At 43.0% G+C, this 144,179-nt stretch overlaps 3 protein-coding genes across 5 annotated transcripts; all 3 read right to left on the bottom strand.

Moving 5' to 3' along the window:
- Positions 1-26,104: 26,104 nt before the first annotated feature.
- Positions 26,105-42,819, bottom strand: ANKRD46 (ankyrin repeat domain 46). 3 transcript variants are annotated; one of them, XM_048939414.1, is made up of 5 exons: positions 42,689-42,819; positions 40,984-41,076; positions 33,116-33,458; positions 31,623-31,781; positions 26,105-28,151 (listed from the first exon to the last, which is right to left on the bottom strand). In XM_048939414.1, exons 3-5 carry the CDS (start codon positions 33,424-33,426, stop codon positions 27,935-27,937), a joined length of 687 nt encoding a protein of 228 aa, XP_048795371.1. In that variant the 5' UTR covers positions 33,427-33,458; positions 40,984-41,076; positions 42,689-42,819; the 3' UTR covers positions 26,105-27,934. The 3 variants fall into 3 exon arrangements, with proteins under 3 accessions (XP_048795371.1, XP_048795370.1, XP_048795372.1); XM_048939413.1 differs by having other exon boundaries at positions 42,661-42,808; XM_048939415.1 differs by lacking the exon at positions 42,689-42,819 and adding an exon at positions 42,419-42,620.
- Positions 42,820-71,473: 28,654 nt separating this feature from the next.
- On the bottom strand, positions 71,474-86,023 carry PABPC1 (poly(A) binding protein cytoplasmic 1). Its single transcript, XM_048940081.1, has 15 exons — positions 85,315-86,023; positions 80,771-80,964; positions 80,548-80,663; positions 79,208-79,347; positions 77,884-77,978; positions 76,790-76,927; positions 76,613-76,708; positions 75,930-76,202; positions 75,649-75,742; positions 75,353-75,463; positions 74,412-74,566; positions 73,888-73,972; positions 73,572-73,702; positions 73,194-73,289; positions 71,474-71,918 (listed from the first exon to the last, which is right to left on the bottom strand). Exons 1-14 carry the CDS (start codon positions 85,505-85,507, stop codon positions 73,197-73,199), a joined length of 1,914 nt encoding a protein of 637 aa, XP_048796038.1. The 5' UTR covers positions 85,508-86,023; the 3' UTR covers positions 71,474-71,918; positions 73,194-73,196.
- A 26,142-nt stretch (positions 86,024-112,165) lies between these two features.
- Positions 112,166-137,687, bottom strand: YWHAZ (tyrosine 3-monooxygenase/tryptophan 5-monooxygenase activation protein zeta). Its single transcript, XM_048940089.1, has 6 exons — positions 137,554-137,687; positions 135,408-135,711; positions 119,678-119,801; positions 116,697-116,860; positions 116,502-116,597; positions 112,166-113,218 (listed from the first exon to the last, which is right to left on the bottom strand). The coding sequence occupies exons 2-6, from the start codon at positions 135,699-135,701 to the stop codon at positions 113,159-113,161; spliced, it is 738 nt and encodes a 245-aa protein (XP_048796046.1). The 5' UTR covers positions 135,702-135,711; positions 137,554-137,687; the 3' UTR covers positions 112,166-113,158.
- Between the last annotated feature and the right edge of the window lie 6,492 nt (positions 137,688-144,179).

Below are 144,179 nucleotides of genomic sequence, written 5' to 3'. Positions count from 1 at the left end.
AAGCTATCCAAGCTGTCATTTTCGGGCGCTTTAGTTGCGAGCAAGCTTTGTAAAACCCTTACCTGCCTTTGCTGATACTGTGTTATGGTCATAAATAGTGTATTTTGGAAACAGAGCCAGCTGAAAGGCCTGTCCTTCTGGCTGGTCCCCAACCTGCTCTGAAGTTGGGTGGTCTTGGCTGTTCATGTCCAAGCTTCTCCTCATCACATTTAAGCAGTAGAACCAAGCAGCTACATCAGTGCTCGACAAGTTTCAAAACTGGGGATAAGGGAAAGGAGGAGAAAGGAAGGAGGCTTTTAATTTAGTTTGGTGATGAAAACAAATACTTGCAATGTCAGAAGATGAAGCAACATCAGCTGCATTGGGAGGAGTAAAGGAAATACTTTTAGTTCCATTTTCAAATCTTAAAGCTTACGAAGTGAGAAATGGTGTTTATCCTATCTGGAAAAAATGTTTTTCTTAATTGTTATACGGTCACTGCTGCCAGCTCTCACAACCTCAGTGTGTGGCTCTCGATAAACGGTGTCTTTGCAGGCCCTGTTTTGATTATACAGGAATCTCAACAATGCTTTTTTTGTTGTTTTGCTTTGTTGTTTTTTGTTTTCCAGCTTGGAAGTACATGCTAGAGCAGGACTGGAACACTGAGAAAGTGAAAGACGACGAATTCACTACATAGTGACTTTTAAAAAATCTCATAATCTTTAAGGTAGCGTGATTATTTCTTGCTGTTTTTTAGTTTTCCAGCTTGGTGACACCATGCTCTGGAATGGAAAGGCATAATACTTATATGCACACATACATACTGCCATTCTATGTCATTTCATCTGCCTCCACAGTTTCTTTTTGCAAAGAATATCCTTTGGTTTTGCATTTACCATATTAGTGTATTCAATCGTTGTATTTTTGTATACCTTCTAGAGATACAGGTGTAGGAATATGTAAGTAAATAAGACTTCTGTTTGTAAATCTGGCTACATTTCCAGAGTAGTCTGGGAAAATGTATGCCATGATACCCTGAAGAGCATTCCAGTATTAAAGATATAAACATGAGGGAAATCAACTTTTACATGGGTAGATATTGATAGGACAAGGGGGAGTGGTTTTAAACTAAAGGAAGGGAGATTTAGATTAGATGCCAGAGGAGGGTTTTTTACTGAAAATGATGAGGTGCTGGCTGATGCCCCATCCCTGGAGGTGTTTAAGGCCAGGTTGGTTGGGGCCCTGGGCAATCTGATCTAGTACTTAACCTAGCAGCTGGCAACCTTGCCTTTGACAGAGAGGTTGGAACTTGATGATACTTGAGGTCCCTTCCAACCCAAACCATTTTGATTCTATGATTTATACTATAGGATTATGAGAAGAATTTTTGTGAGACATTTAATTATGTGGTTTTAAAAAGCTGTAATAAAACGAAAAGAGGTCCAGTTCTCATATCTTGTCAGATGCTGCATTTTCATATCAAGATACAGAGAATCTAGAAATGAAGAATGGAGATATTTTTCTGCTATGGGAACAGCAGGTAACCCAGTGCTTAGAAGGAAGCAGTTAGCTGATGTGTTTTGCCACATGTATGTATGTTCATTGGTCATCAGAAGGCTTTAAAGTGGGCAGCCTGGTCTAGTATTAAATGGGGAGGTTGGTGGCCCTGTGTGTGATGGGGGGTTGGAGATTCATGATCCTTGAGGTCTCTCCCAACTCTCGCCATTCTGTGATTCTGCGAAGTGGGCTGCTGCCATCTCCATGGTGTACCAAACATGCTGGGCACTCATTCCCATCCACAACAGCAACACTGTTTAAATATGGAGCCTCCAAACCCCATCTGTGGCTGGACATCCCTTTTCAGGAGCAAGGGGACAGTGCCCGGGCAGTGGTGGGCCTTTCTATCTCCAAGACAGCTTCAGTCAGCTCTGTCCTGCCAGTGTCAGCTTGAGGGAAAGCTGTCGTAAGCTGCAGGAGCTCCTGACTGTGGGGTTTTGACTTGAAATTGGCATTGATCCAGTCTGCATAAACATTTTAATGCTTAGCCACATAAAGAAGTTGACAGAACAATGGTTTTATACTCTGGAATTAGTGTTTCTTGTAAAAGAAACTGTTCCTTTGAATGCATAGGAACCTGCAGGGGAATGCAGGATTCATGGCTCTCACACTGAGACAAACCAAAAAAGAAGCAAAAGCAGAAGGGAAAATAAACCAGAGAGGAGGTGTGCTCCCTGTAGCAGCCAGGTGACTGGTGCAGACCCTGTCACTGGAATGAGAGGTACCTGTGGCTGCTGAGGTTTGGCAGCAGGCACTTTGAGGTGTATAACCTGCAATCTGTGGGATGCTTTTGACAGGTAGGCTGTTTTTTTGCTGTTTTTGGTTTTTATTCCTGCCAGGCTGGGAGCCCATACCATAGTGTGCTCAGTGCCCTCAGTAGTTTGTATCTCTGGCTGTAGGTGAGGGTGTCCTGTTGTTTAGGGGAGGTATCTACTGAGAAGCCAACTAGCTTGCTAATCCTCTTTCCTGCTGGTGCTATGGGAGACAGCTAGTCACCCGGGCTACATGAGGAGGGTTGTGCAAGGCATGGCCCCACTGCATAAGGCACCAGTACTGCCAGCCCTTGCCCAGGAGGAGCAGTGATTTTTCCTCCAAACATTTGGGATATCAGAGTAGGAGAAGCTGAGGCCATGGTCCCATAATCTCTCTTTGTGGTCAGTTTTGTAACCGCTCAGCCCTGCGCCTTTATTTTAGAGTGGTTCCTTCCTGCATGTATGGGTTAGCAGCAGGTAGCTAACATGTAAGTCTAAGGGCATGGCAGATGCAGAACCCACCAATGACATATAGATCAGCAGATTCCCTTCAGATTTACACCAGAATGGTAAAGTAAAAGCTCCTGAGAAGTTCACATTCCCAGAAGAGCTATGTACTTCAGTACACAGCATGCCCACCCTTTTCTCTGGCCTCTCTCTTTGGAATGACTCATGCAGATTCCTGCTTGTGGTTGCCTTCGATCATTGCAGTGAGGCTGCTGTGATTCAGCCGTTCTCATTCTGAACTCCCTCAGAGCATTCAGTCAATCCCAGTTTACTGAGGTCGGAAACTAGTAGAAATAACATGATACAATTTCCAGACATGCTTGATATTCAGCCACCTCTCTCTACTGAATCGCCATGCAGCTTCTCTGCAGGAACATGGTTAACTCCCTAGTACTTAGTGGGGCAACAGGTATGGGGATGTCTGCCACCATTTCCAGTGAATGGTTCACGCTCCAGCTGTGTGTTTTTTACTACATGCTATGATTAAATGGCAGATGGAAAACTGAATATGAGCTTGAAATGTGTGCTTGCAGCCCAGAAGGCCAACTGTATCCTGGGCTAATTGAATAGAGGGGGGCAACGGGGTCAGGGAGGGGATTATCCCCCTCAACTCTGCCCTGGTGAGGCCCTAGCTGGAGCAGGGCCTGGGACCCCCAGGACAAGAAGGACATAGAGCTGTTGGAGCACATCCAGGAAAGGGCCATGAATACACTCAGAGGGCTTGGGGCACTTTACAAAAAGAGGATGAGAGAGTCAGGATTATTTAAACTAGGGAAGAGAAAGCTCTGGAGAGACTTTACAGTGGCCTTCCAGTACCTAAAAAAGCACCTGTGGGAAAGGTGGGGAAAGTCTCTTTTTCAGAGAATTAGTGATAGAACAAGGAGTCATGGTTTGAAGCTAAAAAACAGTTTAGGTTTAGATTATATATAAAGAAGAAATTATTCACTGAGAAGGTGTTGAGGACCCGGCACAGGCTGCCCAGAGAAGCTGTGGATGCCCCATCCTTGGAGTCATTCAAGACCAGGTTGGATGGGGCGCTGTGCAACCTGAGCTGGTGGGTGGTGTCCTTACCAGTGTTAAGGGGTTGAAACTACATGATCTTTAAGGTGTCTTCCAACCCAAACCATTCAGTGATTCTATAAAATATATGACATGCTACACACCTGTAGAAATAGATTAGAATATCATTTGACGGGGCCAGATGGCACAGGGCTGCCACTTTTGGTCCAGTGGGTCATGACTTTCCATTGCTAGAGCATGTTCTATGTGAAACAAATTAGGAAATACACTAATTAAGAAAGATAAAGGCTCAGCATTTCCAAAGATTCTCAGTGTCTGGAGCAGGTGTGGCAGAAACTCCTCTGCTTAGACCTGAAAAGTTGAGAGGGGATCATGTCTAGATGTTTGAGTGCATGGGTACAGAGGTACAGAATCCTGAGAAGAGCAGCTGACAGGAGAACCAGGGAAATGCCTCTACAGATCAGCTGGCAGAAAAGGCCAGCAAAAAGAAACTTGACCAGGGCAACAAGCTCTAAATAGGAAAACTTAAAGGAAAAAAAAAAAAGGTTATGTTGATTAGAAAGTTCCACTGAGTTTAGCAAAAGGCTGAAAAAACATGGGATGAGGAAAGACTTGTTCTGGGGAAGGTTGCCAGCTAAGCTGTGATGTTATTGTAAAAGTCCTATTTGGGATTTGCGCAAGTATTGGGAGGCAGTGTTAAGAAAATCCAGGGAAAAGGGAAACCAAAGCAGCAAGATCCAGTGAAATCTCTTTTCGGTCTGCTTTTGTGAGCAATAACCTAATTCAATAAAGACTGTTTGCATTCAAGATTCAGCATGCTACCTTTTAATTTCCAATGAGAATCTTTCCAGTGCACATCTGTGAACCATCTAAGAAGTCCTAGAGCGAAAACAGGAAAGATGAACAATGACATTAACCAGGAAAACAAAACAAGGCAAAAATATCCAAAGACAACTGAAAAAACCCTGTTTTGGAAGGAAACTCAAAACAAAGGTTCCCCCCCTCTTTTTTAATACACAATAAAGATCATAAATGGCACACAGATCATTTCTTTTCCTTTGGGAAAAAAACTGCAAACTGTATAATGGCAAAAGATACTCAAGCAAGTAGGCAAGAAGGCTAGAACAAATGTCTGGCTCTAATGGGATTGCATCAGTCCTGCTGTTGATCCCAGGACCTCTGCTTCTTCTCAGGAAAGGTCAAGCAATACAGCACACCCACGGACTGGACCAGGTCTTGGCTCAGGCTTGATGGAGCAAAGCCTCGACTTCCTGCTTAGCCATATAGGTTGCTTAGCCATCTGCAGAGCCTCTTGGGCACAGTCACGTGACAAGATTGCAGGAACAGTCCTGGTCCCCGTGGCAGCAAGTTCCTCTAGGGGTCTACCAACAGCATACACAAAGCCTTTGGCCTCCTGAAACAATTGCTTTTCCTTTTTGCAAGATACTCCTTTACTGCCAGGTTGCAAGACATACCACCCACCTCTATTCTTTAATAGGAAATCAGAAAAAATGACATCCTGGATCTGACCAATGACCCTGCTCACCCAGCACTCTGTTTTCAACAGTGGCATTTAGAGATGCTTGGGGAGAGCCCAGCTGCTTTCTGCAGCCCATTCCCCTCACACCACCAGCAGCCCCAGCTGTTACAAAGGGGTCCCCTGACTGGTCCTTTTAGCAGTCTCTTAGCAGATGATTTATCCATGAGTTTTCCTGAGCCCTCCTGAGCCTGCCCACACTTGGTCTCCACAATTTCCCCAGCCACCCTGAAGTCCTTTCCTACATTCACCTGGAAGTACCTATTTGCCAGTCCCTACAAGTTGCCCCCCTTCTATGCCTTAAGATTGGGTGCATAACTCTCACCCTACTCACCCACTGCCTTCACCTCACAAGTCTTGACTATGAGCCAGCCACCTCCCCAAGGAGCTGCAGCAAACTGATAAGCAGGATTGCTCCTTGAAGACGTAGTGTTGACTCTTTTCCTTGACGTCATGTTTATTTGTGTGTATAGAAATCTTATGAATCTGCAGTGAGAGGAGGGATGGAAGTCAAACTCACCAGTTTGTTGTTGCCCAGTTTCCCTTCTAGCTAGCAGCTGGATTGGCATCTCTGCCTCCTCCAGAGCAAGGGCTGCTTGTAATGACAGCTCACACACATTGGCCAGTAGTTCAACAGCTTCACATTTGAACTATTGTGTAAATGGTGCCTGCTGCTGGCTTACTGCTGTAAACAGTGTGTTGGGTTTGGGACTCTCCATAATGTCTCCAGTAACTGAGCATTTCTGCTGTTTCTTTGTCATTCCTGAGAGCCTTTTCACACATTTGCCATCAAAGCAGTTGGCTTCCTGTCTTTGCTATGTACAGAACTACTTACTATCAGTCTTTTCATGACTCAGTGCACATTCTATTTTAGCCCTTTTAATTTCTCTCATATTGGTGACTTGCCATGTTTTATGAGCTTTCTTGTTGGGTAAGCTTCTCAAAATTTTAATCATTAACTTATTACCTCTGATAGCATCCTTAATATTCTTACTGAGAAGCAAAATGACCTTTTTGGACTTCTTTTCAAATTGTGCAAATTTAATGTGGAATTTTAATATAGTATTTTTTGGATGACATCTAGAATGCCTTTTCCCTCTTGTTTTTTGGACTTCTTTTAAGTTCTTTTTTGTTTTGTTTTAATTTTGTTTTGAACTGCCTCTCTTGAAACTGAATATCCACATACTGAGTTTAGTTGGGTTGTTCTCTCCACTGCAGCACTATTCTGACTGTACTGTGATTACTATCACAGAACTGGTCACCATGCACCACTCCAGACCAAATGCAAAATCGCCTATTTTTTGTGGCAAATTTTTTAAGGAAGCAGTCATGCAATCAGAATAGTTTGGGCCGGAAGGACCACAAAGATTATCTCGTTCCAACCCCCTGTCAGGTTGCTCCAAGCCCCATCCAACCTGGCCTTGAACAACTCCGGGCATGGTGCATCCACAGCTTCTCTGGGCAACCTGTGCTGGTTCCTAACTAGCCTCACAGGAATAATTTCTCCTTATATTTAATTTTACATTACCCTTTTTTTTTTTTTTTTTTAGTTTAGTTTTTTAGTTTTAGTTTAAAAGCCTTTCCCTTTGTCCTGTCCCTACACACTACAATCCCTGATAAAGAGTTTCTCCTTTCTCCCCATCCGTAATTGTGTCTCTGCCTCTCGTCTTGATGAATTGTTGATCCAAATGTGGGTAACTGAAATTCCCTCCTCCCATGACCGGTTCGAAGCGTGTCACTATTTTCATCACACACAACACTTCACAGAATCACAGAACAGTTGAGGCTTGAAGGCACCTCTGGAGTCTTTGTCATCAGCCCAACCCTGCTCAAAGCAGATGGCCAAGGGCCTTGTCCAGTTGGGTTTTGAGTATCACCAAGGATGGAGGTTTCACTACCTCTCTGGCAGACTGTAATGGCATCAGATCATCCTCATGTGAAGACACTTACTTCTTATGTTTAAATGGAATTTCCTGTATTCCAGATTGTGCCCACTGAGAAGAGTGGTTCTGTCTTTTTCTCATTGGTGTGCTCAGAAGGCAGTCAGCTGTAAGGGGTAGTATAGGAACATATTAACTGCAGCAATGGAGTTTTCAGGGAACTCAGCCTTGTCAGGTTTTTAATTCACAACAGTTGTTTTCCTTGTAAAGGTCTATTTTTGGATCCCCTCTGATTAGATGAATGTATACATGAAACTGCATTGGGACTACTTGCTACATCCAGTCTGGTTCTCTTAGTAAAAGAAGACAGTAAGAAATTGGGAAGAGATCAGCAGAAGATCACCAAGGTGGTAAAGGTGCTGCAGGAGGAAGGGCTGAGAGGAGGGGATTAGTTTAATCCTTGAAGATAAGGCTGAGGCAAGATCTCCTAGCTATCTACCTCATAGGGAGTTACAGAGAAGAGAGTTCCATGCTTGGAAGCGTATAGCAAAAGAACAGTAGATGTGGCTATAAGCTGCAAGAGAAATTCCGTCTGGACACAAAAATTCACCAGAGTATTCAACCAGTGGAATAGGTTGCTCATAAATTGGTGGGATCTCCATACTTGGGGATACTAAAAACACAACTGAACCAGCTTCTGACAAACATAAATTAACCTTGAAGTTAGTCACGTTCTGAGCAGTAATTCTTCCTTCACCCTTACCTTTTGGCATATCATTCCCTGAAAGCTCACCCATAACTTATTGCAAGATAACTGCCTTCCCTGAGCACAGCATATCTGAATGCTAGTTTCTATGACTGGTCAGATTGCAGAGCACCTTTAATGATGCAGCTCTCTGGTAACAGAACAAGTTTGGCTTCTCCTACTGCCTCACAGCAGCTGGAAACAAAGCTGAGTGCCCTCCAGGGCAGTGAGAGTGTGTGCAAGATGAATAACTCTTCCACTGCAATTCAAGATAGAAAAGACTGCAGAACAAACTTGAAGACATTGCTCCTTTGCAGGCACAGGAATCGTGCTTTTCCATCCTTTCATGTAATCCGCCTACCACCGAAAGTTGCTAACAAGGACTTGGAAAGTAAAATGTGCATTAAATGAATGGGTTTGGCAGAAGAAACATCTGTTTGTGAGTAACTTCTTGTTCCCTACATATGATAATGGTTATGGATTAGTATACAGAATACTGAGCTTGTTTACAGCGCCTAGGAACTGTATGTTTTGAATCATTAATAAGCAGAATTTCTCATCAATATGAGCACTGCTGTTTTTTTTCCCTCCCTAAATAGGTGCCATTCAGTTTGCAGATTGAATACCAGTGAAATTCACATAATGTTGCTTTTTTCACAACCAGAGAGATCAACATTCTCACAGCCTGTTCTATTTAGCATGTTAATATTCATGACAGCTACCAGGCAAAAACAGAACCATTTTAACATGATCTCTCCAACATATTCCAGGTTTAGTTTGACACAAGACCAACAGAAGTAGAGAATATTTGCAAGGAGGGAGCAGTTCTGCTTGTTTAAAACAGAGCTGTGAAACAAAGAACCTAAAAAGTTATTATCCCTAGCTCAGAAAATGTATTTTTGCACTTCTTTTCCCTTACAGCAGGGGTGTCCCATCTGAGGGAGGTGGGCTGACCAGAAGATGAATGGAGGGGACTCTGCCTGTAATGCTCTGCCTTGGGGAGTTTTCCATGATCTAATGCTCATCTGAGCTCAGATGCATCTTTTTCTCTTTGCTTTTCACTGCACTTTTCAGGCAGCCCATTCTGCTGTGGGGATTTTGCCTTTTAAAGAAATAAAAACCACTTTTTAATAGAAGTCCAGATGCGTAAATCCTGGCTAATCATTGCAATGACTTAAGCCCTGGCCAGCATTAAACGTACACTTGCAGAGATGTAGATTTGCTGAGCTCTTTATGCACAACACATGGCGTTTGCTTGTTTGTCTCTGCCATCTTCACGTGATATTGGCCCTGCCTTGGTATTTATTTTCTCTCCATTGTAACGTGAACCCCCCAAATGCAGCCACTCTTGTGTGTGACCGGGAGGTCTGCATTCCAGCTCCCCACTGGAAACCCATCGGAGCTGGGAGCGAGAATAGACTGTGACATATTCCAGCTGGAATGCCTTTTTTAAGAGCTCTTGGACACACTCCAAACACAGCAAGTGCGGGACAGGGATCTGATTTCACCTCTAATGCAAGAAATATTCATGTGAAAACTTTTCTTCCACAGAAGAGATTGCAAGAGCAGTTTAAAGTTGTAAATAGTTTCCTGGTGCTATTTGATTTTGATAAATATACACACAATGCCACACCCACATATAACCACATTCACACCCCGCCAGAACTGAACTAACCTGAAGGGAATTGGTGGTGTGTTTTTCCATTCGTTAGAAAACATATTCAGAAAGGCTTGGGGATGGCTGGAAAAGTTTATCAGACAAGTTGAAACAAAACAAGGAAAGGCAAATCACTAGAAAATTCACATGGCTGTACTAGGGACTTCTTTTACCAATTACTGCAGAACTGGAGTGGATGACTTTAGCTGTGATGTGCTGCAGAGACCCAGAGCAGTGCTCTGCAGGATGACCTCTGCCAGACAAATCTTCAGCGAGAGAACATCTCACAAAGCAACTGCCCCACCTCTACCTGTCATTTCTTGAGGAAGACCTATGGGAAATAAGCTAGGGAATAATATTCACCTCTGCTGGTTACTAAAAGTCAGCAGCTCAGCAGAGCCACGCACCTCACACTGTCCTGCAGTGCTTCACATACCATGCAGCTGCTGGTCCCTCTGTCCTCAGGTGCTCCCTGCCTGGTGCTGCCACTGGGCACATCATCCCTCTCCTTCCCATCACCCTCTGTGGTCCACAGATGTAGCCTGCTTATTCTTTTAAAGTGATTTTACTTGAGATAAACTGAACTCAAAGCAATTGCTCCTAACTAGCATCATGACATTTGCAGCCTCTGTCTCAAACCGGTAAAAAAAGCTTGTCAGGCCAAGATTGACAGACAGTTTTTGAGGGCCTAAACAAAAATTAAGGCTACAATCATTTCTTGTTCATCCCCTTAGACGTTCAGAGCTATTACAAGAATAAATAAGTGATCAGACATATTCCTTTTCTCGTCGTCACAGCAAGGCTTAAGGTCCCTTCTGGAGGAGAGCAGCTCATAACAAAGGCAGTTCCTCTGCTATCGCTGGTTGTTTGTGCAAATGTAAAAGATGTGCAGACACAGCAGAGAAAAAAGATAGCAAGTAAGTGCAGAGAAACACAGACGTCTTCACAGGAGGAAAATTCCCCCACCCCAGTACAGACTTTTGGCTGAAGGATAATGTCTTTGTTCCCCGATCCAAGATGCTGTCACTCCTGTTTCATTATTTCTCCTCTAAAAGAAACAGACATTTCACATTCTTCATAAATGAAAGGGATTGCATAAAAAAAAAAAAAACTGTTTATTGTTAGCTTTTCTTCTTAACAGAAACTGCCTGCAGGGTCCCTCCCTGCGGCCAGCACTTTGACAGAAAGCAGTAGTAGTTCTGTGAGTGAATTTAGTGTGGTATGTGCATCCTTATTAGCCATAATTAATAAAAATGAAGAAGGAAGTTGTGCTGGGTGGATGCTGGTGCATTTGGGCTTGCATACTGGAACTGATCAACTCAACAGGCACAGTTTTGATAAGTTTGCAGTTAAGTGCTCCAGGACACCATCAAGCCTCTCTCTCCACACAGGTTACAGCTATGGGTCGTTAGAAGCCTGAAAGTCCTCTTTGCAAAGATTAAATCTGCCCCCTGCTCTGGGAATATTGGCACCGTAACAAAGACTGCAAACTTAAGAACATTCCAACCTGTCTTACAAAAGTGAGACTGCATATCAAAATGTTATATGCTATTCATTAACAACATTTTAAAGAGCTCAAGAAGACTTCCACACACAAGCTGAAGAAGAACAGCCCATGCAACTGGACCTCACATTGTCCCATGTTTAAAAGTAGTTAGAGGTACAAAATGTAAAGTAACGTGATGGGGCTGTCCTGCAAATGAGTGGAAATTGGAAAATATAACACTTTAAATAGGACTATCTCTTCCAGGACTGAGCACTTGATAATACAGAGATACAGTTCTTAGGTGACATAGACCTTTTCATCTTCTCAGGTGAAAATTGCAGGGTTACAGAGATGTGAAATTCTGTCACGGAAAAGAATAACTGTATAAAATAAGTCCCTGATGATAAGTGTCACAGTGGCATAACTGGTGGTTCAAATGTATGGCACCTTGGCAGCAGGTTCCTCTGGCTTGAAGCTCCAGGACAGCCTTGCTGTATAACTGTATAATTTTATGAGACTTCTTGTGTCCATTGCCATGGGCTTGTCAAAAACATTGGTCTTATCACCGTGAGATAATACTATTTATTAGGGCTTATAGTGTAACAACTGACACTCCCTACCCTGCTATAAACTCTCCTTCGAAGTCTGAAGATTTATAAAATGAGAATGAGGAAACACAGATACTGGGGGGATGGAAAGCTGTCAGTGAGACCCCTTTGGCTGAGCCTGTCCTGTCACCAGGCAGGTCAGGAGCAGGCTCCTGAGATCATGGGCTGTACACTCAGAACACAAGCACCAGAGAAGACCAGCTCCAAAACCCAATGGCTGCATTGCTGCAGGTTGCCGGCACTGGTCTCTTTAAACAAGCAGCAAAGGCAGAGGGGGTGAAAGATGGAGCTTGCCCATCACCTGTGCCATGTGGCTGGGGTAGAGCCATGGTGAGCCTGAGAAGACAAAAAGGCATGGGGAACATTTTAAAAGACCGCTCCCTGTCGCGGTCTGAGAGTTCACAAGCTCAGCAAACAATCATTTCTCTGTGGGCTTTGGTGGAGTTAAGTGGAAGGCTGTGAGGAGTCCTGCCACCTCGTACAGAGCCACAGCTTCAGGGTCTTCTGTGCTCCAGCCCTGCAGTCTCAAGCCCATGTTGGAACAGGACCAGAATGAAGAACCTCACATATGTTGCAGGCAAAGATTTCCCGGGGTTCCCAAGACGGCTGTGGGAAGCCAAGCGTTCTTAAATTCTTTGGAAACTCCCAAATGTGCCTCTGATGACAAAGGGCAGCTTCTGGCCTCACCCAAATAGCAACCAGCTACAAGTCAGTCTATTTGTCCTTCCAGTGACATTTTAACAGCAGAGATTGTGTAGAAGGCACTTAGCCAATCTGTGCTGGCTCTTTCTGCGGCTGGTTGATAGAGAAAGGAGTGGCTTCAGCCAAGGTTCTTTCAGCATAACCTGTGTTCACCCAGCAATTTGCTAACTGGAAAAAAAGTTTTGGTAACATTCAAGACAACGTGGCTTCACAGTGACAGCTAACAGACATCAAGGCTTTTACTGTTCCACACATTATCTCTACATGCACTATGATTTCTTGCAGCATTAAAATAATTTTTCCTCCTGTTCTCATTTTGTTATCACCATTATTCACAGTGCACACATCTGGATGTCTGGTGGTACGTATTACTCCATGTGGTAGTGCCCAATGGCCAGGAACCTGCTATGCTGATCTCTCAGGCAGAAGCAACACTTGCCCTGAAGAGTTCTGTATGACTGCAATGTAATATTAAAATGGAAAGAAAATATTAAATTTGCAGCTGAATGCAGTCTAGATGCAAGTGAAGGAGAGGCAGTAAGAATGACCAGAGCCAGTTTTTTATTCTGAAGAAGCTCTTTTTGCTTCTTTAGGCTTGACTTACAGGAAGAAGTCCTAGATAGTATTATGCTTTGAGAGTTGAGAGTATTTTTTAGCTGTTTCTGGTGAAAGGGTGTTGAAGAACGATCAGGATTATATAGGACAGATTTACATCTCTTTGTGTGCTTTGAGTGATACAAAGAAAGTAAGTGTCATGATATCAGTGAAATAACGTTGTTCTTGTTAGCTGCTCAGAGCCTACTCCATGCTGCCTCTCTTGCCTCAGATTAAAGCACCACAGTCAAAAAAATGCCTGAGGACAACAGACCACGTAAGCTGAAAGCCTGAAGTCTCATTCTTGCTTGTTACTGTGGAAAGTCACTGGTTCCTGGATCAAATGCATCATTACTGCAGGAGACACAAAAGCAAAGCTCTACCATCTATGATCATAATCTGTCTAGGGATGTATTTCCCATTTCAAAGGTGCTAAGATAATGGTCAACTTCTGACCCCAGTAATTAGTTCTCTGTCTTCAGAAATTCCTTCTTTTTCATAAATACAGAAGTTGCAATTTGAGTGAGTTTTTTCTTTACTTTTTGTTCTAAAATTGTGATGTGGTTCTGCACTGTGGGGACCATGTAGACTTGGTCAGACAATTCTAACTAAATTATCTCCCCACAGAAATGTCTTACTTTCCCTTTTTAGAGCTACTTTTTCCTGATAAAGTATATGCTATGCCAGGGAAAGTGGGGACAGGCTAGCTTTCTGGTCTGAAGATCAGGGCACTCTTCTTAGATGGAATAATTCCAGGTTCAGGTTCAATACTTGATAACCAGACAAATAGCTGATCTTTCTTCATGACTGTTCAGAAAAACAGAAGCCAAGCCAGAGAAAACCTAGGAATGCCTTGTTGTTGGCCTACTAAAACAATATAAAAATTGTAAAATCCTTACAATTTACTTGGGATGGCATGAAAAGCATTTCACATCCCTCTCAATTGGTAGGTTGGTTTCATATCAGCAACAATAACTTGCAGCAGGGCTGAACTTTTCCTTTGCAGCCCTTCCCCTTAGAATCAGAATTTTTTAGTTTGGAAGAGACCTTGGAAAAATTCTCATCCCTCCTCCCACTCTAAGCAAGTCCATTTGAAATCAGGTGCCTCAGGACCTCGTCCAGTTCAGGTTTGAATACTTCAGCCAGTTCTGTAGTGTAGGACTCAGTTCTGCTGCTCAGGAGTTAAGGAGATATATTACAATGGAGCCACAGGAATTCTTACTATTACACTTTATTTTACGATCCAAAAGCTCAACAAAAATTACTTTGATCCACGCCATTTATGCTGCATAACTCTAGAAGCACACTGCATACATCCACTGACGGAGGCATTTGGGATAATCCATAAAAACTGCACTGCCATCAGCTAGAACAGGAGTCATTTCCTCTCTCTAACCCAGTACTTGCAAGGTCTCTGGAAGACTCTGTGATTACAATCTCATGCACATCAGTCTTCCTGAAACTACACAGCCTGTGACGTGCAGAGTGCATGCAGGCCTTTCTTCTTCATTGCTGGTACAGAGGATAAAAGATACCTGGTCGGTAAATCAAGCAAACAGTACAGAATTTATGATTCTTGTTTTTGATATCCATGAAGTATACATTGCAGAATAATACAATTCCTCACAAAAAGGCGCTCAGATCAATATAAACAGAACATAAACGTGAATCTGGAAAGTAAAGACAAAGTCACTGAAAACTCATGAGGTAGAGTGTCATTAGGAAGGAGTAAGGGAACAATGGAACCCAATTTTTGTTTTCCAAAGAATCTAAATTCATTTTTCTCAGTGAGGTGCTTTTCCTTGCCTGAATCACATTACCTAGTGTAAATACGGAAAGACACATCTAGTTTAGTGTGTTTAGACTTTCCATTTTCCACTCAGACAAGGTGGCTCACTCACTCTCCCATCCCTACAGAGAGCTGGCTTTACCTTCATTTGCTTTCCAACTTACCACTTGGGAGAATTTTTCTGCTTTCAGTACTTGGTCTTCAAATCACTCCATTATTAAAACTCCAACTTTATTTTTGCAAGACGAAGAAAACACATGCTGAGTTTAAAACTAGAGGTGTTGCAAGCAGAGCATTTTAATCAATATTTAATTTAGCTAGACTCATCACTTAAGAGTGAGTAGCCACGCATTAAGAATGATCTTTTGCAGTGCTCATCTTGACAAGCAAGCTTTTCCATCACTAACATTGCTTCTGAATTCCAGTACATCAGTACCTGCATCTGAAAGGACTCAGATAATAAGGTATAGACTTGCGGTGTGCACTTACTATAGTCCTTAGGAAAGGACCAACATCATTTGGTGGTAAGATCACCCCTTCCAAAATTTAAGTTTCTTTCAACGTTGTAGAGAGCCTGAGTAAACCTAAAGCGAAAGAGCTTTCGGAATGCTTCAGTGTATTCATCAGTACAGTTCAACCAAAGTAACAACTCTATCACCTGAGCTTGCAAAAGCAGGCAAACATTTCATCTTAGAACTGGTTCATTAAAAATGTCAAACCCAGCAACCCAGAGTGGGCACACTAAAGGGCTGTGTCTTCAATACAGATGGTGCAGTGGGGAGTCTAAGGGACACTGATCAAAATCTGCCTGAGCTGGTGATTTAACATGCAAAGAAATTTGGTTGTTGGTTTACAACTTGTAACAACTCCTTAATGAATATCTGGAGACAAAACAAACAAACAAAACCAAAAACACCCAGGTAATCTTCTCTTTAGAAGAGGAACCTACACTTTTCATGGGGTTTTAAGAAGCTTATAGTCTGCAAAGGGCAGCATTTAAGGTAATGGAACTCATTTTATCCATCTCTTCCCCATTCCCAGAGTAATTGTCATTCAGGATTCCTGGACTTCCATGTTTCTGTCACAAACTATACCCAGACATTTAAATTCTCAGAACTGCTACCACAAAACCCGTTACAAGAACTTACATAAGTAACTTGTTCTAAGTTAGCTGCCCAGCTAAAGCATGGAAATATCTCCGATGAACTGATGAGCAGCTTATATCCAAAAGTATTTTTATTGCAAATTGTTGGCGAGTTGCCCACAGTTCATACAGAGATGGTTTTGTTCATTAGACAGGATTGTCAGTCTGTAATGGATATCTGTGTTTAGTGGGCCTCAACACGAGGATGGGCAATCCCATAGCTGAAGGCTGGATAACGGCATTGCTCCAGTGGAGTTACTCTGGATTTACAGTGTGGAGTGAGGTTGGAACCTGGACAACTAATAAGGGATCACAAAACCATCTTTTCAGCTTTTTTTTTATTTTTTATTTTGTCTCCTAGGAAGACAATGAAGCTAACAAAAATGATACTGGACCGAAAGCAAAGTGAAATGGCTGTTGCAGACTGTTAACACATCGCACAGTGCTCACATAAAGAACAGGGAGTTTCCACCTGGGAAATTCCCTCAAACTCTATGTTTATCCTCATGAAAGATGAGCAAGCAGCCAAGTAAGGGAATGCAAAGTATACAGTTGCTCTAAAAGAAGACAAACCTCTGACTGCAGAGAGAGAAAGCTTTCTAAAATCCAAATGATTTTTATTTTTAAGTTTAACAATCAAGAAGCAGCAGATAACTTAGATGTCAATGTGGCCAATGGGGGCTAAGATACAAACACCCAATGAGAGTTGCCCAGGTTGTTCATATTTGACCTTTCTGCGAGCCAGTGCAATAAAATCTGTGGTAAAGGACATTTTATTAACCACAACACAAAAGAAAACAGAAACAACCAAGCTTTCACAGGACCTCTAAGACTGCCTGACTTACACTTCTGCTAGCTCTGAGAACACTGTTGTAAACACTGTTTAGCCTGGCTGATTCTATGGCAGGCATGTTTCTCCAGTGATGCATGAAGAGCCCCACCAAAACCAAGGCAAAGTCTCTAGGCAGCTTTTTGTAGAGCAGCTCTGCATTTTGTCCCCACAGCCCAACACCACGCACACTGGTGGTACAAACAATCACAGACTGTTAGCTTTTAGTTGAAAGGAATTGTTCTTTCAGTTAGGATAAACTCCATCAGTCATCTCAAATCACAAATATCAATAATTCTACTACCAAACAATGAGGAATTTCCCAGCTAAAATGAAGCTTCATGAAGTCCTACTTACCATCAGTACCTTCTGTTTCCTTCACTTTTTCTCCCTACTGTCTCTGAGTTGTTTCTTGATTGCTTTTACTTCTACTCCTACTTCTTTTTTAAGTTGTATTTGAAGATTCCTACGCTCTCCCTTTTGGATAGCAGGAGACATGCTGGCTCTGAGAACAAATCACCTGCCTCCCCCATGGTGGTGAGGATGTTTGCTGCAGTCTAATGCACAGGCCCAGATGCTGGCAAAGGAGCTGAATGAGAACTTAAAGGTATCATCCTGGGTGAGTGGCTGGACTGGCCATCCTGGGAGCTGAACAAGGAAGACTTGGAAATGCTAGGGTAGGGAAAGAAGCTCCCTTTTAAAAATCAATGTTACTCTGTGGAAGTTAGAATAACCATGGGACTGGAGCACCCTGAGAAAAGCAGCTCCACAGATAGTCCAAGACACAGCTCGAGAGCACCCTCCTAGCTTCATGCCCACACACATGCAGTAGCTCACCAGGGTGAGATACTACAGTGACCGGGTGCTGGATTTAGGACCATCAAGTGCTGTCATTAAATGATGTGCTAAGAATGGAGAAATGTCACTGAAGACTTTCCAAAGCTCTGATCCCATAGCTCATACATCCTGCTGCTGCCAGATTCATTTCCAGAATGAAAACTGATTCCTTGTTCAACAGGGAAGTGAGATCTCCTACACCCACCAAAGAGAAAAAAGGGAAATGCCTTGGTCACAATCTCTCCTACTCTGCCGACTCTGAAGCCAAGCCAGAGGCACTGAAATCAAGAATGGGCTTCTTAAAGACTTCAGGAAACTCCAGACACCTGGTTAACCTGTGTATTTTAGTTTCTTCATTTTCCTTACACCTACCTGAAAACAGACTTCTTCTGTACTTTGCCACGATTCTGAATCTAAATCGTCTCTGGACATCACCTGATCTTGCCCTCGGCCACCAAAGCCAATGGCATTTCACACACTGGTGCAGGAGTATCCCTCAAGGACAGAAGATCAGAGCTTTGTCTGCACTCAATGCCTAAGAGTGCTGGAAATAACAATGAGCTTAATAAATGACATATCAAGGAATAAATACTCCTATGTCATTAGATTATGCTTAGCATATATTTGGTACAATTAATACAATTACTCTGAGTAAATGGTTGCAACTTTACACATATTAATGACAATATCACTCTCAAGATTTATTCATTATACTGATTTTACTGGTGGGAGAACACAGGTTAAATAAGTTTTCTAAGGCCACACAGCAAGTGCTTGGATTTATAACTCCCAAATCTGCCTTCTGCTCCATCCAAAGGCCATGCTGACTCACTGTGGAATGCATATTTCCACCAAACTTTTAAGGGAAAGAGGAATCCAAAGAACAAAAGGTACAGATAAAGAGCTAATTCTAAGAGATAAATGTTTTCTGCCACTCAAAAAACATGACCCATCTTCTGTTTAACTTGTCACACTCATCAGCACTTTGGCCAGAAATAGGAGCACCAGAATAACACAAGGGAGATTGCTCTGACAGCATTTTCAGCAAAACTGCAAGCCAGACACAAACAGCCTTATGGCATGAGATTTCCATAACAAAGAAAATCGTTAAAAATGCAGAGAATCCAGAACTGTTCCCTTTTATGCAGTTCCTGGCATCCCCAAGACTGTAAGAAAGCAGCAGTGATGCTGCTGTTCCAACTTCTTGAGGACTATTTCTATACTGCTGCTGCATAATACACATGGCTGCTCCTCAGTGATGGACCTATTTGTACATGCTGGAACATCAGAAGTAACAAATTTGTTTTAGGCAGATGAACAAAATTAACTTGTCCTAAAGATGAAATATTTTAGGAAACCTAAGAAAATTGAGTGGAACAACAGTTTCAAAAACCTTTTAAGTTAGACATTAACCAGGACAAGTGTGAGAGAAAATGCTGATAATGTGACAATACTATAACCAGACAACCTGGCATCTGGCTCTGTAGTAGGAATAAAGGCTTCATTTCCATTCTGTAAAGACTTTCCATCCATAAAAAGTCCATTTCCTTTCCTAGGCAAGCAGAAAGGAAATGCCTGACCTGACACAACTCTCTCAGTAACTAGAATGGATGTGCAGAGGCTGTAACACACAGAAAAGCTGAAGCTGCAAGCTGCCTGTTCCACATTCCCTGCTCTGGCTGTGTCTAATTTACGCTTGCATAACTTAAGCCATGGGATAAATCCCAACCAGGGATTGCTGGCAGATTCAGATGTAAGTCCTGACAGCAATCTCTTTTGTGCACTGAGAGAGAGAGACTGAAATTCAAATGACAAAAATTACCAGCAAGCAAAACCCAGAAAGTAGAGAATAAATAACTGAAGAGCCTTATTTGAACTTGTCTTTGGGTAAAGTAAAGCAGCTGAAAGGACTCCAATACCCAAATGTAAAAAATAGACAGGGAAATCACATATTCTGATACTTAATTTAGAACCTGACATTCTAAACTTACTCTGTGTGTCAAGTCAGAACCAGACACTACTTCTGCCACACATTAGCATTTCAGAATCAGCCTTCTGAGCCCCAGTACAAATAAACATCATAATGATGGTACAAATAACTTTCAAAATAAAAAAGTTATCATTTCAGTTCCTTATCATTGACTGTTCTAGCCAAGAGGAAAAGCTCCAGTTCTTCTATGCTTCCTGTTACAAAACTGGGAATGTTTTGCTCATTTCAAGAGCTCCCGTAAGATGACACTCAGATATCTATGTTTGGAAGAATGAAAATGAAAACATTTTCCGCTGAAACTGTTCTTGCCTGGAGTGCATCCATGTCTGCCTAGTTTTCCTCAGAAACATCTGCAATTTCTAAGGAAGCAGCTAAGCTCTCTCTGTAAATCTTCCCTCTTGCTCTTTTGGACTTTCAGCATTCTTCCTTCATACGCCACAAAGTTGCCTCAAACTTCAGGTCATAATTCCTTCTTGCCTACAAAAAAATCTAAAGCCAAGGCACTGACCAAGAAAACCCACCAAACAAGGGAATTTACTTTCATAACATTTTTCATGAAGAAAATATGCTCTGTTTTGTGCACCGGTGGCACCATGGTTTGTGATCACAAGCTGGCCATGCAGAGATAACAGACCACACAGCATAGACTTCAGCTCCTCTCATCTCTACTGCTTCACCGGGTGTGCATCCTTATCTCCTTGTGAGGGCACTGCTGAAAAGGACAAAATATAACCTATGGTAAAACAGCAACCTGCTCACCAACACTTGCCAGTAACTGGGAATTGCGTGGGTCTCATCTCTTAATATCTGTTTTGGCCTCAGGAGACTATTTCTATCCACTATCAAAATTATCTTTCTTGTAATGGAAGATAAACATCTCCAATGCTGTATGTCCCCTCTGGAAGGCTATTGCAGCGTCCTCTACCTGCCCAGCATAAGCCCACGTGGAGCCATAGTCAGGAGAGGGGTGGTACACCTAACCTTACTAAAAAGTTTAATGGCGTTCTGTGTCAGTTGTTGGTACCTATACTCATAAGAGGCATTAATATCTTCATGTAGATCTCTCTCTTAAAATTATTAAATCATGAGCAACTCTGTAAACTTCTGGAGCATGTTTTTTAATAGCACAGAACATCTTGATTTTAAAGGAATGTGGATCATGAAGTCCAGCTTCTGGTTCCACACAGGACCACCCAAAATTCAAACCCTGTGTCTGAGAGCACTCTCCAAATTTTTTCTTGAACTCTGGCAGCTTGGGGCCATGAGCTCTGCCCTGAGGAAGCTGTTCCAGTGCCTACACACAACTTAGTTTGATATGGTGAAAGTACCAAAAGAATCAAGTGCATGATTAGGGAAAGGAAGTAAAACTGAAAACAAGGCTAGCTTCTTGTGTCATTATTACAGAAGAGTGCAGATTAAAAAGATGGGTACTGCTGCTAGCAGTGAAGTGGAGCCAATTCACAAGCCACTCTTCAAAATATGACGTGTTCCATCCCATAGACCTGCCAGCACAGACTGGACAAGGCAGACGGAGCGTACAGTAGTTCAGATAAGATAGAGAGCGCGCAGTAAGCAATGGAGATGACAAGATGGAAAGAAGTTACGTGGAAGAAATGTGCTTTATAAACAGAATTCCTGGCACATAAGAAATGGGGTGGTCTTGAAGAAACAATGGGGAGGAACAGAATTGAGAAGAATGCAGTGGGTTCTTAGCTGCTCTAATGAAACATATTTGTCGCTTGAAAGAAGAAAAGAGCTTTCAAAACTTTACACTTCCAAGCTGCAGAATATACATAAAAGACCAAGATCAAGATCTTCTATGAAAATATTCAACCTTTTGGCAGAGTGCCTCCATGTGCCGAACACGTGATTCCTGGGGTCCTGGATGCCTGAAAATACAAGAAATAGACACTTCTCTTGCTTCACTGCCAGATTTTCTTTAATCTTCATACTGTTTGCTCCATCTGAAAGGCATTCTGGAGGAGCAGGTAAAATCAGCACCAATAGTTCCCTTAACTGTTATTGCATTTCATATAAAAACTGGACAAGGTGACAGAGTCTTTAACCAATTAAGCCACACTAGCAAGTCAATCACTTTGTAAATCTAAAACTCTATAACTCTACGGCTCTAAAAACCAGTGAGAACTGACCAATATTGTGAAACTGGTGGATTTGCTTCGTGTCAAAACAAAGGAGCTTGGCCAATGAGAAGCACCCCTTTTTGAGGCAGGTAATGGGATCGAAAACGTTTCCCAAATCTGGAGATGGAGACCAAGAAAATAGGTCAGTAAGTCAGTGCAATGAATAAAAACAGAGCTGACAGCAGATTAAACAGCAATCTGAGGAGAAATGACAAAAAACAGAATTCCTTAAATTAGACTTACTCTAAACTAATCTCAGTGGAGGCATTGCTTACTGCTCCTAAATCTGATTTTGGCACAGGAATACAGAAGTATAGGCACACACATGCTCATTATCTGAGTACATTTGCAGGCTGTAATTCTAATAATCATTAGATTAAAAAAAAATGTTCCTTGAACTCTGAAACAAAGAATAAAACTTGGACCTCTACTGTAATTAACAATTTTGAAAACAGCCTTCGGTTCAAGCCCCACGTTAGCCATTGGTGTTCATCAACTGACACAGGGATTGAAACCAGTACCATAAATGGGAAAACCACCAGTTCTGTACAAACACGTCTGGCAGGGTTGAGGAGTCCTCAAACAAGTTGACAAAGCCTTTAGTAAGATACTCCTTTAGTAAGATACTCCTTTAGTAAGATACTCCTTTGTCCTCTATGCCCACTTCAGAAACTGTCCTTGCCAGCTTAAACTTATGGACGTCTACCTACTTCATAGAATCACAGAATCATAGAATGTCCTGGGTTGAAAAGGACCACGATGATCATCCAGTTTCAACCCCCTGCTATGTGCAGGGCTGCCAACCACCAGACCAGGCTGCCCAGAGCCACATCCAGCCTGGCCTTGAATGCCTCCAGGGATGGGGCATCCACTTCATTCTCTGACTGGAAATATGTCTACAAAACCAAACCAGTCCAGGCATTCAACCTGCAAAGAGACAATTAAAACAACAAGGGGGAGAGCACACAGCACTTCACAAATCCTAAGAGAAATCAGCTATCTCTATTAATTGGTTTTGTTTCAATGTGCACACTTTGTTAAGCCAGTACAACCTCCAAACATCACTGCCCTCACACCACTGCAAGGCTGCATCATCTTTTCTACTAGAAAACCTGCCTGCCAGAGGATGTAACATTACCTGAAAAAAATCCTCATACTGTGGAAGTGGCTTAATGAGGAATTCTACTGTTCAGAATAAATTGTGATTTTTTCTTGCTCTGCATAATGTTATCTATTTTTTTTTTAAAGAAACTAGATATTTTTGCATATATTTGATCCTTCATCTCATTCCTGCCTTCTGATATTTAGCTAAATATAATTTAATACAGCAGAAATATTTCACATTTTGCAAAGAGATTCTGTTAACATTGGGTAAAACTACCTCTAATAACCTAAGTGCAGAAAGATTCTTCTGTTAAGAGGAACCAGTATGGCTTGCACATGAGCAGCTGTTAATGCAGGCACACATTCAAACATGCTGCTGTCTGAAATAGCAGCGTTACAGACACTGAAAGTCAAGAAGGGCCAGCTCAGGTTGCACCCCTATGAAGCGGTGCAATTGCAAGTGGGTGAAATCCTTCTCCCTGCTCAGAGGTTGCTACTGCTCGCTACTCACACTTCTTACAGACAGTGGGATTGGCCTCTGAGCAGTGATTCATAAAGGCATCACACTGCTCTGCCTCCCCGCTGCTGCCTTGGCTCACTGCATTCATTTCGCTCCTATTTTCTGCAAACCACGCCACCAACAAATTCTGTTCCAAGTGTCTCCTCATTATTTCTTTTCCAGAAGGCAGCTTAAAATCTCAAACAGAAAGAATATGTCACTGCAAGTCACAGCAGTGACTTCTTTCTTCATACATTGACTTCAGCAGAAATTCTCATTTATTGCTTCTCAGTTACAGCAGTTTCCAGTGGATTTCCCATTACTTGTCTGTAATGAAAACTAGCAATTTTGCCTCACCATAGTCATTGGGAAATAGCGGTTGTTCAATGACCTACAAACAACAAATACTAATGGCAGAGAGACTTCTTCATGGTTCTGCAGGCAAACTGCTTCAGCTGCAGCATCAGAGCACAAACTGTGCCTTGCTAAGAGCACAGACTATGCCAGTCAATCTCAGTAAATCTGAGATTTCCAGTTTTCATCTCAGATTCCCGTGGCAGCATGACCCTGGGAACACTGCACTCCCCTGTAACAAATAGTGAACAACTACCAACTACTTGCACTTATTTCCTAATACTCTGTATTTCAGAAGTGTCCTTCCTTTGAAGTACTTGAAATAGCGCTATGAAAGATGCCAGACAACACTAATTCAGCTGAAATACTTAGATATGCTTAAGACAACACATGAATCCTACCATCTGCAAGTGCACACGCAGAATTATCTCTACTGTCACCAGAAATGAATTTTATATTAATAGAGATTTGAGATTTATGATTCACAAGTATTTCAGCACTTACCATGTTTACAGAGAACTGCGAGTTAGGAAACTCTGCAATGACGTCTGAATTCTTCTAGAAGGCCCCAGTATCGGAGATGAGAAATGCAGTAACAACTGACAACAAGTTCTGTTATGCTGTGGATCGCTTATGAAACGTCACAAAGCATATCCCAAGTGATCAGTCACTCAGGATTAATGTTGAAATGGAGGAACACAAAGTGACGGAAAAGCATTCTGACATAATTCTCAGATCATTTAAGAATGATTTTAATCACCAATTCAAATATGAATCAAGTTTAGCTTCAGTAACAACTGCAGAAACAAGTTAACTCATGTCGTCTGACAAAGAAGTCAACTTCAGGTAGCATAAGACAATTCCACCTGAGGAAATCCAATCACAGCCTTTAAGATGTTTGACTGTACTTAATTTCAAGCTTAATGTTAAAACAGATGTTAATTTTAAATACATGCCAGACTTCTAAGTTTTGAATACAAGAAACAATATCACCTCCTTATTTTTATTCTAAGTTTGAAGGAGAGTTTTCACTTGCAATCTCTACATTAAAGTTACATTGTAGAATTTAACAAATTACTTAATTTGCATTTCTCTAACATCTTATGACTAAAATACTTTTGGTTAGGACAGCAGCTATGTAGCTAACTAGGCCACCAGATAAATTTGTTATTTTTTACTTCTCCAAGAGACAAAAACCAGCCGGAGTGATTAGTTGACCCATGCAAAAAATCAGTCTCCAGATCAATCATAGTGCCTAGGTCCTCTGTATCAATATTCCTACAGGAAACCATGTTCTTTCTTTCCCAGTTTTTTGTGATGATACACTTCACAGTGCCAGACTATGTCTAGTAATGAAATACGTGTTATACTCCAGTAACTGACAACAAGACCCACCCAAGATAGTCACACAACAGATCATCCCCTTCTACGAAGCAAAGTATCAATATGAGTGCAAATAGAAGCTCCTGAGGATAAAAATGACACAATGGTAGGTGAGGGGTGAGGTAAGACATGATCTTGCCATGGAACAAATGCAAGCACAGGGACGGTCCTCAGGAGAGTAGCCTGTGTGTCTCTGTTTTACACTCCAGTCTGCTTTATCTAGTTCACCAAGTCGTCTTACGGCACTGGAAAAAAACCACCTCCTCACTCCACGTTTGTTTTCTCTCTCACTTCCTTCTTTTCTGGCATAATAAGCTCAAGACAAGAACTTGTCTTGGATCTGGAAAGTGCCCATATAATAATAAATAATAAAAGAAAACTTACTGATCCACAGACAGCCTAAACAGATTAATGTCATTACGCTGCAATAGTGAAACACACTATGACAAGAACTTCAAGAGGAAGTGGGCTAAAGTCGTCTTTCTGTTCCTCCAAGAAAGAGGGACTATATTCCTTGAAACCCAGTGTTTAGAAAGCAAATTCATTCTTTAGAATCAGTCTTTGAACAGGAAGCTGTTAACGTTATAATAAAAGGTACAGCTGTCCTTTTTTAGTAGCAGAAGTGCACACAGAGCAAACTTCTCATTCAGTCAGATGTCTGTCATGTCAATGTTTCAGACAGTAGCAGTCACTACAAACTTGCTTTTCTTGGTTGCATTTTGTACCCCTTAAGGTAGCCTTACATCTCGAAGGGCCTTTACATGACTTACACAATACCTGAAATCTTAGGCAAGAAACAGCACAATGTAAAAACAACGCTGAAAATAAAGCAGGCAAATCTAAACAATCTGTGTTTTAAAACCTCATTGCAGCCAACAGCATGGCTTCCATTTCTTAGGAGCAGAGTCTCCCAGCTTCTGAAATGCTTACTATGAACGCAAAACAAAAAGCCCTCAGTAAAACAGGGTCACATCATTACCACTGTACTAATGCAATAATAAACAAAAACATATTTACAACGTATATTTATTTGTGGCATTCACCCATACTGAGAATACAATCACAAACTATGCAGGGAATACATATTGAAAGACAGTATTATTCAAGATAAACTGTAGCATTAACAGAAATGTGGTAATCCAGAAAAGTAACTGCGATTTAGATATGATTTTACATTTCTCTCTTCATTAACAGATTACGGTAATTGAAATATTCAAAGAGAATGCTGTTTTGTTGGTGGTGCTTTCCTTTTGTTTTAAGAGGTTTTCCTTTTTGTGGTTTTGCAACTGCTAGGACAGCACTGTTTCATTAACCTCTGGCTTAAGAAATGAGATCAAGATGCAATTTAGAATGGGCCCCAACTTAGTGAAGCCCATGTCACACAGCAAAACAAAGATGATAACCCTCTGCTCAAACCCATAAACAAGAAGGGAGAACACACACAGTAGCAGAACAGAGGGCTGCAAGTACTTCTACCAATACTTACTGCAATTTATAATCTTATAAATGTTTGATGTCCTTTAGCAACAATTCTGGAGTGGCAAAGTAAAAAAATAAAAAATCCATTAGGGTTAGAGAATTCAATTTTTTGGAGGTTTTGAATGCAACTAAGTGAGTTGTATATCTAATCAGCTTGGAAGGAGAAAATCTGCTTTCTTTGAAAACCTACAACTACAGTGTGGCATCATCCCGGCCTTCAGAAAAGAGCATGTAATTGATTCATATCTTTGGGTTACCTACAAACAAAGGATTTCACAGCTTATGTACAGAATGGGATAGGATTTCATTTCATACCATATTCCTAAATATTAACTTTTAAACGACTTTTTTTCCACATGCTCAGAAAATACTTCATAAGCCTGCAAGTGCAGTTTGAAAACAACTGAAACAGAAAGAAATTCTAGGAAGGAATTCTCATCAATCAAGTCCTTTCCACAATCATGAAAATGATACAACTGTATGGGACCATGAGGTCCTTGAGTAGGAAAAGAAGTTATCCTTCATGACATGTTTCACAGAGCCAATGGCCTTACAGAACTGCTGGTACGTACAAAGCAGAACACCTACATCACTTTTGATCCATCCTTACAAAGAAAGGTTTGCTTAGTAACATTTCGGCACAAAGGCAAATTCCTCACCCCAGAGGCCGAACAATTTTACTGCTAAAGCACTACAGAGGCTTTGTTCTACACAATTTACTTCAAGCAGATATTAACATAAAATTCATCTGGGAAGGAAACACCATATTGACCTAATAAATAAAGGAGTGATCTATACAGTGAAGACATAGTAAGATTGGAACTGTTTCTAGTCTTTTTATAAACTAGCAGATGAGAAACTGGGGAGGCACTAAAAGAACTACGAACACAGAGCTCAGTACTGGCTCTATATCAAAATGCATTATCATGTTATTCAGATTCGTAGAAGACTTCTTAAAAACTGTTTTTTTCTTTCAACTGAAACAATATTATGCAACAACAGATTTACATCTCTTCTTATGGAATATGTATCAAAATTGGTTGTGTACTAGGTTACACAATTCATGCTCAAGAATGTTATATTCATTATAAAAGACCTTTTCTAATTACAACATTTTATCAGCAGAGAGGATTATCTCCACATCTTGCCTCCACGTCGAGATGACAGAGGTAGCTTTGGAATGCTTTAGAATTTAGTGTTTTACTTGAAATGAATTAATCTCACTTTCAGAGGGGTTAACAGTAGATAAAAAGAGCAAACAGTATGTACAGCTGCCACTGTCTGCACTGAGGGAAAAATTCCAAGCAGCTCAAAATAAGATTACGACATGGAAAAGCACAGTGCACTTCTTTTCACTTGCTTCAGTGCACCAGCTCAGGCTGATTTTCTACAAAAGGAAGCACCCCACTAACATAGTATGCTATTCCAAGAGACAGAAGAGCAATGACAATGATCAGGAGCAGCACTCTCCAGAAGCCCAGGTCTTCCACAAACTCTTGCCACGTCGTGCGGAAACTGGAAAGAACTCCTTCCCCTTGCTGTAGGTTTGGATTAAGGAGAGAATGGCTTTCCATTGCACTACAAAGGATTAAAGTTAAAAAAGTTATATAAAGTATATAAAGTTAAAAATATACCTTTAAGTAAGACAGTAATCCTACTCAGAGCAACCAAAACGTTCTAAAGGAAAAACTAAAGCCACCTGCAGATTTATAGCATTGCCCCTGCTAAATCAAGAAGAGCAGATCAGACTCTAAACTTAGGATAAGTGAAAGGATGTTTTTCTAACCAGGGTAAAGAGAGCAGTACCTCTATCTGTACGGCTGCACTGAGTTGGCAGGCTTGCCACCTAAGAAGCCTTCAAAAGTCAATGCTCGTAATTCCCACTAAGCATGGCTTTGTGAATTTAATGGAGCATAAGATAAAACCTCAAGGGGCACAGCTCTTGTTAACAGAACAAGAAATTACAATTTAAGTACATTCTGCCAAATGAAATGGCAACTTTAACCAAGATCATTTAGATTCCAAACTATGAGGTGATCTTTATTACTCTCTGTGTTTCTTTGTGAGAGGCCTCTCTTCTAGCTTAAAAACACCACAGAAAATAATACATTTGGAAAAAAATAAACCAACCCAAAACTTCCTGATCTTCAAGACAAGTTAGTACTGCTGTGTTTTTTGCCACACGATTCTCAGCAGTCACTCTGATCTTGGTTTTAACATTCCACCTCCAATTCATCAAGCTCCCTTAAATTGTCAGACTACAAATTAGGGCCTGCAACTCTCACTTTTAAATGAGAAGAATTAGAATGCTACAGTCATCGTGGCCACGAATCATCTTTAGAAAAAAACGTGAGTTGTTTCAAATACCGCTTGGCTTCTTGCATCCTCCTCAGTTTGCTGGTTTCACAATTGGTCTATAAAAAATTTCTCATCAATTTATTACACTTACGTATAACTCCAGTTGTCAGTACAGCCCTACTGCTCCTTGCTTGAGTGAAATGACACACACGGGTGTGTAGAGAATTGTGCTTTGACAATCACAGAAAGCCAATGGTGAAACTGCGCACACAGTGAAATCAAAGCAGAAGGGAAGCAGAAAAGAAAAACACTTCTTCCTCTCCTCTAATTGCTTTTACTTACCATGTTCCTACGTCTCTCTTACACCGATAATAACAGAAAACCTTACATGGAAAAGTATTTTCCAAATCAAAACTAATTGTATAAATGCTACTGTTCACCAGTTGTGCTACTGGAAATAAAGATATTGGAGATTGTCTCGTTTACGAATCGCCCTTTCAAGATTATGCCATGGAAAAGTTTCACACTATTCATATGTTTTTCTTAGGAAGTACAGCCTCAGAAGAATAATTAACTTCAACTCCCATAGCTCACTGAAGCATCGCAGTGTGATGTGCAGAAAATTACAGAAATTGCCTATTAAACAGCTTGCCTTTTTTGCTTCTAAAGTATTTAGTTTGCTGTAAAGCTATTTTAGCTTGCCCATAGCTACAGGATCTTCCTTGCTCACGATTTCCTAAGCAAAACAAAGACTTTATTAGAAGACAGCCACTGGCTAAGACACAACTACTCACTCACTCAGTACGAACTAGTTAATATATAACCACACAGAGGTTAAATAAAGCTGCAATGTGATTCAAGTGAAAAGATCACATGCTTGCTCATTAAATAGAAAAAGGGACATAGAAAACATTTTTGATATTTTATACAGCAACCCAATTAAAAGTAATGGTACTCAAGGCATTTCTTTCTTCTGACAAATTACATCTGCTTAAGCAGTAGTATAACAGCAAAGCACCTCACAGAAGAGTCTGTGCCACACAGCCCAGGTGGATGGTCTTTTCTATTTCAGCATACTACGGAAGTTCACCTCTGGCTGTACTTGTGGGCACGACTGTCAGTCACGTCGGGCAGTGCGGAGGGACAGGTCACCTGCGCTGACAGACGGAGGTGAGCTCTGCCCTCCCCCTGTGCTGTCAGGAGGCAAAGCAAGAGAACAGAAATTTGATCTGAGAACTCAGTTCTGGCCTCTGCTTCCAGACCAGCAGCAACCGTTTGCAAAACAACCAGAGAAATTTGAAATCAGAGATTGTTGCTCAAAAGTGAAGCTCACGGTTTACAGAAAAAGCAACCATTATTTTTCAGTAGGTTGGTAGATAATGTGAGGAGGAGGGAGCCAGGAGGACAGAAGCCATTCATCTGAGCAAAATTCATCTAAATTGTGTGAAAAAATAGAAAGGGGGAGGAGTGAAACTGTAGCAGTCTGAAAAGCCAACTGTTATAAAGACATTATTTATTTACAAAGCAAACAGCATACAAGCTCACTTGCTTTAACTGCTGCAGGCATCTGTTATTTGTTACCTTAAATATAATATATTTCAGACACGTTAAATGCGCTCACAAACAAGCTGGGTAACGCACTGTTTATATGACTGTGCCTCTCCCCAAGGAGAACTGCTGACTTCCTTGCCAAACTAAACAATGTAACATTTACGAAGGTCAAATAACAGAAAGGAAGCTATGCTTATTAAAGAGACACCATCAAATCAAAAATCGTCATTTAGATGCGACTGAGCTTTTGACACAGAGTAAGACAGAAATGATATATGGACTAAACAACTTCCACTAAAATTTACAAAGTCAGAGAGATACCAGGCAGAAAATCCAATATTTTATACTAAAGCAATTTTGACAGTAATATTCAATTTTGTATCTCAGGGCTTAAAAGGTTTCTCTGATCACTGGGCTCCAATTTCTTTTCCCTTATCAAGCTTTTTTCCTATGGCATCCTAACTATCCTCTGAGCTGCCTGCGTCCCACTTCTCAGCATCAGTAAGATCCGTTTTCTGTGTCAGAATCATTGATGAAAGTGGTAACTATGCCCAGTCCCAGAACTAAACCTTTAGGAACTCACTGCTGTCTTCCCCCTCACACAGCACGTACCCTGAAATGGTGAGCTGTTTTCCTGAAATCACCAGCTCTCTTTTAAACACTTGTTTGTCCACCACACAACTCATTTATTTTTTCCAGAACTACTACCAATAGAAATTTCATAAACAGCACCGTATCAAAGCCTTTATTTAAGTTCAGAAGATGAAAAGCCTGCTACCCTTTTCTTATATAGACAACCCATGTTAATGAAAGTGTGGCAGGTCAGTGTGTGCCACTGGCATTTCTCACTTCCCCCCATGTTCTCTTTGGCTTCGTGATACACAGTGCAATGCGTATTGCTTGAGGTTATAACAGAAAATGAGTTATTATTTAAATTTTTTAAAAGTTACAACTTTAAAATGAGAATCTCAATTACAGTTCTTCCTTTCCCTTACATTTGACCTATTGAGAGACTTTTCCAAATTCTAAAACTTAACTTGGATTTGGTCAGATAGTATCAGGCCAAACCTGATACTTTCCATTTTGAAGAACAAAGGCCAAATCATAACAATCTAAAGGCAGTAAACAGGTACTAATAAAGACATATTTTACATACACAAAATTATTTCTCCCAGTATCCCTTTTTTGTTTTGTGAATACCTTTCGCTTTCAGCAGTTTGCATTGTTTCCAGCTTTGAGTGGGCTCCTCTGTTAAATCCTTTCACCTCTTGCTCCTCCAAAGATTCCAGCAGTCTGATCACATCTTTATTTACACCCCTTCGTTTTGCAAGAACAAGTGGTGTTGCACCTTGGTGATTGCTAAAATAATGCCACAAAATGACACACGAAGAAAAGAAACTCTTGAAGTAGAGATTTGATACAAGACAACTTAGCATAACACACCATGTAAAATTTAGTGCTCAGAACCATTTTGTTAGACAAGATTGTAAACAACTCCTGTCTATAAAAATAATACCGTAAATGATTACAGAAGAATACCAGTATACTTTGGCTTGAAATAGCACAACTCCTCTTCCTACAAATAAAATAAAAATTCCTAGTGTTCTAATTTAATTGGAATCTCTGGGTGCTACAATAAAAAAGAGGAGATTTACAGCACTGTTTGAGATTCAGCATGATTTCACGAAGTTGTGCAATCTGCTTCTTCATAGTTCCTTTTTCCATGTGGGTATGAGGACATCGGGCAAAAATGAAATAAAATACAGATGGTCCCTCTGCTACTTTTAAAATAATACTGAATAGGACTGGAGCTGCCTTCAGATTACAGATTTTCACCAGAGTTGCTTGAAGTAATAAAAAGAGAACACAACCCTTGAAGAATCTGGTCTGCCATTAACTCCTTTGCTGGGATGAAAGCATCAATGAGGGAGAAGTGAAAAGGGAACAGGTTAAAAAAAAAAAAAAAGAAAGAAAAAAAAAGAAAAAAAGAAAACATTCTGAAGTTTCAAATATTTTGCATGCATTGTTGACAGTGCAGAAAGTTTCACAAACAAAATAAGTCAGTTACTGCAATGAAATAGCTAGTTATTTGTAGCTTGAGAGCCTGCATCTGAGCATTGGCATCTGACAGCTGCTGGAAGCCAGAAGGAAAGAATATACAATATTTAAAAGAAGCAGTGAGTCACAGACTTTGAGGGAGTGGGAAAACACTGAAAAGAAGCATTGTCACCAAAGGAGTAGGGGAATGAACTGACACACACATATACTGTATCTCCTTTGTCTTATACAGTGCAACAATTAACACAAAAGCACTGTGGTGGAGAAAATCCTTTTAAAGTAGTCGATGCGATTTTCTTTTTTGGTGCCAACCACCCACACCTAGCTGTCTGGCCAAACCAGGATAGCAGTGTCATCGCAGAGGCAGAATTAGATACAACGGCCCACACCAGCAGCTGCTATTTTTATTTGCTTTGCTTGCTGCATTTGATCAGCAGAAGTGGCCTCTTATTGTTTTCCTGCCTTTTTATTTTCTTCTTTTATTAAGTGATATCGTACAAAGTCAAACTGCACTACATACAGTATTTCAGCAACAGCAGATTTGTATACAATGTTCTAGAGATGAATGCTAATACATTATAAAACACGTGCTATTTAAAAAAAAAAAAAAAGCCAACCAAGAAAAAGCAACTTACCAGATATCAATTTTAAGTCCATTAGAAACTAGGAACTGGATGGTATCCACATGCCCACACAGGTGAAGGGCTGTATTACCTTGATAATCAGTGGCTAGTAGGTCAGCACCAAATTTGTGCAAGAGTTGACAGATGTCCACATTTCCTCTGGCTGCAGCAAGATGGAGGCCGGTTCGGCCCCGGCTGTCACGAATATTTGGGTCAAAACCACTCTCTAACAGGCGTTTGGAATAGTTAAAATCTCCATCAATGCAAGCCTGCAGCAGTGGCACGTTTGTCTGGGAAGAATCATTTACAAAAACGTAGGACATGGTTCTGACTGTCTCTGCAATAGATGACAAACCTGCAAGAAAAGGTGGGAAAAGTGCCGCTGAAGCCAGGCAAATAAGTACAATGCAGGCATCTGTCAGACCGTGCTGGTTCCTGAACCAAAATGCAACCCAGCTCAGGAACCAACTCTGAAATCTTCCTGTCCTACACAGTAACTTCATGCGCTGCATTCCCTCCTGTTAATATGGAAAGAGCTCTTCTACTCACATCTGGGAAGTGTAGCACAGCCTTGTTATTACAGAGAACTAATAAAATCAATGCCAGCAATACAAGGCAGGTGAGTACCTCTTCCCTAGGAAAAGATCACATGTAGTTGAATTGATATTGAACTATACTACATCACAGGTCAAGACTGAAAGAAGGGAGAAGTACTTTTCATAAACTGGGTGCCTACAAGCAGTTCAGCTAACAGATACAGTGATAGTAACTGCAATTCTTACCAGCTACATGTAAGCAGAGCCTCTCCAGGGGTGCTTCCGCCATCTCCATATGAACTTTGTTTGATGCACAGTCAGTTGCTGAAAACACTTGGCTACTACAAATACTAACCCCTTTATTGTGCAAGAAATACAATTTTCAGCACTTTGCAGCAAATTGTTTTCATAGTGCCATAGATACACAAACTACTGAGCAAAGGAAGTGAAAACTGAAAACGGGCACGAGGAGGACAATAATAAAATGGAGTGGAACTGGTGTGTGTACAGCCAGAAGTGCACTATGGAGAAGCACTTCACAAAGCATGATTGAAATTTTGCAAAAGGCTATTTTAAGGATAACTCAAATAATGAGGGTATGATGACACAGCAGACTTATGGAACACAAAGAAGATTACTTGAGAACAAGAAGGAAGACAACAGAAGGACTACACAAGAGGATGATACCACTGCGCGTGCAGGGACTGGACAGCAAAGTTCTGCACTGCCTCAGAAAGAAGCCAATAAAAGATCATATAAATCAGGACAACTCTTAGAAGATTCCATACAACCACAACACGGTTCAAGTGACAGGAAGAAAAAGAATTTTAAGCAGATAAAGTCTGAATGGAAACTGACATTTCACGTGAAATAGCATCTCTCTCTTGATGTAGGCTTGTATTTTGGGGTAAGGCTGTAGCTGCATCCTGATTAACACTACAAGCCTCCTATATGACTGCTATATGCAGATTTAAATTTTCTCATCTATACAAGGTATTCTTCTACATTAGTGCACCCATTCAGCTATGAGAATGGAAATGTGGCCAGTAGCCAAAGAATTCAATTTTAAACTCTAAAGAAAATGAGAGAATGATAAAGTCTGTATTTTATAGCTTTTCCCCCCATGTTTTTGATCACACTCAAGATCAAAGCACTCACAGGGCCATATCTAATGTTTATGCACTGGTTTGATTAATAGTATTGGGATTGCTGAGGTTATTAGATTAAACTTCCCTCCTTTGCATTTCCTATTTGAACAAACTCTGCCACATGTATCAACAATGCCCAGTTTCCCTGTGCAGGAATGCACAACTGTTTTCCTATCTTGGCCACAGAAGTCAAAGTGATGGGGATAAATGCTAAATACTGCTATCTGTATAAGGAATGATTTGAGACAGAGGATGTTCCACTGGGCTGCAAGTATGTTTTTAAGCATGTGATGGTATATCACTGACTCGAGCACACTTTCCCACAATTACTTCCAGTAGCAAAAAGTTCCTTGATACAACATAAAACATTTCACGTAAGGCTAGCATCACTTAGGGCGTCAGCAGACTTCTTAAAACCCTACATGGAAAGTAGGACATGATGCTTTTATTTTCAGTGAGTCTGTTACAAAACCTTGGTGGGTGCAAAGCCAGGACTGCCAGCTGACAGCAATTTCAATTTTCTTGCCCACTTTCCACCCAAACCATAAACGAGATCAGAATGCTTCTTCACCTCTACGAGCCCAATCCCTGCTCACAAAAACATCAGGCCCAGTTTCTGCATGGTGTGGCTGACACCTTTACTTTCTGCACTAAATCTTCCCTAATGCAAGACAATAAATAACACAGAAACCTCAAATTATCAGCACGTTAACAGCATATCAACAGCACAAATCTCTATATGTACTTGATAAAAAGATCATGGCTTGCTTATAACGTAGTATTTGAGTGCTTAAACTTCTTCAATAAAAAAAGGCCTAACGTATGTCAACAACATAATATTATACTGGAAGAAAAATATGCAATTTGAGAAACAGTATGGCACATTCTGCTAAATTAAGCTCATGTTTATATTTTCATACCAGATGTGTAGGTCTGGTAAAGCCCTGCAGAATTTCCTGTCACTTCACACAATGCTGATTAAACACAAGCTAAAAATAACACCAGAAATACCCTCACCACTTCTCAGGAAAGGAAGCAGAAGGATTCACAGGGACCAGGAAGTGCAACTGAAAATATTTCCGATTCAGATTTTATAAGAATTCATCACTGAAGAGCAGAAGACTGATATGAAATCTCAGTATTTCACAGTCAGAAAGAATAGTAATAAATAAAAAATCCTGCTGTGAAGATCTAATTAAGTAGATTTAGAAAAAAATCCGAAGCGTGATTCTCTTTATATTGCTTCTGAAGATGAATCAGAACACAAGGCTGAACCTGTGGAAGCTGGGACACCTCCCTTTATGCACTCACGTCACAAAGGGACTTGCATTAGTGAGCAATGAGACACTGAAGTGCTGCAAAGTGACCATTCTGAATATCCCTACACATAACCACTGTGGGAGTTCAATTAATTTGCTTCAGTAAATGACTGCTTCTAAAAACACATCGATATCTCCTGAAAATTGAGCTTTTCCATCATCCTTCCATAAAAAGAAAAAAGGTTCACTGTTAAAAACTTAGTCCTGAGGTAGGAAATGGGCCCCGAGGAAAAAAAGTAAACTCAAAGGCATCCTCTCAAGCAAGCACTCTCTATTAGAAAAGTATACTATAACAGCACATTTTCCTTAAGTTTATACAACATTGATATTGTTTGAGCACAGGATACTTTTCATAATAATGCCTGCAATTTTGCTGTTAGCCACTTTTCAGTGACACATATGGCTCAGCACATGATGAGGATTGCTCTGTTTCCCAAAGGAATGCTTATACTTAGTGATGATGTCAGAATAACTGACTGTCACTTGTTAGCAGCCTGCTGCTGCACCGTGCACAGCCGTACCTCAGCATCACACACCGAGCCACCACACATCACACTCCAACCCATGGAGGCAGTGGCCATGGGTTAACCTGAGCAATTCCAAAAGCAGAGCCAAATGCAAGTCTTGTTACTGCTGAAACTACTCAATTTGCACTAACTGTGGATGGCTTTATTTTTACAGTAAGCGTATGGTTTGGCCTCGGCTTTCTCATTTGGTTCAACAGTTACCAAACAGCTTCAGAAGAAGGAGGTATGTTGTTTGAGACAGCCTCTCCACCACAAAAATATGGACTTGACGAGCTGTAATTAATCACCCAGCCACTGCTACATGATTACCAGTTCTGCAAAACAACACTGTTTCCAAGAACATTCAGAAAACTGAAGTAATTGTCACTTCAGAACAATGGCACAATGTCAAATGGCACAACAGTTGATGTTGCTCAGTATTAAGACAAACACACCTAGAATCTACGTGTCAGTAAAGCAATCAGCAGAGAAACTGCCACTGACAGTAAATGGAAATGTAACATCAAGGACAAATAACATCTTCCACACCCAGCCTCAGCAAACACATCACGTCTTACATTACATGACATTTGCCAACTTGCTCACGGCAAACAACTTCCTCAAATATCTTTTTAGAGGACTTCAGAGGCAGTGGCTTGCTGAGCTCTTCCTCTGCAGCTTTTAAATGAATGAAAACTGTTCCAGCTTGAGTGGTTTGCTTCAACTGTATGTTCAGTTGCAGTCTCTGCTTAGGAAAGACCACCATTACCTATTACAATTTCCACTGAGAGACTCCGCATCTTCTACTAGCTACCCTTCGCTCTTCAGTCCAACTGGATGAGAGTTTTATTTCTCTACCAATACTGCTGCAAAAAGTAGCATAACTGATTCAGTAGAGCATTATGCCTGCTTTACACAGTGGCATTTTGTGTGCTGCACACACACTGAGCTCTGCACACACAGCCTACAGAGCGCTTTATGAAAAGGATTATTTCTGCTTTTTTTTATGGATTAGCAGATGATGGCAATAGCGAGAGCTTTGCTCATCGCTGTATGTCACTGTGAAAAGACAGAAAATAAACAAGACCTGAAACGTCAATCCATGGCTTTAGAATGCTTCTCTACATGATATGGTGCATTTGCTGTGTATTTATGTACACAAATTAAGGGAACAACAGGAAAGAGATCATTCTTTTTCAATACCTTTGTTGATAAGCAGATTCACAGACATTTTATCCCTTCTTGACTTAAGTGGCAATTCAGTGGCACTACATGTTTCAGTGCACTTCTACCAAACATGCAAGTACATCTGAACGGTTTATCTTCTGCAAAAGACCTATTCAGGTAGAAAGGCAATTTACAGCAGTTAGAAACAGATGGGCTGCAACTTTAAAAAGCAAATGGTATACTTGGCTTCATCAGAAGAGGGGTGGCCAGCAGGAACAGGGAGGTGATTGTCCCTCTTACTCTGACCCTGTGAGGCTCTATCTGGAGTACTGCGTCCAGGTCAGGAGCCCCCAGTACAAGAAAGACAGGGAGCTGTTGGAGAGGGTCCAGAGGAGAACCACAAAGATGATCAGGGGGCTGGAGCACCTGCCCTACGAAGACAGGCTGAGGGAACTGGGCTTGTTCAGCCTGGAAAAAAGAAGGTCCTCATTGCAGCCTTTCAGTACCTAAAGGGAGCCTACAAACGGGAGGGGAGTCAACTCTTTGAACAGGCTGCCCAGAGAGGTTGTGGATGTCCCATCCCTGGAGGTGTTCAAGGCCAGATTGGATGGAGCCCTGGGCAGCCTGGTCTAGTATTAATGGGGAGGTTGGTAGTTCTGCATGTGGCAGGGGGGTTGGAGATTTGTGATCCTTGAGGTCCCCATCCAACCCTGGCCATTCTGTTATTCTGTGATTTAAGCCCCACAACTAGCACATGTGAACCAGCAACTTCAGTAGCTCCTTGATTGCTGATATCAGTTTGGGTGCACTCGCTTTTATAGAAAGCTATTTATTATGACCAATGTGAATGATTCATCAACTTCATCATCAACTTCTTCACAAACCTTTATTCAAATTCTTTGGTTCTGCTGGAAAAGTGCTGGGTGCTAACATATAAACCCAAAAGTTCATTAGAGGTTGTTTTTTTGTTTGCTTTTTTAAACAAACCTGAGAATCAGTTCCATCCTACCAAAGCGTCTGTCTTTAAATTTGCTGCAGATCTTGCAGCAGTCCTTTGGAAAAGACAACTCTAACTGAGCAACAAGACACCATTCACAGTATGAGCACCGTTCGTCTCTAGAAGAATGCTGCCACCACGTGGACTGACTGAAGTAAGCAGCGTGATGGATAACCCCGGATCCACACAGACTGGGTTTTTTTGTAGATTTTATGGTGTTTCCTTATTTCCTTAGAAGAAAATCACAGAAATCAGAGGCTGATAAGCCAAGCAATGACGTCAGCTGCAGAACTCTTGCTATGGCTCCAGATACAGACATCTGTGCTCTGAATTTTCATTTTCATGCAGGCAATCAGTTTATCAAAGCTGCATGGATAAATGATACACTCACAGATTCCAAAGATTTGAAATCTCTATCAGGACATCATGATTTTAAAGAATTGAGCCATACTGGACCATGTTATACATTATGGTAAGATGGAACGGTAACACTATACAGGCTGCATCTCCAATGAATATCTGCTGATGTTGTTTTTCAGACATAGCTACTTCAGAATGCTTACAGTACAACATTTTCTCCATGTAGACAAACCTGTAGTGCCAATATCTGCACAACTCTGTGTCTGAAGGGCTTGGAGGTGGGCAAAACAGCAGGTTCCAAGCTCAAGGATAACTGGCAAGCCTGGGGAACAGCAGGGAGGCCACCCTCTGGCTCCTGATCTGCATGGAGGCTGGAACCAACCAAGAATTTCACAATGGTTGGAAGGATGTGAAATGGCTTTGAAACTGTAGCTATGAAATCTGGGAGAGAGACAGCTCAACTGTTAACCAACTGCTGTTAATTCTGAACCTAGAAACAAAAGACCACTGGTACTGGTAAAACTTCTGCCTCAAGATAACTGAGCCCAAGATTCCAGGGGCTCAGGATTCTTTTTACCCTACATAATGACACTGCATTATTCAGCTACACTGAATTTCCCGTGCCATTATATTATGTTTTGTTATCCAGTTCCCTTCCTCAGTTTGGCAATTTATTTTTGCCCTCTTTTTAATTTTTCAACTCAATTATTTCTTTATGTGAGAAACCTTCTTTGTGCTGTGACTGGGATCTGTAAAAGCTTCTAGCAGGGAACTCTTTTTTTTTTAAATGCATCCTGAAAATCCAAGTAAGCCTTACAAGTCACCTAAATCTACAATGCTTCTTAGCAATCCTCAGTGGAAGCTGACGAGGCTTAAAAGATTGCATACCTCTACAAAGGTACCCAGTTTCAGACAGAACCAGTCCTAAATAAATGCAGGCACAAAAAGCACAGGTGTACACCTCTCTCTGCACTGCTCTGGCAAAGATGAAAGGCCAAAGGTTCAGGACAACCCACAGGAAAACAATACATCAGAAGCCTTTCCTGAAACACGCTGCCATTTCTCTATCCCCAACCTGTTATACTGATCTGATACTATAAGAGGTCATGAGCACGCTGAACAACATGCCATCTACACATGCTAACAGAATTTACCTTTTGAGTTTACGATATAAAATTCTGCTGATGTATCTGTGCTACCTGGATGTGAAATGTTGCCTCCTGGCAAAGTTGGTGTTTCTATAGCTCTGGTCCACTTAGATTCAGGTTTTAGTTTGTATCTTCACAGTACTCTTCCAAGCAGCCTTTCCTTCCTGTACTCTACTGATAAAATCTCAATTGACCAAGTCCTACAGCACAGATACGGCTTCTGTGAGGTACTGCAGGAGATCAGAGAGAAACTTTGGTCCATCATACTCAGTGGACATCTCCTTTAAATGGTGAAGCGAACTTGAACTCTTCAGTACTACACATACTTAGTATCATCATTAAATAGTAAAGCAAACCACAACAAACCTGAGTGTTTCCATATCTGCCTTATTGACTTATGCCATGGCAGCACCTCAATAAAAAATAAATAATTACCAACGAGTGAAGTTTGGTGCAATAGATGCATGCACTCAAGCATGCCTGTCAGCCTGCCATCTGCACTGACAGCATGACTATGGACGGTCTTCAGAGAAAGCTGAACACGTGAGGGATCTTGTATTTCATAACACGTGTATAAACAGATGCTCTCCAAAATACACTATGCCCACATTAATTGGTGCATCAGAGCACAAGCGATATCATGAAGGAGGCAACCAACAGACAGTGAAAGAGAAAAGAACCCTCAGAATCCCAACATACCTGAATCCTTAGCAGAGCCACTAGCAGTTCACTCTGTCACAGGTCCCCAGGCTGCAGATGAGGACTTCAAGGCCACATGTATTCAGAAATGAACTGCACAAGAACAGAAATTGGGACAGATGAATGCATACATGAATGCATACAACTTTAGGCACCTCTTGAGATCTCCCTCTCTTGCTGATAAGGAAGCTCTAAATGTGGGATACCAAAACCTGCTAAGAAGAAACCTCCTCCTAAGTGCAGGTCTGAACTGACTTTTATAGTTCCCTCTTGCAAAGGCAAGCTAAAGGTCCTCTGGAAAGAAAGCATAAGAAGCAAATGCCTTGCTTCAGTCAATTCATCTCAGTTTACTGTCTAGTACCTTCTTTTCAACTCAAAAAGATTAGCGTAATTTTCTGTCTGTCAACAATTCTACAAGGCAGAGTGCAACCATTGCTATAAATACATTTATTTTTACAAAATTAACAATGGTTGGAAGGGTGTGAAATGGCTTTCTTGTTAATCAACTATTTTACAAATTAAACAGGAAAGGGAAAAAAGACCTAAGTTTTACAGTTAACACCAAGCTTAGTTCCCTGCTGCAGTGAGCAAAAGCAATTACTCTAACAAACAAGCCACTTTCCACTTAAAAACATATTTTGAGTTCTTGCTCCTCCTTGACCTTTGGGAAGGCTGCTTCTGAACATCAGTGCTCTGGTGGCTAGAAATATTACATTCACATGCTGTTAACCTTAACATCTATATTAAACTATTCATGTATCAACTGCACTCTTAAGCTGAATTCATTCCCTTCATAGTGTTCAGCTCGATGTTTCAACAGACAGCAGAAGAGGTGTCTGTTCTGCAATATTCAAGAGGCCAAATGTCAGCACAGACCCTTCACCTCCCTACTCACCCTGTGCTCCCCTTGGTGCATCCATTCCCTTCCACTCAGTCACTTGGGAACAGCTACCACCATGCCAAGTATCCTACAGGTTTGTTCGTAGGTAAGAGTAACTTCTTTTTACAGATCATCATTGGTCAGCCTTTTTTTGCTTTTTTCACAATGAAATATCTTGAAACTACCTAGTGCTGTTTTTTTCACATCAACATCTTTATTAAGTAGGTCATAAGTCTGTTTTCAAGACGAATCTTTAAGTAACTCATGTTATGCTCTCCCTTTATACCCAGGCTCGATGATCTTTCCCAGTTTGTCTCTAGTTACTCTCTGTCCTTACTCTCCTTCACTCCAGTGCTATCCCTACCTTCTCAGCACAGGTACAGCTCTGCTGCTTTGCTGTTGTCTAGAAAAAAAAAAAAAAAAAAAAAAAAACCAAAAAAACAAAAACTACCTAATTTCCCTTAAAAACAATAATTCCTTCATCAAAGACACTTCTAAAGACAGCTAAAAAAACATTGTTGGCAGAAACACGCACTACCTTGGAGTTCCATTTACCTCACACCTCCGGCTTTCCCTCCCGCACCACTGTCGGACGGCAGGGTGGGACAGCCGGGAAGGGAAAGCGGGCAGGGCCGTTCCGCCGACTCCTGCCGGGGCAGCCGCACCCGGTCGCGCCCGGCAGCGCCCACCTCAGCCGAGCTCCGCTGCGTTCCCCCGCGGTGCCACCGCCGCCCCCCAGCGCTGCCCTGCGGCCTGCTGACCGGCCGCCATTCCCGCCTTGCCCTCGCGAGGCCTACCGCTACCGCTGCCCTCACGCGGACACACCGACGACCGCCGCTCCTCCCTCAGCCCGACGGACGCGGCCTCCGACCCCACAGCCCAGCACCGCGCCACCCGCCCGGCTCCGGCCGCTCCTCGACGCGTACGGAGGAGCAGAGAGGCGGCGGAGAGGCCGCGTGCGCCCCCTGGCGGGCGGAGGCCGCGCGGCAAAGGCCGCCGGGGCTGCGGCGGAAAATGGACCCTCGGGGTGGGCGGCAGGGCGAGCTGCGTGCTCACCCTAAAAGGCGTGTAACAAAGTATCTCCGGAATGACGGCACCCAGCTAACTTAGAAGTTCGCTGAAGTTGTGAAGTCTCTAAATAAAAAGCACTGCAAAAGCCCTTGCACTGGAGTCTTCATATTATTAGTAAGCAGGCTAACTATCCTCGCGCTGAGTGTATCTGCAGCTTACTGTTGTTCTGGGAGAATGTAAAACAAATATCCTGAAGCACCCTGCTAAAAAGCATCCATCACAAGGCTGCAGTAAGTTCAGAGCATCCATTCAATATTTGGTTTCACTTCCCTAATACCTTAAAGTTTTTTTTTACTTCCTACCTTTCTTTTTCAAGGCTTCCAAAAGGTGTAACAGCAGAATTGCCCAGATACAGACATTCCATAGCACATCCTACACTGTTTGCATGGTCTGCCCGTTGCATACAAGTTGGATCATTTGTATCTTGATTCAACAGATTGTTCTTGGTTTTCCTGCTAAATCCTATGGCTGCATTAGATTACCTATTTGAACAAGAATTCACAGCATTTCTTATGAGTCAGCAGAAAATATTTTGCATGTTTTCACAGTCTTTGGACAGCACTCAGTTAATTTCAGCCACCTCAAAAGAAAGACTTGTAAGAGACTCTCGGGGATACTAATGGAAAAATTACAAAGACTCAAACAATTTTTTTTCCTTCAAATGAAAATGTGTGAGGATACATTTTTCAAGCACATTGCAGAGACAGAGGAATAGGAATGGGAAGTCTTAAGAACCTTAATATTGCTAAGTTAACTAAGTATGGTTTAAGATTTAGTAGGCATTGTCTAATAAAGCAATAAAGCATTGGTGCATGAAAACCTAAATCTGTTTAAACCTGCTGTACAAAATGAAGCATAGCATAACGTACCATCACTGCTTCACACAACACTACACCTTCACTTGCTTTAACAAACAACTACATTCTAATCATCAACTGTTAATTTCTTACTTTGCTTAGTTTTATTTAATAGCCAGACACTGCTCTGGTAAGACAAAGCTGATGAGCTCGGTAGTTTTATGTCTTTATGTTGCCCTTTCCAAGGCTGCTTTCCTCACAAAAATGCAGCAGGAGTACTCACAGTCCATCTTGCTCCAAAAGCTAACAGTCAAGGAGGCATTTTACTATATGTCTAAGACAGAACAATTGCCTCAAACCCAGTGCTGCACAACTTACTTTTTGCTTCATTTGCAGCATCTCAACTTGTCCTGCAATGAGGCCACAGAGGCACATCCCTCGGTCTTCCTCAGATGCACAACAAGACTAATTGGGAAGTCTCCCTTATTGTTTCAAACTTGTATTCACTTGTTTGTGAATACTGAAGGCCACACCTAACCCACAAAATAATTTCCAGCTCTAAGAGCAAAGAGCACTTCCGAGAAAAGGGCAAGAAAGCCCACCACACACATTAATTTGCTAGCTTATGAAAGAGTTGTTAGAGATGAGCTTTGTGCTGTTTACTGTACATTTTCTAAATATGTATTAAGACGTACTTTATTTCCATGTGGATTAAATTTTGGTTTTCTCTTTTAGAATTATTTCCTCCTTGGCCGATTATATTCTGTAAGAGAGGTATTTCATTTATTTGCTTTACATTGTTCCCTTTCCAGGCATGAATTAGAAAAATCAACATTTTTTTAGATCTATTTAGCTATTCAGGAACTATTAGCTATGGATACTGATTAGAATCATAGAAGCTCATAGTTCAGGTTGGAAAAGACCTTAAAGACCATCGAGTCCAACCACAACCTAACCATACTACCCTAACTAACAACCCTCTGCTAAATCATGTCCCTGAGCACCACATCCAAAAGGTTTTTAAACACATCCAGGGATGGTGACTCAACCACCTCCCTGGGGAGCCTATTGCAGTGCTTAACAACCCTTCTGTAAAGAGGTGTTTCCTGATATCCAACCTAAACTTACCCTGGCACAACTTGAGGCCATTTTCCCTCATCCTGTCACCTGTCACCAGTGAGAAGAGACCAACCCCGCTCTCACTGTGAGCACCTTTCAGGTACTGGGAGAGAGCAATAAGGTCTCCCCTCAGACTCATTTTCTCCAGACTGAACAGCCCCAGTTCCTTCAGTCTCTCCTCGTAAGGCATATTCTGCAAGCCTTCACAAGCCTTCTTGCCCTTCTTTGGACCTGCAACCAATTACAAAGTTCTTGATTTGATTGATTGAAAGATTGAATGAAAGATTACAACCAGTGCAACTTGATATTACATCTTTTATATGTATAGATATGTAACAAATTTTGCAAATAGATACAAGTCCCAAACTAATGGAAAAAGTGAACATGTAGACAAATCTAATACTGAATCCAAGCACTGTAAACTACAACGGCTGCATGTGAATATACACACATGATCAGTCCATGTATTTTGGCTTTCTACAAACAAAGGTCTCATTCAGAAACTTCTGCAAAAAGCAAGTAAAATGAAGGAAGCTGTCACTAAATTGAAACTAAAAGAAAATTTTTATTCCGATGTTTTTTGCCTTTCTCTTCCCCCAAAATTCAAATTGATCTCCTTTTCCTATCCAAAGACTTTCCCATTACACTCATTTGGAGTCTTTCTTTCCCTTAGAGAAATGCAAACAGATAAACACCTCTAGCAAGACATACAATGTAGAGACAATTTTTTACTAACCTGTTTCTGTTGGATGCTGGATTTTTTGTGTTTTCACAGATTCAGGCATCTCAGCCTCCTAAATAGATTCAGAACTTTAACTTACAATAAGCTTAAATGCTCCCCAGGTACTCAAAATATGCTGAGCAAATCAGCATTCAGTTAAATCCAATAGAAACAATGATGTATTTAGAAATGATGTATTTAGCCTTTTCTCATAATTTTATTGATAATTATAGCTACCCAAGTAGCATCAGCATCTGAATATTAAATGAACATTCACCTTTCTAATTAAAGATTTACTGAACTTCCATTACAAATAAGCATAGAACAGAGAAGATCAATACTTTTCCAAAAGTGATTGTTCATTTCTTCTACTTTGCTTATAGTTTAAAGCTATGAAATAACATGTTGTTCTTTGCCTCATTGCTCACTGATCAGCATGGTTCTAGGAGATCACAGTTTCCTTTCCTTTTTTTCTCTCATATATTTTCAGAGAGCAGACATTCAAAGTCTTTGGATGTCACAGGCTTAAAGAAAGACCTTATTAATGCTAGAGATTAAAAAAAATAGCAACTATCTATATATATTTAGATTCTTAGCCCACACATAGCCTACTCAAAAGACTACAGAAATATTTTAGCTATAAATCAGATTTGAACAACGGGATTTGTTGTGGAGGATAAGAGCCTTTGGCCTTAGACATGCCCGACCAGCTAATGAATCTGCTGGATACTGAGTCCAGTAAGTAAATCCATGCTCCTTCCCGAGCTCACTGTGGAGTGTTAGTCATTTCTCTTGCCATAGAAAATAAAGAAACTCAAATATGTTTCCTTAGGTAACAGTCCCTAGGCTAACCTGCTTGAAAGCGTATCTGTTGCACTTGGCTGGAGATGGACTAATCAATTTTAAGGATCCCCTATGGCTATAAATTACATTTTACTCTGATTCTTTCTTGAAAGCACAAAGAACTAACCCATTTTGTGTGCAAAACTATTCACTCCCATGTGCCTGAATCATTGTAATCAAATCTGAACTCTGGAGCGCTGTCTTCACCACCACCCTGAAAAAACACTGAAGAGAAGAAACAGCATAAAGGCAATCAGCCAGATCAGAATTAGCCCATCAGGTTTATTTTATACAGTATATAAGTAAAACAGTTGAAGATCAGTATCAGAAAAATTCTCCTGGTGAAGAGAAGTAAAGGAGGAAGGGGAGGCCCTTCCAAGTGTAAAATTGGCTAGAGCAGTTCTTTTGCTGCCACACAAAAAGTTTTGCCAACTCCTACTTCAGCAGGAATGGACAGGGGTAGGAAAAGTGCTATATGGAACACCAATGAAGGAAAAAGACAAAATAAGTTTCTAGATTTCATGATTTTACCTTTTGCTTTTTTTAATTGCTATAAAGGTCACCAAGGAAATTTGTTCCAAGATAGATCTGGAGGGAATTATGGGCAGACGGAAGTGGACTGAAATGTAATCTCCCCTTTCCCCAGACCTGCCATTGCCTGACAGCCTTAGTTTTCCTTCAGAAAGAGCAACTTCAGAAACGAACTCAGTGAAGTACTTAAGAGAAGAACCTGCCAGCTCCTCAAGGTGTTAATTTCAAAGCTGACCTCTGTGGTTTGGTTAGTAGGCAATTTTATGCAGTGGTTAATCTCATTATTCCAACATAGATGTCAGCTGAGCAGCCTACTTCTAGATGGTCACAAACACAAGAATAGAGCCTTACGTATTTGCTTCAATATGGCCGTGCTTGATTCCGACCATAGAGCAACCAGTCTTGGCTTGGAAAGGTGGGGTTTTTTTATTTATTTCTTTGGACCTGGGTATGTTGAGCTGGGTCTTTTGAATGCTTATCAGCCATGGTGAGAGGAAGAAATAAAACTAGCCAGTAGATAATACTGTGAATAACTATCCCAGCAGTCTGAATTTCATTTTCATTTCTTAAAATTATGCCAAACCAGAACACCTAGTTCTGGCAAGAGGAAGGCTATGCTTCACAGACAAAACTCTTGCCAACCTTTGGGATCCAAGTTATTCCTTTGGGATATTTTAAAATGATAGTAGAGATAGGAACCTCCTTTTCTATTTGGTAGATCAACCAGGAAATGGGAGACCTGGGCCTGCAGCTCAAACCAGTCCACAAAACTGTGCTGTGTTTTCAGTCACAACCACTGTCATAATTGCTTTAAAAAACACTCTTTTAATTTGTTTATATTGTTTATAAGATACCATATTACCTTTTTAATATACAATTTTACCCTTGCTTTGTTTGTATGTTTTTTGTAGAAATTCAAGGTCTTGCCCTTCTGCTGGTTTAATCTAATTACTTTTTATATCCTGCACTGCCTGGAAAGATTTATATATATATATATATATGTATAAATCACAGAAATAGTCAGTGTACTAGCAAACATATTCCTTTTCACATGCACAAGAAAAGACATATGAAAACAGCTTTTTCCCCCAAGCCCCTGCTTTGATTCTGGGACTAGTTTCCTCTACGCTGTTCTTTCCTCCTGCATTAATAGTTCCCAAAGCTACTGCAACCTCATGTACCTACAGCTCAGAATTCAAGTGCTGTAATATAACAGAGGACTGCTTACATACAGAGAATTGAAAATAAATTGGATGCCCAAGTATATCCTTTTTGCACATTATTTTTTCCCTGCACAGAAAAGAAGTGAGATACAGCATGAGTTTTCTAAAAAAATAAATAAAATAAAAATAAATCAGTAGCCATACCTCCACTTAGAAAACAGCCACAAAAAGTGAAAATAAGCTCTTTATATACATATTTGATATTAATGTAATCACATCAAACATTTCAAGAACTTTAAAGAGATTTTTGTGGAATTTAGGTTTCAAAATTCTGAAGGCCTTTCAGTTTTATCTGCATGTATAGCAAATCCACTGAAGGTCTACAGTCTATCAGCAGCATATTGAGAGTAGTATCCATATATTTTTTCCATGACAAGGGGGAAAAGATAATATAGCTAAAATATGAAGATAGGTTTCTAAATGTAGCTCTTTGATTTTTCAGCTGAATAAGATGGGAGCACAACCCAGGAAGTTCCTATTGTTTACTAAGATCATTAGAAAACAAAACAACAACAGAAAAAGCAACAACAAAAGAGTTCTGCCTTTCAAATGTGCACTTTATTCATTCTTTACATGTTGTAGTTGAACGGAAAAGCTGAAGCCAAGGCAGCCAACCTCTCCACTTTGATTTTTAAAATTTTCCTCCTCCTTTAGCTCAAACAAGTCACTTCAGATCATTTCACATCACTTTGGATATAATGAAAAAGTCTTTTACAGTGAGAGTGGTGAGGCACTGCAGCAGGTTGCCCTGCGATGTGGTGGATGCCCCAATCCCTGCAGGCTTTCAAGGTGAGGCTGGATCAGGCCCTGGGCAACTGATCTAGCTGTGGTGTCCCTGTTCATTGTAGGGGCGTTGGACTTGGTGACCTTTAAATATTCCTTCCAACTCTAAGGGTTCTATGATTCTATGATTCTAAATCAGGACTTACCCATGTAAAAGTTGCTAAGGCTCTTAGAGCGTCTACTACCACTGCTGTCATGATAGCACACAAGAGCTAAGCTTGATCCAACTCTGGTATAAACTACAGCATAAGTGCAGCAGGATCAAGCTCAGCAATACAGCAAAGCAAGTTAAATAGTCAGTTATCTGAGCACCAACATCTAGCTTGGGACATCTTAGCAGAGGCAGCTAATGTCAGTACAAACAAATTATTGTGGGCTCCATGGCTGGCACTGCTGTGGTACTTCCATTGGACAGACAATACAGCTTCAACAGCACACAGACATCCCAGGATTGCTTTGTTTTCTGTTCGTGCTTTGAAGCTGTGTTAGATGGAGAACTATCCACTCACTCACCTTGCCAAAACTAAGAATCACATAACGTTTTCACCAGTTTGCTAGTTCTCTGGATTGTAAGGAAAAAGAAACAGATGATAGGGAAACAGAAGAATTCAGGAAGGCCAAGTTCTCACCAGTAGATTTAAATGAGACAAGATATAAACACCAAAAAGCAGGTTTCTTCGTAGCTTAAGACCAAGTAACCTTGCTCACTGCCACCAAAAGGCATGGTTCTGTTTTTTCATCTCTACTTCCAACCTCAGTCCTTGCTCTACACATTCATCAGATGCAGACAATTCAACTCTTTTAGCCTGCTAAAAGCTATTAGGTTTTTCTTTTTCTTTGTAGAGAGGAGTAGAAAAAACCACAACCACAGCAATTAGCCATTGAAGTGGCCCAGCTAAACTAACAGCACCCTCAGGGCACTGCCTGATAAGCAGAACTTTGGCACCAGACTCCCTGTCCCCAGGGTTTATCCTCACCCACAAGTCAGCTCAACTGTTTGCTGTGTAGCAAGTGAGGCTGGGGAGCCAGCCCAGAATGAAGACAGCCCAGCAAATCCAAAAAAAATTGGTCAACAACTTATTTTTAGCTTCAGTTTCCTCCCCAGTCCAGCTCATCGTGTCTGCCCTTACAGTTCCGTCAGCACAACAGAGAAGGAGACCAAGGTGTGAGGAAATGAGAGGGGAAGATGATCAGGTTATTGCCTCAGGTATTTTGCTCATTGCTATATAGATCATAGAAAATAAGTAATATCTGCCCAAATTGAGCTGTAGTTTGCAATTTGGAATTCAAAATTCTCTTTTTATATTGTTTTTTATGTGTATTCCCATTTGTGGCCACCGTATCATGCAGGTATAAAAATCAGGAGTGAAGCAGCCACAAAAATATCTCTCATGGTCTGAAAATGAGAGAACATATAGCTTACTGCAGGAATACTGTAGTGATAAAATGTAAAACATGCAGAATCACAGCCAGCAGTGAATTGCAATGAAAAATAGGACTCAAAGCCGACAAGTTGCTCAGACTGAAAGACTTTGTAACTAAGTTAATTCAAAGGATTTTTCCTCCAACACTGTTGTCATGGATCTTGCTAGTTTCTCCTAAGCTTCTTGCTCACCACTTTCTGATTCCAAGCTTACAGTGCAGCTCTTTCATGCCCTGAAGACTCACGTAAGGAAGTTGAGTTCTGCCAATTTTTGTTTCCTTTTCTTTTCCCAGTGGTGAAAAAAGAAGATATTCAGTGAAATGTAGAGTAATATCCCAGCTCTTCTCATATATCAGCAAGAGATAAAGTGCTGATTAGCACTGTGCTTTTGGAGAAGAACTTCACAGACAAATTCTGGGAGTATAATAAGGTGAAGGGTTAATTATTTTCCTCACTTCTGAGTCTAAATGTAAGTAGCTCTGTTACTGACGGAATATCTCTGTCCCTTCACTTATGCTCTCACAGAACATCCTTCCCTCAAAACAAAGCTAAGCAGAATAGACAGTTCTGCATTTAAAATGTCTATGGATGTAAACTTCCAAGACCAGTACTTCTCTTGAATGGAAGACCAGACAACAGTACTTTAGCTGATAAATAGGAATGAAAGCATGCAACTTTTCAGTGGTTGCTTCTTTCCTGGGCAGTTTTCTCCCCTCATTGTGTCGAAATACAACATTGTGTTACATACAACAATGTAAACGTATGTAAATATCACAGTTCAGCAGAATACAAACATGACTTCTAACAAGAAGTGATGTCTTGGCAGTGGACCATGGGTTCATTCAATTGGACTTGATGTGTTTGTGAAGAATATCAAAGATGCGTAAAAACATAATTTAAAGTACTTCCTATTTTCATGTGTATCTAATCATATCGGAATCCAAAGGAAAAAGAAAACCATCTCTGATTGCACAAGAGCAGCATATAGAATGTGTTCTACAGGATGCATTTGAGACTGGGACAGCCAGGGATTGTGTGCACTCAGCAATACCTTTTGTAGGCAGAGAGGGGGGAATGATAAACAAAACAAGCACAGACAGTAATCTTCCTGCCCCACTGAGTAAGCCTGAGTTTAATGCTGGACCTCATCTCAAAAATGTTCAGAGGAGTATTAACAACTTTATGTAGATGAGAAGACTGAATAGAAAGCTACGTGGCCTAAGGTGATGCAGAATGGCTGCAATGCCCAACTTTACTCCAGTCAATAGCAGAGACAATGTTCACTTCCCTGGTTTGGCCACAGCCTGTATAAATACCACGCCTGGATCCAGCCTCATCCACATGGGGAAAAAGGATATCAGAGACCAGTGAGAGAACAAAAGACTCTTCACATTTTATGACTAAAGCAACTCACAGCCTCAATTTGCAGCTTGCTCAACAGAGCTGTGTTTGATTTTAGTTTTCTGTCAGTTAAGAAACGAGGCCTGTCATGGTATAGAGGAAAATAAGCCACAGATAGTGGCTTATTTATTTATCTATAAATATAACAAAAGTTTCTTGTCCTATTATTAAAATCAGCATGTGATCTGTGAATTACAAAGTGTTTTGTATAGGTACAGCATCTGATTAAATGCCTACGGAGGAGATATACCTAGCAGATCTTGCATGGAAAGGTTGCTACGTGTCTTATAAAAGGAAACGGGCACACTCATATGTGAAAGTTTTGCCCCTTGGCTGTCTGTACTGCTATACTTTGATCTCTGCTTCCATCCCTTCCCAGCCAGTAGCAGCTGAGCTTTATGGGGAACAGCCATGAGGGGCTTTATGAGGGGTGGGTCTTTCACCCAAAGCAAGCTCATGCTCTGGGAGGGGTAAGTTAAGCACCTCCAACAGCTTACCAGACAGAGCTCCATCATCATGATCTTGAATGAAAAACAAGCTGAGGCATTTTTATTAATTCTCTAGGTAACCTCATCATGCATGGTGTAGCCTTCAAAAACAGAGGAAGTCAGAAAGTCAGCTATCCACGAGCATAAATAAGACAGAAATGTAGAGTATCTACTAATATAACTTGTTTTCAAACCTTTCCCTTATGTTATATAATGTACCAAAACAGAAAATATTTTCTACTCTGATATACACTTAAGTGTACTCTAATGCAAGACATCTGCCACATTACTCTGGATCTTTACTATTAAATCCTCAAATCCTGTTGTACAGTAAGCACTGTAATCTTCAAGATAATATCATTACTCATGAGCACCACAAATACATATTTCTGAATATTTGTGTACTTCTTAAGCTGTTCGAGTCTTAATCCACTTCTATGAAGTATCTAAAAGTCCTGCCCCTTTTACTGAAAGCAGCAGACTTGTTGTAGGGCTCTGCAATCCTGTCATGGGTGTGGGTGTACGGAGCTTGATGTGGCCTCTCTGCATCTCTTTTGAAAGAGAGCAAAAGTGGCACCAACAAAAATGCACAAGTGAACTGCAGGACCAGCTGCATGGTGGCATGATGGAGACAGAAAGGTCAAGCAGAGGTGAGCTGGGTCAGATTGAGGAAGTTGTCTTGTTTTGTTTAAGGTTCTGGGAAAAATATAAAAACCTAAAAACAACCACCAAAGCGTGAATTAAAGCAGACATACCCTAAAATATCACGATGCTATGAGAGCATCCCAATTAAGCAGTGGCCATAATCTCCTGATCTCAAAAAGATGCTGGACACTTTTGTCTGAACACAAGGTGGAGATTCAGGTTTTCAGACTTCTTCCATAAGGCACCAGTCCTGAAGCATTTCCAGCTCTTTGTCACAGTGAGAGCACTGTAAATTCACTCCATGGCTCAGAAGAGTCCTCCCCATCTGTATCAGACACATTGCTGTCTATAGCAAAAAGCAGACATCACATAAACAGAAGTTGAGAAGAATTGCTTCAAGTTGAAATTAAGAATCATATCCTTGAAATTTTCCTTATATTTGTTAATATCAGGACTGTACTGGAGAAGGCAGCAGAGCACAGAAATCTCTTACCTCACACTCATCAGGTATAAAGGGAAGAAAGTTTTAGAAGTTCAAACACAAAAACAAGAGTGGATTGTCAGTTGCACCATCCTGTCTATGTCCATGCTAACAAGCACCCACAAATTACTTGAAAATGGCCACAAAGCTTCAACATACTACCTTTTAGTTGCATTTAGATGAACCAGGTAGCATTTATCAGAAATGTCAGACATATCAGATTCAGTAGGACTCTGACTTTTTTACTTCCTGTTCAATGCACAGGCCTATGTTGGCCTGAACACAAAGAAGTTCAGCTGCAAAATCTAATTCCACTTCAGAAAGACGGTAAATGTATTTCTGCACATCTACAATGAGGTAACCTGCAGTAACTCAAAAAGCCCTATTTGTTTTTAAGAGTACAAATAAATGGTGTCAGCAGTATTTCAAATATCATCGTTTTTTAAAAATGCCATAAACAAGTTAAATGTCTAAAAGGTGATACACAAAGCAACATACAGTGCCACCACCTGGCTTTAATGTTCCTTGATCCGCAGCAAAACGAACAAAGTTATCAAGCCTGAGCTATCAGTACTTTTCAGTTCACGCTATCACTTTGTAACTCAACATCCCTACGCAAATTCCTGATAGGAAATGTCTCCTTATTTCTTCCATCCTAACACCAATTTTTTGCCTCCCCACATTAGAATTCCCAGCTCCCACCAACAGTTTGTCCAACTCACTGTGACTCTGCAAAGATGCTGCATGCTCCTCCTTCTCTACAGGCATGGGGAAGAAACCCCGGCTGAAGTTTTCCAGCACAAGCCAGTCTGTTGTGTCAACAATACCTGGTTGCTACTGGCTTCAAAATTTAACTAGCAATTGTTCATGTTATGGATCACAACAGCTGATATCCCAGAGCCACAGTGCTAGTGATGTGCCAGTACTGCAAAGTCCCACAGTTTCACAGTAAGCACCAAGGAACAAAAAACAAGTAAAGAAGAAGCATGCAGCAATGAAACAAGACTTAGTAGTTGCACAGTAACCTTCAACAACAGTGTGCTGCTTAAGATTTATGCCAAGCCTGAGCCATCATTTTTTTACTACTCACATGAACTATACCAAAACAAAATGGATTTTATTTTAAGAATGTGATCCCAAAAGGAAATATGTATTTTCTGATTCTATCATAAATGAAGAAAATCTGAATTGGACAGTCAACGCCATAGAAGTAGAGAGAACATAACGTTAGGAAGAGATGATTATCAACAAGCATAAGAAGCAATGCTCGCCTACAAAATCATCAACACCCTCAGTACAGCAAATCCCTCAAATAACAGAGTGTATACTTCCATTTCCTCCAACAGGGAGTTTTACTCTTTCCTAACTGAAACAATCCCCACTTTTGCCAAATTCTCGCAAGTGGAAAACTTCAACGCAATTCTAGAAGCCCTTTACTTGTAACATTCTTTCTGTGGAGTCCAGTGTCTGGCTATCAAGTGTAACACTGCTGCCATCAGCAAGGCAACTAACCAAAAAAGCTCTTTGGGTTGGGATCTTAAGCGTTGCCTGCTAGGTAGAAGCAGATCATTGTTTCATTGCTTCCCATATTACCAGATAAGATAATGATGCTCTATTTCCCTAATTATTCCAGTAAAATAAATGGTTAAAATAATCGTTTACTAAATAACAATTACTAAAACTACTGTTAAAATTTGAAGATGACAGGAAAACAAAGAATAGCAATGTTGGGGCCCACGACACAAAAAGTACATGTTGGACATGTTGTACAAGAAGTAGCTATTGGAGGAGGTCCAGAGGAGGGCCATGATCAGAGGGCTGGAGCACCTCTCCTATGAGGACAGACTGAGAGCTGGAGCTCTTCTGCCTGGAGGAGGCTGTGGGAACTTTATAGTGGCCTTCCAGTACCTGAAGGGGGCCTACAGGACATCTGGGCAGGGACTGTATAAGGGTATGTAGCAACAGGACAAGGGGAAATGGTTTTAAACTGGAAGAGGGCAGATTTAGACTAGATAATAGGAAGAAATTCTTTACTGTAAGGGTGGTGGGACACTGGAACAGGTTGTCCAGCAAGGCTGTGAATGTCTCCTCCCTGGAAGTACTCAAGACCAGACTGGATGGGGCTGTGAGCAACCTGGTCTAGAAGGAGGTGTTCCTGCTATAGCAGGGGGTTGGAACTAGATGATCTTAAAGGTTCCTTCCAACCCAAACCATTCTATGATTCTATGATGATTCTAAGGCCTTCTAGTCCAACTTCTTTTCTTAATTCATCTGCTCTTCATTTCCTACAGCATCTCTTAGGTCATCATCATACTGCATGGTCTCTGCACTACCTGGTTCCCTGTGTTTCATGGCCATGGAACAGTGAGGCTTGAACAGCATTGCCCCAGGCTGACTGTGTCCACTGGAGGAGCCAGAGATAGGCTGCAGTCTTAACCTTCTTCTGATGTCTGCATCCCATATTTGTTTCATATACTTTTGTATCACAAGTGAAATGTTTCATACCAAAATACGTGCACCAAAGGCATGTGTCTGTTTAAAGAGAGTAGTTAATTTGGTGGGTGAGCACAGGAGATTACCCCTTTTGTATCACCATGAAAAAAAAGCAATCCTTCTTTAAGATGAAAGAAGAGGCCTGTCTCCTGGGTATGAAGGAAACTAGTTTGGTGATATATATTAAACCTGAGTGGGCTCTTGGGAAGACTTCAGACAGGCCGTTACATGTAGCCCCTCCCCAGCTTTCCTGTAGGCCCCCTTCAGGTCCTGGAAGGCCGCTATATGGTATCCCCAGAGCCTTCTCTTGTTCAAGGTCTTTTTCAGAATTCCTCCAGCTCTCACAGCCTGGGTACAGGCCACCTGGTCCACAGGGGCAGCTCTGGTTCTCAGGCACAGAAGTGATTCTACCCGTCAGCTATTCCCACTCCCACCTTACACCATCCCACATGCCACCTCACTGCCCCGCAGTGAGAAGGACTCTATCCAAACCTTCAGCTATTTCTGAGCAGCTGGAGTTCTCCAAGAACATCATGAAGTACATCAGTAGGGAGATTGTTATGAGGATCTATGATAAATGTTTTGTTAGGGAACAGTCTCATTAAGTATCACTCTGATGCACTAGTGGTTTCCACAGTCTTCTTTTAAAACTGCTTTAAATTCTTATATCTGACTCCATACTGAGCTATGGACACATTCATTTCATGGTCTTAGAGATAAGAAAGCAGGGAAGTTGTTCTAACTTTAGATAATATTTTCTGAACATAGCTATGGCACAGCAAACCAAAAATAAGAATTATCTTCAGCTGTTAGGTTTGGGGATCTTCCCCCCTTTATCAAATGCCTTTATCAGAGAAGACAAAACTGGCCATGCCAGTGACTGCACACATTGTTCGGTGTTACAAATATTTGTGTTTAGCCCGCTATCAGCAAAGTATTGTTAAGGAAAAAAAAAAAAATCCCTTCCAGAAAAACAAAAGGAGGAAACAGTGCAATCTGTAAGGCAGGAGAAGTTAGTACTAGATGAAGATGGACAAACATAGACACGTCCCTAAAACAACACTGGAATCCAGAATAAGCGTAACACACATACAAAGGGCAGAGTGCTAATCAGTGACAGTGGCAATGCACTTAGTGAGTGCTCTTGGCAACTAAAGCCATTCCAAACCAGTCAGAAAAATACTTCTGAAAGGAATAGCAGCACCAAATCAAAAAGGTTGAGAACTCCTTGGGGCCTATTTTTGGAAAAGCAGTAGAGTTACTGTTCCTACCTCCCTAAACCAGGTAGCAGTATCTACAGAAATACAAATGGTATTTTGGCAACACTACATATCCAAGAGTACTCTTCATATTTGCTATACTTGGGTCCAGAAATTCAGGAAGCATGCCACGTAGTGAGAATTGCACACCTTCTTGCACTGCTTTAGGCTGCTTATTTGAATCCCTCACTGTTACCAGCATTGTAGTAAAATCTGCTGAGAAATCTGGAGGTGCTTCCTATCCCCCACTTGCCAACCCCAGCAGCTGGAGCACAGTTCTGTCCCTGGTGTAATAAAGAAGAAGCTGGCTGGGAGCTTTCTCTGGCTTAGAGGGGGAAAAAAATGCCTGTTTTATAATTTCCCCAAGAGGAAAAAACAAACAAACATATGAAACCCAATATTTTTCCTCCTAGTTTTCTCATTAGAAAGCTTAACATGAGGTGATTTTCTTTAACAGAAGTCAGCACTAAGCCAAACACTCTGCAGGGTCTCAGGGGGTTTGTTGCTCAGCACGAAGGCTCCTTATTGCAATATCTTTGAAAATATCAGCTGGTTAGGGGACTGAACTGAATCTTAACACTGAAACAAAAATGTCTTTGAATTAAAACTCTTTAGAACTTTTGATGCTAGAAACATCCCTGTCCCAGCATACAACAGAAGCTGGAAAAGACAGGAAGTTCCCCCACAAAATCCAGATTTCTGACCAGCTGCACTTTTGCAATAGAAGTTTGAAAAATAGAAGAATCTAAGTAAGAATGCAGCCTGGTTTGCTAAGTAAGAAATGTGTTTTTTTAGAGCAGTGCTGAGAGCAAAGATACTCAGCCTGCCTTCCATTTGTGCACTTACCCAAACACGTGTGAGTTACTGCAAAGGAATACCCTGCACCTGTGCATTCCTCCAGCGGTGGACAAACATAAGAGTGTTGCAATTGCACAGGGAAACTGAAGCTGCATGGCCAGAGGCAGGGGCTCTGTCCAAGAAAAAGCAGCCTGTGACCCAAACAGCTTTGGCTCGTGATAACACTTGCAGAATTCTGTGTTACATTTTACCTTCATTCTCAGCCGCAAACACGCTTTATCTCCCCCAGGTGCATAACCTCTGGCCCCACGCTTTCACCAGGAAGGAGAAATGCCTGACGTCTGAGTCTCTGATAGAGGACTACATAGGAGTGCTGCTTTGCCTGTTATCAGGCTTTGCTTGGCCATATTTGCTCAAGCACTCAGAAACTTTCCATCTGTCTTTTTGGCAGCGCCTGAATACTTTTGTTCCTGATACAAGCTGCTGCTTACCAGCAGCACAGACTGGCAGAGGACAGACTCCTAGACCACTGGCTCCAAAACTCCACTGCTGCAAGAAAGGATGGCTCAATTTTATCTATACATGTGTAACAGCTGGCAGCCCTTGCAGCCACATCATAGATATGTCACATTAGTCTTTGTTTGCCCAGTAGAGAGATAGACCACGGTCCCAAATAATACTCAAGGATACAGATGATCTGCATTACAATCAGACTGATAGGGATATACATACCTGCTCATACCGTCTTTATCCTGGTGAAAAAAAAGCGGGAGACAGCATAGCCACAAAGGCCTCATCCAGTTAACATTACTGGCTGCCTGTCAGACTAGTGCCATTCATCATTAGGGGCTGGAGGCTGTGGTGTACTTAGTGAATCTACCATTCACTGGCCAAGCTTGCGGAGCTTGGGAGAGGGGAAGAAGGGTAGGCTATGAGTCTGATTGTTCAACTGGGCTACAGGACAGTGTTGGTAAATATTTCAGCCATGTCTGTTTCCAGCAAAGCATACACTGTGCCAAGATGCTTCCATGAGCATCAGGAGCCTGCTGTCCCCTGACGGTGCCCTATGGGAGATCAGGTTGCTGGAAGACAGCCAGAGCACACCTACCATAAGGACCTATGCAACAAGTGAAGGCAGTGCTGGGCAAAGATGAAAGAATCTGCAAGCCCTAGCAGACAACACAGTCTCTAACCATGGGAGAGAATAGAGAAAGTGAAAAAAGCCAGCAGTACAGTTTTTAGACAAGAAGTAGTCTAGCCATTCTCATTCACTTCTTGTCTCCCATCTTATTCTATCAAAACCAAAGCCTCTTGTCATAAAGTCTGTGCTGACTTGATTTGTGACAAATCTGAATAGCTGTATCCATGGGTACACATTAGCAGCTGTGGTGGCAGAAGCAGGCTCTCCCTGCTGCTCATCCCACATCACCTTGCAGCTGCTCATACGAGCGTGCACTGACTCATTTCTAATAGGACTGTGGCATCACAGCCAGCCTACCTTGCTGACGGGAAGAAAGTGTGCTCTTGCATCATGTCAGTGATGCTTTATTATTGAATCATTCATTAACCTCTTGCTATGTAGCAAAGAGCAAGTGTGAGGGAGACACCTGGCTTTAATGCTGTGTAGCTGTAACACTGAAACCCTCATTATGCTTTCACTCCTCAGGAATGTGTAGGACAGTAAGTGCTGCCCACATATCTCAGCAATAGAGAAAGAAGAAACAGCACAGAAGTGTTTTGAGGATGAACTTCACTCTGTGTCTTTCAAACCTGTTAATTTTGTCGCTCTGCCATAAGACATTTCACAAGCCACTTAATATACTGGGGGATGCTGCTACACACACAATGAAGCCAGCTCATTGAGTGAGATTCCTTAATAGCCAAAATGAATATTTATTCAATCATCTGCTGCACCAATTAAAGGCAGTGTGCTCAGCTAATGACTGTGGATGCACTTGGGTCTTCCACACAGCTATTTGATCTCTCTCAGGAGTTTATTCTTTGCCATAATGAAAAAAGGCACAAGGCACTTCTGTTATTTTTGTTATGAAGCAGAAATTTGTGCATGCACAACCATTGTAAGCTGAAGTTGTAAGCTTAAAAAGCTGGAGAACTACTGTCTTTGCCAAGCAGGAAGCTTAAATGTGTATGGAAATCCACTGTATAGTGGGACAGAAATTTGAGTTAATTTTACAGCTTGAGAACGTGCTGAGTTCACATTAATCTTTAGGGTATAATTCAGTGTCTGCCTTGAACTCTGCTGAATAACCGACTGCTTTGGCACTGCAGTCATCGCTTCCTTTAATAAGAACACGTACACTTACCTAACTGTAAATCAAGTGGGTACTGCCCTTGTACTGATCAAGAGTCACCTCTGTTTACCAAAAGGGTCTGCAGTGAAGAAATACACTGAAATGTACAACCTCATTTCTGATGGTACGTTAAAAGAAATCCACAATACTGTCATGCCAAAAAACATCTTTAAATGCTGCAAATGTACTTTTTCAAAACTTGTTTCCTGCCAGATCTTTGCCAGAAAAGTCCATTTGTGGTGTTTGGGGGAAAACTGCAAGCATTCCTGCAGTTTCTTCAGCAGACCTGTTATCAGTTTAATCAAGACTAATTAAAACTCAATGGAATTGCTGGGAGTTACCTTTCAGGCAGTGACAGATATTGGATTGGAACAGAAGAGAGCTCTCCTCAATAAAGAAATCATTCAGAAAGAGGCTTCTCATCTGCTGTCTTGAGCACTTTAGTACATCTGAATTTAAGGGACCATAAATAAGAAGATGCAGTTTCTTTACCAGGTATAAAGTGAAAAGCCTTCTTAGAATTTGTTAGGACTATTTCTTTACAACATTTTCTGCAATCTTCCTGAAATCTCCTTCCACACCTCACTCACAGCAAGTGAAGAAGTCTTCAGTCACAAAACTGTTACCTTGTCCTTCAAAACTTCCTCTCTTATAGAGTAACTCACTGAAAATGAAGGTACAGCAGCACACCAGGCACTTCCTAGAAAGCTTCAGCAGCATCCCTTTCCTGAAAGCACTGCTGGAGTCGTGCAGTGCGCATCCGCTCCAGCACCAAGCCAACCTCATAAAAACTACAACAGTGCACGGAGATGGGAGAAGGGAACAGCCGTGGCACCTTGCAGTGGTCAGGCATGGTAAGAGCTAGCTGGGCTCCAAGCCAGCAGAAAGTCCAGGAGCAATGCTAGGCCTGGGCAGAGCAGAAGATAAATATCCTATTTCTTCATAGGCTCGTTGCTTTCTGCTCCACACCTTGCTAGCTGAATTCATGACCTATCTGACTGAAGTCTGAGTCCAGGTAGCCCACATTGAGTTCCCAACCATTTGCAAAATCAGATAAATACATCTAAAAGTCATTCAGGAGTCACTACTTTGCCTTCAGATCTTACATTTATAACAAAGTTGGGATTACAGCAGGGACTACGTACACTCACAGAATTTAGTGGTTATTCTCTCTTCTCCCTTCCTCCTGATCTTTTCTTCCAGCTCCCCATTCCCGTCAAAGAATTGTACATGTCATGGGTCAAATTAAAGTGGATTTCAAAAGCCATCCAGGCTGCAACAACCCAAATACATGCCAGACTGTGCCCATCACTACAGTTACAAGATAAGAGAAGCTGACATTTTTGCAGCAGTCATCAATACACTTATCAGGATAAAGTACTGACACAACGAAAAAGCATTTACAGTTGCAAAATCCAAGAGTGGATGTAATCCTTCTATTGAGCTCTCACAAAGACTTTTCTGGGAACTGTTTAGAGGCGAAAGATCTATCAGATATGCCACAGGACATGAAAACAAAGCAAACAGGTTTTTTTTTTTCCACGTGAGAAACAAGTTTGTACATGGACAAAACAACGGTGATCCTTTTTTATTGCCACCTAGGCTTCACAGAGAGCACCCTGCCATCAGAAGTTGCTGCTTTACAAGTAAGTCAGATATGCTAAGAACACAAGGAAAGGAAGATAGCAAAGGAAGCCTTTAACTCAGGAGGTAGGATAACTTTTCCACTCTTCCATGTGAGAAATTATTTGGTTGAAAACCTCAAAACTTACCTGCTGTAGCTTTCAGAAGAATTCTGTGAAGATATCTCTGTTACGATGGTTGTATCCAAAGTAACTGAATAACATGATTTAAAGGGGAAAAAGAAGAAACCAGACCTTACCAAAAGAGGATAAACGTGGTCGGTGTCTGAAAAAATGAGATGTGAATGATATGGCAACTGCTTAAATCTTCAGTGCTACCTTATTCACCCTTCAGTTTCTGCACAGCTAGCTTGACTAGTTCATTGTCAAATCACTGTGAAGCAATGAACAGTGCAAGATATACTCAAGGGAAGGAAAAAAAAAGTAGAATGAATTCTTCTCATAGTAAGATTTTAAAGATTAATCTTGAGTTTGCTTTGTGAATCTTGGCACAAACTCTTTGATGCCAGAGACTACAAAACCTCTCTAAACTCACCCTCCACCACCACAGGTTTTTGGGGAGCTTGGGAAAGTCAAAATGGTTATTTATATATTGGCTTTTGTAAAATTCATGAGATATAAGCCAGGCCTGCAGGATCCCTGTGATGCAACTCAACTCAACTCACTACACTTGACATTTAATTTTACCTGCAAACTCTGATCTTGCAATTTTCAGTTCTCGCAGGAATGTCTGGAAGCTCTTGAAGGGAAGAAGTTTACTCATAGCCCAGTTCCACATTACATTTCTACCAGGCCAAGTGCCTGTCTTCTCTTTGCTTCTCCCTTTTTCCTGCCAGCAGCCACGAGTTATCACATCTGAGCCAATGCCAGCCCTGGTGGCTGTGAAGCAGCAGGCTCACATCGCTAATCCAAAAGAAAAGAGAGACCATGGTCTGCCACCGGCAGAACAAGTTGGCTTAAGCTAAGTGTAAAATTGCTCCCTTATATTTGGGAAAGCTGCGTAAAGGCAGTCAGTTAAGAAATAAGAGAAATATAATGTGCTGCTAATCTGGAGCCAGTGAATCACTAGGCAGGACAGGCTTGTAATGCTCATCTCAAGCCTTTTAAGCATATCCTTGCTTATTATAGGGTAAGAGGTAAAGCAGCTGACAGCCCCAGCTCTGGAAACATCCTCCAAAGCTTAAGCCTTGGTCAGATTGCTACAGCCAGGCTTACTGTTCTGCAAGTGCTGCTCCAGCTGAGCCCGTCTCTCATTTGCCATTGACTTGGTCATTGCCAGGTAAAACTTTGTAGGGAAAGCAGACACAGCACTCCTGAAAAGCCACCTCAGCTGCAAAATAGACAAAGGGACATTCTGCATCAGTGAAGAAGCACTCATAGTTTCCATGAAACTTTTGGTGTTCTGATAGAGAGATGCACCAAGACAGTGCAGATACCCACATGGGACCCCCCTGGTGCCCCTCAGGGCCCACAGCAAAGGCAAAGCTACAGCTTTTGCTGGTTGGCCCCAGAAGGCCAACCCAAGGCAGCCTCTGTTGATGGGTTCTCAGTTTTTGTCTTACCACTTTGGAGTTCCTCTCTTCAGGTCAGAAAATTAGCATTGTACTAACCTCATACACTAGGTCTAATGGACAAAGACAACGTGGTTACAGATGTCTTTTCTTCACAGTAAGTTTATAGAGGATTTCTTTAGCAGAGAACTGCAGATTAAAATCTTAAAAGCTTGGTGACTTCTGGCCTAGACTTCTGTGCTATCTCAGAGGCTTTTTACTATTTTGTTAATGAAAGGCTGTATGTTTTATCAGATCATGTAGTACTGTCAAAGAAAAACAACAAAAACAAAACAGAAACAAAAAAATGGAATTTTTCAGGAACTTTGTAAGTTTGACTCTTCCTCCAGCTATGTTAGCTAGCTAAGGAGTGTATAATGTCTCTGCACAAATCCTACCTCATTTATACAGAGGCCTGAAAGAACTACAAAACCTCAATTACAGTACCTTACTCTAACATGAGACTGTTCTCATAGAGGTTTGGGCAGCAGTCAGTCACTTGGAAGCATAAAGTCTGCTATGATATTTCCCAGTCTGTGGGTTTAAGGGGTCTAGCAAGTTTGCATCAAGCATGATTCTGTTTATTGTATTTTTTAAGCCAAAACACACAACACTCTCCAGGATGCTGGATTTTACTCTGACAATACTGTAGTTGACTAACCAATTCTGAGCTTTTAATAGTTTGGTCAAGCAAATTATCTCAAGGCAAGGATGAGCTATGCTTATTTTCCCAGTGTGCACATTATAAAATACAACAAATGCAGTGAAGTCAGCTGGAAACATTCATTAGCTTCCAGAGCTGATCTCCCCCAAAACACACACACTGTAGTTGGTGCTGTTTCGCTTTCACCTTTTTGCAATAAATATTCCTCAGAAGGAAGCATCATCAATTTTTCATTTAGAATGAATCATAGAATAGAATGGCTTGGTTTGGAAGGGAACCCAAGGATCACAAAGTTCCAACACCCCCACCACAGGCAGGGCCACCAACCTCCAAATCTGGTACTAGACCACGCTGCCCAGGGTCCCACCCAACCTGGTCTTGAACATCCCTGGGAATGGAGCATCCACAACCTCTCTGGGCAGCCTGTGCCAGAAACCTTACCACTCTCTCTGTAAGGAACTTCCCTCTGACATCCAAACTACTCTGACATCCAAAATTCTTAATTCACCTCCTACTTAACCTGATTCCACAGGTTTCCTTTTTTGGTTGGATCCTGTCTGGATGAGCTATTTCACCCATGACCACACTTCATCATGGTGTGCTGATGCCAGTGTCAGACAGAGCACCTTTAAGAAAACTGCTAAGCTGAAAAGGCAGAGTAAAGTTTTAAGCTAGAACTATGACATGTGGATTATACACAGAGCAAATAGGGCTGTGGACATGGTCCAGTTATCAGATTAATTATTATTATTATTATTAATAATAATAATAACAATACAAATACAAATACAAATAAAAATATATATACTATTCTAAAATAAAAAATGTTTAAATGCATTTCATAAAAAAATGTATATGTACATAAGCAGAAGCTGTCCAAGCAATCAGAGGTCCACACATCTGCCCAACGCTGTCAGTCCTGCTGAACACATCCCAGCCATTTGCAGAAGGTGGCTGCACAGGCCTTGGTTCAGCATGGTCAGCTACCTGACAGAGATGACGTCTGTCCTGGCAAAGGCATCCTGGCTCTCCTCCTGGCCTTCCTACCACTAATATTTAATATGAACACTAATATTTAATAAACTTTCAGACAGAGGGAAAGAAACCTGGTTTTCCCATAGCTAGATGCTCTAGCTCCTTAAACAAGAGGCCAAAGTGGGGATGGCAGAGCCATCCATGCACAAGGCAAGGCTTCAGATCCACGTGAAGCAAGGGACATAATCCTCAGACAGAACTGAAGCTTTCTGACAACCCACTGCAATGCACTGCACTCCTCAGTATTTCTGCCTGCATAGCCTAAACCTGCCCTCCTAAGCTGGATCTCTTCCAGGATATCATTCCAGCTCATTCTCGCCTCCCTATCTGCCATTTGCCTTGGGTACTCAGCTTAGGGCTGTGCCTGCCCTTTGGCAGTAAAGGACCTGGGGTAAGGGAGTATGGCCCAGATCCAAAGCCTCGTGTGCTCTGCTCTGCTGAACAGTTCACAGAATCACAGAATCACAGAATCACCCGGGTTGGAAGGGACCCCAAGGATCATGTAGTTCCAACCCCCCTGCCTAGCAGGGCCACCAAACATACACATTCAGATCAGGTTGCCCAGGACCCCGTCCAACCTGGCCTTAAACACGTCCAAGGACGGGGCATCCACAACCTCCCTGGGCAGCCCGTTCCAGGGCCTAACCACTCTCCTAGTAAAGAACTTCCCCCTAACATCCAACCTAAATCTTCCCTCCTTCAACTTAAAACCATTTCCCCTAGTCCTGCTGTCGTCAGCCCTTTTGAAGAGTTTACTCCCCTCCTGGGTGTAGGTTCCCTTCAGGTATTGATAGGCTGCAATGAGGTCACCCCGCAGCCTTCTCTTCTCCAGGCTGAACAAGCCCAACTCCCTCAGCCTGTCCTCATAGGGGAGGTGCTCCAGCCCCATGATCATCTTAGTCGCCCTCCTCTGGACCCTTTCCAAAATCTCAATGTCTTTCTTGTACTGAGGGCTCCACACCTGGACACAGTACTCCAGGTGGGGCCTCACAAGAGCCGAGTAGAGAGGGACAATCACCTCCCTGTCCCTGCTGGCCACCCCTCTCCTGATGGAGCCCAGGATCCCATTTGCCTTTCGAGCTGCCAGGGCGCACTGCTGGCTCATATTCAGTCTCTCGTCCATCAGGACCCCCAGGTCCTTCTCTGCCGAGCTGCTCTCAAGGACCACTCCTCCCAGCCTGTACAGGTGCCTGGGGTTCTTCCGGCCCAAATGCAAAACCTTGCACTTTGCCATGTTGAACCTCATCAGGTTCACCCGAGCCCAGCCCTCCAGCCTGTCGAGGTCCCTCTGAATGGCATCCCTTCCTTCCACCGTATCAACCGCACCACTCAGCTTGGTGTCGTCAGCAAACTTGCTGAGGGTGCACTCAATTCCCTCATCGATGTCATTAATAAAGATGTTAAAGAGCACCGGTCCCAAGACAGACCCTTGGGGGACACCACTTGTTACCAGCCTCCACCTGGACATAGAGCCATTGACCACCACCCTCTGTCTGCGGCCTTTCAACCAATTGCTTATCCATCGGGTCGTCCACCCATCAAATCCACTTCCCTCCAATTTGGAGATGAGGATGTGGTGGGGGACCATGTCAAAGGCCTTGCTCAGGTCCAGGTAAATGACATCGGTCGCCTTCCCTTCGTCCACCAATGCCGTCACTCCATCATAGAAGGCCACAAGATTAGTTAGGCATGACCAGTTGCTCCCTTCCTGCAGTGGAAGACAGCAAGGAACAGAGTATGGGAATGCTAAACAGAAGCATTTACAGCATGCATTGCAAGAGAGGAGGAGAAAGCATAGTGAGAAAAAAGGGACAGGTAAGGCACTGCAGCAGGGAGAAAAAAATCATAGAATCACAGAATGACTTGGGTTGGAAGGGACCTTGAGGATCATCAAGCTCCAACCTCACTGCCAGGGGTGTATTATGAGTTAGCATCAGTTGAGGAGAGGAACTACCGGAGGTGGAATAACAGTGCTTTAGGAATCGCCACACTGAAGATGAGAGGTGTAAGTAGAGCAGTACACACAGAAGCAAACCCTTCAGAGAAGCATTGTGGAAATACTGTTGGGTATAAGTATGCAAACATCTGTCCACAAGGAAAGCTTATCTGCTTCCGTCACAGAACTGTTGCATTCATGAAGCCTTGTGGCAGGAATTGCCTGGAGCATATATCCTGGAGTATAGGGCATGTGTATTGTTCCACCTTAACTGAGCATCTCAAGCAAAATGAGCAGAACAGGACACTGCAGCAGGATGGAAGAAACTAAAAATGAAAACCTGCCAATGAGTCATGAAGTGCATCACAAGGTAAACCATCAACAGAGGAGATGCAAGAAGCTGGAGATTTTGCTGAGAGTACCAATGAAGTGAGAACCTCAAGCAAAAAGCAGTAAGCCTTAAAGAAGAAGCAAAGGAAAAACTGGCACACTGAAAAACATTCAAAATGCTCCATAAACCAAAATAAAATACCACTGTCAGAGCTCCCATGGGGAAAAGGAACAGAGTCAGGCAAGTATGCTCCAGTGCACACTGCTTCCAGTGGCAGCCCTGCAACTGGCCCCACACCTTCCTAATGGCCCTCCAGCCATGCCCACACAGCCACTCACAGGTCTTGGGGAAACAGAATGATCCCCACTGCTGGAAAACCTGCTCTGCTGCCAGGAGGTCCCATGGATGCATTTGGGAGGGAAGGGGGCTAGAAAGAAAAGAGCATCCATTGAACCCAGTGCCAGTGGTTTTGTTTAACACTCACAGTAGTGAGTGTTTATCAAGCGGGACCCTAAAATGGAGTTATGGAGATGAGTTAAGGCTGTTCAGGGGGGATGGTAGCATGGAGCAGACTGGTAAGAGAGCTGGTGGGGGCTCACCTGGAGCCAAGATCTGGCAAAGGCTGGGGAAGTTGGGCCCCCACAGGAGAGCCCAGTGTCACATGCTGTCCTTCCCTGTCTTGACAAAACCAGAGGGAGAAGGGAGGGGAATGGGACGAAGGCTAGTCGGTTAGAAACAAACCAGACAAAGATGTGCAGACTCACCCAGGAACAATTGCCTTCAGCTAGCTGGAACCATGGGGCGGTTCCTGCTGTGCTGGTGCAACTCCGAATGCTGTGCTTGGTTAACCTGCCTCACCCCTTGGCCCGGGCAATGCTGGAACTGCTCCCAGGCTGAGCTCCAACCTTCTGGGGCCACCCCTGGGCTCACCAGTTGCTGTCTGTGGATTTACCCAAGTTGTGCTTCTGGAGACACAACGAGTTAATCGATATGGATATAACACAGATGAAATCTTATCCCTGTAAACAAACTGTTGCTGAGATGGTCTCACCACAAGGCTCTTTGCAGGAGAGAACAATATCTTTTGGAAAGGCTGTGACTCATACCATGACCTGAGGAAAACCCATTCTCAGTGGAACAAGGTTTGTACATATTTTTCAGAGTAGAACAAAATGCGGGAATTCTAGAAAAACAAAACAAAGCAACAAAGTAAATAAAATAACATTTTGTGCAACGTGTTTGATGATGACTTGTTCTCCTCTTTCATCTCTACAGCCAAACACAACCGGTCTGACAACTTCTGGAGTGCCCACGCAAAGCCCTCTGATGAGCCAGCTCCTGGTGCCACAGGCGCTGCTGGGCCTGGAGGTGGGGCACCCACACCCTGTGAGCTCCAGAACAGCTTTCCATCCCCTCCTGGGCAAGGCCCCTGCATGCATCCTCACTCACAGGCTGCTTCAGAAAGCCACAACTGCACCTGTGAGGAAAGGTGTGAAGAGTTTGGTGGAAAACATGCCAAGTATTGGCAGAGGAAGATCTATGCTCCAGGCCATGGACTGGAGCTTTCCATGTCGGCTGTCATTCTAGGCTGCTGGTCACTTCCCATCTGTATGAATCTGGTTCTTACCCGCAAAACCATGGGAGGAGAAACCAAAGTGGCAAACCTAACAGAGGCAAGGAACAGAATTAAGCAAGCTTCTCGTAGCAGTCAATACAACACATTTGGAGCACACTTGATACTGTAATGCCTATTTTACCTCATCTGCTGACTTCAGGTTTAACCTGGACCATGCACAACACAAGGTCCTTGTTGATGCAGCGTGACACAACAAACTCACCTGCCCAGGGCAGCATTTTTGATTTCAGAGTGCTCAGATATCACATGGAATACTTCAGAGGTTGCTAAGGGCTATCAAAAGAGCATCTCCAGGCAGCAATAGCCAGCTGGAACACAACTTGGTTCAGGATGTTTCTTTAGCAGATTACGTGGGGAGCAGGAGACTCTGGCACAGAGACATTCTGCTCTTAGTACATAACGTGCAACAGCCCCATTATGTTGGCTCAGCTTGGAGTTGTTTGGGTTTTTTTCCCCTTAATAATTACATTAAATCTTAATTCAACATGTGAGAAAGCTAAGAAACATTTCAAATTATTTTATTTTTGGAAAATATTCTTTTTCTTTGTTCTTGCTGCCCAGCTACTTCAAAGGGCACCACAACTACATTCACACCTTGTGGTCTTGGCGTAGCCAAAAACATTATTTCAAATTTGTATTCAACTGTTGTATCCTAAGGATTTGTAATGCTGCCAGCTACATTTTCATTTGGAGACAGCTAATATCTGCCATTATTAAGCACATCCTAAGGGGGACTAAAAGCCCTCCTTCATAGAAATAGTCCCACTGTATAGACCCACAGTTGCCTAAGCGATGGCAGTTACACTGCTGCCATGCTGAAGTCTCTGCCTGCTTCTTCGAGGAGTCATACCTTGGTTGCCTTTTTATTTTTTATATGCTCTTTCTGTTACACTGAGAAAAACCTGTAAAGCAGCAAGGCAGCAAGTGAGATACAGTCATGGCTCAGAAGAAACGGGCTCCTACATGCAAATTGGTACCCATGAGAGTAATGCATAAGAAGGATTCCCCCAGTTTTCAAGTCTTGACATGAACATGGGCCCAGATCCCTTTTGCTAGCACCAGAGTTGCAGATTCTTTCCAAGTTGGCTTGATGGTCTTGAGATTGGTCAAACACCTGCAGCATTTCTGAGCCAAAATTCATAGCTTTCCTATGGCTTTTCAATGAAAAGCTGTGATGTGTATCACTTGCCATGATGCTAACTGATTGATACAATAGTACTTAAGGTACGGCATCTCCCTTTGTAAGGAAAGGACAAGCTGATTAAAAAGAAAATGGGAAGAGGAAAAGGGAAACTGGCCAGTTTAGTTTAGTGTCCACTGGTATCATAAAAAGGAAACCAAGATAAGAACAGAGACCTTTTTGAGAGCAGCCTTCAGTTCCAGTAAATTCAGCCCAGTGCTGCCCACTGATGTGGCATTTCTAACCTCAAACTGCCATTCAACCTCTTACCCCATCTTGCTTAAACTGCCTCCATTGGGGTATTTTGGAATTTACCATCAACTTTCAGAAATCCTTAAATGTAGTCACACAACTCAGCAAGACTGGAAACTAAAGGGTGATCAATCTGCCTCCATCAGGAGGGGGCTAAATATCAGAACTGTACAAGCTCACCCTACTGCACTTTTTGTGATGTGTGGGATAGAGGATTCATTTGTGTCAGACAACCTCTCTATGCTGGCTTACTTCTCAAATTGATTCAGTGAAAAGAAAAATCCATTCTGAAGTTCTCTGCAGAAGGGAAAAAAATGAAGTCCAACTCTTGCTAATTATTTTTTGGGGTGAGGAGGGCATTTCAGAAAGCACACTACAGTCCTCTGATTGCAGCAATAGGTCCAGAAAACACTGACATCCTCCTCCAGAAAACACAGATTTCAGATAGCCTTCTATCAACAGCTCATTAACCTCCCTGCCTGCAATTCTGCAGAAATTGTATCCCTTAAATACAACACTGTTGCAGACAATTCTCACTCCTTCACATCTATCCATACTAGTCTACCTCTACCTCAGACACAGTGAAGTTTATTTGCAGGTTTGGGGTCAACTCCAAAGGAACAGCAGCTGACCTATATGGAGACTGCTCCTTCCTTCAAGCACTGTAAGAGCAGAGTGTGCAAGTGCCACATGGGGCTGTGGTGTGCTACAGAATCCCATCACAAGCCTTTTATAACAACATTTCACACCTACAAAGGTACAGTATTTAAAGGGCTGTTTCTAATCAAACGCTGACAAGAGCCCAGACACCATGCTGTTAGGGATTTTAAAACCCTAGATGTGGGTCTAACTATTCTTTTTGTCTTATTCTTTTTGTTTAATGCCTAAGCTTAACAGGTAGCTATAAGATAATGCTACAAAAAAGCTGGATTCTAACTTGGTATTCTGAAAGGTCTCATCAGAAGTACAACGTACAAAAAACCATGACAATTAAATCAGTGTTTAAGGAATTTTTATTAAACGAAGAATTTTATAATCCAAATTACGTTTCTTTGCTCAGCTATCAATTCCCACTGTCAACTAAAACAGTGGTGATATTCTGAGCTTTTCCACAGTAAAGAATTACAAAATTAAAGAAAGGAATGCTTTAAATTTTTGTACTGTGCTGAAAATTCTTTTCCCCCGGGTTTATAAAACATTAATTTGTATTTTTTATTTTACTATTTTTTTTTAATTTTAAATCGATAAGTAATCTAGGACTAGCATTTGTTTTACTAGCCCCGGCATTGCTCTGTACATTGACTTCAAAGTTTCCTTTCCTTTTTTTATTCATTTTATATTTTGCAATGTTTTTCTCAATATTTAATAGTTTTTCCATGTTTAAATTTTTTTTTTTTTCTTCGGTGAAGCGAAGTTCTAGATTGTAGTTCCCGGATCTTCCTGAAAACAAAAACAGTGCTGTTAGGAGGATCTGAAATCAAAGCAGCCCCTTCCTTTCTGACATGCTTTCTGCAACTGCGTACCTGAAAACACCATGGGCTTTCAGACTATAAGTCACACCAATATTCTCTACAAGCACTGCAGAGAGGTAGGTGTCCCACTTTTTAGAGATACTGAAATAGAGTGTCTCAAGTCTGTGATGCTTGGTTAAGATAAAACAGCCTACAACTGAACAGCACACTGCACAGCCTGGCCTTAGACTAGGCACAATCCATTCTTACTGTAACAACTTGATTGCAGGTCATCTCCAAGGCCAGCACATCAAAAGCTCTAACAATTAGTAACAGTACTTTCAAATTCCATAAAGCATCATAGAGCACAAGGAGTAACATTCTTAGTTCAGCATAGACAACTATTCAGCACTTGTTATCTCCAGTGTGAAAGTATCACTAGCAAAAAACAAAACCAAAAAAACATGGGAAAAGCATGACTCGTTCTGTCTCCAGAAGGGCATCTCATGCCTGTAGAAAGGAGACCACCAAGAAAAATGGAGGCAAAGTAATCAAATTTAATAGCAGTCCTCTTCTACCACTAGCTGTAAACATGAGAAGCTCACATGCACACAAAGCCCAACCAAACTAGATGGGGCATACACTCCTATGTCATCCTCAACTCCACAGCATTTTTTACCTTTTGAAACTGTAGAATAGCACCTTTTGCTTCTTCCTGTCATGCAAGATTCAGATACTAACCTCTCAGAAGATAACCAAGAGAACATTTTAACTAACATTAAAGCTAAACCGATTAAAACATAAAATCGAGAAAATCTGTAATTTAGTTTTAATTATTGTGATTTTAAATTTTGGCATATGTAAATAAATTATCGTGTAAATAGACTATTTCATACATAAAAAAATAGGGTTAAGCATCATTTTAAGCTTACTCCCACAATTTACTCAAGTTCTTCCTGAACAACAGTACGAATAGTAGTGTCTGATAGAACTGCTCATTTTTGCAGGCATGCACCAGCTAAATTTGCTGCTAGAAACAATGCTCCCATTCTTGCTCAATACACGAGATGAAGTGCCAGCAGCATTTGCTAAACAAGAGCTGCTGAACTGAACAGAATGGAGCACAAAACTATTCTACAACTGCAACCATAGCTGCTGCTGCTTTCTGTGGCTGTAAGTGACAGACTGCCTGGAAGCTCACTGCCATGGACGAGGTACTACTGCCCTCATTAACCTACAATACTTCATTACTCGGAAAACTTACTTATTAAACACTTGGAACCCCAGTAGGGTTATTAACTGCCTTTTGAGCAGCTTCTTTAGCTTGGTGGGCTTGTAGTACGGCTACAGCTTCATCAACCTGGTAAGTAAAAAAAATATCAAAAATTAATAAAGGGAAGCTTATTTATGTTTTAGTTAAACTGGTTTGAAGTATACATACAAACAATTCCTGCATTATCAAGAAGGAAAGAATAACATCACAGTCTCAGTTCATGCTAAGTTAAATGACTGCTACCCACCAAAAGAAGATATTAGAAGTTCACATTCTGGGCCACACTCTGTTGCACTTTGCCCACTCTACTGTGCCAGCAAGAGCACCTGTTAAATCAGTGTGAAAATGACGAGGCAGAAGTCCACCTACCTTCGAACGAAGAGACTCAGGAGACTCAAGCATGTGAAGGAGTTCAGAGTTGTCAATCTCCAACAACATACCAGTGATCTTACCCGCCAGAGTAGGGTGCATGCTTTGAATAAGAGGAAATAGACGTTCACCTAGAAAGAAAAAACGTCATCAGGAGTGAGAAATCTCAGATGATGAGCACAACCTAGATTGAAGGAAAAACAGCAACGCAAGTCTCCTTGTTCCACCCTGAAAACCATTTATTCTGTATTTTAAGATTAGTAATAGAGTACTCAGCATACTTCTGCTACAAGTCATAAAGATACCATGTACATACCTAACATCTGCTTTTGTTCTTGTGGAGGGGCAGAAGCCAACATGGAAGCAGTCAAGGGTTCCTGACCTTGCACATGGACAGCAGGCTGCAAATTAATTTTACACCCTTTAGAGATTAAATTCTAGCTTATAATTAGTTGCAGCTTCAAATATCCTGTGTTACACAACTCAGCATAAACAATGCCTACACAGTCAGAAACCTGGAATACATTACATCCAAGTCAATTTAATCAAACAGAGCTGGTTCAGACTGAGCGATGCTGGAGATAAGCATCAACCGTTCCATTGTGGAGCAGTCACAAGGAAAATTCAGGTTAAGGTATCAAACTGGAAAATATAAAGTAACACAGGATCGCATCCCATCCCAGGTGAACTTGAAACATACTTAAAACCCCAAACTCTACTGGTGCCATAATGCAAAGCCTGAATTCTAGATAAACAAAGGAAACTCTTAATCATACACACCTCCACCCTTAATCTGCAGAAAACCCAGCAAAAGCATGACCAGTTCCTAAAATTACATACCTGCTGCATAGCAACCTGTGGCTGTGTATTAAGATGCTGCTGAGGATTGCGAACACCTGCAGCATATTTGTACTGTGGTACTGTGCGTACAGCAGGAGTAGCTGCAGTAGCTGCTGCTGCAGGACGTGGACCCATTGTTTGTGTTGATGTATTAGCTGAAAAGATAACAATTCAGTCGGTGAACAATTCAATCTTTAATTTAGCATGCACTGTACAAAAGTTAACCAATCAAAATGGAACACCTAATTCAGGTACTGTGTTATAGATTCATCTCAGCAGAATTGTCACATTGAAGCTTCAAAGCTAGAAGTTCACTGGTTGTCGCTTTATAGCCATAATCACTAATGAGTTGCTTTTTCCTACGTGCTATTTAAAGACATGCAAGAAAACATTCACTTTTGGTTAAGTATTGATTTAATTTCATTCTAACCTCAAAGGACGTTTGATTTCCTGAGTGCCTGCTGTCAATAGCAATCCTAAAAAAGACACTTTCATGAAGCACATGGCTAAAAAAACCCCACTGCTTTGGATGTTATCAGGGAGTTAAGACTCCAACACAATTAGATCTGGTTCGTTCAGTGACATGCAGGTTCTGGACACATGATAGTTCTGCTACTCAACAGTAAGAGCTAAAATTGTATCATCTCAGAATTTTCACATGCAGCTTCTTCTAAACACCAGGGTGACAACTGTAAGAAATGGCAGAAGCTGACATAGAGCACCATCGAAACGCACGCTAAAGGAAGTAAGAGATGGGGACCACAGCAGAAAACTGATTTTCAGTCTTTGCTGGGATAGTACTCTACACAACTACCAAAAGGAGAGACCAGCTTACCTATCTAGTAGGAGCTAGAGAAGAACTTTTGAATGTTGGAGAGATTCTGAATCATCAAAACTAAAAAGAGGTTTTATTCTTAAACGTTATTAGAAGTGAAACTCACCAACACGCTGCGTTGACATGACTCGTGGTACTTGTGAAGAAGCCGGTCTCATGGTACTAAATGGCGGTCTGGGAGCTGCCGGGCGGATAGCACCAGGCATGTTTTGGAATGCTGTGTTTTAGGAAAGATGTACTGTGTTACACACTGAGACAGTGAATGGGGGAAAGAGCTCAGAAGTAATACCATAAAATGTAGCAAAGACTCAGACTGTGGTTCCACAAAACACATATAAAATTTCAAAGGTAAAGGCTTATTGAGTTGATCACCATGGTTGGAAAAGCAAAGAAGAGACTTACGATGAGGTCTGGCACCCTGAGCAGTCCAGCGAGGACTAGGTCTAGCAAGTTGAGCAAGTTGATTAGTAGGATAGTATGCAGCACGGTTCTGAGTCTGTCAGATGCAAAAACATTATGTTACCCTGTTATCTTCAGAGGGCGTGCTGAGCAGTGACTCATCTTTCTGCTACAAAATTACAATGCTGAAATTATGAATCAATGCTAATTGTTTTATTTACTTTTAAATCTAAACAAATTACATATATAGTACTAAGCATTTGGTTACTCAGCTTTATACATACCTGTGGGATAGCTGCCATGAAGTAACCTGAAGGAGGTGCTGGTTGGTAGGGGTTGATTACTGGGTTAGGGACTGCTCTTACACTTGCCATTCTCTGCATATACTGGTTGGTGAGATGAGCTTGGCGCTCTTCTTTACGCTGGGCTAGAGCTACATATAATGGTTTAGTAGCCACAATTCTACCATTCATCTCTGTGACAGCTTTGGTGGCTTCTTCTGGTGATGAAAAGCAGACAAACCCAAATCCTTTGCTGCGTCCACCTTCCATCATGACCTGTCAGTAAGACAAAAAAAAAGCTACATCTGGCCCCATTCAACTTACACAAGCTCTTTTTTTCAGCTTATTATGCAAGTGAGACCACAGGTTTGTTTTACTGAATGGATTTTTAAAAAGAAATGTAATGTAACGACAAGCTAATTCTTTAGTGAATACAGATAAAAACCTCAGTGAGGTAAAACTGAGCACAGAAATGCACTAAAATATAAAATTTTTCTTCAGTAACATCAGTACACAGTTTATGTCAAGAAAGGCATGATGTATTTAACCTGAAATACGTAAAAATCAAGGCAACAGGTGTTCATGACTATATAATAATAGTAAGAACAACAGGTGACTGGGTCACGTTTCTCATTTCTCCCTCTCCACTCATCAATAAAAGCACAAGTCCAATCCGTAAGTTTTACCTTTGCACTAGTGATTGTACCAAATGGGGAGAATTCTTTTCGAAGACGTTCATCATCAATTCCATCATCAAGATTTTTCACATAAAGGTTTACACCCTAAGAAAATAAAAAGTTAGTTTTGAAAGCACATGACCTACATAAATCCAAAAATGAAGTTCTCTTGAATTAAAAGGGAACCTGGTATCTGGTGATCCTGTCCTGCTTCATTTGCTCAAATTTACGCTTCAGCTCCGTCTGTCTTTCCACTTTTTTCTGAGCCCGTCCAACATAGATTTGTTTCCCATTGAGCTCTTTTCCATTCATCTCATCTACAGCCTTCAGTAATAAACAAGAGGTTAGCAGTGCTTCGTATTTACCGAGATATTTGTATTCCATGTTATTTAAAACATCATATGTGCATATTTGACTACTGTAAGAGAAGCAATTCACTTATGAATGTATGCAAGACTGAAAAAAATGTACTTTTAAGACAGTACTTATTCCATCTCATGCATGGATTCTTGCACTACGAACAAATCAAACGAATTACAAAACCGTCTGTTGAAAAGCAAGCTTGATTTGTTGCCTTTATCTCTTCTGGGCTGAGTTTTTCCTCCCGATTCTATGTCCTTCCTGTCATAGTAAACTGACAGAAAGCAACCAGCTGCCAAAGAATTAAATCATACAGCACACTGGCATGCTATAGACACATACACAAATTAATAGGATCCTTGTTCCAAAGTTACTCTTCAAGGTAAAAGCAACATCACAGGGCTGACTATTTTCTTAAAGCTGTGCCAAACGTACTCATAAAACTAATAGCCTTCCTGCTGACTTTGCAGTACTGTAGTCTGAAAAAGCAATCCTTTCTGCCTTGCACTTGCACAAATGTTTTGTGCAACCAAATTAGATCCAATGATTCATTTGTGTTTTGCAGAGATGTAATAATTTACCATGCTTGTGTGTTGCACCAATGAAGAAATCCGAATTTCACTGAAATCTTCAAGCCTAGCTACAACAGGTTCTCACATTATTCAAAATGTCTCATCTTACATCAGTTCCAGCTTTCTCAGAGTATCTTAATAGGCTCCACAAATGAAGTCCTTTTGCTCATAAGACAGCATTTTAAGTGATAGAAACTATGTTCAGTTGTTTAGGAAGCAAATAGCTGGTTTTGCAGTGCCCATGAGCAAATAGGAACTCTTGATCAATTCACAAATTTCCTATGCACTCACTGAAACTTCTTATTTGGTTTTCAGTCAGAATTCCTACAATGAAGTACAAAAACTTACTTTTTGGGCATCTTCATGTCTTTCAAAACTAACGAAGCCAAAGCCCTTGGATTTTCCACTCTCATCAGTCATAACTTTCACACTTAAGGCAGGACCTAAAATGTCAATGAAATATTTTATGTTGCGTATGTTCTCTTCATCTCTTGAACACTGTTTAGAAATTTCAATATTTTATTTCTTCATTTTTACCACAAAAGATTCCTACATCAACGACAGTATCTAAGAAATGCCACCCATTAGGATAAAACTGCTGATCTGCCCAGATGCTGAACTGTAGCCTTTATGGCTGATGCCTGCCACGCTGAGTATCTTTTGTACTGCATTTTCAATCATAATGGGATAGGAATTTAACTTCAAAGTGAATCCAGTAATTTTTAATGGAAAAAAATAACATTTGAAGTGCTAGTGCTTCCACACTCTGAAAAAGGTACGAAAGGCTGGAAAAGGAGACTCTTCTATTAGCTCTACGTGCTTTGGCAAAAGGACCTCAGCTCAGCAGTTCTGAACCTTTGTAAAACTGCCATCCAAATTCAGTTGCAAGAGCTATTAGCTAAATTTGCTACCATTTCATCCACAGATATGTCAGTAGTAAAAAGTAATTTCCTGTGAATGCGACTTAAGGCTGCTACAGGATCTCATATACAAGGCTCTGCCTTGGTTTACATGACATCCACTGGAATCCAGCAAGACAGAGGAAAAAAACGATACAATAGATGTGGCCTATAGACCAGTATAAGGATCTGTGACTGGATAAAGGAAGTTTGCCACTTCCTGATTCAACAATAACACCTCAGATACATTACTAGATGTACTCCCACAATAATTCTGCCCTGCACATAACCAAGGGTCAAGACAGAACTGAACGGCTTGCTCACGGTGAAGTTACTTGCAATTTCTTAAGTCACCACAGTGCAACTAAATAAGGAAAGCACAGATACTCTGAATAAAGGTTAGTCTGCAAATCTGTGAAAAAGCAACAGGAAACTCATTTGTCATGTATCCTGTAGTGAACTCATAGCATCAATGCGTACAACAGAAAACATTTCTATTCACAACTTCAAGATTTGCAAAATCCATTAAAGAGACTACACAATATTTTCAGATCATCAGAAAGCTCTGATAGGAGGACTGTATTCTATTCCAGTTATTTAAAATTCTGTAGTGAGTATTAATTACTAGCTCAAATTCAAACTGTAATAAGGACTAACTTATTAAATAAAGCTGCAGAGAGCCATCTGATTGTTCCTATTACAAAGCACTGTACAGACACAAACTAAGTAGAAGTTCAGCGGTGTTTATATAAACTCAAAGCATAAGACATTACCAAACTTGCCAAAGAGTTCCTTAAGTCTCTCATCATCCATGTCTTCTCCAAAATTCTTGATGTAAACATTGGTGAATTCCTTTGCTCTGGCTCCAAGCTCTGCCTCACGTTCCTTGCGGGATTTAAACCTTCCAACAAATCTGATTCCAGGAGAACAGAAAAGGTGTATTAGAGAAAGATTTAAAAAATTACTTTAATCCTCTTGCATCATATTTTATTCTCACTCATTCTCATTATTCATTATAGGCATGAAATTCTTGAGATAAAATATTCAAGATAAAGCTATCAAAACCAATTTCCCTATCTTTTTCATATCGGTGCAATCTTATCGCAATTAGAACAAAAATGCTTTCAAGTTATTGGCAACACTGCTTGCTCTTGTACAGCCTTTGACATCAGGAGATGTGGACAATGGGAGAGAGTGCTAGGTAAACTGAAATTCTAGATACCAGCATAATCTCTCTGCCACACGGAAAACGTGGCAGCCTTAAAACCAGTCACTGTTTGCCAACCTAGCTTTTAAGCAGGGGATACAAACTAGCTTCCCTCACACCCTTATGTACCTTTCTAACCTCTGTCAAAGCAAAGTTTTGTTGGTTTTTTTTTTTTTTTTTTTTTTTTTCCTTCACTCACAGGGCATGGAGAAATAAATAGTGCAACTTGCTCTGCAGTCAAATACCATTGTGAATTGGCTGAGAACACTAAAGGTCAAAAACGTAACACTCCACACTACAAAGAACTCCTCTAACACAGAAATTACAAGGCTAATGCTGATTTCTGATTATTATTCCAAATGCCATAATGATCACTCAGCTGCGAGGCAGCCATCCGCTAGTCCGACCTAGTTATCACTGATCAATAACCTAATAATCTGTTTTTTCACTACAGCATAAGAGTAGCTATGGTTTTCAAAACATTGCTTCCTTAAGTTTTGTTTCCTACTCCTGTTCCTTAGGGTATCTATTAACACACACTCATAAAAACATTTTGTATAATCAGACTACTGTTCAAGATTGAATAGCTTGTTCAGAATACCCCATGGGCTACACTTCATCTGGGATCAGTAGCATCATAAAAAAAGTTTCCCAAATCTTCATCAGAGCATCGGCTCATAAGAGAACTGATAGAACTTTTTTTCTTCTCTAGGAAGAGTTTTCTGAACTTATTCTGCCTTAAAGTAGGTAACACAGCTCCTACTATTCCCAGTGCTCAAATTCTAAATCCTCTTTAGAACAGAAGTGTTTAGAACAACTTGCCTTTTCTAAGTAAGCTTTGAGATATGTGTCTACTGTAACTTGAATTCAGCCTGTTGATCCCCAACAACGTACTTATGTACTTACACTTTGCGGTCATTAAGCAGCATACCATTCATTTTCTCAATAGCTCTTTCTGCAGCTTCTTGTGTCTCAAAATGTACAAATCCATAACCCTTGGATCCATTTTCATCACATACCACCTATTAAAGAAAAACTTTGTTGTAATAACCATGGAATGCTTCCCGCATAATTTGAATTCTTTTTTTTAATGTCAAATCGTTAAATGCACCCATAACTTGTCACTAACCTTACAAGAAAGGATGTTTCCAAAAGCAGAAAAAGTGTCATACAAAGCTTTGTTATCAATTGATTTGTCCAAGTTTTTGATGAAGATGTTTCCAACGCCACTTTTGCGTAGAGATGGATCACGCTGGGACCACATAATGCGCACCGGTTTGCCTTTAATGACATCAAAATTCATAGTATCCAAAGCTCGTTCAGCTGGAAAAGAACCATGGAATTAGTGGGAAATACTAAAGTTACTGAAATAAGCACAAAAAAAGCATTTTAAATACAATCCTTCAGAAAATTTCAGCTGGACCACAGCCATCAAGATGCAAACCCAAACTTTCAATGCAAACAAAATCCTCTCTTTTAGGCAAGTAAAAATTGGCAAGTATCTCCTCTGCTAAGGCTGCACAGAAGAAAAAGGAAGGCACGCAGGTCAGCTGGGTAAACAGAAGAAATCCCAGTAGCAGTAGTGACTGTACCCCGCTATGCAAAGGAGGGACTTTCATGGAGGAAAATGAATCAAATGGCAATTCTGACCCATTTCCAAAGGAGGAAAGGTTTGAACATCTGTGAAATTCAGCTGACCATCCCTAGACCACGTGTATATCATACCAATAAAAACGTTTCTGGGGGTACAACATATGCCTACACCGGGCCTTTTGCCAGCATTAACACAGCAATGCCTAAGTCACCAACATCCCCATAAACTGACAGAATTGCACTGCCAGGTGCAGTTCAAGCAACTGTTTCACACAGCACTTCAGTAACAAAAATATCTGTGATGGACTTCCAGGCCAGGGACAGTTCAGAGAGATGTAAAACTAGTATTCAACTTAGAAAAGTCTCAAAAAACATACATTAAAAGCTCACAATTAAATACACACAAGGTCAAAGAAGGAGCAAGCATTGAAACAGCACAATGCAGTAGCATGAACCAGCTTTTGTTACTCCAATGGAGCAGCTTTTCCAGTGGAACTCCTTAACTAACTTTTCAAAGTCTGAATTTAAGGCCTCAGTATACTTAGGCAGGGAACTTGTCAAGACATCCTCAGTTTTCTTACGTCCTTTCAAAGCAACGACACACGTCTGTGATCATTTAAGTCAACAAGGTATTTATGCAAGAAAGAAACAGCTCTAATTTACGGCAGAGCTCATCTCCTACGCAAGCTCTTTTTAATTTTTGTTCTTGTCTGGAAGAACATGGGAAAAAGTTCTGATATACACCTGAAGTCATATCCATCTGCACCAACTCATTTCACTGCCATCTGCGTACAGGAGAGCACTGAGATGTTAACGAGACTGAAATAATTTTGTATTAATTTAAAGAAAGACTGTAACCATGTCAGTTATTTGCTTTTCTTAGAAGCACCAAAGGCCAGCCACACTGTCAATCTCTCTTTTCCATGAAGTGCTGCTCACGTATCTGGCTTTGTTACCGAACACCATGGCCAAGAAAACATGCAATCAGCCTCTGGTTAGCTGGTACACTGCGTTATCGCCTTCCTTGCCATGTTTCAGATTACAAGTGAATTTTAAGATTATATTTCCTGAAAGACATCTGTGAAGGATAACCAGGTAAATAGCTGTTTTATTGTTAAAAACGCCAATTGATACTGTTACCATATTCACATGACTGTAGCAAGATAACTGATTTAGAGCCAAAATGACAGAAATGTAAGCATCATCAATCTTTATACACCAATGAAGATATCACAAACTTTACTACAAGTAAAGCAGGAGGGAAAAGCCAGCCTAAGTCACTGATTTTGGGAAATGGAATGCACCAGAGCACTTTAAATTACTAAAAAACCCGATAAACAAAATCAACTGTGGACATCAGGACATGCTGCAGAAGAACCATCTAACACCGGCCTTGCCCTGGAAGTCATTAGAACTATTACTGCCGACACCAGCAAAAGTGCCAGTAATAAACAGCTCATTATTTCCAGAAGTAGCAACAGGACTTGCTTTTACTAGAAAATAGGCTTTTCCAATTTGTGCTAATTGCTTCTAGAATAATCCTGACACTTCTCAAGAATGTGCGTTCCCAGACACATTTCCCAAAGACCCAGACATCTGATTCCAAGCAAGGGAGTCCTTCCCCGCCTGTAACAGCCTGCTCTGCGCTAACAGCCAGCTGTATCTTAGCCTGATACAAGTTATCCAGAACAAGGACAGCATGGCAACTCCACTCCTCCTTTTCTCTGGAGCACATGGCCAAGGAACCTCAAGACTTCTGCTTAACCAGCACCACACTGCCACACCAACATATACTTTAAAACATCACTTGAGTATTTTGCACAATTTACTAGGTATAAAGTACTCTCATCAAAATCTGTAAGCAGTACAATTGGCTTGCTTCTTTGCATTTCAGCTGGCTGCTACAGAAGTCTGTTCTGGTTTGCAGGGGACAATCCCATTCAGCAGTTCACTGGTGACATGAGACACACCTACCTACGCTATGCTTCTGCTGATGCTGCCCAGCTTTACGCAATGAGTCAGGGCTCACTTCAGTCACAGCAACTGGCTGGTCAACTTCAGAGTAACTTCACGAACACACAGAAAACATGCTCAGCACTGAGCTGCACTGTATCTACTCAGGTATAGCTATAAAATAATATAATAAAGCTCTGGAAATGCAGCCACTGACAAACTGAAGGTAAAGTGCTCAGAAATAGGTATAGTTCAGTGATGAAATGACGTTTCCTGGGCTTTACTCTGGACAATGACTCAAATTCAGAGAAGTCACAACTGTGAAATGCGTGCATACCTCACAAGTGTGTCATCAGCCTAAGGAGCTTGGGGAAGAGCTGTGAGATCCCTAGTTCAGACAGCTGCTAACTCAAATGCGCCTTCCAATACCTTCCTAAGCCCCAGCTAGTAGTTACCAGCTGCTTAATGAGCACAGTCTGGAGTGTAGCTAAAAATTAGGCTAAACCAGGAGAAGGCAGCAAGCATGGAATTAAAAGGAAAACAGTATGATGACAGGAGTAACCTTTTCTCCTCAGAGTTGCTATTTCAAGGCTTCAGAAAGTGGGTTGTGTGCCCAGCAGACATTTTCTAGGTATTTGTCAAGAACATCAAATTCTAAACTCACTGCAAAACTATAATCATGCTATCACTGCAGTGCACCTTAAGTAAGAGCCTCCAGGTAGTTGGGGTGCACGGAGGGCAAGATTTGGACACCTCCACCACAAAGCTAGAAAATTACCTAAAAATGTGAAGTAACAGCCTTTTCATAAGAGGTCTGCTCTCATATTCTGTCTGCAAGCACTGCTCAGGTGAAAAGCTCCATTGACTCCCACATGCAACAAATGATAAAATAAGTCACAAAGCTTGGGGCTGTTCAGCTAACCACAAAGGTGAGGCCTGTTTTACAGAGCTCTGTCATTACTGAGGAGGAAAAGCATGTGGAACACCCTCAGCTTCTGCCCTGACATTATCATACCACAGTGCTGAACTGTGCTGACCCCCCATTTTCTTTTTGAGTGACCTGCATCGTAACTTTTTAATGACTAAAAGCAACGTGCAGCAGGGCAAGCATTCAGATTCCATGATTCTGAGCACTGTCTGGGCAGATGAAAAGCTCTATGAAGTCAGAGAGCTGAGAACAACTGAAACCTTTCATGGAAGGGGGTAACTTTTACTCCACTCCTCCCACCCCAATATCATCAGGGCATCAGAAGTCCCATCCCTGATGGCAGCTGCGTGCTGAAGCCAATTCCGACGGGCAGACAATTCAAGTGCCTGAAAAGTTTGTAACTCAGACCTCTCACTCTCTTATGCTTGAAAATAAAATCACAAATAATGGAAAGCTGCTTAGTTGACAGTATTTGAAAGCGAGAGTGCTCTAGCTGGCCAAATTCTCTCTCGTAATTGGATTCCATAGAACTTTACATGGATCAGATGTGGCCCTTTATAGGAACGCCCTGGCACGCTGAACTTGGCAGAGATGCGTCCAGAGCGAAACGGGAACTTTCCTTACTGATATAACTTCAGAGAAACGGGAGCACCGCACGACGAGCTAGTTCAGGAGAGGAAGCAAGGCGCCAAGCAGTTGTCAGCGTGCGGCGGGGCGGGCCGGGATGCGGCAGGGCCGGGAGGCCGAGCAGCTCCCCGCTCCCACACGTGACGGGCCGCCACAGCGCCGACGCATCGCTCCGGCCTGCGCCGGGGCCGGGCCGCGCGGCACCCGATGGGCCGCCCGCTTCCCGCCGCCTCCCCCGCCCCAGCCCCGTTCGTGCCGCAGCCACGGCCGTTACGGGCGGCCGGCGCTCCCCGCCCCCCGCCACCCGAGGCCCCGCCGCTCCCCGAGGCCGCCGCGCCGGGCCCCGCGCGTTCCCCTTTCGCTTCCCGGCAGCGCCGCCCCCCCGCCCGCCACGAGGCGCGGACGGCCCCAGGCCGCGCGGCGGCACCAACTTCCCGGCCTCGCTCCCCGCCCGGCGGAGCCCCACCCCGCGCCCGGGGAAAATGGACGCGGCGGCCGGGCCGGGCGAGAGGGGGGAGGGAAGGGGGGGGCGGGGTAACATGGCTCCGCGGCCGGGCCGGGCGCTCGCTCACCGTCGGCGGGCTGCTGGAAGTTGACGTAGGCGTAGCCGAGGGAGCGCCGGGTGATCATGTCCCTGCAGACGCGGATGGAGAGGATGGGCCCGGCGGGGCTGAACTTCTCGTAGAGCATGGCCTCGGTCACGTCGGGGTGCAGGTCCCCCACGTAGAGGGAGGCCATGGGGTAGCTCGGGGCGCTGGGGTTCATCCTGCCGCCGTCTCCCGACGCGGGAGGGCAAGGGGGAGGCGCTGGCGAGGCGAGGGGGCCGCGGCGGATGGGCGCTCCGTCGGGGCAGCGGCCGGCGGGAGGCGACGGCGGCGCCGGGGGATCTCCGGAGGCGGATTCGAAACTTAACGGCTGCGGGCGGCGGCGGAGCGGCGGGGCGGGCGCTCCGAGCCGGGCCTGGCGGTGCGATGCGGTGCGGCGGGGTCGGGCGGGCTGCTCGGTGTCTCCTCTCGGCTGCGCCGGGTCCGGGACTTCGCTTCACCGGGTTCTTTTATATCAAACCGGCCGGTTGCAGGAGGTCGTCGGGAGGTGGAAGGAAGGGAGGCTTATTTTTTTTTAAAAAGGTTTTTTTAAGATTTTTTGATTTTTTTTGGCTTTTTTAGTATTTTTAGTAATAAATGGTGCGGCGGGGCCGGGCCGGCGTGTCCGGGTGTCCGGAGCACACGCACTGCGCACACAGCTCCGACGGCGGCCGGGGGACAAGGGGGAGGCCGCCGCCCCGGCCGCGCACTATATATACCCGCCCCGCCCCCACCCGCCCCCACCGCTCCGCACGCCACGCACCGACGGCGCGCACGACGCATGCGCCGCCGCGGGGGGAGGCGGGCGGCCGCGGGGGGCGCCGGCCCACGCGCACGCGCAGCGGCCGCGGGGGAAGAGGCCGAGAGGGAAGGCGCCTGCGCCTCGCGACGTCACCGGGGGCGGTGGGGGCTCGGCGGCAGAGCGCACGCGCCGACGGCGGAGCACATGTGCGCAGCGGGGGTGGGGCGGTGGGAGCCGGCCGAGCGCCACGCGCACGCGCGAGGGTCGAGCAGGAGGGGTTTAGCGGCGAGGCGCGTGCGCCGCGTCGCGCCCCGCCCCGCGCGTGCCTGGGGCCGTCCGCGCGGGGAGAAGGCGAGGGAGGGCGCGCGCGCGCGGGAGGGCAAAGAAGGTCGCGTGCCGGCCGGAAAGGGACGGCCCGGCGCATGCGCGGCAGCGGCTCCTTCCGCCACCGGGGGAGGAGGGCGGGGTGCGGTGTAGGGGGCTCTGACGTCGTGTGGCAGCGGGCGGGGTTTGTAACGGCCTCGGGGCCGCCGCAGCGGAGGTTGCGGGTCGCGCCTGGCTCCTCGGCGGTCATTGCACTGAGCTTCGGGGCTTTGGCGGTCCTCAGGTTAAAGCAGCTGTGCTGGGGGTACGAGAACGTCCTGTGTGGTTTTTGTCCGTTCTTTGCACCTGAAAGGCTTGTCGTGAAAATGGCAATGCTTTCTGTGCGTTTTTGCGCTGCTAACTCAGGAGTGCTGGTTCTTAGAAAAGAATGCAGTCAGCTCTGCCTCGTTGTGCTAAAATCACGAGTGCACATACAAGGCCAGCGGCCGTCCTGCATTTGTGAGAGCCTTGGGTAGTGCGGTTTTTTAATCTGTAATATAGTTGTTGAATAAAAGTTCAGCAGAAGGAGGAAGCACTGCCTCTTGTCTCATTCTGCCACCAGCATTATCACCGTCTCAGGCTGCAGGTTCCTCTTGCACCAGCACTGTGGCTCTGCTCCTTGTGGCCCCAGCCCACGGCTGGGCCTGCATCACTCGTGCCTCCCAGCAGCAGCCTTTGCTCACCTCCTGCCCACAGAGCTGTCGGTGCTGTTAAGGTGAGGCTCTGCATCGAGGTGTCTGATGTGAACTCGCCCTTGGCTGCTGGCCCTGCCATAGCAGTGGTTGATTCTGTCAGTAAGGCAGACGGTGTCAGCAGCACCTTTCAGCATGGTTGGATGCGTTAGAATTTAAACTCCGATTTTTCCAGTAAAAAAACGCATTCATCAGTTTATGTTCTGGTTTGTAATGCCCTCCCTAGGATGTGCTGTGTACTGTTCCATTCCTGCTGCTTCTTTTTCACCATGTCTAATTTCCCCATGATTTCTCTCTCACTGATACTTGGGGTTTATTCTTTCATGTTTCTTCCTGCCTACACATCTGTCCTCAGCTCTCCTGGATGGCAGCAGACATTGGAGTTTTTTGACACTGAATGCTATTAGGGAAGTTAAGATACCCATCTTAACCTCAGATGGATATCTGGCAAAGTTCAAATTATAGTTCAAAAGCACTGGAGCTTTCTAGTTAAATAGTTCTTCTACTACTTCTTTCACCAAAATAATATGCTTCTTGTCTTTGTGGGTTACGTTCATGCAGTTTTGACTTGAAACAGGGACGTAACCATTAATAAAAGTATTGCTGTCTTCACACCCTACTGCCCTATGATGACATAAATTGTTAAACTGGAAATGTGAGTTTTCCTTTATAAGAGAAAAAAGCTTCATGATAGGAAGTAGGTAAGTTGGGCGGTGCCCAGAACAATTGTCCTGTCCTCCTGTAACAAAAACATTTACCTTACTTTTCAAGATGTGGCCTAGGTGTTTTAAAGCAAGAAGAAAGGATGCTTTTGTGGCTGGGACACTAAGTTTGAACTGAGGTCTAGATTCTGTTGCTGGCAAATTGTGCTGGTCATTTAGGAGTCAGTCTTGTAGAGGACTTGGAAGATTACACACTGTGTCCTGCCGCTGCTCCCCCAGAGCTGCAGTTTAGAGCCCCAACTGAGAGCCAGGCTGAGGAACGTAACCTGGCAGGAAGGCCCTGGGTGGTGCTGCCTGCTCTGCCCTTCTTGGACTCTCCAAGATCCATTTTTGTTCTGCTACTCTGCAGTTCTACATGTTCTCGGGTGGAAGCTCCTGTAGCACATTTGTCTCATCAGCTGGGCTTCCATTGCAGGTGTTACACATGCACAACTGAGCCTAGAGTTGGTCCTCTTTATAGAAACGACTTTTTTGAAACCACAGGCTTGGGATGTGGCTACAAGATGTAATTCAGTGCTTGATAGCTTTCAGAGGATCCAAGCCCAAACAGGAATTGAATGAGGGGTAATAATTTCTTTATTACAAATCTTTGAAGTATTTCACAATCCAGATAGTAGGACTTTCCTACTTTGGGTACATTGTCTCCTTTCAGCTAAAGGTTTGTAGAAAATAGAAAAATGATCAAACTTCATTATTTTTCACTAAGAGCAATTGATTAATAATTACAACTAGCAGGATACCTGTTTTCTAAAGTGTTCTACAGACGTTGGGTAAAGATCCCTTGTAACTCAGAGCTCTACACAGATACAAGAATCGTACTTCTCTGCCAACAGTATTACTACTTGTGAATGTGATTGTATTTATTCTGGTTTATCATGGAAATGTGGAATTATTGAGATGTGTTCAGACCTTGATGAATTTCTTCTTCATTGCCTAGAAATTAGGGCTTTTTGATGTATGGTGGATTGCACTGAGCTGGTTGGAAGTGATGCAAATCCAGCTTTGTAGTTAGCTAAAGGAAGCATTTTTAAGTTGTACCTGAGAAGTGCTAATACTGAAGAGCAATACCTCTTAAAATTGGCACAGTTGCTATTTGATTTGGAAAAAAGTTTCATTGTTCAGAATCTGCATGCTGTGTTGCTGGGTTGAGGAACTGCGTGATCTCTTTCTCATCTCAGCATTTTCCTTCTCAGTTTAGCTGCATTGTAACGCTGCGTGCTAACATTGCGTTGTGAAAGCTAAAACCTTGATGCTCTGTGTCAAAGAGATAAGGAAGAACGCGTACCTTTAGAAGGGGAGCGCTGCTTTCTTTAAACTGAGGGCCTGCTTGATAATGCTGTTTGCTTTTGGTAGCTAACTTCGTCCAGATATGCTTCCAGTACTGAGATAAACTTCTAAGCAGGGTCCCAAATTCTGAGTATTTTGTTTAATTAAAAAAAAAAAAAAAAAAAAAAAAAGTAAAATGGAAAGCTAGATCTAAACTTCATAGCTGTGTCTTTTGGATCTTCTTGGGGATGGGCAAGAGCACATTTGCAGTTTTATTTTAGTAACAGTTTAATAAGCAATCTTCTCTCACATAAAGAACCATTTCCTTTACTGAAACAGTGAAGGAGAAGTCATTTTTGCAGAGAAAAGAGAACAAAGGTAGCATCATCATTCTCAGGCAGCCTTGACATAAGGGAGGTGGTTAATAATGGTGTAATGTGCCTGAAGCAAACAAAGCAGCAGGTTTGTGTAGTGGCAGTTGTTTCTCCAGTGCAAAGTGCAGCTGAGGGAATGGGAAGGTGCTGAGTACGGTCAGAAATAGTGCAGCAGTTTTCCCCTCATGTCTCAGGAGTGTGCTCTGCCTCCCACACCTCACTTGAAGAGAGCCTTGGCATGCACTGTCATCGTCGGAAGGACAGATGGACAGAGGAGGAGGTGCTGGAGCAGAGTCTGGGTGCAGAGCTGTGCTGGGAAGGCCCTGTCTGGAGGCTCAGCTGCTCTGGATCAGGACTGCTTAACTGAGGGGCATGCTCCCTTCATCAGCAGTTACAGCATTTCTCCCTAAAGAGCCAAAGTACTTGAAGCAAATATATTTGAGCATTATGCTGCTGTTCTGAGTACCCTCAAAGTGCCTCACAGTGACTGGTAATTGCTGTGCACTTCTGGAAACAGCAACATTACCATACTTCTATGCAAACATCTACTTTCTGACAGATTCTTAAAGATACAGAATGAAGGAGAAAAAAAAAAGCCGGGCAGGAAGGAAGCCTGGTAAGTGTCCTAGTCCATTATCTGCCCAGTGAGGATACTATGTCACCCCTGACCAAGATTTTTCAGGCATTTTCATAGATATCCTCAAAGGATGGCAGTTCAGTAATCTCCAAGGATCGCTGTTCCAGCATTACACTCTTCTTAGCTTGGAAATGTTTTTCCTAATGTCTGACCTAAGTTCCTGTTCTTGCAGTTTCTTCTCATTTTATTCCCAGTGGAAGTGCAGGACATTTTCTTTTTTTTTTTTTTTTTTTTTTTTTTCTCCTTTCAACTACTTTTTTCCTAACAAAGTCATGTCTCTCTGCAGGGCCTGTGCTGGGGTCATTTATCCTGGTTCTGTGGAGCTGGCTCAGTAAGTGGGTCAGGCCAGAATGAGTTCTGGCATGATCAGATAATGTGTTTCAGATGGGCATTGCTGAATGAGCATGTATGTGTTATAACTTTGTGCCAGCATGTGTGCTGGAGTCTGCTGCTCCCTTTTCCAGGGCAAGTCACAACAGCTTGGTCGTGTGCTCAACATGGGCATGATGGTGTGCTGGACTTTCTTTGCTTGCAGGGATTTTGCATGTGTATTCCCTTTGCAGAAGGCTGATGGTAGTGGCATGAAGATGTGGTACCTAAGAGAAAAAATGGATTTTTTCTGCAGCTGGCCAAGTAAAGGTCTACAGTGATGTGAGATTGTCCGTATGCAGGGCATAGATCTGTGTTTCTTATTCCTTGGGCATTGCTTACCTGTAAACATTTATCACAGGTCTCACTCCAAGCCCTTCAGCCGTTTGTTGTAGTCCTGCAACTTTGGAATCAGTAGCCCAGCCTGCAGCTGGTACTGAAATGTCAGCCTGCAGCTCCTCTAGCAGAGCCCTGCAAGCCCCAACAGCCCACAGCTAACTGTCTCAGTTCACACAGGGAGACAAAGAGAAGCATGAGGACTGGAAGTGATGTATGAAGTGGCAAAATGAGATGGTACCCGGATTCCGGATCTGTGTGAAGCCAAGGTAGGGAGATGAACAAGATGGAGTAGTGACAAGATGGCCACTCTGGACCATCTCTGTTCATGGCCATTTGCTTGCTGAGCTCCTTTGTCCTGCTGCTAGGGCACCTCCTGTGCTTTGCCTACTTTTTCAAATCATTATATCAGTTGCAGAAGAGTCCAGGCAAATCTCTGCTGTAAGATTCAGGTGTGAGACCTGAGCTCTGAGGAAGGAGAAGACCTGCTATAGCAAGTACCTGGAGAGAAGGTTCAAGTAGAGGATCAAAGGGCTCTGTTTGAGGAAAGCTGATGACATCAGAGTAAAGAGGCAGGTGGAGAGCAAGAAGGAACAGATTACAAAAGCTCCCAGGTAGTTGGACTAGGCACCTTGAAGCCCTGGCCTAGACAGAACCTGCATAAAACCTGCTTTGAGGTCAACCCATCACAATTGTTTGGACAAATCTAATCCACCATGAGGAGTTTACATCAATTCATGCTTCACATCACACACTGCTTTTAACCCAGTTTGTGGACACTAAAGATCAATTTATTTTATCATTAATCCCTCATTTGAGAAAGGAGCCAGCCAGCTTGCCCATAGCATGACATGAATTTCTGGGCAAAGCTGACCCCTTCTCCCCACCACAGCGGAGTTTTTCTCTCAGTTTGAAGGGATCACACTGCAATTAATAACTGCTTTATAGTACAGCTCTGACCTGTCAGAGGTGGGAAGTAGGCTTCTGCCTTTGTGTTTTGTAACTTCAGGTGTATTTTGTGGTGTCATTCAGTGCATTTTGGATTAGAGCTGGGAACACAGTGTGGCCAAACCCAGCCTTTTTGGAGTAGGCCTGTGCAGCCATCCTTTAGAAGGCACTGAGTGAACACTGGTTGTTTCACCAGCACCTGAATGTACGCAGTGGCTTGCTGCCACCAAGGGAAGGGCTGTTCCCATCTCCTTCTCCTTTCCTTTCTGCTTTTCCCCCTTCTTCAGACCACACAATCCCAACTAAATTCCTCTGAAGGGTTTTGTTTGTTTGTATTTGCAGTGAGTTAGTTTGGGTGTCTCAGTGGCCTAGGTCTGCTCACAGAGCCACAGATAAGCAGCAGGGTGTGAGGCCCGGGTACAAAGGGAGTGTGCTGCAGCCTTGATAACATGTTAATTGGCCTTATGGCCTTCTGTGAAGCTCTTGGGAGCACAGTTCTGGAGGAATAATTACTAGTTGTTCTGCGGCTCTGTTTTACCCAAAAGGAAAAGGAGAGAAAAAAGGGCAGAGTATTGGTGAGAGGGCTGAAGAGCGATGACGTGTCTGGAGAGGTTGGGACCTGGGCCTGAGAAGAGGTCTGATGAAAAGAAGATGTCAAAAGGGGAGAGCAGACCCTCCTCTGGAGCATGAGGCACTTCATGAGAGCCCTGAGAGATACCTGAAGCAGGAGTTGGCATCTATCATATGCTGACAAAACAAGGCCCAGCTGCTGCGGGAAGTTCATGGGGGGTCTGTGGCCTTCCTGAAAACCTAAATCCAGCCGCCACTGCCACTTCGTTGTCAGCACTGGATAAAACATTTTTGTGTCTTTTAAGGGCATCAGCTTTGCCTGGCAGAGACTCCCATAGCTGCTCCATGCCTCTTTCTAGGTCAGCTTCCTTCTTCTTGGGTTTCATGCAAGTCTGCTCAGAAGTAAAGCCAGGAAGAGGTGAGCTAGGCTGCAGTAAAGCAAGACTTCTCCTCTTCACCCAGATAACTACAGCATCTGGGCCAAGGGCCCATGCTGGCCATTTATCCTCTGGTATCCTTGGCCCCTCAGCAACTTCTTCCCACTGAACATATCCTGCTCCTCCGGTGCAGCCTCAAACCTGGAAGGGCAGGTCACACAAAAATTAGGTAAGACACCTTCTCTGATAGGAAGAAGGTAGAAGAAGACTTCTTATGGAAGAGGATTACGCCTTATCCCAGCACTATAGCTTTAGCTCAAAGTAAGGGCTTTAAAAACCAACTAAGGGCAAACTGTTCCATCATGGTCCTACTGCTGCTTGAAATAGAACATTAACCATTAAACTGCCAGTGGTATTTAATTGCAGTATATATATAGCACAGGTATAGTTAAAACTGGAGAGAGTAGAAAATAAAAAAATAACAGATACTCAATCTGTAATGCCCAAAGTTATCCGAAGAAAATGTGTAGCATGAACACAGTAAGAAGCACTGTCATAGAATCATAGAATCACCAAGGGTTGGAAAAGATCTCCAAGACCATCCAGTCCAACTCTTCACCTACTACCAATATTTCCCCACTAAGCCATGTCCCTCAGTACAGCATCTAAATGTTTCTTAAACATCTCCAGGGATGGTGACTCCACCACCTCCCTGGGTAGCCTATGGCTTTAAGGTCACATGCACATGGGCACAGACTGGTTTCTACTAGTTTTTTTGTGCTAGGTTTTTTTTTTCTTCTTCATACAAATGGTCCTGTTTCATCCAGCTGTACCTTCCAGCTCTGTGGCTGATGCTTCTGTGCTCTTTGCCCATGGTGCATACTACATGGGCATGAATGAGTAGGTATGAGTACAATGAGCTTGCAGATTCCTGCACTTCATTCCCAACCTTCATTCCACCTTTCTTCTTATCACAGAATCCCCATGAAAGCACCAGGATTTGCCCCCTAACCTGAGCTGCTGGAGGAAGAACGATGGCTCCAACATATACTGTTTGTTTTATCAGAAAGTGAGGGTATATGTTAGGGTATATATAAGGGTATATATAGGGTATATAGAAGGCAGGAATGCATAATTGGTTGTGCAGCAACCTTCCTTGAAGAAAAGACTGGTTGATACCCTGCACCCATTAAGCCCTGCCTTGACTGCCCTGCTGTGGTGCCCCGCTGTGCCATGGAGCAAAGAATCATGAGGAGAGGAAAACACAGGTTAGGACATCTCTGGAGATGCCAAGTTCTTGTTAAGACAGTGTGGACATAGTGCAGCTTATAGTCCTTGGCTATCCCCAAGCACCTCTGGGCAACTCACACAATGTCTTTGATACCACCCAAAGGGCTGTAGAAAGAGCCCCACTGTTGGAGCAGAGCAGTGCATCAGGGGCACAGCCCCTCACCCAGATCACTGCTGGCAGTGGGCTCCTTACAGTTCTGCCCTACACAGGCAGTTCTGGTCTAGCTGCTCTTTCTATTCTGCAGGGGCAGATGACCAGGCAGTGCTGCAATGACCAGATTCTGCTGCAGGTGGTGAAGCTATTGGAGCCCTGCTAGGACATGCAATGGCTCCATGGAGTGAAGGAAATGCAGTCAGTTCTTCTCCCTCAACCTGAGAGATGAGGTTCTTGTGCCCTATGTAGGCAGCAGGCACAGGTGGCAGGGGAAATATGCCTTGGTTTTAGAACAGGCAGTCTGTGGGCTAAATGCAGCCCTTTTGCTGGGATGCAGAATCTGAAGCAATCAGGTTAAATTATCCTACCCATCTGCTGAGCGTGGTCTGGCCCAGAGCAAAGTGAGGTGTCTCAGATTACCAGAGCTCCCAAGTTACTGCCATCAGCTGGGGCTCATCTGCCATGCATGCCCTCAGCAATGTGTGGTAGTCTGAAGCACAGAAGATCGGAGCCCATTGCAACCACTCTGCAAGAACAGGCTGGACCTGGAGGTCTGTGTGCTCCATATCATGAGGGTGATGCACTGAAATGCTCAGATACGTCTCTATCTCCAACATCTTCAAAAAAATGTGCAAGCAACAGGATGATGCACAAGCTCTTTCCTTCATTCTTCTCCACAAACATATTTGTACAGCTAATGGAATCCTCCCATTATAAATGAATAAATGATGCCCTGAGTGTGGGGTAAGACCAGCCCCTAGGTCTCTCCTGGCTCTCCCCTGCCTTTCTTCCGTCCAGTATCATAACAGTGATATAAAGCCTTTCTTCCTGCTATGAACAAGGATTGTCATAGCCAAGGCTACATTATACCCTGTGTCAACTCAAATATCAGGATAACCAATTAAAACCAATTACCTTCTCCATTTCCCAGCTCTTCCCTCTGTGTCTTTCAGCTATTTTCACCAGGAAAACCCAATTCTCCTAACAAAAGAATCTTGTTCTCCATTTACCTTGAGTAGGATTGTGTGTCAGTGCTACGCCTGTCTGCTGCTGCCTGGAGAGCAGGGTCAGGGTGCTGGCAGGGACTTTCCACCCAGCCACATCCCTGCCTGTCTGCATCACTTTGGGATGGAGCCAGAGGGAGGTGGCTGGGGGCAGTGGTGCCAAGATGCAGTCCCAGGCACTACCACAAAAGCTACTTATAACTTGTCCTCTATGTGCCGTGGTGATGAGATAATAGCATAGCTAGGCAATAAAATATAAAAAAATAGTTTTGCTAGGCAAGCTGTATTTTTTCCCCACAGATATCTCTTGGCTTCGTCATCATTGCATCATTGCTGTGATCTAATAGGAAACCCCCCTTTTTTTTTTCTTCCAGGAAGTGTCTCCTTAATTCCTGTAAATAGGAAGACATTCAGTATGTGAGACACATACCGAAACAACATAAAATGTTGGCAGCAACAACCAGCCTGTAGAGAAGAGGGCCATAGGCTGGAAGCCAGCCACTTGGACCATGGCTCACCATGTCATCATTTGGAAGAGCCACCTCCACCAGTGGCAGTGTTGGCCATCTGATGGCTCCTCTTTCATGGGTTCTGGTGGCCTGATTGTGAGTGTGCTGGTCCCTTATGCTGACTTCCACACGACTCTCCATGTATTTTGTATGGGCACATTGTCATTTTGGTAGACCGAGTTTTTGGGGCAGTCAGCGGAGTCCACATACCCCCCTTAAATCTCGTAAGTTTTTCTAGAAGCAGCAGGGATTGAAACATTTCTGTAAAATCCAATAATAATCCACAAGGGAACGAGTTTCTATAAGTAGCAGCATTCTTAGAGAGCTGAGCAGAGAATTACAGCTGTATGATGCCATTTAGAGAAGGTTGGCTCAAGAGCTTTATAGCTAATTAATGCTCTCTGCAGTCCCATGTGCTTTGCCACAGCAGCGTGCTTGCAGGGGTATATATACATATTTCACTTTTTGTTCCTCCATGAGCATCTGTGGCAGCTGCTTATGGCACCTCATTCTCCTTTGCAGACCTGTAGTATGCAACCTGTGTGTGGAAGGGAGGCTGAAATCCCTTGGGATTCTGCTGTCCCCTTTCTTCTGGCACAGGAAGGAGATGCTTTGTTCAAATGTGCAATGTGATGGCACTTGGGGTCAGCCTTACCTCTAAACCAAGATGTCCAAATTTGTCAGAGTGCTTTTTGAGGATGGCCAGCTGCATGTCCACACTGCTGGGGATGGGATGTGATGATGTGTATAAGTGCAAAAGAGCATGCCCATGGGCTCAGCAGTTGTGAGGAGCATCACATCCATTCCCATACAGAGTCCCGGGCTGACAGAGCCCTCTGTACCCCTCCGGCGCACCTCTGCTCCAGCAGGGACACTCAGAGAAGGGGGCCCAGGCAGCTTCTGAACATCCCCAAGGAGGAGACCTCACAGCCTTGGGCAACCTGTGCCAGTGCTCCGGCACCGCACAGCACAGCAGTGCTGCCTGGTGCTCAGAGGGAGCCCCTGTGCTCCAGTTGGTGCTCACTGCCTCCTGTCCTTGCACTGGGCACCACTGAGGGGAGCCCGGCTGATCCTCTTGGCGCGTTCCCTTCAGGTATTTATGAACACTGATGATGTCCCCCTGAACTCCCTCTTCTCCATGCTGATCAGGCCCAGCTCTCTCTACCCTTGCCCACAGTAGAGGTGCTGCAGACCCTTCAGCACCTGGTAGCCGTCTGCTGAACTCTCTCCAGCGCGTGTCCATGTCTCTCCTATACTGGGAGGCTGCAAACTTGACGCAGCACTCCAGGTATGGCCTCAACAGCACTGAGCAGAAGAGAAGGATCACCTCCCTCCACCTACTGGTGATGTTTTGCCCAGTGCAGCCCAGGACTCCCACGTCCTTTTCAGCTGAGGACTTCCCGGAACTGCTACTCCCACTGCCAGCATGTGGACAGTGACTAAATAAACCCAATTAGATTTTTAACTTTCCCAGCACATGAGCTCCTATTTTAGCAAGATGACGTGCTCCTGGGAGGCTCAGGCACTGACAAAGCAGCTGCCTTGCTGGATTTCCCCTCCTGCTGCTGACAAAAACCACTGCTTCCTTCCCATGAAGTGGGTGGGAGCATCTGGCCTCCTTCTGACTGTGCTGTCACCTCTCACCATCGCCTTTCCCAAGGCACATGGGCAGCACCTAGAGGCATCAGTAGGGGATGAGGTCCAGGAACAGGGTTTTGAGGCTCTTGCTGGCACATGGCCATCCTGCAGAGCAGTGCTGTGGATGCTGGTTCTGCTCTTGGCAGGGAGAGCTGGCACATAGTCCTGCCTTTGGGACGCACCTTGTTTCACTGCTCTCACTGGTTCCTTGTCCCCTGGTTTTCAGCAATCCAGCTGGTGGCAAAGGCAGCTCTGTAGGACTCCCAGTCCTACTCCTCAATGCACAGGCTCAGCCCACAGGCTGCTGCTGCAGTTCTGTGTTGAAATGCATGAGGATATCCTGCCTGGTTCCAACCCCCATACCAGTCTCTATAGATCACCTCACCTTTGCAAGGCTTTTCCCAGTTCCATGCCAAGCATCTCTAGTGCTTCAGCCTTGCTATGACAGGAGCTGCAGGACATGTGTTATTTCTCACAGCGACCTCCCCTGACTTCAAGGCAATGAGTGACTCTGCCTGCTTGCACTTCTTGGAACAAGAGAAAATGACAGATCTGACTCTCTCCCAAAACTCAGATTGGACTCTGCTCAGCGTTGGGGCCTGGAAAAGAAACTAATGAGACAGGCATGCATCCCACAGAAACTACGCATATAGCTGTGGAGCTGGCAAACAAGGTGTCTGGGAGGTAGCTGGGGGTGTTCAGGCTGGATACAAGAAGGCCAAGCAGGGTCTTACTGCTGGCTATGGCTACTGTCTGGTGGGAAAGGGAGGAGCCAGCCCTGGCCATCATTACCTTCCACCAGGAAGTGAGCAGGTAAGAGGTGGTGCAATTTATGTTTCTGACGTTAGGCAATGTGTGAGTTGCTCAGGTGTCTGCAGATGGTGCCAGCAGCACCCTGCACAGTGCCTCAGGCTGCAGCAGGCACTGCTGTTTGAGGGCGTCTGCAGGGTTCCTCTTGTTCCTTGGACCTGCATGGTGTGTCATGACTGCCCGCTCCGAGGTCTCACCTGTGCTCGCACCAGTGTCACTGCCTCCAGCCTGTTCTGGGCCAGAGGATGGGGACAGCCCCAGTGCTGTGCAGTTCCTATTGGGTGGCATGAGTGGGAGCAGAGTGACGACAGCCCTGGTGTGTCTGTGCACGCATCTGCCTGCCCAATTAAAGCCTGATAATTAGGATTGCCATTCTCTTTATTTTTAATTATGAGGTAGTACTTGATTTTAGAAGGCAAAAAGAACACTGTAATTACCTTGTAAGAATACTTGGTTATTAGATGGCTTGTGACACTGCAGAGACCCCTACCTCCCTCAGCACGACAGCACCAGGGCTGGATGGGCCCTGGCACAGCCCCTGGCACGTGTGAGCAGGGTGATGTAGGAGTCCCATGGCTGCCCCTGACCCTCCTGGGAACCAACCATGGGGCCGGGACAGTGTCAGGGTTGTTCTGAGCATATGAGTGTTGGCTCCATGCAGAGTGGGAGCACTCATGACAGCCTCGGCACAGCTGTGATGGAGCTGGGAAGCCCAAACAGGAAATAACAGCAAAAAAAATGCTTGCAAAAATAAAAATGCTTTTGATGTGGATAGAGGTGTTTATAATACTTTGGATTTTTTAATGCGGAAACTCAGAAAGCACACTTGGTCAAAACAGCATGTCGTGAGCTGTGAGAGATGTGCCAGTCTCAGGACGAGAGGAGCAGGCACTGTTCGCCTGATGGATCCCAATGCTTTCCTGGAATTACCAAAGGAATAAATGATGTCAGCCATATGAACTCCTGGGTGGTCACCTGAATCTTTGTGAACACTATTCATCATATCCCAAACCATCTCATTTTATGCCTCTACAAGTTCTGGTGATCTCATAATCTCTTTTTCGGCACTATAAGTAATCACTAGCACACAAAAGACATTCTGGATTTAATTTCCAATAGGAAAATATGGGCTGTTCAGAGTGTGCCCAGTTCAGTGTGGCTCTGTGGAGGAGGACGAAGTGCTGCTGCCTTACTGTGCGGAGGTTTGATAAATTATTGGGTATATTGACTTTCTAAGGAGGACTTCCTAAGGAGCGTCTCTGAAATGAGGCTAACTTGTGTCTAATTTGTTTATCTGTCTCATTTGTTTTGAGCTAACTGGTGTGCTATCTGAAACAGGGAGGCCATCCAAGCCAGGCAGAACGTGGGGAGGACACAAGCTGTGCTCCAGCCTCGTCTTTCCTGAGCTGCTCTGAAGGCCATGGAAGGCAGTGGCAGCTTTTTGGCTCCTCTCAGGAAAACAAAGATAGAGCATGTGCTTTGTGAGGGCTGAGAGCCGTCCACAGGAAGGCTGCGGAGGGCAGTGTGGAGGCAGATGACACTGCAGGAGGCCTCATGCAGGCAGCAACACATTGCAGCCTAGCTCCAGGGCCAAACTGATGGCTCTGGGTCATCCTAAAGGACGATAGCACCAAAAAACATGCCATGTTGTACTTTTCCATTCAGCACCTTATTATTAAAAGCAACTTCTCTTTTCAGCTCAGGTGAGTAAGACTGCTAAACTTTACCATAGCTTCATTGGTTCAGTGTTGTTGCCAATATTTATTTACAGAAATCACGAAACCCCAGGATGGCTGCAGATGGCAGGGCCCGCTGTGCTCCTCTGGCACACCTCTGCTCCAGCAGGGACACTCAGAGAAGGGGGCCCAGGCCCTTGGACAGGCAGCTCCTGAACATCCCCAAGGAGGAGACCTCACACACAACCTTGGGCAACCTGTGCCAGTGCTCCGGCACCGCACAGCACAGCAGTGCTGCCTGGTGCTCAGAAGGAGCCCCTGTGCTCCAGCTGGAGCTCACTGCCTCCTGTCCTGGCACTGGGCGCCACTGAGGGGAGCCTGGCTGATTCCTCTTGGCACATTCCCTTCAGGTATTTATGAACACTGACGATGTCCCCCTGAACTCCCTCTTCTCCATGCTGAGCAGGCCCAGCTCTCTCCACCCTTGCCCACAGTAGAGGTGCTGCAGACCCTTCAGCACCTGATAGCCGTCTGCTGAACTCTCTCCAGTACGTGTCCAGGTCTCTCCTATACTGGGAGGCTGCAAACTCGACACAGCACTCCAGGTATGGCCTCAACAGCACTGAGCAGAAGGGAAGGATCACCTCTCTGCACCTGCTGGTGATAGTTTGCTTAAATCAATGTTCTTCACCAGAGATCTTAAATGTTTTTTTTGGTCTTACTGCACATGTTCGTCATCAATTCTTAAATACGAGGAACTCCCAGAGCAGCTTTCTTCCCTTGAGTTGCCATGGTTTACCACACGGTTCCACTTGCAGATGGCTGCTGGGAGCACCGCCTGCTCTGGGACATGATAAGAGCAGTGTGAGCAGCCCTGTGCTGCTCCTGAAGGCGGGCTGGGGTGAAGCTCCATAGAGGGACCTTGGTGGTGTTCTGGTTTCAATAAGAAAATGCCTTAAGAGAAAACATCACAGGGCAATGGCAAGTGAAGCTTCCTGCCCCTTCTGTCCCCATCCCCATACTTGACACAGAGGACACAGAGTAATGCTGTGCTCAGTTTTACAGTCTAAACGTGGACTGATACAACCTACTAGTGTCTCCTTAGAAAGCTCTCTTGGCTTGTATCCTCAGCTCAGCACGGTTACAGCAGTGTGCTACTATAACCAGAATCTTGTGGCAAATACTGAGATCAGCCCCCACTTTTTTTTTTTTTTTTTTTAACCCATGGAAGAACAACACAACACAAGGATACAATATATTCTCTGATGAAAGCATCTTTTGCATACTGGCTATAAAAAAATTGTTCACCTTTCTCTCTCTTTAGGGAAAAGAAGATGAATCATTGCATTTTCTACTGCCCAACCCAGTTTCTTTTCAGATGTAGGAAAAAAAACGAGTATTCTTAGGCTCAGTAACTATATCTGGCATTGAAGCAGCAAGTGTGGGACTCAGCACGGCATGTCCACAATTACATTCAGCAATAGCTCAGCAATGGTGTGGATGTGTTGGGTCCCCAGCAGCATCCTCTGCTCCCCAGCACAGAGCTGTGGGTTTGCGGGCTCCAGCCCCACACAAGGGACTGCTCCAACAGCTCCATGTACTTCTTGTGTTGGTGGCCCCCAAGCTGGACACAGTACACCAGGTGGGGTCTCACAAGAGCAAAGGAGAGGGGCAGAATCACCTCTGTAGACCTGCTGGTTACACTTCTCTTGATGCAACCCAGGATATGGTTGGCCTTCTGGGCTACAAGTGCACGTTGCTGGCACATATTAAATCTTTTATCAACCAAGACCCCCAAGTCCTTCTCCTCAGATCTTCTCTCAAGCCATTCTCCACCCAGCCTGTACCTCTGCTTGAGATTGCCCTGACCCAGGTGCAGGACCTTGCACTTTGTTTTGTTGAACTTCATAAGGTTGGCATGGGCCCACATCTCAAGTCTGTCCAGGTCTCTCTGGATGGCATCCCTTTTCTCTAGTGTGTCAACTGCACCACTCAGCTTGGTGTCATCTGCAAACCTGCTGAGATTGCACTCAACTCCACTATCCATGTCACCTACAAAGATGTTAAATAGCACCAGTCCCAACACCGATCCCTGATGAATGCCACTCATCACTGTTCTCCAATTGGACACTGAGTTGTCAACCACAACTCTCTGAGTGCAACCATCCAACCAGTGAGTGGTCCATTCACCAAATCCATTTTTCTCCAATTTGGCCACGAGGATGTTGTGTGGGACAGTGTCAAATGCTTTGCATAAGTCAAGGTAGGTGGTATCAGTTGCTCTTTCTTTATCTGCTGACAGTGTAACTCCATCACAGAAGGAAGTGTTGATCTGAGGGCTGGATCACTGGACTGAGGCCTGTTGAATGAGGTTCAACAAGACCAAGCACGGGGTCCTGCACTTAGGTCACAACAACCCCATGCATTGCTACACCCCATGCATTGGCTGAAAAGCTGCACAGAGGAAAAGGATGTGGAGGTATCATTCGACAGCTTCTTGAACATGAGTGACAACAGTGCCCACGGGGCCAAGAAGGCCAACAGCATCCTGGCTTGTATCAGAAATAGTATAGCCAGAAGGAGCAGGGAGGTGGTACCTCTCTACTCAGCACTGGTGAGACCACATCTTGAGCACTGCATTCAGTTTTTGGCCCCTCACTACAGGAAAGACATTGAGGCCCTGCAATGTGTCCAGAGAAGGGCAACAAAGCTGTGAGGGTTCTGAAGCACAAGTCTTATAATGAGTGGCTGAGGAGCTGGGATTGTTCAGTCTGGAGAAGGAGGTTCAAGAGAGACCGTACAGCTTTCTACAGCTGCTGAAAGGAGGCTGTGGTGAGGTGATATAGATAAGATATATATAATAGATAACAGCAATAAGAGGTGTTGGCCTGAAGTTCCAAGCTCAGATTGGGTATTGGGAAACATTTCTTCTCAGAAAGAATGATGAAGCATTGGTACAGGCTGCCCCAAGAGGTGGTAGTGTTGCTGTCCTAGAAGCGTTTAGGAGACATGGAGATGTGGCACTGAGGGACACAGGTTAGTGGGCATGGTAGGAGGGCCTAATGACTGGGCTGAATCATCTTAGCGATCTTTTCCAACTTCAGTGATTCTCTGATTTTCTCTGAAAGGCACTGAAAGACCCCCGCTGATCTCCTGAAACCAGAGGGAGACCCCTGGGACAGGCAGGTAGCTCTGAGGACTGTGGCTCCTTTCCTATGCCCAGCAGTGAGATGAGAGCAGTGTCCTGAGCGCACCTCCCAGTGCAGCTATCATCCACATGCTGCAGACAGCTCTGAACTAACAATAAGAGAAATGTGCCCAGGTCCCATTTGCAGGGCTCTTGAATGCTTATTCTGCTTGAATGCTCGTTCCCAGCAGCTTTGCGTGTCATTTTGCTTTAGTGCATTGCTTCACACCTATGACAGGTCGAAACATCAAGGGGTTTATTATCTGCACAGCTCCTCTGTTTATGCAGAGATTGCAATTTTGGCAAGAAATAGCTTTTGCTGGTTCTTTGCAAACCTTCATCTCCAGCCATGCAGAGGGTGCCTTTCCCAGGAGCCCTCCCACACGCATTAGCTCAGAGCTGCCTGCTCCCAGGAATACAGACTTATAAGCACAGGCACAAGTCAGGATGCGGGGACAACTCCTCCAGCTTCAGCCACCAAACCAGGCTGACTTATGACCCTGTGGTGCATGCAGCCCAATCCTAGGGGCAGACAGAGAGCAGAAGGGAGCTCCCCATTGGTCTCTTCCACCTGCAGTACCAAACCCATTTCAGCACCTTGGCCCCTTCTGTTCTGTGGCTTGATGCTGAGGAATGCTGTCCAGAGGCCACGACACTCAGTAACATCTCTGAAGCTGGAGATGGTGTTCGATGCAGGGATTCTGACATCCTTCCCCTGCTGCTTGACCTGGCACATCACACGCTTGCCATCATGAGACAGATAATGATTCTGACCTACAAGTTACACAAAAATAAAGACTACAGGTATGCCTGGATAGAAAGCACATGCTGCTTCTCTAAGAGAGCTTGAGGGAAATGGCATCTCCAGGCAATTGTCCCAAGGCTGTGTGCCACCGAAGCTGTGTGCCAGATGGGGCTGCCGTACACTGACCAACAGAGATGTAACCCCAGAATGGTGCCAAGTCTCTGGGGGAATTTTGCAGACTGACTGAATATCTGCAGTGAGTGCAGCTCTCCCAGCATGAGCTCTGTACACCACTGTGGAGCCCCACGCAGCACATGCTGCCATTACCAGCAGCACAGCCATCTCCTAAGAGACTTTCCTCTATGCTCAGATAATTCTGCCTCTGCTGGAAGTTCTGAGGTGTGAGCAACCCTTCCCTTGGTGTACATTACTCAGCTCCGCAGCAGCTTGGGTTCCACCGCAGGGCTGCAGCCAAGGCTAGGAGGGACAGACACCTTCACCAGGAGCCATTCACCAACTGCAGGAGCTGAGGTTTTCCACCAGTAAGAAAGCAACATTTTCATCCTTCAAAAGGTAGATTGTACCTGTTGCTGCAATTTGCCACTGCACCACTTTGTAAGAGCCAAAAGCCTCTTGTTTTTTGCTGTTTTAGTTTTATCTTTCACAACATACAGCATTAGCATAAGGAGTTTAAGCCTCTCGCACCCTGGAAGTCCTGGCACATTCCACACAAAAGAAAAGACGCAATTAATGGGAACCTACTATCACAAAAGAGTACTGCCATTCTTTCTGGAGAGCTAACAGCTGAAAGAAAAGTGTATCACCAGATCATAACAAACGTTTCTTGAATCAGGAAAAGGTCATCCATCTCATTCCTCCTGGATATCTTATTTCCTCTTGAAAAATATTTAATGGATTCTTAGTTTTAGTAGTTAGGAAGTGTGTGATGGAAGCACTGCTCTGCGCATTGCACGTGGCTTCAAGTCTGATCCAATTCAGTTCACACTGCCTCAAAAGGATTATTTTATAAGGTTTAAATTACATTTTGCAGCTCCTTGTTTTGAGTAATGTTTTAATCAAACATTTCAATTAAAAGATCTCTGTTATGAGTGCAAGTCCCTCCTGGCAGCCCTGCAGACTCCAATCTTCAGCCAGGGAAGTTTCTTCTGAAAAAAAAAAAACAACCAAAAACAACCCACAAAAAAAACCCAACAAAACTTCCTGGCTGAAACCAGCACAGCAACATCTTTTCCACTTCCCTTTGTTTCCAGTCCCAGGGAGTTACTGGGATGCAGAAGCTGACTCAGGAACAGCTGTAGGTCTTCAGAGGTGTGAGGCACAGCCTTGTAAGGCTGTGAACTCATTGCAGGCTTTGCAACTGTGCTTGTTACAAGCCACTGCCCCTCTGCACACCTTCTGCCACCACTGACTGTTGACACGGGCATGAATTCTAGTCTTTCATTGTACTTTCAGTCAGGATCATTAAGCAAGCCCATAATGACTGCAAGGCATCTTGGGCCCATCTTTTACATTTCCTTTGGTTTGGAACATGATGTACTGTCAAAATATTATCAAAGGACTCCACTGGAGATATTTTCAGTTGTCACTTACGTTTATCCCACCTTAGAACAACTTCCCAGTGCATCCCAACTACCAGCACCCTCTCCTCCCCCTTGCTGAAACTTTATCCAACCTTTCCTTTTCATAGAATCATTTGAGTTGGAAGGGACCCTTAAAGGCCATCTGGTTCAACTCTCCCAAAATGAGCAGGGACAGCTACAGCTAGATCAGGTGCTCAGAGCCCCTCCAGCTTGACCTTGAATGTCTCCAGGGATGGGGCATCCACCATCTCACTGGGCAATCTGTGTCAGTGCCTCCCCATCCTTTTCATAAAAAAACCTCTTCCTTACATCCAATCTAAATCTCCCATCTTTTAGTTTGAAACCATTTCCCTTTATTCTATCACAGCAGACCCTGCTAAAGAGTGTGCCCCCTTCTCTCCTGTACCCCTCTTTCAGATACCGAGAGGCTGCTATCAGGCTTTTCTCCTGGCCAATTCCACCCCTCTCCCCACATCTTCCCACTGCAGCTGGTGGCAGGGCAGCCAACCCTGACCACAGCAGCCCCTCGATCCTCACCTCCAACTGTGCACAGGGCGCTGCTGTAATGCTGGGGGCAGCCCTGGGCTCCTGCACACTGCAGCTGGAAACATCAAGGCTGATTTTGGTTTTACTTTTCAATCACACTGAGAATCTCTAGCCTTGTTTATACTGCGGATCTGAGAGCAAGGAAGAATTATTCCTTCTGTGTACTACATCACTGTAATGGCCATTGAAGCAAAAACCCTCTTTGCTGAGCGACCCCTCGGGATAATCATTTCCTTCTGCAATAATAGAAAATATGAGAGCATTGAACCACCAATGACATTCCCCTGCACTTGTCAGGCACTGGCAGCTTTTTTGTTTAAGAAAAATCAGAGTCAGTTGGGAGCTTCCTTTAAACCCTCATTTGTGCAACGCTCTCTGTTGCCTTCAGTCTGAAAATATCCTTTCAGATACCCATCCAGCCTTAATTAGGACCTGAATTTCCAATGGAGATAGGCCATATTCTTTCTAAAAATTCTCATTTCACAAGGCCACATGTGAATAGTTCCTCAAACCCTTCACAGTCCTGCAGAATGGAGGAACAACCTCCCTTGGTGCACTGCTCTGATCTCCCTCACCGCCGTGCGCAGATGGTGGGCAGTGTAAGCCCCAATATGCTTTGTGGTTGGCTTCCTGCTGCTCACTTCCCTTTCTCTCAGCAGTCTTCTTACTTCCTTTTGTTGTGGGCTTGTTAAGAGAAACTTCTTTGCTCACCGCACCAACGTATGCGTTTGGATTCTTTGTAAAAGAATTATTTAATTCCAGAATATATGACACCACAGGCTTATCCTCTCTAACGTTTAAAAACAAGCTGTTCCTACAGCCCCAGCCATGCCATCTTCCGTTTTGCTGGGGATCCAGCACATAAATAACTCTGAATTATTTAAAGAGACTGGAAGAAGATCAAGAGTACACAAAATCTGCTATGCAAAATTAGGCTTCTTTACTATTACCGATGGGCAGCTGCAAGTAACACACATCCTCATGCTGTGGCAGGTCAGCACTAAAGCTCCATCTGTGCCAGAACTGCAGGCTGACCACCAGCTGCTTCATCTTGGAGGAAGTCACTTGCTACTAACGTTCACTGCTTTAGGTAATGGGTTTGTACTTCTGTTTTCCTGCTATTAAGAGCCAACAGCTTTGCTGCAGGAATTGACTCCTTTTCACTCTCGCAAAAGAACCTGTCACCCCTTCACAGCTGAAACTGGTGAAATTAGCAAGACATTGTACTTCTGCATGGAACTGTTTTTTGATATATGCTGAACCCATCTTTCTACCACAGACACATGGCAGGATGAGAACATCAGAGCTGAACGGTCTGGATTCACACAGAAGTACCTTATGTCTCCCCGTCTGGCTGACATCTCATTCAGAATCAAACTTCTCCCTACTTTGAACGTTATTGTGAAACCAAGTAAAGGAACAGTGTTGGGTCTCAAAAAAACACACATACAGATGTCTTGCTGAGGTCTGGTGTTTTCTGTCTGAAGCACACAGCTCTGCTACCTCTGGACAGCCAAGGACACATTAAGCAACCAGGGGCAATGGCACAGCAGTGTCTTTGGTCAGAGAAAATGTCCCTGATTAAAATGCTCTTGTGGGCATTCCAGAGACAACCTCACTGACCTAGAAGGGTTCTCCAGCTCCTCTAGGGAGCAGGGGTGGAAATTAAACATGCTGAAGCTAAATGGCTTAACATTAGCAGCAGAACAGCTTAGCTACCCTGTACCAGAAGGTTAAGCTATAGCGAGCCTTTTAAAAACGTTCAGTGCAATGGACAAGCACCATATTGCACAGCACTGGGTTGGGGATCAGCCTTCCTCCCTACTGTGTGGCTATGCAGCCAGCAGGAAGCCTCAGCCTAGATCACAGAATCACAGAATTGTAGGGGTTGGAAGGGACCTCCAGAGATCATCGAGTCCAACCCCCCTGCCAAAGCAGGCTCCCTACAGCAGGTCGCACAGGTAGGCATCCAGGCAGGTCTTGAACATCTCCAGAGAAGGAGACTCCACCACCTCCCTGGGCAGCCTGTTCCAGTGCTCCGTCACCTCACTGTAAAGAAGTTCTTGTGCACATTTGTGCAGAACTTCCTATGCTGCAGTTTCCAGCCGTTCCCCCTTGTCCTGTCTCCACTCACCACTGAAAAGAGTCCGGCCTCGCCATTCTGCCCCCCACACCTTAGATATTTATAGACCTGGATCAGGTCCCCTCTCAGTCTTCTTTTCTCAAGGCTGAACAGACCCAGTTCACTCAGCCTTTCCTCACAGGAGAGATGCTCCAGGCCCTTCACCATCTTTGTGGCCCTCTGCTGGACTCTTTCCAACAGTGTGTCTCAACAGTGAACATTAAACCTTTGAAAGGTAAAGAACTAAACCAATGGAACTGAATTTGATATTCATTTATTTTAAAAGGTATTTTACCATGATAAGAATTTTTATTCTTATAATTCTTTCTTCAAGGCTCTTGCAGTTCCCAGCAGCTTGGGATTTGGCTCTGCAGTTTCACACATGCTGAACAAACTGTTACTGGTCCCTTGGGATGCCCCTGGGCAAATAGCACTCGATCTAACTGGTGGAGGTGAGGGACAGCAGCAACACCTTGTCCTGTGACCCAAGGGTCCTCCCACACCAGTCAGGGCTAACGGAATGACCAGCATGTCCTCACGCCCCCCTCTCTTCTTCAAGAAGTACCTACACCTCTATAATTAATACTATGTGTAGCATTCATTTGAAGATTGTGGTTTTGCAACCTACTCAAGCTCCAAGCCAAACTTGGATTCCAATCACAACTCCCCCAACCAGTGCTAATGCAAAGTGCTGACTTCAACAACAATCACCAACCCAAAATCTCTCACCCTGAGACCCTATTACTGATAGCCAAGTATGAGGGCAGCTCTCGCTTTCAGTTGTAAACCAAACTATGGGGGATGAGAAGTTTTTGGAGCACTTTCCTGCCACCTACCTCTCTAAAGTAGAGTTAGGTGACACTGGAGCACCATGAAAAGGCCACAGAATTGAGCTTCATTTTCTGGATTCATACTGAATTCATCTCTTGTCATGAATGTTTCTGCATTTCTTAAAAGCAGGTGTTATGGCAATTGCACTTGATAGCTTTAAAATGGTTTTTCTTTTAATTCAAATTACAGACTAGGCTACATAAGGGTAGGAAAGGATTCCTTAAGAAAAGTATTTTTGTTACGTTAAAACAGAAGAATAAACTGAGCAAACAACCTTTACTGCACTATTCAAAGAGTGGAAAAGCTTGGGTGTGACTTACCACAATGAGCAAGCAGCTCCTCCTCCTCCAGCTGAGCACTCATTTTACTCCAGGTAGCACTAATTCTTCTAAAGGTGATGAGGGCAAAATTATTCTCGATCATATCCACAAGATGAATGCAAGACCTCTGAATGGAGCTTAAACGTTACAGCTGTTTAGAACAGCTCTCACTTTCAACAGATTCCTTATATGAACTTTGAGGCACTTAAAGTTTTATCACCAGCAAACAGCTTCCCCTCTCTGAAAGTGTACTTTGAGTAAACATTTTCAGAAAGCTGGTACCTTGAGTCATCCAACAACTTTTAACTGTACCACTGAAGAAAGTAAAGCAACTTACCATAAGAAATGCAAAGAAAGGGTGGAGAACAGAGGCTAAATCCCAATTTCCAACATGTTTTCTTATCCACAGGGCTGCTCCTCCCTCTTCCATTTAGAATCTGGAAACATCAGCTTGCCAGGACCTTGATGAGATGTAAACTAGTAGAAATAAGGAAGCACACCCAGTCACACTGCCAGCTACACACAAGCCTTACCAATACAGGATTTGGCTAGCTCAGCTATCCACCATCCAAAAGGACCAGAAGCAAGAGGCATGACAAATAGCAGGTAACTAACTGGGCTATCAGAGATTGCTTCTGCAGCATCTCCAACTTGTATCTGTTTCCTTTGGGTGAAGTTTCCACGTGCCCACACTGTCATTCTAGAAGTGCCTCCCCTCCAGAAAGGCACCACAGCAGGGGGACAACTTCTGTTCTGAGTGCAACATGTGGTTCTGCTTTAAAAGCTCTTCAACCACTGTTCTACCTGTTCAACCTGAGCTATCTGGACTGCAGTTTGTAAGCATTACAACCACAGTTCCTCTATCAACAGCTTTTTTGTATTTTAACTGCATGCCAACGCTGCACTAAAGGTTTGATGGACTCTAAACCTTTTCTGCTCAAAGACTGTTTCAGAGCAGGAAACACTGCATGAAGCAACACCATCACATTTCAAGAAAGCCCTCAGTGTCAGAATGCTGACTAAAAATACATGAAAATCTGCTTGCCATAGGAGGTAGCTGATTGTTCACACAGGAAATTATTTCCACTATTAAATATTGTGGATCATTTTCTAGCAGTGGAAGGCAGAAGATAGAGAGTCAAGGGAGAACCTTTCATGGTATTTAAAGCATCAGCTTAGACACTCCAATGAGAAAAGGCTTTCAAAAAACAATCCAGAAATCCAGTGACCTTTTGTGTAAAGGCTCCTTCATATTTAGCGATTAAAGATAAAACGAGAAAAACACTTATGCTATATTCCTTCCACTGGTGCCCATTTAGTTGCTTGCTTTTTTATTTTTGGTAAAACTTTGATTTCTCCAGATACACGGAGTCAATGCACAGAAACATTAACTCACAACTTTCTTAAACTTGGATAAAGGTGTAAGAAAACAAAAAGCAGCAATTCCAGGTCAAGCTATTTTACATAGCTTAAAGTTAAGCATTTAGAGAAGTAGTTCACCATGCAGCTTAGAAGTGCTTTCAGCAGGCAACATCTCCATGAAGGCCTTCCTTAGAAGCCACCTGTATCTGCTATAGAAAAAACAATGATCCTCCTTTTCTGATAGCACACTCAACATCCCTGAAGGATTTTTTATCCATGGATTGCCAACTTGTCTTGTTTCCAGACTGGAATGCAACCCTTTGTTTTGTCAATGTAATCAATTACTGCTTTTTCCTCTTAACAGGTACTTTTATGTATTAAGGTAATCATGGTTTCTTCTCCCCACCACAAAAAAAAAATTGGTAGTTGTGGATTATACAAATTCACCCCTAAAAATCCTCATTAACCTTTACCCTGCATATTCTTTCTTCCTTCCTGTTCCTCAACAGATTTCTATTTTTTGTTACCTGTAACAGACAGTTCATTAACTTTCCATTCTGGGAATGGTTACTATTGTTCCTAGTTACCTTTATTTTAAAGCTTAACCTATCCTACCCCTCTCTTCTACTAATCTCAATACTTAAATTCTGGCATAAGAGACTCAGCTGTTTCCATGAACAGAGTATCACACAGTGAATGCAATGATCAAAAGTGTTTTATCAAAAGTGTTCTAACCTTTTACTATTAAAAAAAGAACAAAAAACAGGAAAAAACCTGTACTGAATTTTTAAGTTTGACCTGTATCTTAAGACCACCCCTATGCACAAAAGGTTAAGGCAATCCTGTTCCCTTTCATCTCATTCCTCCCAGGAGCAAGATGAACCTGGTGACACTATGGTAGATTTCCACCCAAATATAAGGTACCTAACATTACAAAATACTTAGGTCTCTGCTTACATGAGCAGCTCAATCAAGAAAATAAAAACACAAACCCTCTCTTTATGGTGATTACATAAATACTTCACCACAGGAAGATTGTAACAAGGTTTAACCATTTTCTAACAGCTTCAGCTGCTGACAGATGCAATATGATTTGAAGATTGTCTACCTTCCTGTTATTATTTCAGCTTTGAACTACATATCCTTAAACACCGTAGTTGTTCTGTGAATACCATCCACACAGACATCAGCAGGGACAAGGAAAGGAAGAACTCCATTACTCCATGGAGCCTTTCTATTGGCTGAGTTAGGAAGCCTGAACCTCCTGAATGCTATGGAGGCTCCTGCTCAGTTGTACTTCAAAGAGCTCAGAAAGGGAAGCTGTGGGCTTTCCACTGACTAGAACTGATCCAGAGGTCAGCTCTTTAATAACTGCATATGCATTTGGCCCAAAGTACAGAGACCGTATGTTTAAGAGCTCTCCAGGTTACCAGCCAGCCAGAAAGCAACAGCCACCTAAAAAGCTGCAAATGAGAGCAATCAGAAATCTGATGTGCAATATTCAGTGCCAATTCCCATGAAGTTAACTCAAGCTCAAGTGTGCATTAAGATTCTCCTTAACAGAACTACTTCCATATTTAATCCATACATAACACTGCTGCTACTTTAAGAAGAGTGGAAAGAGATCACATGAAATCTACAAAGGTAGTTGAAAAGTCCATTCATAAAACTTTTATTCCACTTACATCAACTTAATACACATGTTCTGAACAGTTATGCTTGGATTGTTCATGAAAATTTCATAAGACATTAAACAAAGCTAGCCATCATCAAGTTATTTCCCTGTTAACTATTTTTACAGCACATGCATGTTAGGCAAGTATCAAAAAAAAAAAAATCACAAAAGCAAAAAACCTAAAAAAGTTAAATACATGGGTTTTTTTGTTTTACTGCTGTGCTCGATATACAGTGTCATTATGGATATCAAGCAATTCATTTTTACTGCATCTTTACTTGTACATTTGTTCTTAGGTTGCTTAAACCATTTAAATACAAATAAAATGTGTAGCAAAAATAATGAAAGCAACAGCAGGTAACTTTACAAATAATGGAATGTGAACCGTTTCTCTGTCCTTCTCTAGAGAAAGTTGACTGGATTATCAAACTGTCTTAAGGAACACTTCAGCTGCAATCAGATGTACACTTGATTGGCATATTCCACAGATTTCACATGTTTACTTGACATGCAATATCTATGGGACATAATTGTATTCACAGCCATGTGTGCTCCAGCTTGATTATTCATGCTAACTACACCTGTGGCTGCAACCGATTATCCCTTTTTTCCACCACGCAGACCAACATGCAAGCAGTCTTCCTCGCTTGACACAGAAAGCTGTTTTAACACTGGCCTTGTGGAAGCCACAATGTACCAAAAGTACTATGCCAAACATGTAAAACTCGTATAAAAATTTCACAACCCTATATTGGCCACCTCAGATGAAGACAGATAAATTCCCCCAATGTTAACTGGCTCTATTCCCCTAATATTAAACAAAACCACATGGGAAATATAGAAATCCAAATAGAAGTAACATAAACCTGTCAAATCGTAAACAAAAACTATTTGTGGGACAGCATGGATGACAAATGGTTTACTGTGTAAGTTTCAGAATGAGGCAGACGGAAGTTGGAAGGCTGGTTAATTCTCCCCTCCTTCTCCTGCTTCAGCTTCATCTCCTTGGGTATCCGATGTCCACAACTGTTTGGGAAAGAAAAGAGTAAGTATTAATACCTAACATGTTTCACAACTAGCAATCATCATTTGGTAAGCTAGCTTTCTTGTTAATAACACCGTACGAGGTTATACTAAGTGCCATGGGGAAAAAAGCACATCCACAAATTGCTCTTTGCAGACAGCAGGAAAGGTGAATGGCCATTACTTCTACATGAAAATGTAGATCTAGTCCTAGATGACCTAACCCTACACTCCTTTAACGAGGAAGTCCATGACCAGTCAAAACCAAGGTTTCATATTCACATGGATAGGTATGTTATAACCACACGCAGGCAAGAGTCAGATAAAGAACAGATGCATACAAATAAGAAACTAACAATATTTGTTTTCTTGAGACTTCAAGTGGGATTTACGCATCTTTCTGAAAGGAAAGTTTCTGCAAAAGCCTCTCCTTGTGCCCTACAGAAGAGTGAATGCTACTTTTTCTTCAGAATAGACATCTAAAAGATTTGCCTGCTTTGTTTTTAATTAAAAAACAAAACAAAAACAAACCACACAGCATATTTCTCTAAAATCACTATCCCTTGGCTACACATATAGACAGTTGCTTAAAGAGTAGTGCCTCCAAACCTGGAGGGCAGAGAAAGGAGAAAAGAAATATCTGGCTAAATAAAAAAAAAAAAAAAAATATATATATATATATATATATATATATATATATATATGTTGTATACACCAAATCCTATTTTCAGCTCCATAAAACATGTTAAGGAGCCATATATCAAAGTTAAGCATCACTTAGGAAGCTAAATATCAGTTCCAAGGCAACACCTGGAGCATAGAAATCATTATTATGTGAACAAACTGTTACCAGCCTAATGCTGTTTGTAATCTCTCCCTGGAGCTTTAGCAGCCTTAACTGAGTCCTTCATGCTCTATGGCAGTAAGCAGTAAAACCCAAGAATAACTTAATTTTTTTGTCTGCCCGCATTCTAGCATGGCTTGGGATCTACCTTATTGCAGGTCTCATATAATGCTTATAAACAAAAAAGAAAATGAGCACCAGAAACACTTCACCCTTTTCAAAAATTATAGGACGATAGAGAATCTTATGCAAGCCCAATAGCCTTGTTCTTACTACAAAAAACACAAAGTCACTGCCCTAAGCACTCCTTACTAAAGATATTATAATTATTATTATATATATATTATTATATTATAAAGATATTGGGGTTGGACTCGATGATCTCTGGAGGTCCCTTCCAACCCCTACAATTCTGTGATTCTGTGATATTAAGCAACAAGATAGTCTACTTGAGACAGCAACACACTTGTCTGTTTCTAACCTCTACACTACATTTAAATCCATTACTTTATTTCAGCACCACTCCACACATTTCTAAGAAATGCAGGCAGAAGAGTTTAAGTCAAATTTATCAGATGCTTCATTTCTAAAACTTTACCTCTAGAACATCTAGAGAAACGTATGTACCTGTCTTTACTAAGAAGAGCCTGTCTGGTATAAGAATTCCCAACTGAGAGAGCAGAGTTTAAAATAACCAGCTGGGAAGAGAAGCCTTCAGGGGAACAGGAATGGGCAAAGATATTCCCCATTCCCCAGAAACAAACACACAAGACAATTTCGTAACTCAGCAAAGATGAAATACCTAGCAATCCCAGTAAAACAAATTTTGATCTGCTATATTAAAAAAATCCTCTGAACACTTCTCTGCCTTCAGTCCCCAACAGATTTCTTCAGACAGATGAAACAGTCTAGAAAGAATTACCAACTGAGAAAGCTGCTACTGCACGCTCTAAAAGAGCCTACTGCACTGTCTAAAAGACAAGAGACTTGCATAACTAGCAGACCAGACCCTTCTACACTTAGGATATTCACTGCAGTCTTTGTCAGAAGTTACATCAGAAGTTGTGGAAGAAGCAGGAATTAATGTAAGAGCAGTACTCACACAGATCACACAGGAGGTACCCATCTGACAGGGATATGGAATCTTGCAGCTACCTAGAAAAATCTCCCTTATAATAGAAACCTGACATTAACCGTCAGGTCCTGCAAAGGTAACACACACAGTGTGGAAGCTCAATCCAACTTTTGCTCCAGGACAAGGCAAAGCTCTCTTAAACTGCTATGGCCAGCTGCATGTTATTTTCACTACGAAGCTGGCAACTGAAGTCGCTTCTATTCTCTATTTCAGTTGATCTCTCATTTGAGGGACAAGCAATCTCACCCAAGGGACAGCACACACAGAGTGAAGCCAATGCTGTCTCTGTCTCCCTTACAGAGGCTGAGAAATCTCTGCCAATTGTTTTGTAATCAACAGCTGGAACTATTGCAAGTAGTTCTCCAGAAATATATTATGTTGCCATTCGAGTGGAAGAGGTTCCAAGAAACAGGCAAATAAAGCCTTACAAACAGAAAATATGGCAGCTCCAGTTTTATGTAACTGAACAACTTCACTTTGGTTACAGTAAGAAAAGCCCAGATATTTGCAAAAGTCTCCAACGCTAGATGCACTTAACATAGGAACAAGGAGTTCCATCTGGCAACAAAAGAGCCTCTTATTTTTTCTACTCTTGCTTGTAGTTCTCCCTTTCCTCCACAAGATGACTGGGAAGTGAACTATGTCATTAATTACAGCACCGCATGCTTGCTGTTGATCTGAACTGTCTTGTTTAGACATTTATCTTTGCCTTTTTTACACTTCCAGGTAGGTTAAAAAAACAAGATGATGATTTTACTTACTGTGACAGAGTGACAGCCCCCATCTTACACCACAGATAGCTGAGTCCAAGTAAAAAGGAATAAGACTGTCCTATGACTGCCCTGCAAACAGCCTGACTTGCAACAATTCCAACTTCAGCTTCACTAAAGTTAAAAACCAGCCAGAAATACGACAATAGGCCCTTAAATGGATTTGCTATGAAGTCTTCATACAGAGCAAGCATGAACAAGTTACATGAAATCATACTGAATTTTCAAAGTAGCAAATGCAACTGTGTTCACTAATGCTGTTACAATAAAAAGGTAACTGTTTTGTTTCCAAACCATGTCATTCCAACATACTTGAGTAGAAAGAGTGAAACACTTGGTTGAATTGTTTTGTTAGAGAACTATGGCAGTCAGCCTACAGATACAGGAGATTGGGCAGGAGAAAGATACACACTCGGAAACACAATGTGAACTCATCTGTAAGTGACAGACAATTCCACAGCTGGGGTGAACAGGACAACTCAGCGCTGTAAGGACCAGTTCTGCTATGAGCAGTCTGTAAAACGTAACAATACTCACTGTCAAGTTGTCTCTCAGTAACTGCATTATTAGCGTGCTGTCTTTGTATGACTCTTCACTTAATGTATCAAGTTCAGCAATTGCTTCATCAAAAGCCTAGAGATGAAAGAGACATCCAAAGCTCATTAGCCACGCAACAAAAGGTTATGCAAATAAAAATCAGTGGAACTCCCCCTGCACCCCCCGCAGACCTACCGTTTTTGCAAGGGAACAGGCCTTCTCTGGGGAATTGAGAATCTCATAATAGAACACGGAGAAGTTTAGAGCCAGACCTAATCTGATAGGATGTGTTGGCTGCATCTCCTTTTTACTGATTTCAAAAGCTTCTTGATACGCCTGTTGTGATTGCTCCACAATCCCTTTAGGATAAAACAAACAAAACCCACAGCAAGTGAGTAATTCAAATACTGTGTTCTGACATAAAATCGGTTCATGGTTGTGTGAATAAATTATCCTAAGAGTGAACACTTGTTAATGAGCATTTACATTATCTTATAAGTATTCCACTTCTTCTAATAGTCTAAAAGTTTAGTTATCGCTATGTCACAGATTTAAGTATCTCTGCTACCCCTGACTGCCTGTATCAGCAACAGCTCAGATGCTTACAACACTTTTACAGTGTTTCACAAACATAAACCTCACAGTCTACAGGAAAGAGATACAATGCTGAAGGCTTAACTATACATAGGTTTGATGTGACACAATTTCAATGTCTTCAAATACTGCTAAGCATTACAGATACACATTCGAGTCACAGAAAGCCCCAATGACCCCTATGCCTTTCCTTCAGTTACCTGCGACTCCTCATTCAAACTGTCTGGCAAAGGTAGTGTGTGGCATACCTAAACCTGAAGTAAATACAGCCCAGCATAGCTCAGAAGTTGGACTGTGCTCTTGATGACCACAGGAGATAGACACTCAGAACAAAGGGACCATTATTCTGCACTCTCAAAGACTGTTATATATCTGAGAAAGAGGTAGGCAGGAAGTAATTTGACTCACATGAAAGAGGATTCACATCCTGATTTCTGGATCAAACCAGAAATACATCCAGAGTGATTTCTAAGTGCAGTCACACGTATTCAGAAACAAAGGAAAAAAATCTTTAGGTTAAGTACTCAAAAATGTCAGTATTTGTTTTCAGAGTCTGAGTACTTCTGATACACAATATCTATTGCTTCAGCTTTGAAGATTTATAGGCGTTAAAGTATCAAACTGTTCTCAACGTGGAAGAGGGAGGACACTCTTCCCTGCATATTCATGCAGGGCTCTGGCCCTCTTATTTCACTGCTACCAGGTGAGCACTTCAGAGAAGTCAGACATCTGCTGCACTGCCCTGAAAACGTCCAGCACTCAGCACTCAGCACACTACAGTTGAGAAGAACTGGTTTTACAGGAAGTTAAATTTAGAAATGGTGGGAGGTGTTTCACTATTTCCATATTGGGAAAGTCTTAGAAAATGGTGCTGCTTCTGAAAGCCAAAACAAGCGGCATGAAAAATAAGCAGCTTCAATTAACTTCAGCATTTTATGTTAGATGCTTATGTTTGAGGAAAAGCTCCCAAAAAGCGGGCTTTTTTTGCTTGCTTGACAAGGCAAGAATTACCTTTTGAGCACCAATTCGTGGAATTTATAGCAAAACTAGGTATATTCTGTTTATTTTGAAGTGAGTCATCCAATGTAAGAAATCTGCAGGACATTCAACTTTGTGCTCCTCAGATAGCATCATACAGCTCCAAAACTGAAGGCTGAAGCAGCAGGGTGAGGCCACCTGCTTGACATTCCTGCCCACCAGATTGCCATAAGAAAACAGTGGTCAACACAGTAAGCTGATTTATGAAGGCAAAAATCCAATTCCTATAACTGAGAGCTATGCAGTAAAAAAAAAAAAAAAAAAAAAAAATCTGCTTAACTAAACAGCCATTATTTGCTACAGTCATTATCAGTTGGTCCTTTTTAAGGTTAGGCATCACAGCAAACATGCAGAAAAAAGCCTTCAAGATAAAAGACTTGAGGAGCCATAGCAACTACGAGCCAGATGGGCTTTCCAAATTTTTTCTTTATCTGCAAGTCAGAACCCACTGGTAACTGCTGAGCTAGGATACTGAGCTGAATAAAAATGAAGTTTTAAATTACATTAAACAAAGGTTTTCACAGTCTAACTTTATAGTCAGTAACTACCCTCATGAGAACATACCTTCTAGTTTGTACATGAGAGATTACTGAACAAAAATAGGTCTGCTACGATACACAGTAACCAACATATTTGTTGCACATGGGACTCTGCAGTCACCAGACTAGGTCAGCTTGCATGCAGAAAACACCTCAAGTCAAATCAAAGCCTAGTTTACTAAGTCTTATCTTACTAGCCTTGGTAACTTTATTATCCAGCGTGGATAATAAATGTGGAGACAGGCTCCAGGAAATGGCTTGGAGTTTGTTGTGAACAGTGCTATCTAAATGTAAGATATCCTCCCAAAGTGAAGGTGACTGCACAAAGACAAGGTGTTATGTAGGTGCCTCTTCAATACACCAGGTGGCTTAATTGCTGCAGTTAAGTACAGTATTTTAACTTTACTCACCAAACGAGTAAAGGCAACTTACCTGCTATTAGGACAAACTGCATAACAAGTTCAGGAAATAAAAACCATTTAGAAATCAAACTACCATGGCTATGGAAGAAGTTTACTTAACACTAACATCTGTTTTATTAATCCTTTTCTTCCCCAGCTGTATTCTAGTCTCTCTGCTCACTGAACTTACACAGACTTCCTTGCATGCTGCAGAAACACAGAACTAGCATAAAAAAACCACTTCAGAAAGCTACAGTGACTCTGTGCAAGAAGGTAACAACAATACTCAGATATCCAGAAAAAAAAAGCACAAAGTGGTATTTCAGTGATAAGGCACATTCTTGTATGCATACACTGGATCTGATTGCAAGATTCTGTGACTGCAGACTGCACATCTGCTTCCTGCTTCAGACTGCAGAGGTACACAAACCTTCATAGCTCATCTGAAAGCCAGCAGCCTATGATTTCTTTTTAGAAAACAGGAAGGTTATTACTAAAGAAATCTACATCTGAAAAAGAAGTATTCCAAAAGTTACAGTAGCGTTGCTGTCCACTAAAAGCAATACAGTTTAACAAAAATATAGTGACAACTGACATACAGTACCTTTCTTGTCATCTCCAGCAGCAACCTCGGCCAAGTAACGGTAATAGTCACCTTTCATTTTCAAATAGAAAACTTTGCTTTCTGCTTGCGAAGCATTGGGGATCAAGAACTTTTCCAACAGAGACTAAAATGGAAGCAAAGAACAGCATTTTGAACATGCATACTTTCATAGCTTTTGAACCAACAGTTTGATTGTGCTACCATCTATTTCAAAGTCAAGACAGCTTTACTTCTGCCTATTTTTGTCACATCCTACATAGCATATTCAGCTAAGGAAAAACGTGTTCTGGATCACAACTGTGGGTACCAAAAGGAATGTTCCATGCTGTGACTCTATAGGGAGAACAGGAAAGAAGTCTGTTCATTTAGTGCTGAAGAGCCAAAGGAAGGGTTTTTGTAGGCCCTGACAAAAATAACACAATCCAAAGAGTCTGGGCAGGGTGTACACAATGGAATGAAGTCTGCATCCACAGATGATAAAAGGATTCAAAATATCAGCTGCCAAATCAAGACCCAAATATCTTCCATACACAGGCAATGGCAACTAGGCCAGGCTAATGAGGTTTGTTTCTTTTTTAATTAGCATTAAGTGGAACTCTACACTAGAATCACCGAAGAGAAACTGCACAGTGAATCTGGATTCCTGCCTTTCTAGACAGTTGAATCAACAGCTGTTCAGCTATGTGACTACATGCTGCCCTAACAGGAGCTGCCCATCCATTCCAAAGCAAAGGCAGCTCTCTGGAGTCACCCCAGCAAATCCTCCCAGGTCACCAGTTAAGACCTGTTTTTTTTTCCCTAGATTGTTCTACCTGCTTATTAAATTAACGTAGCAAGTTACCAGCTGCAGCAGTCATATAATTTAGCAGGAGTTCTATTATGATGAAAAGAAAAAAAAAAAAAAAAAAAAAATCACTAGCTCCAACACATTTAGTCAAATTAAGGCACAAGCCTGTCAAACTTCTTGATAGTGAGTGCTTGAAGTCAGACTTTGAAAGAAAAGCCAGTTATTTAAAAACCAGAATAAGTGCAGAAGAGCTGTTGAGTACTCAAAATGAAATCAGAAACCAGAAAACTGTCAAAATGAAGTGACCTATTGCAGTAGGTCTCTGCCACCAGACAGGGCAGTGAAGTAGCCAGGCTGCCAGAAACAGAAGTTAGACAAGGTTCAGCCACACTTCGGCTCTGGTTAGATTCAAACAACCCACACTAAGTGGGCTTCATTTGCCTGCAAAAACTGAAAGGGATAAGTTCAGTAGTATTAACCAATTTAAATGGTTATCAGTTCTGCTTGTATTTGCAAATTTTAATTGCTCGTCATCAATTTGTGGCTATGTGGCATAGGGAACAGCTTTTTATTTATTTATTTTTTTTTAAGTCACCCAGAAGGCATGAAAACAACTGCATTTTTTTTAAGCACGGCTTGAAAACCCATTTCAACATAATGGGGGAAAGAGTCATCTTTACTAATTGCTATTTTCAGCATGGCCAGGGCTGGCCCATAACCTCACTTTATAACAGTGCAAGGAAACATCAAGAAATGCTCTTGCTTCTGTTAGAATGACAACACAGATGATCCTTTGGCAGCAAAGGGAATGTGACACGAGCAGGACAGCAGAAGCACAGTTACAGAGCCAAGCAGGCTGCCAAGCTGCCAGAGGCATCCTTCTGGAGGGCACAAACTATACCTGGAGGGCTCAGTGCCACTGCTGCCACAGCACTGTGGCACAAGCAGAGGGCTGCCAGGTACACAGGGTACACGCTGGCTCTCTGCAACTACTTACAGCTCTGCTCTCACCCTTACAGAACTTCAGCATTCAGAGCTACAATACCAACTGTCCCTGCCAAGACAGAGACTTCAAATGACATCTGATGGTTCTTAACTACTGACAGTAAGGCTTATTATTATTAGGCTGTCTCTGTAGGACTGCAGTTAAGACAGGTGCAGATTGCATCCACCCTCCCAACACCCTGAGGAGCTGCCCTCACTCTGTACACTCCATTAATTGGCCTGACCAAGGTACTTGCAGCGATCAAGAAACAAATTCTGCATTTTAAAGCTGACTGGAGAGTACAGCTCTGCTCAGTCCCATTGCAGCAACCAAGTTTCCAGACCTAAACTTAAGTCTCAAGTGAGTTAACTCAATGACTTAAATCATACAAGCAGACATGGAGGAGAAAAGACTATCAATCAAGTCTTAATTATGATAGATGCTAGCAGGGCAATAACTGCTTGGAGAGCGAGTAAGAACCTTAGCAAAAAGCGTTCTAAGCTGAAGTTGAAGACTAAGGACCTAGGAAAATGCCTCTGAACAGCTGTTCATTCACACAGCACAAGCTACGTCAAGTCTAACTCCTGGACTGCACAGGTAGCTCACTCCTGCCTGGGTGAAGGAAGCCTCTTCTACCTAGATACCAGGTAGGACACATATTCAATTTCTCTTACTTGCACTGGTCTTTTCATTTCAGGTTGTACTCCCTTTTATAGGCATGAAGTTATAAACGCAGAACATCTTTAAATTTAGTATGAAGACTTGAATTATACTCTGTCACCTCAGAACTGCAGTGACAGCAGCAATCTGCATGGTGTGCCTACTGAAAGTCACAAACAAGACCAATAAAATAAGTAACTTTTTAGAATGCAGTTACAGAACATCATAAAACAAGGAGGTAAAAACAAACAAACAAACAAACAAAACAACACACTAATCTGACATTATTTAATGGTGTTTCTCCTCCAGCTTCTGGGGAATTCTGTCTTAAAAGAAAATTTAACTGCAAAGCTGATTTGTAAGATTCAACTTTTTCTCCCACAGGAAGCCATATGTCAGTATTTGCCCAAAAATAAGATTCCTACAGATAAAACAACAGTTCTTGTTTTATCTGTAGGAATCTTATTTTTGATGCTGTACTCAACCATTCTAATATGAGGCTGTCTTCCTTCTCCGTTACCAGTCAATGTGATGCTGTTTATCAGCAGAGTTGATCACCATATGATGATGTGGTAACCACCAGTCCACAACAGCTCCAACATGCTCATCTGTAACTAAGAAGCTTGTTAGCTAAGCCACATCACCACAATGCACGTGGCATCCCAACCACTAAGGGAAGTCCACAGAGGAAGGGTTATGTCACACCTACATGGTAGCCAGGTTCTCATGTTCATTTAAGACATTCTACCTACTGTGCCAAGTTTCTACCCATTTTTGAACATCTATTAGTATGCAGTAACTACGATGCCATGGACAGCTGCAATGCCAAAACAACAATCTAGCAGAAACACCTGCTCAAGGAAAAGCCACCCCTCTTCCAAACCCATGGCTCTTCAACTGTAGTTGCCAGAGCTTTTAATATGACAGCAAAAGTTAACTGTCGTGAAACGAACCATGGCATTGCAGCCAAGCAGACAGATGCAGCAGCATCTCAGAGCTGCTAAAACCTGTAACAGCTTGTACAAGTGCTTCAAATACTTTTCATAGCAAAGTTGAAAGCACTCTTTCCAAGATGATTTTCAATGAAATATTGTTATTATTATTTTTTCCTATCTGTTAAACATACATGCATTACGTTTGAATATCAACTCTTATTGATATGCTAGCAATGAAAAGCTCAAGCTTCAACACTTCCCAACTGGTAGCAATAACTGTAACAATAATAATTGTGGATAACAGGTTTTGGTATGCTGGACTGGGACAGACAGTGCTTTCAGGCTCAAAGATGCCAGCTATGCTCACACATACCACAGATAAGCAATCTCACAAATGCAGTGCGTACCCCCACTAAGTATGCAGCAGAGAAAGCCTTTGTCTCAAAAGATGTAACAGACTGCATCAGCACAATTCTTTTTTTCCCCATTCCACCAGTGAACTTCAACTCTGGCTTATATTAAACACCAAATTAGAAAGAGTTCACTTTCTTAAGTTCTTTAGCTAGAGCAGGATATATTCAATGACATTAATCATAAGCACAATGAGTTTTGAGCCTATTTTGATGGAAACCCCTACAGACTTGTTCCTGCAGTTTTGCAAGCAAGTCTTAAGAGTTAAGCTCGGTATTAGAGAAGTACAACAGTAGTGATTCAGTCTTTAAAAGGAAAAAAAAACCCAACACCTTCTACAGAAAGCTTGCCAGCAAATCTATGAGGATGCTCCAAAACTAATGCTTCCCATTTATTATGTTGGCCCATGACATCAGCGCATGTTGATTCTACAGCAGTAGAGGCTGAACCTTCCCACCAGCACACTGTTAGATGTAGTTGCTGTGACAGATGGCAGCAGAGGGGCAGTCTGACAGAAAATCATCTGACACAGAAGTGTGCATGGAACAAAGGCATACTGCTGAATTCCTCCACACAGAAAAAACGGCACACAGTGACACTCACCAACACTTGCTGAACGTTCATGGAGACTCAGCAGCACAGGGAAGCAGTGGGTTTTTCAGCAGTGGCAACAGCAACATGAAAGGCAAGTCATGTTCTGGATGGCTGTGCACAGCTGTCACACCATAAAATAAGGAGCAGCTCCAGCAGTTCACCCAGGTGAACCGGCTGACAGCAGTGATTATGTTGAAAAATGCTGTTTTGCAGCTGAGAATTTGCTCTATCAAGTAGTGCTACTGTGCTCTTTGTATCTGTTGTATTTTCTATTGAAATAAATAGGAGGCATTATTTCCAGAATGACCTACATATATGCTTCAGTTTATCAAGCTGTGGTGAGAACTTCTGTTGAAGACAGGAAGCCAACCCATAGAGACTTGAATAGATTTTTTTTTTCCTTACAGTCTCAAAATATCCTTTTGAAAGTATTTGCATCTCTGGCAAATGACTTGTTTGGGCCCAGAAGACTATTCCAAAATCCACTGTACAAGCATTAAAAAAAACCAATACCTTAATTTTATTCCATTACTTACAGTTCTGTGCATATTTCCCTTTATTAAAAGCTCAGTTTCAGTAGCCTGATTACCTGGGAACTTTACATAATTACTCAAATGCCTGAAGATTTCAACAGCTCAATTCTCCATTTAAGATATTCCCCTCCTGACAAACAAGTCCTAAGAACAAAATCACCTGATTCTACAGCAATACAGTTGTAAATGAGCAGGTAACTTACAGTTTAAGTACCGAGAACAAAACAGCTCTCTAATTACCAAGAATTAACTTCTAGTGAGACAGGTAGTTGGGTAGAAAACTCTAGAGAGCAAAGAAAAAGAAATTTGCCTGCAAAAACTGAAAGGAATAAGTTCAGAAGTATTAACCAATTTAAATGGTTATCAGTTCTACTTGTATTTGCTGAATTTTAATTACTTGTCATCAATTTGTGGCTATGTGGCATAGGGAAGAGCTCTTTATTTTTTTTTAAGTCTCCCAGAAGGCATGAAAAAAACTGCATATTTTTTTAAGCATGGCTTGAAAACCCATTTCTTTGACACTGCACATTAACTGACAGTGGCCCAATATTTTCATGATGCAGAGCACACGCCATTATCTTGACAAGAACACCAGTGTGACTGCACTGGCCAACAGGACTATTCTACCACCTCATCTCTAACAATGCTCCAGAGAAGCTTCCATTAGAAAAATACCATGCTGCTGGTATGTGTAGGGACTACACATCCATGTGTATGGGCTTCCTGAGCTAAGTGCGGTTTCAAAGCGCAGTAACCAGGTCTGTATTCTACACAAGTGGCCACAGTATGTTAGTTCAGTATCTGCAGCTTCTTTGACATAAATTGGGCACAAGGAAGCATTACTTTTCTTAAATCTACTTCCCAATTTCAATTATTAAAAAACCCCACAACATTAGCTTCAGTGCTCAAGACTGCCTTTCTTTTCTTTCCCCCTCAGAAGACCACTAGATAAACTCTTCAAGTGATCTGAAGTTACCATTTCCAAGCAAGAATCAGAAGCCCTCACTGCACTTTTTACACCATCCACGTAGCTATTTACTTTGCATTCTACACAAAGGTGAGGAGGGAAAGAACAAGAAAGATGGGATGGCTGCTAAGGAGAGCCACACACAGCTGAAGCACTGTGGTAGAACAAGCAACACAATTACAGCCAACTGAAGCTCAGTGAATCCTATGATTTAGCTTTTCAGATGTACTGATACACTGACCAGCTGATACACAGAGAGTACCAAGCCCATCCACTGCTCCAGCAAAACAGCTATTCATTTGTAGTCTGAGGCACAAAGCTATCCAGAATGTTTGTACAATGTTGACTTGGTGCATTACGCCTTACCTGCACAGCTGAGCTCAAGTACTTTCAATCGCTATAAAGTATCAGGTATTTACAGGCAGACATTCAAATTACTAATTTGGATCAACATTTCAGGTACACACACTGCAAGAACAACTATGTGCACTTAAAGCAGATTCAGCTACCTAACTAGAATAGTAGCTTACAGAGATTTTCTGCACATATTTCCTCACATGCCTCTATTTTGATGACAGAACTGAAGTAAATCACGTGTTGGAGAAGTTTAAGACACCAATCGCTCCTATAATAAACTAGTGTTTGGCTTTCTGTGCATGTTTTTTGTCAGCATCACAGCCAGGGAAGTTACACAGGCTATGAAATGTTATGTGCAATTAGCGACACTACACAGATTTGGATACTCACAAAGGACTCGACCAAGCCATCTGTGGCCAGCAGTTTTACTTCGACACCTATCTAAACCATCAGAGGAAAGTGACTTACTTTTAAGAGGGATGTTTTCAAACAATCCCTTCCCAAACATTTTTGAAACAGCCTATTAGGATGCTTTTGATGACAGTCCTACTCAGAGTTGAGTATCAGGGCTCTGGGACTGCTGCCTCGTGGATGGCCTCCAACTCTCTTGGTGGAGGGAGAAGAGGGGGGAAAACACAACCCACAAACACCACAAGAGGACCGCTCTGCTGCCAGCCTTCTACTCTGGCCAAAAACAAAGTCTCTATTTAAAGCCAGCTGAAGATTTTGTACCCTCTCATTCACTCAGCAGAACAGGTATACAAGAAAGTCTGACAAATACCAGTAGCTGCTATTGCACTGGAGATTTGATGGAACAGCTGAAAACAAGTCTGCTGCCTGTACCCATTATCCTTTCCTTCTATCAAACTGGCTGCCCACGCAGGAAGCAAGCAGCAGCTTGAGTCAGGCAAGAAGAGAAAAGATGAGGTGAGAACGATGAGCCTTAGCAGGGGAAGAATTCAGATTCTGGGATGATGGAACAAAGCACAGACCATCCTGTAGGCAGGGACTCAGTGCAGAGTTCAAGCAATGGTGGGATATGCAATATGCACAGGGACATCTGGCATTGGTGAGCAGGAAAAAGGTACTCTTAATTATGGCAAAGCAGCTGCTTATCTGATGAAGAACTAGAAGGGGAAATAGCACAGAAACAAAGAGTAATAGGAGTATAAGTAATAAGCAGTAAGACAATAAAGAGTAATAAGTCAGTAAGGGGGAAAAAAGAACTAAAGGACTAATGCAGAAAAAGGAATCCTGTGTAGAAGAGCAGCAATACATTTCAGCTCGTGCAGGAGATCTTGTTAAAACATTCTAAATATGTTTCTGTAAAAAGAGAACAAAAGCAGTGTCACATATGGGCAAGCGGAGGAAGACAAGGGAGAAATAAGTAGGACACCCAGAAAAATCATCCTCGTGCTCACACGTGCACCGGGGGCTAGAACTAAGTAAGTAGGTGTATGCACTAAAACACCTAGGGGGTGTTCAGCACCAAGATCCAGTACGTATGGCCATGTTACCCATCTGCAGTGAAGGGAAGGCATAAGAACTGCAGCAATGAGAAGCAGCATCTTTCACACCAGGCTTCCACAGCCAAACACAGAGCTCTCCTTGCAGACCTGCCTTCCTCAGCTCAACCTTCATGCCTGCCACTAGCTCCTTCCTTCTACCACTGTCTTCCAGTTAGAAATGATGGCATAGGAAACAGATGTTTTTAATATCAGGACATATTCTTAGAGGTTATTCAGAAGCCTAACTCACCTGTACTAATGGCTACAAGCTTTTACCAAAGCACGCTGAAAAACACATGACAGTGAAGGAATTGAATTCTAATTAAGTGAAAACACCTTTCCAATTTAGTGGAATCTGAGAAAATATACATAGAAGGCAGCAGCCAATAAGGAATTTACTTTAATCCTAATTATTTTTCAAGGTTTTATTAAGGCATTGCTATAGGCATTAATACTCAATGAGAAACAAAACCACCTGCAGCATTTCCCTGTGCTTTTGGCAGCGCAGTGATTTTTTAATGCTATGGACTTGAAATAAAGCAGTAAGGTGCCAAAAGCACTTCTCACCATTTTTCAATAAACAAATAATTTAAAAGCCACAGAATTCCTTCTAAGAAACCTGTGATAATCCAGAATTGAAACCACTTGAGTTGGATGAGAATTTCTGCTAGACAGGTATGTCTACGTGAACTATCATGGCTGTACTGCAAACTGGAACACACTGCTGGAGTTGCCTGGAGATTCTGCAGTCTTGGTCTCTGAAGAGATACCATTAACAGCCCCTAGAGACATGATGTAACACTTTATCCTTGCTAAGAAACAGAAGTAAGAACAACTTATACTTAGTAACTTGATCTCTGAGGAGACCTGAAACCTGCAGTATACTGCACTAAGCAACGTATCTATCAGGAGTTCTTTATAGCATATAATGCTAATAAAAGCACTTTACTACTAAAATACCATGGCAGTGATGTAAGCCTGCTCTGCCCTAGGAGAATCTAATCAATTAGAGACTGAAGATCTGATCAATTACAGGCTGAAGAACTGGGATTCCTGCTGTTAAATATTTCTTTACCTGCTAATTACAAGGGGTAATAACATCCAGAAATAAACCTTGCTACTTCATTTGATCTGCATTAAATCTGATTAAAAAGACATACTGGTTTCTTTAGCAGCAGCACGACTTACAACTGTTGATCAGAACAGGCACTGCAAGTCTTCCATCAGATCTCAATGAACAATAAGCACTTATGCAAGAGCATTCAGTAAAAAACAAGTTCAGAAAATAATTGTGATCAATTTTTATTTTACTGCTTATTTCTGTAGTGCTTTAAAGCATATGAACACTCAAGATTGATTTCAAGTAAATCAGCTGTTAACTGGAAGCTACTGAACAGTAGAAGCACTACATACATTAGGTTTTGCTTTTTTTATAAAAAGAAATCAAAGCCAGTTATTAAGCATTAATGTAAGTTATTAAGCATTAACACAGAGTGAAGTGAATTCAGCAGGCTGCTGTTTATCATTAAGGTTTGCTCTGCATCCAACCAATCCAAGAAGATATGGAGGACGCAGATACATGTATATACACATGCACAGCAAATACAAGTAGCAGAAATAATAGCATATTTAAGTTCTTTTTAGCATTTATGCAAAACAACTTATCAAATTTTATGATAAATGGGTGCACTGAAAAAAAATAAAAAAAAAAATCAACATTATAGACATGTTTCTTGTTAAGACTACTAAGTACAGCCTCACCTTTACTCTTGGGACCCATCCACCAGTAAGTTTCTTACATAAGCTGGAATTGAAAAATCCTGTCAAACATGAGCTGAAGCTTCATCTGTTTACAGATAGTTACACAAACAACATAAAGTGAACAGAAACTAACAGATTAATTTTGCATGACTGATAACTAAGAATCAGTTTCATTTGAACAAATCCATGGGTGTTTTAACTCTGATTCAAGAGCTTTTCAGCAGTTTCAATCAAAGAATGGTTCAGGTTGGAAGGGACATGTAAGATCATTTAGTTACAAACCCTTGCTATAGGCGGGGACAATACAATACAGCACCCATGCTTCAAAAAAAGAAAAAGCACAAAAGAAATTGCTTTAGTTTAGGCACTGCAAAAGAAAGAAAAGAAAAACCAGAAACACCTGAAGGGGTGTAACTACAACCAGGAAAGTGATTAAAGGGATTAACAAAGTGAAATCATGAGGTTGATACAAATCATCTCAGCCTCTTAACTTCAGTGTGCTTGAGCAATTATATCAGCAGAACTTTAACTTAAAAACCTGGCTGTGGAGAGTTGATTAAAAGCTTCGTTCATCCTGGGAAGGACAAAACCCTACCCATATTCTGCTCAGCAGTATCTTAAAAATAATCATTCAGATAAGCAATTTTTGAATCACAAATATTCATTTATTTTCACACACATCACTAACATGTTACCAGTTAACATTTTTCAGTATTAAACTTAGAAACAGGAGAGGACACCTGGAGTTCTACACCTAGGTTTGAGCTCCACAGTGCAAGGCAGACATACTGAGACAAGGCCAGTGGGACACCACGATGGTTATGGGGCTGGACACGTGACATGGGGAAAGGCTGAGAGCTGGGTTTGCTCAGCTTGGAGAATAGCAACAGAGTTTATTGCAGTGGACTGGGCAGCCGCCTAAAGAAGATGGAGCCAGACTATTCCTGAAGGTCTGTTAGTGCAAGAGACAGCAGGTGAGCTGGAATGCAAGGAGTTCTGATTTCACAGATGGATATGGTTTTGTTTTAACTGTACGTATAACCAAACCTTGCACAACCTCTCTGGACAGCCTATTGTAATCTCCATCCTCAAAGATACTCCAAATTTGACTGGACAAGACTGACAAATGATGAAGGCATACCTGTTTCGAGCAGAGTTGAACTTCCCAAATTTGCCCCCCTTCCACACCCCTCCCACCCACCCAAAACAGATCAGTTACATAGCACAGGTCTCTCAAAGAGAGAAAAATAAAAATCAGCCCAAAGGAGTCACTGAACTAAATGTATTAGTTTAGACAATATCGCAGAGGCGCTAACAAAAAATGCCATGAAAGCATCTGGAGTTTGTGTAATACAATCATTCTACCCCTCTGCTTGTTACCACCACTCTGTAGGCTAGCCACACTCCCTGACCATCAGGAGTGAGCTTTAGGAATGGCCCACATGTACACAATTGTCTGCAAGCATCAAAAAGCATGTGGCTGTCTGCAGGAGGGAGGACATTCCACACAGGAGGAGGCTTTACAGATGTTAAAACAGTAACATATCAGGTGTTTGCAAGCATTTAGAAAATAGTCTCTGAGGAATTTGTTATTACAACAGCAACAAGCATTAATTCTGTGCTATGTTCTTTAAGAAGCCATTTGGATGCATTCCGAATGGAATTTTGCTCTCAGCCCCCAGTGAACTGCTGTCCCATAAACTACTTACTTAAGCCTTCCTCCTACTACCCTGGAAAAAAAAAATACATGTGAAAGAATTGCACAACTGAAGTAATTTAGTCGAGATTTAACTTCACTTTCTCTTCTCACAAAAATAACCACCTTTATGGATCTCCATTTAGAAAACGTAAAGAAATCTAAATAGGCACACAAGGAGCACCATTTTATCCTTTAGGACATGATGTTAGGAAGAAGGACAAGGAGAAATGGTTTCAAATTAAAAGAAGGAAGATTTAGACTGGATATAAGAAAGAAGGGTTTATTATTATTATTATTATTATTATTATTATTATTATTACAGTAGGAGTAGTGAGGCACTGGAACAGGCTGCCCAGAGAGGAGGTGGATGCCTCATCTCCAGAGACATTCAAGGTCAGACTGTTAGGGGCTCTGAGCACCTGCTCCAGCTGTAGGTGTCCCTGTTCACTGCAGGGGTTGGACTAGATGACCCTCAAGGGTCCCTTCCAACTCAAAAGGGTCTATGAAATAATAACCTGGCAACAAAAGCATCTTATTCAGAGGGTCCTGAACAGCACAATTATCCTTAAGCTTCTCTGGCAGGGAGGGGGGATGTCATGTACCACCTATGGGGACAGTTTCAGGAAGGCACTTCAGACAGTAAGAGGAAGGACCCAAACAGAAAAGAAATAGTGAAAGAGCAGCTGCTCACAGCGAGCAAAGATCCACTTCAGATAAAACTGTAGGGAACTTTGGGGAGGAAGACAGATCACCCAGAAGACTGGGCACAGGGGACAAACAAGACAAATCACACCAGACATTTTGGAAGAAATGCAAAGGACTGTTCTGTAGGCTGGCACATACAGCAGTAGAAGGCAGCCATTTAGAACTGCATTCATAGTAACCAAAAAATGCTGGTCATGTTTTAAACTTTTTCATTTACGTTTAACTCATATCAGAAGCTGCATGAAAGCCTGTAGTATTTCAGATCTCCTGAAAACCAACATGCAAGCAGTAAGAAATATCAAACACCAGCCATGCAAAGACCTCTCTATACATACTCTGTATTTCAGAATCCTCATTAGCTGGAAAACTCACCTTCATGTAAATGCAATGCAAATCACTTCAGCTACAGTTGATTCCCACTAACGGCAAAAAAGCATTTTTAAGAAAATCCACACCTGTTGATTAATATCTTTTTTTTTTTAAATATGGAAATGACAAATAAGAGGTTATTACACAGGCATATTTCAGACATACTTTCTACTGCAAAAAGTGAAACGGGATGTGAAGCACACACTTTGCCAACATGAGGAAAATTACTTAACTAGGAGTTTAATTTCCTGTATCAATATGAAATTACTGAGGCTGGAAATTTTCTGTAATACTCAAGTAAATATATTGTGCATTGCCGTGCTCAAGCATCATCTGTATATGTTTTTCCCCCACTATTCTTGAATTATTTGGAAATTCATTCTTCATTACACACAAGATCACAATTACTTGCAGTTTATCAGCGCTACCAAGCCAACTGAAACACTGGAGTTGGTTATAATATGCCCGAATATACTACAGCACACATCTGACAATCAGAATTGGTGCTGGATCAAGAGTTTTGATGCCTCTGCAGCAGCAGACAGGAGGATGAGTTCACCTGCTTAGAGAGCTGTAAGGGGTCTCCATGTCAAGCTCAAGGAAAGGAACACTTAGGAGATAGGAGATAAAGACACAAATGCTGACTTTTCATAGCAAGGTCAGCATAAAGAAAAACAGCTGGATCAACTCATGTAACTGCCTGTGTGTGTGTGTGTATATATTATTTAAAATCACTCCATCTCGTCGCTACAAACCAAGAAAAAAGTCCATCATTAACCACTCTTATTCACCCCCTAAATTAGTGGCAGAGCTGGAAACAGAACCCAGACACAGTTTGGTACATACTCTGCACCAAGTGGGTTAGAAGGGCTGTTTCTTCCAACCCACTGGAGTTTGATTCCAACAAATGAGGGAAGAGTGAGGAGCAGCAGAAGAGCCAGCCCTGGCTGCATCTCACTAGTCACAGTCCCTTAGTTGCTTTCCTCCCCTCAACACAGAAGTTGGAACAGCAGTCACTTCCATGCTCAGCCATGATGTAACACTCCAGGGCATTAAACGTTACTTAAGAACCCAATGAGCGATTGAAGACAAAGACTCAAACAGATACATAGTCTTAATAAAGGGTACAAAAGTATTCAAGCTGCACTTGTACTGAAATGGACAGGCTTCCTGATAGAAAACTCTGGAAATTCAACACTCCTGGTTACGTTAATGGCATACTTAGCAAAAACCATGATTTGCTAAGCATTACTCTTCACTCCTGTGAGCTGTTACGCACCAGGCTACACGATGCAAAAGTTAGAGAATCTTCTAAAAAGGAAAAAAAAAAATCCTAGTTCTTCCTTTGCATAAGGCAACACGCAGACTCCTGGTCATGGAAAAAAAAGCCAAACTACTTTACTACTTTTTTTGCCCCTCCAGTAAAGTGGATTTCAAGTAAAGGAATACAGTCAGTCACATTTCTAGGCAAGTAAGAACATATGTGAACGGGACAACTCAACTAACAAATATTTTAGCATATAACCTAATCCTTGACTGCAATTCTCAAATTTAGTGCATGCTGTTTGTAAGCATTTTTAAAGTCGTATCACTTGAATATCACATTTCACTCCTCCCCCCCACATTTTAAAATGACTCTTTCCATTTAGATTTAGTTACTATAAATCACTGCCTGAGGCACTGCTTCATCTGGACAGCAATTTTCCCTTCTTCTATTAAGAAAAACTGGACTGGCAACACTGAAAATGAGTAAGACGTTAGCTGCCTAGTAGTAACAGTCAAAGAATATTCATGTCTTTGAATGCTTTACACTTCTCTGGTTAAACACACACACACACACACACGTCTTTTTAAGATGGAACAGATTTAAACAAGATTCCCCTCCTGCATTCCCCTCTCCCAGATAAGTCAGCTACTGCAGCGGAGTCAACAACTAGGATTTCTTTTGTTTTAGTCTTGTTTAGCACACACAATAAAAGCAAGCTAGTTTTGCCTTCATCTGGTTTCCATTATCAGAAAAAAAAAAAAAAAAAAATCTAACTGCAAACACTTTAAGCTCTGCTAAGAAGGGTTTCTAAGCCCAACAGTGTAATTGAAATTATTCCTTCAACACAAGTGTAGTTTACAAAAGAAACTCAGATCATTCTGAAGCACCCGCCTTCATTAATAAAATAAATTAATAAAAATTGAAAAGAAATAAGGAATTTACAACATCAGATTAAAAATCGCTATTTTCCAGACTTCAACAGATGAGCTACCACCTCACATAAGCGTTAAGCCAGCTTCTTCCTCTGCATACAAATTTGGCACTTCCATTTTCACAGAGGAAGTTATTCTCACAAAATAAGGAAACCTCCATACAGGCTGCATTACCAGAACCGTGGAAGGCAACCTAAGCTGGAAGCCAAGGCTCAAAAGTTACCCAAGCTGACTTCCACACGCCCTTGGAGAACCAGCCTTCTAGAGGCAATCAGCACCCATGGCATTTAGTTATCCTATACAACGTATGAAATTTATGCTACCCATTGATGGAACTTCTACTTTGACATCAGGTCTTCAAGCACATGCTCAACTACTTGAGATTTCCCTCCTATCACACACCACTGTCGCATCCAGGTATGTGACCCTGTCAGATAGGATGACACACCAGGAGGGTACACATCCAGCTGACAGCAACAGCTACCTCAGAGCTGGCAGCAGGATAGGATGCCCTCTGCTCATGTGCTCGTTGGAGCACTGCTGGTACCGACAGTCAGAAAAACAGACAATGGGGAACAGGCATCTGAAAGAGGTTCAGACTTTATGAAACCATTTGCCACTGAAAAAAAAATGTATCTACGAAGCAATAGTTCATGTAGACTTGAACATAACTACAAGTCACAGAAAATGCTTAACTTTGAATCCCCCTTTTTTGTCTACTTCTGAAAGCCTAAAGTTTAAGAGGCTATCATAGCATTGCTACTGCCTCTTCCTGCAGACAGCTTTCTGCATGGCTGAGTCATAACTAACATTACATCATCGTACCCAGGGAGGGGCACAATTTCCGTAGAGTAAGAACTACCTCTTACAACCAGTGCAGCATCTTAAAGTCACAGAAATCAGTGTGATCTAGGACACACATACTGTGTGTGGAGGGCTGGAGGAGAAAACCCCAAACCAAACCTTACCCGCTTCAGACTCAAATACATACTGCATATAAGGGAATAGTTACGAGAAGTTAACACAAGATTTCAAAATGTCTCCAAATACACGGAAATACAGTTACTAGTGCTAATATAAAAGAATTGATATATTAGAGAAAAAGAAGAGTTAGACAGTTTCCAAATCTTGTCCTTCAGAAATGCTGTAGGACACCACAGCTTTAATTAAAGGCCAGATAGAGGCAGCCTTAACAGGACCCAGGGCCACTCACCCTGCAACTCTAAGTTAAAACAGATCAACAGTTTCTTTATTTCTCACCAGCACATCATTGCAGATGTCTCTTAGCTCAGTCTCAATTTTCTCTCTGTATTCTCGAGCCATCTGCTGTTTTTTCTCAGCGCCTTCCGTCTTTTGTTCGATACTTGAGACGACTCTCCAAGATGACCTACGGGCTCCTACAACATTTTTATAGGCAACAGAGAGAAGATTCCTCTCTTCGTTGGACAGCTCGGCTCCTTGCTCGGTCACAGACTTCATGCAACTCGCCATGTCATCATATCTTTCAGCCTGCTCAGCCAGTTTGGCCTTTTGCACTAGCTCATTTTTATCCATGCTGATATTTCTAAAGAGGAAAAATAGTGAGGCATTATTAAGACATTGGTTAAGGACAAAAATGTTTCAACTTCTCATGCAGAGCAGCCATCCTCTAAGTAGCCTGGAATTATAAGAAGTACAGCTGAAATCTGGAATGCAAGGCACATAAGCACTCAAACACACAAACAGAAAACTTAAAGTCATTGCTTCTTTCTAAAAAAAAGAATTGTTAAATGGTTTAAGTTATTTCTGAAATGCAAGCAAAAGCATCTAAAGAAACTGGAAGCAAATAATTCCTATCTTAAGTGCGCACACGATCCCAGTTCTTTGCCATCACTCTCTCTTAAGAACGCATTCAAGCTGTGGCATCAACTGCACCTAATTATGAATGCAACTAAATTGATAAAGAAAACAGCCAATGGTATCTTTGTCACAAGGACAAAAAGGCGGCTAGGCAAGCAGTACCACGCAGCTCTGTTCCTTAACAGAATCTTACCACTCCATCCAGAAAGGACTGGAAGAGGGATCTGCCAATCAAACCCCACATCCAATGCTCTCAAGTCAGAGCAGCGCAGATCCCTAAGCGCGAAGGACCGCACCTCCAGCAGTGTGAGCCTCCCTTCTCTAGCTGGGCTATGCTGGCCTTCTGACCCAGATATTTTTCAGAGACAAAAAGAAGTTTTTGCAGTTAGGAAGAAATATTACGTTGATGTCAGTATTTTACTAGCACGAGCTGGTGGGGATGCTTCGTAACCCAGATCCAGTCAAGGCTTGGTCTGCTCGTAGAGATCCCGGTGCCTGGTGAAGGGGGCAGGGAGAACGGTCCTTCCCTGCGCCCCCGCCCCCTTTTATGTACCTGGCACAGTCCCCTCCGAGGCCCTGGCAACATGTTTCGGGATCTATCATCCTTCAAAGCTCACCTCAGTGCGGTCAGGATGCTTCATGCTTTCCCACACACAACACAAAACCCCGCACCTTACCCGGTAGCCTTTTGTCATTTTTACACCAAGAAACCACGGCCAACGGCCGCGCTACTTCCCACAGACGGCAAAAACCGAGCGCGTTTCAGCCGTTCGGTCACCCGGCGCTTCCGGCAGCCCCTTCCCCAGCAGCGGGGCGGGAGCCCGGAGCGCCTCTCGGCGACCCGCCCAGCGCTCAGGAGCCATTTTAAGGAGCGCCGAGGCCCGCGCTGCCGCGGGCGGCCCACCGCCGAGCGCCGGGGCTGCGGGAGAGCCGCGCGCCGCCGTAAGATGGAGCCGCGGGCGGCGGGGAGGGCGGAGGGCGGCGGGCGGCCCCCGCCTCAGGGCGGCCCCTCCTCTCCTCTTCTCTCGTCTCCCCTCCCCGCGCCGCGCCCGCCGCATCCGCCCGCCACCGAGCGCCGCGCCCGCGCCTTTGTCATGGCGGCCGGGCGCCGCAGCCCTGCCCACCTCCGTGCGCCTTAATCCCGCTCACCTCCGCCCAGCGCCGGGGGCGGCGGAGCAGCGGCAGGAGGAGGATGCCGCCTTCCCGTCCCGAGCGCGGGGCGAACCGCGGGCCCGGCTCCGGAGAGGCGACGGGAAGGGAGGGGGGGGGGGGGGGGGGGGGGTGCGAGCTGTACCCCCCGGGGCCCCGCTGAAGGCCCCCGCGCTGCTACGCAGCCACACCCCGCGGCCCCCGCCCCTCCGAACCGAGCCGGTCGTCTCCCCTCCGCGTCGCCCCGGCCACCCTCACCTGCCGCCGCCGCCCCTCGCCGCGAGCCCCCCCGCCCCGCTCCCTCCCCGCCGGGAGCCGCCCGAAAGGAAGGGCAGGGGCTCGGCGCTGCCGGCCTGTCGGCAGCCTCGCCTCGGCCCGGGTATCGGAGCGGCAGGCGGACGCGGGCCCCGTTACCTACGCGAGGCGGGAGCGAGGCGCGGTGTCTCGGAGCGGGCGGCCGGCGCGGACTGTGCCTATCTCGCGGCTCGCTGCGCTGCAGCCTCTTTCCCAGCGCCACACACGGCGTCTCCGCCAATCACCGCGCCGCTACCGCACGGGCAGCGCACCGCCCGTGACGTCAAGCGGCGCCATGGCAACGGCGAGGGCGCGAGCACGAGCCCGCGCCTCCCCCGGCTCACAGCGCTCAGGGCGGAGGCCGAGCCCGAGCCCGGGCCCGCCGCGGCCCCGCCCGCGGGAACGCGCGTCTCCCATCCCCCGCCGCCCCCCGCCGCTTCCCCCGCCGCGGGTCCGCGCCCCGCCCCTCAGCCCCGGCCGCCGTCACTCCGCCAGCGCGGGGAGAGCCGCCCGGCCCGGAGCTGTCCCCGGGGCTGCGGCGCGTGTGTGGGCGTTCCCCCCTCCCCTCCGAGCCCCACGTTTCCTTCCCTCTCTGTGCCGCCTTTGTGTTTCCCACCCGGCCCGAGTTTTGGGCGAGTCGCGAAGTCGCAACGCGCTCGCCGCGGCCCTGCCGTGCCCGGAGCGGAGGGGCAGATCCCGCCGGGCTGGGCTGCCCTGGGGCCTGCGGCGCGCGGACGCCGAGGGGGAGGAGGAGGGGTGTTGGAATGCTGAACGCTGCCCGTGCTGGAAACGCTTTTTTATTTTTTATCGAGGTGCTGGAAGTCCGCGTTCGCTCGGCTGCTTCGTCCTGAGCGCAGTACCCTCGGCCCACACCGCCTTCCGTCGGGGCTGCGGGACGAGCCGTGCCGCACACACCGCTAGCAGTAACGCCGCGCTCCGGCCACGGCTCGGAGAGGTGGCTGTACAGGGAGCGGCACGGGGTGCGAGGCCGGCAGGCCGCGGGGCTGCGGGGAGAGCCTCCCCGTCTGCGGGGGTCGGGGAGGTTTCCCCTTAGAGATCCGCACTGAAGCCGCCACGGAGCCGAACCATCTCTGCTGGAAGAGGGAGATTCCCTTTCGTGGACTCCTTTCAGGCTCCCATATTTATGGAGATTCCAGCGAGCACTCCACCCTACTCCTTCTCAGTGCAAGAGCTGACACGGAACCTCACACGGCGGTCACGTGGGCGAGTGCCGCATCTCAGCTGTGGAGCAGGGACTGGAAAACGGCAGCCGCGGCTCTCCCCGCTGCCCCTGCCTGGCTCACAGGCGTGCATTTCACTGGTCACGGCAACAACCGGTGCGGGACAGACGTGTGTTTGTGTAGGCAGAGTCCTCAAAATGTCTTGGTAGGGCAGCGTGTGGGAATAGCATAGGAGGAGCGAGGTGATTCTCGGAAAGCAAGAGGAAGTTGTGAGCATGCTTATGTTCTCGACAAGTAACTGGACAGGGCTGGGCTAGAGCACTACTAGAGCACAGTGTGTGCGGGTTCCCTGCCTGCAGTTGGCACTCCGTTCCTTTCCCTCTGTACCGGTGGAGTTCTGCAGACCGAAAGTATGACCAAGTGGCCAGGATGGGGATTTTATTTCTAAATCTTAAAAACAACAGTCCTGCGTTTTGGCTAAATGTCAGATAAAGCTCTATATTAAGCTCTGCTTTACACAGTTGATTTCTTAAGAGTAGGACTTTCACTTACCTTTAAAACTGTGCAATATAAAGAGCTGTTACGTTTATACAGTGAAGTTTTACCTATAGCACTGGCTTGTGGCTTCTTACTGCCCTTTCTTGCGGCCTAAGATACACTCTGAGGTTTGTTACAGCAACGTCTGTTATCTTAGATGCTGATTTAACACTGGGGTGTTTTTTTGTTTGTTTGTCCCCCCCCTTTCTCAACCGTTCTGGTGTGTTCCATCTACTCCAACATTTAAAGAATTTCACTCACTTTCACTTGGTATTGAGTAGAGCAGGGCTCACAAGAATTTGCTGTCTGGGCCAGGTGAGGAGATCGCTGATCTGAGCATGAAGGAGAATATAACCTTCATTTTTAATCTCCCTGTGGATACTTTGTTGCAATATGCAGATACAGGGGAGTTCGTTTTTGTAACAAGTGTGGTAAAGCTCAGGTTTGTCGTGTATTCCAATACACGGTGCTTCTCCATTGTATCTGTTTTTATTTTTTATCATTATTGCCTTGGGAAGCAATAGGAGGAGAGCTTGGGAGCTGTACATGAACACAGATGGTATGATAGCACAGTGTTTGCTGCAACTTGCTTCAAGTTATGTTTGAGAGTTCATTTTTAACATAAGCTTTAAACCTTTATTTTGTAGAAAATTCTCTTTGAAATGGCAACCACCCAAATATAGAATATACACTTTCAGAGGCACTTGAATGTTTTGTGGTAACATGATAAAAAATTAAGTGGTACTGGGAAAATAATAATTCTTGGAAGCGCATAAAAAATTCTTGCAGGAGTGTATGTCAGATGAAGCATAGGTAAACATCTCTTTTTGGTATCTCCAGGAGGTGTAGGAGAACCCCCTGTGAAGCAGGCTGCAGCACTGGAGGCAGCGTTAGTAGTTTTGCAGAAGGCAAACATCGGCCTTTCCATTCACTTTGTTCCATTATTTCTGGTTTTGGAGTGAATGGAACATTGCCCGCAACACCCCTAATAGCCACTAAGCATAGTTTTGTTTGCTAACAGCCCCGTGTGTCGATAGGCTCTGCACTCATTCACCTTCAAGTGGGCTATTTTTGCCAAACACCATTTCCACTTCTCTGGGTTTCACTAGCGCTGCCATTTGAAAGCGACCCAAGGAATTAGGCATTACTCACCTTTGCATATGCCGTCTCTTGAACAGATACTCTCCTGCTGTCTGCTATTCTTGTATTTCCTGCACTTTACCCCTGGTGTGGAATGCTAGTTTTTGTCTTCTTGCTGCCGTTTTGACCAAGGAATTCAGCCTCTTAAAAAGAAACGCTTTAAGCAGTTTCCCTTTTCTTCAGCAGCATTTTCTGTGCTGCCTTCCACGCAGCTCTTTGTTCGGTGACTTGCACTTTCACTATCTCAGGCTGTCAGGCATACTTGTCAGCAGCTGGGAGCTTGAACTCATTTGTGGAGTTAGACACATTAGCATATAAAAGTATGTATATGCATGCTTATTTACAGCACTTCTCACTTTACTTTCTTCTTACATGAGAGAGAGAAATGGAGTGGGGAAAAAATGAAAACAGCCCCAGATCTTTCCTTCTCCCTGGAAGAAGTGTTCAGTTCTTTCTTCTTCCCTGTCATCGTTTTTCCCTGGAAGTGTTTAGTCATTCTCCTCCGTGCTTAACTGTATCTGATTAAGAGTGGACGAGTAGCAAGGGAGGGTTATCCGCTCAGTAGAGCGGGGATTTTGGGGGAGGTTACCCTCACTCCAGCCAGGAAGTCGGCTGGAATAACTCCTACAAGTTGCTGGGCTGGGAGGCACGGTGCTGCTGGATCTGGTGCAAGGAGGCAGCTGCTGCTGCTGGAGAAAATGGAGATGTTCTGACTGACTGTTTTTTTCCTTGGAACGGGGACATGAGCAAAGGCAGCCTAGCAAAGGGCACTTCTCTGGAGACCAAGAGATGATCCTGCAAATCTATGGCCTCTAGTGGGGGGGGGGGGGGGGGAGGGAAGGAAAGATGGCAGCTCTGTTTTGTGGGGTCCTTCTGTCTAGAGCCACTTTTCTAACAGCTGCTGCTCAAAATCTTTGCTGTTGTGAATGTTACATGCTTTTATGGCCGATTCTCAGGTTATTATGTTGTATATAGGGGTATCCTTTTGCCATCTTTTTTAGCTTCTGTAGGGCTTTCAGCTCCTTGCCCTCCAGTTAGCAAAGGAAAATCTTCAGAGAATTACCACCTCTCTGGAATAAAACTTACATCAAAATTTTTAGGAATATGTCCTAGATACCTTTGTTTCTTTCCATATCCGAAGCCTGTGATTTACAAGTCAAACCTTAAGCTTTACTGACAGCATTAGTGGATGAGATGCTTTATTCCTCTCTTATGTAGTCTGTTTGGGCTCTTGAATCAACTGACACGCTTTGTCCTCAGGGCATTCTTGTAGATTGACCAAACAGAGACTTTACTGAAGGAAGGATGAATTTTAGACTTTTCATTTTGTTTCTTTCTTTCTTTCTTTCTTTTCTTTTTTTTCTTGATGGTCTAAAATGAGTCAGATTCTGACTCTGTGTCAGGTGCCAGTGATAAAAACATACACTGTGGATAAGGCTGCTATTTTCCATCACCAAATGGAAAGCAGTTACAACTGCTGGGTCTCGTGCTCTCTCCCTCTGCTTCATCTACAACCTGCTGAAAACTTCTCTAAGCCCCTCACTTCTCCATCCATAGTCCATTTTTATTAAAAACGATGCATCTAGCTGAAGAATTTAAGTCCTCCTTCCATAATCTTGTACACTGGATTTAGATCTTCAAACACTTTTGGATATGGACTGATGTGTGTGTGCGTAGAGTCAGTGCAGGACTGCAAGTGTCCTTCCAGTTATCTGGGAGTTAATGTGAGAGGCCTGGCTGACAAGGCTTTTGTGTGTAAAGTGTAGCTTCATGGGCATGTGAGTGTATCTGTGGCATTTGAGCACCTACATATTGAGTATAAAAATTACAAATTCTTGAATCTCTGAGAACTTATTTTCAGAACAAATGTCTTGGTGCTCATGTATTCACACATTCCCATGGAAAATTCAGCTTGTTTCTCTGTTGTACTTGGCTTGATTTTGGATCATTAAATGCAAACCGAAAAGCTACACGGAAGAATAAAGTACAACACTTTTGAACAAGATTGATTAATCAGACTATTTTGAGATGTAACTAAGGACTGTTTTAGGGATGCTGCTGCACTTATCAGAGCTGTGAAGAAATCAAATGAATATCTTCAACTAACGACAAGAAAAAGGTTTGGTGTGAGTGTTTGAAACCACTTGGCTGAACAGAGGCCTGCAAGTGAAATGTATGTGGTTTATATATTCATGATATTATTATGTTCTCGTTTTTAACTGATTGGCTAATGCTGAGGTTTTTGTGTGTTCCAAAGATATATTGAAGGAGAGTATCACGTATGTTTTCTTCTCCATTTCAAGATGTATGGTGTTGAAATGAGCACATTTTGTTCTATGAAGTGCTGGGAGCACTGACTGGACTTGGGTTCTCTGGAGTGAGTTCAAGTGAATGTGATGCAGAATTGATGAATTCACCGCACATTGGTCTTGTTGTGTTACTCTACATGGGCCCAAATTACACCCTGGGTTACTAAATCCTGAGTAATTCTGTTGGTTTACAACTGAAAACAGATCTTTGCTTTTTGCAAACAATAGCCATTGAGATTTGGGAACTTGGAATTCTCTTCAGTGTGTATTCATTTCCTTTATGTGTAACTGTTCTTGAGTGAGCAAGATAATACTTAAAAAGTGTTACCAGAAGAGACAGGATGTCTTGAGGCAAACTTGAAACTAACATCATTCTATTATACTTACTTTGATTTATTTTTGGACTTATTTTTTATTTATTTGAGCTTACTAGCTAATGTTATTTTAATGTTGATTGTCAGGAAGAAGGCTCCATACTGTCTTGCTTCATATCTGTTCTGTCACTTAATTGCAGTCATTCTTGTCTCGTATGCATTTATTCTGAATTAGTTTGTCTGATATTTTAAAGTGATAAATTGTTTATTTTATTTACATTCTTTGGCAATATATGATGGCTGCTAGAGTTGAAGGCATCAGAAAGAAATGCTGTCGTGCTTGTAATTCATAAAAATGCAAGTTGCAGGTTTCATAGGGTACTGCCTGAGGATCTCTAAAGGAACTTTAATGAATGAAGTAGTGTAGCTGCTATGTGATGTATGCAAACTCTCACTAAGCGCATGTACTCTTACTGAAAACATGTTCTCTTGAAAGGAACAGGCAACGTGTTGAACCCATGCTTTTAAAAGATAATCCGAGGAGTTGCTGATAATTACACATTTGTTATTATACTAAAAATGGAATTATATGACATCTCAAAGATCATTTTGTGACCTACAGTTTCTAGAGTAGAAAAAAGTCTCAGAGGTCTGGATAAAGGAGAATTTGCTGATACCTTTTGTTTAGATTTTTCAACTCTTTGGTAAAACAGTCACAACAGGCTAGTGTAGAAATTCAGAATGCAAGGGAACAAGGGAAGCTTGGGCCCCTAAGTGTGTATTTAAGGAACTTTATTCAAGTTACAGGCATTAATAGCATTTTTATGAAGGTTTGCTTAATAGTGTAGGAATTTACATTTTTCACTGTTAAAATCTCTTTGTTCCCTTGTTTTTGCTGCCGAGCATGTGCAAAACCATCTTGACAGCTCCAGGCTGCTAAACCCCAAAGAAATACATGAAATAAGCATTTTCATGCAAGTTTCCTCTCAACTGCCTGTCAACTTCAGTTTTGCATCCCAGCAACCAATTTCAACTCATTTTGTTTTATACTGACTACATTTATCACAATTTATTTTATATTCTTGATAGGGTATTGAAAGAGGCTCTCAGGGCCACAGATTGCTGCTGAAATGTTAGACAACATTTGGCATGCACAGGATCAGAAATTAAAAACTGGCAGTTTTTAGCCTGGTTGCCTTTGAAATTAAGTTTATGAGATTGTGTTGTTTATCTCTCTGTACATTCAGCAGTTCTCCTTACACACTTTGG

This window comes from Lagopus muta, chromosome 3, assembly GCF_023343835.1.
Source record: "Lagopus muta isolate bLagMut1 chromosome 3, bLagMut1 primary, whole genome shotgun sequence".
Lineage (NCBI taxonomy): Eukaryota > Metazoa > Chordata > Aves > Galliformes > Phasianidae > Lagopus > Lagopus muta.
This window is presented reverse-complemented; position numbering and strand designations above follow the sequence as displayed.

What these genes read in the sequence shown, in the direction of transcription:
- PABPC1 (XM_048940081.1), bottom strand. Translation starts at nt 85,507, where the DNA reads ATGAACCCCAGCGCCCCGAGCTACCCCATGGCCTCCCTCTACGTGGGG. An exon ending in GAAACATCCTTTCTTGTAAG is followed by an intron (nt 80,664 to 80,770) that starts GTTAGTGACAAG and finishes TTTCTTTAATAG; the next exon opens with GTGGTATGTGATGAAAATGG. An exon ending in TCATGGCAGCTATCCCACAG is followed by an intron (nt 75,743 to 75,929) that starts GTATGTATAAAG and finishes TGCATCTGACAG; the next exon opens with ACTCAGAACCGTGCTGCATA.
- YWHAZ (XM_048940089.1), bottom strand. Translation starts at nt 135,701, where the DNA reads ATGGATAAAAATGAGCTAGTGCAAAAGGCCAAACTGGCTGAGCAGGCT. An exon ending in ACATCTGCAATGATGTGCTG is followed by an intron (nt 119,802 to 135,407) that starts GTGAGAAATAAA and finishes CTTCCATTTTAG; the next exon opens with TCTCTGTTGGAAAAGTTCTT. An exon ending in TGCTGGAGATGACAAGAAAG is followed by an intron (nt 116,861 to 119,677) that starts GTACTGTATGTC and finishes TTTATCCTAAAG; the next exon opens with GGATTGTGGAGCAATCACAA.
- ANKRD46 (XM_048939414.1), bottom strand. Translation starts at nt 33,426, where the DNA reads ATGTCCTACGTTTTTGTAAATGATTCTTCCCAGACAAACGTGCCACTG. An exon ending in GGACTTAAAATTGATATCTG is followed by an intron (nt 31,782 to 33,115) that starts GTAAGTTGCTTT and finishes GCATTATTTTAG; the next exon opens with CAATCACCAAGGTGCAACAC. An exon ending in CAAACTGCTGAAAGCGAAAG is followed by an intron (nt 28,152 to 31,622) that starts GTATTCACAAAA and finishes AATCCTTTGTAG; the next exon opens with TGCAATGGAAAGCCATTCTC.